This window comes from Ochotona curzoniae, unplaced genomic scaffold (assembly GCF_017591425.1).
Source record: "Ochotona curzoniae isolate NIBS_2020 unplaced genomic scaffold, NIBS_Ocur_1.0 contig_2699, whole genome shotgun sequence".
In the NCBI taxonomy this organism is placed as follows: Eukaryota; Metazoa; Chordata; class Mammalia; order Lagomorpha; family Ochotonidae; genus Ochotona; species Ochotona curzoniae.
In genome coordinates this window covers 2,335,893-2,472,912 of record NW_024465561.1, presented here as the reverse complement: position 1 = coordinate 2,472,912, position 137,020 = coordinate 2,335,893, and the positions used below count along the sequence as shown (strand labels likewise).

General features: G+C 56.6%; 6 protein-coding genes across 10 annotated transcripts; 4 read left to right on the top strand and 2 right to left on the bottom strand.

Moving 5' to 3' along the window:
- Positions 1-17,297: 17,297 nt before the first annotated feature.
- LOC121153844 (cytochrome P450 2S1) lies at positions 17,298-26,431 on the top strand. Its single transcript, XM_040976596.1, has 9 exons — positions 17,298-17,471; positions 18,230-18,395; positions 19,124-19,273; positions 19,711-19,871; positions 19,967-20,149; positions 22,417-22,558; positions 23,222-23,409; positions 25,994-26,135; positions 26,250-26,431. The coding sequence occupies exons 1-9, from the start codon at positions 17,298-17,300 to the stop codon at positions 26,429-26,431; spliced, it is 1,488 nt and encodes a 495-aa protein (XP_040832530.1).
- A 6,968-nt stretch (positions 26,432-33,399) lies between these two features.
- AXL (AXL receptor tyrosine kinase) lies at positions 33,400-60,956 on the top strand. 3 transcript variants are annotated; one of them, XM_040976276.1, is made up of 20 exons: positions 33,400-33,516; positions 34,475-34,700; positions 34,952-35,052; positions 35,553-35,729; positions 39,070-39,150; positions 39,292-39,407; positions 43,598-43,808; positions 44,114-44,253; positions 44,806-44,956; positions 45,132-45,158; positions 47,207-47,339; positions 47,562-47,653; positions 49,688-49,783; positions 49,914-49,991; positions 51,535-51,627; positions 52,020-52,141; positions 52,501-52,610; positions 56,680-56,839; positions 57,342-57,478; positions 59,236-60,956. In XM_040976276.1, exons 1-20 carry the CDS (start codon positions 33,453-33,455, stop codon positions 59,588-59,590), a joined length of 2,670 nt encoding a protein of 889 aa, XP_040832210.1. In that variant the 5' UTR covers positions 33,400-33,452; the 3' UTR covers positions 59,591-60,956. The 3 variants fall into 3 exon arrangements, with proteins under 3 accessions (XP_040832210.1, XP_040832211.1, XP_040832213.1); XM_040976277.1 differs by lacking the exon at positions 45,132-45,158; XM_040976279.1 differs by lacking the exons at positions 44,114-44,253; positions 44,806-44,956.
- Positions 60,957-62,939: 1,983 nt separating this feature from the next.
- On the top strand, positions 62,940-94,404 carry HNRNPUL1 (heterogeneous nuclear ribonucleoprotein U like 1). 3 transcript variants are annotated; one of them, XM_040976274.1, is made up of 15 exons: positions 62,940-63,421; positions 66,360-66,485; positions 67,521-67,674; positions 69,218-69,291; positions 70,924-71,063; positions 75,658-75,757; positions 77,422-77,534; positions 82,632-82,898; positions 83,796-83,918; positions 84,029-84,157; positions 89,588-89,756; positions 90,211-90,495; positions 91,554-91,843; positions 93,005-93,196; positions 93,560-94,404. In XM_040976274.1, exons 1-15 carry the CDS (start codon positions 63,127-63,129, stop codon positions 93,674-93,676), a joined length of 2,574 nt encoding a protein of 857 aa, XP_040832208.1. In that variant the 5' UTR covers positions 62,940-63,126; the 3' UTR covers positions 93,677-94,404. The 3 variants fall into 3 exon arrangements, with proteins under 3 accessions (XP_040832208.1, XP_040832207.1, XP_040832209.1); XM_040976273.1 differs by having other exon boundaries at positions 62,941-63,421; positions 67,518-67,674; XM_040976275.1 differs by having other exon boundaries at positions 63,235-63,315; positions 67,518-67,674.
- Positions 94,405-96,827: 2,423 nt separating this feature from the next.
- On the top strand, positions 96,828-106,212 carry CCDC97 (coiled-coil domain containing 97). The gene is made up of 5 exons (XM_040976272.1): positions 96,828-96,965; positions 100,609-101,043; positions 102,778-103,050; positions 103,313-103,442; positions 104,676-106,212. The coding sequence occupies exons 1-5, from the start codon at positions 96,920-96,922 to the stop codon at positions 104,794-104,796; spliced, it is 1,005 nt and encodes a 334-aa protein (XP_040832206.1). The 5' UTR covers positions 96,828-96,919; the 3' UTR covers positions 104,797-106,212.
- A 4,165-nt stretch (positions 106,213-110,377) lies between these two features.
- On the bottom strand, positions 110,378-125,458 carry TGFB1 (transforming growth factor beta 1). The gene is made up of 7 exons (XM_040976271.1): positions 124,211-125,458; positions 121,147-121,307; positions 119,507-119,624; positions 118,076-118,153; positions 117,796-117,943; positions 111,000-111,153; positions 110,378-110,660 (listed from the first exon to the last, which is right to left on the bottom strand). Exons 1-7 carry the CDS (start codon positions 124,566-124,568, stop codon positions 110,502-110,504), a joined length of 1,176 nt encoding a protein of 391 aa, XP_040832205.1. The 5' UTR covers positions 124,569-125,458; the 3' UTR covers positions 110,378-110,501.
- A 521-nt stretch (positions 125,459-125,979) lies between these two features.
- B9D2 (B9 domain containing 2) lies at positions 125,980-132,331 on the bottom strand. Its single transcript, XM_040976270.1, has 4 exons — positions 132,142-132,331; positions 131,682-131,773; positions 128,821-128,946; positions 125,980-126,574 (listed from the first exon to the last, which is right to left on the bottom strand). Exons 2-4 carry the CDS (start codon positions 131,767-131,769, stop codon positions 126,261-126,263), a joined length of 528 nt encoding a protein of 175 aa, XP_040832204.1. The 5' UTR covers positions 131,770-131,773; positions 132,142-132,331; the 3' UTR covers positions 125,980-126,260.
- Positions 132,332-137,020: the final 4,689 nt, after the last annotated feature.

Sequence of the window (137,020 nt, the reverse complement as noted above, 5' to 3'; positions counted from 1 at the left end):
CTGGTTTGAGTCCCGGCTGCTCCACTTTTGATGCAGCTCCCTGCTAACGCACCTGGGAAAATAGCAGAGGCTGGCTCAAGTGCTTGGGACCCTGCACTCACATGGGAGACCCGGAAGAAACTCTCGGCTCCTGGCTTGAATCTGGCCCAGTCCTGGCTGTTGAGAAAACAGCAGATACAAGAGTGTGTGTGTGTGTGTGTGTGTGTGTGTGTGTGTGTGTGTGTGTCCCTATAACTGTCTGTCAAATGAATGACATCATTAAAAGTGCGAATATGGATGAATGGCATCTGTGTGGGTGTGGACATATGGGTGACACTAAAACACACAACAATACACACACAGCCCTGTGTAATACAAGGATGACATGATGGAAAACAGATGCAAAGACATCCCACAGTATCCGTGGTGCACAGCCAACTCCAACAAATGAACAGGGACAGATGCCACGGATGTAGGAATGGAAATGATATGGCGAAGGCAGACACAGAATTACATTAATGCCTTTAAGAAGCAAAACCTTCCGTGCAAAAGCTATTCTGATGTAGCTTGGTTGTTTCACTTCTAAATTTTATTTCTGGGTCCAGCACGGTAGCCTAGTGGCTAAAGTCCTCGCTTTGCACACACCAGAATCCCATATGGGTGCCAGTTTGTGTCCTGGCTGCTCCAATTCGCATCCAGATGTATTTATTTTTATTTCAAGGGCAGATTTACAGAGAGAAAGATCTTCCATCCACTGGTTCACTCCTCAAAGCGGCTGCAACGGCTAGAGCTGAGCTGACCCAAAGCCAGGAGTTTCTTCTGAGTCTCCCAAGTGGGTGCAGGGTCCCAAGGCTTTGGGCCGTACTCCACTGCTTTCCCAGGCCACAAGCAGGGAGCTGGATGGGAAGTGGAGCAGCCGGGATTAGAACCGGCATCTGTAAGGGCTACAGGTGCTTTCAGACAGAAGGTTAGCCAGTTCAGCCGTCATATTGGCCCCACTGATATATTTTGAATACGAAAATCACAAGAGATGCTTGATTCTTATCTTACTCATTTTTAAAATCAGTCAGCTCATTCTTATCCTTCTGAGTTACCTGTAAAGTTGTTTATTATTATTATTATTATTATTATTATTATTATTACATGAAAGGCAGCACCAGAGACCCAGAGAGGCCCTCCGTCCTCATATGCCTGCAGCAGCCACGGTTGGGCCAGGCTGACGCTGGGAACCCCACCTGGGGCTCCCACATGGCCGGCAGGACCCCAGCACTCGGGCCACCACCTGCTTTCCCAGGCAGTGTGTCCGCAGGAAGCCGGACGGGAAGTGGAGCAGTAACCCGCTTTGAGATGTAGACGTCCAAAGGGTAGCTTGAACCTTGCACCCACCGACCTCTTGAACCACGCTCCTTTGAGGGTGACCACTGGCCTCCTGAACCACGCTCCTTTGAGGGTGACCACTGGCCTCCTGAACCACGCTCCTTTGAGGGTGACCACTGGCCTCCTGAACCACGCTCCTTTGGGGGTGACCATGCTGCTCTGACACGAGAGCCTGTTGGTGACCCCAGAATCCAGGCGATTCTACCAGCAAGCAAGGATGAGCCAAATACGGGCCTGAGGGGGAAGGGACAGCAAGGATGGAGAACGACCCCCTACCCAGCCACTCACACCCCCAGCCCGTGCACCCCACTCCCTAACAGCCTGGGATCTCCCTTGCCCCCTGTGGCCAGGGTCAGCAGCCTGGAGTCAGGCTGTTCTGTCCCCAAGCCAAAGCCCTAGAGCTTCCTCTGCTCCTTTTTGGCCACACCCGCAAAAGATCAACAGACTCAGCTTGGCGAAGATCTTGGCCGCCCTGGGGATTTTCTTCCCTTTTGATGGAAGTCACGCTTCCAGGGTGTCCGCTGGAGTCTCCTCGCCACACCCTGGCTTCCCAGCTCACCCACTTCGCCCAGCGCCTGCTGTGTGGCGACCCACACCCAGAGTGGCCATGCAGGCTGCAGCTGGAGCTCAGGGACCTGCAGGCGTTATCACGCAATGGGCTCCCAGCTGTGTGTGGCACAGCTACAGGACCTGGGTTCAAGCCCCGGGCCCCACCCACGGAATGGAGGGCCTTGGGAAAGCGATTGAACACGCGTGGACTTCAGCCGCAGCTGAACGTATGAAAAGGCAGGTGCCGGGAACCCGTGTGGGCCACCAAGGGGTGGGGTGGGGGGTGCCCACATCCCAAGTCAGAAGGACAGACCGGAGCCCAGCTTCCTGCTCATGAACCCTAGGAGGTAGTGGTTGGGTCCAGCACCCACGTGGGAGACCCTGAAGGAGCTCCTGGCTTCTGGCCCAGCCCTCGTTGTTGCAGGCATCTGAGGGGTGACCCAGCAGATGGAAGACGCTCATGCAGGTACAAACCCAATAGGCAAGAACCTTCTTGAAGGAAAGCCATGGCTCCAGATGTCCAGCCAGTGTCCAGCCAGGGTCTGTTCCAAGTGCCAAGCAGGTCTGTGCCCTGCTCCCCTCAGAACACAGCCCTGGACACCCCGGGCTCTGATGGAAACAGCAATTAAGGGGCTTCCCCCGATGCCGATCAGCGAGCGAGACCCACGGAGCACCTGCTCTCCTCAAGGTGAAGGCGCCTTGGTCCAGGCGTGGTCCTATGGGGGCTCTGCAGGAGAGACCGGGGGGAGTCATCGGAGCAGTCGACACCCAAAGCCTCAATCCCCAGAGGGACCGTACCCTGCGGAGCCTGGGCTGTGAGGGCATACACACCTCCACCTGCTTGGTCACCATCCCTTTTTGCTAGAGCATTGTGGTGCAGTGTGTTAAGCCACTGCCTGCACTACCAGCGTCCCCACATGGGTGCTGGTTCAAGGCCCGGTTGCCTCGCTCCCCATCAGCTCCCTGCCTGTGGCCTGGGAAATCAGTCGAGGACGGCCCAAGGCTTTGGGACCCTGCAACCATGAGGGAGACCCAGAAGAAGCTCCTGGCTTCAAATTGGCTTCGGATCAGCTCAGCTCTGGCCATTGTGGCCACTTGGGGAGTGAACCAGCAGACGGAAGATTTTTCTTTAATAAAAAAAAAAATTGTTCGTATTGGAAAGGCAGTTATACAGAGAGGAAGAGAGACAGAAAGGAAGATCTTCCGTCCGATGATTCACTCCACAAGCGGCTGCAACAACCAGAGCTGAGCCAATCCTAAGCCAGGAGCTTCTTCCGGGTCTCCCACGTGGGTGCAGGGTCCCAAAGCATTGGACTGTCTTCGACTGCTTTCCCAGGCCACAAGCAGGGAGCTGGATGGGAAGTGTGCTTGCCTGGACTAGAACTGGCGCCCATATGGGATTCCAGGTGTGGGCCAGACGAGGACTTTAGCTGCTAGGCTACCACGCCGGGCCCAAGATGACCTTTGTAATTCCGCCTTTCCGATAACAACATAAACCTTTAAAAAAGAAAAGAAAAAAGCACAGATAGAAATAGAAAGGCAGACACGTGGGGTGACAGAGCAAGGCACCTGCTGAACGGAGCCAAGGGCCAGCCACGAGGTAATGCCCACTGAATCGTTCCAATGCCCTTTCCTCCTGATTCTGCCCCTCCCGGGGGTGAGCAGCCAACACCCGCCCCCCACCCGCCTCTGCATCAACAGCACCCCTGAGTTCCAGGTCCCTCCTGCTCTCCCTGAACCCCCCGACATGCTGGTCCCATCAGCAAGAAATGAAAACCAACCAACCCAAACCCCCTCTTCCTCAGGACCTTCCTCCACCCATTCTTGAGCCCCACCCTGCACTTCCCCCAGGAAGCCCTCCCTGATACCCATCAGGGTACTCCCCCTGGGCTCCTGTTACCCCCAGCCCTGTCCACTCCCGGTACTCGGTGTCGGCCAACTGACCTGTCTCCCCATGACAGTGTGGTGTCACGGGCTCAGGGCCATCTCTGCGGTGTCCTCAGGCTGGCTGCTGTGGGCATGGAGCTGGCCTTGCCCCAGGAGGGAGGAGTGCAGCTCAGGTCTTCCCTGGGTCAGGGTGGGGGTTGCCTGTCATGCCTGTCTCCTTCTGGGTCCTCTCCAGCCCCTCCCCATGCTGGAAGCCAGGGAGGTTGGAAAAAAAAAGGGGAGGGGGGGGGAGTTTCATGGCGATGGAATTTCCTTAGCTTAGAAGAGGCGTGGGCGTGCTGAGAGCTTCGTGTTGTCTATAGAGTTAACCTTGCTGAGCTGGCAGGGCGAGGCCCACCCTTTCTCTCCCAGATAGGCCGCGCCTTCTAGAAAGACAACAGTCATGGACCCAGCCCAGGCCACAACGGGCAGTCCAGGGAGCAGCCACTGGAGACAGCAGGTGGAGCCAGGCTGTGGGCTCCACAGGGCACAGGGGCCTGGGATGCATGGGTCCCAAAACGGTGGAGCGAGAGAGGGAGAGAGGAGGTCCTGTCCCCTCCACCAGTTCTGAATTGCCGCCCCCTCCATCAGCCACAAGTCGTGTGAGAAGTGAAAGTGACCATGGGGTGCACCCAGAAACGGGGTGCACCCAGAAACAGCCCTGATTTGGGGACTTTGAGAGTCACCGGTGCCATGCCGGCCACGGGTCTGTGCAGGGCTGTGTTGTATGGGGTTGACTACAACCTGCTGCAGCCCCCAGGCACAGCTCCCTGAAATCCACTGTGGGAGAGACTTGGAAGAGGACACTCTGGGGAGACCAGGTCTTCCTGCCCAAAACCTGTGGGGGCTTCAGCACAGGAAGCAGCGGAGGAATGGAAGGTGCCATCTGACCTGCTGTGGTCCTCCCTGCTTCCCCCAACCCTGGGGTTTCAGGTCCTATGTGGACCATCCTTGTATTGCTTCTATGTCCCACGCTGTACCTGGAAAGCCAGAACCCACCCAAAGCCTGAGTTGGGGGCTGGGAGGGAGCACCCCCTGGTGGACAGCACCAGCGCCAGCAGGTAAAGGCTGAAGCCAGGGACAGGACGTGCCACTGGATTTGTGGAGGGAGGGGTGTGCATCAGAGTGGAGCTCATGCGCTCACTTCTTTCCTTGGGATTGATGGATGGATTCATTTGGAAGTCAGAGAGGGGCCAGCACAGGTTACGCTGCTTGCCATGCTCTCACTCCTTGTCACGGGGCCGACTTTATACAGCTGCTCCACTTCCAATCCAGTTCCTTGCAAACACCCCTGGGAAATCAGCAGCGGGTGGCCCCTATGGCAGTGTCCCTGCCACTCACATGGGAGACCCAGATGGAATTCCTGACACCTGGCTTCCAGCTTCAACTCGGTCCAGCCTCTGCCACTGGGGGAAGTGAACCAGCAGGTGGAAGAGCTCTCTCTTTCAAATAAATGAAATAAAATCTCTTAAAAACTTAAAAAAGAAGGGAGGGAGGAAGATTCTATCCATGGGTTCACCCCCCACCCAAGCACCTGCAACACCCAGAGTAGAACCATTGCACATCTCGGTCTCCCTAGAGGTGGCTGTGGTTCAGACGTTCAAGCTGGCATTGCCTGCCTCCCAGGCACGTCAGCAGGAAGTGGAAGCAGAAGTGGAACAGCCGACACCCCACGCAGCATTACAGGACAACATGCCACCCTACGATGCCTGCCCCACTTACTCGCTTCCCCACACCACCAGGAGAGAATATTCTGAAGTGGACATGGTGGTGCGAAAGAGTAGAGCAAACCAGCTCACCTCCGCATGAATGGAGAAAATGGTGGGCGAGTTAGGTGGGTGCAGGAAGCTTCCAGAACAACATGTGATCCTGGGCAGGTAACCTATCATCTTTGAATTTGCGGTCTTTTAAAAATGTTTATTGGAAAAGCAGATCAGATTTCAGAGAGAAAGTGAGACAGTGAGGAAGATCTTCCATCTGCTGGTTCATTCCTCAAATGGCTGGCAATGGCCGGAGCTGAGCTGATCCAAAGTCAAGAGTCAGACATTTCCTCCAGGTCTCCCACATAGTGCAGGGTCCCAAGGCTTTGGGCAGTCCTCGACTGCTTTCCCAGGCCACAAGCAGGAAGCTGGATGGGAAGTGGAGCTGCCGGAATTAGAACCGGCGCCCATATGGGATCTCAGTGCTTACAGCCAAAGGGTTAGCCACTGAGCCATCATGCCAGGCCCAAGCTTGCAACTTTCACGCCCGATGGGGAGAGGACCCCAGTGCATCCCTCGGATAACCCCTTGGGAGACAGCATAGCCATGTACCCCACTTACAGATGAAGAAGAGGCTGGACACTCTGGTCAATGCCACCTACAGAAGCCAGGCCAGGAGTTGGTGCTTGACACCTGTGGTTGACACACGGCTGCATCCCATCTTGCCTGGGCTCCAGGCTTGGCTTTGGCTAAACCCACACCCAGGTGACAACTCAAGTGCTTGAAGTCCTGCCGCCCACAGGGGAGACCTGGATGGAGACCCCCATTTCCTGGCTTCAGCCTAGCTCAGCTCCAATGGTCATGGGCATGTGGGGAGTGAACTTTCTCTCTCTCTCTCATTCAAATCAATAAATGAAAACAAGTATGTGAACACTCAAAAGCCGTAGCCAGGGTCAGAAAAAGCTGGAAGTCTCCAGTCTCTCCAAGCCTGGGCCTCCCCACCCCGCCCCCTCCCTGCCTTCTCCACGCACACTCCCTCAAGCATTCCTCCTCGAACTGATAAGCTGCAGCTCCGCTCTGCCCAGATCTGCCTCCCACTCCCTCTGCCACGCCCCCTCTGCCAACTGGCTACTCAGCATAGTTCAAAACGGGGCATTCTCCTTCCCTGGATATCGCTGTCTGCCTCTTTCTTCCAACCCAGGTGGGTGTGGCAGGACCCTGGCACACTGAGGTGAGGCCAGCAGACAAGCCGTGTTCCTGCCTGTACCTGTGCCCACTGTGCCATGGCAGGATTTGCATCAGACAGATAAGCACAGATATGCAGTTTCAAGGCAAGCCCAGAGGCCAGGCGTTCTGGGAATCGGCGGGCAGGGCGCAGGGGCGGAGGCGCCCAGGTTGGGCGCCTGGGGAGGGCAGGGCAGATCAAAGCCCAGCACTGCAGAGGAAGGACACTGACCCTCACGGCTCAGGCATTAGAAATGAGGAATTCTCCCTCCAAAAATGTGGGAGTGCTGATTTCCCCAGGGGGCGGAGGGCGAAGCTGGGAAGACCCAGAGAGAGAGAGGAGAGGCAAGCGGATGCAACATTGTGTCAGAGCCGTTAACATTTTCCAGGGACTGCAGCTCAAGAAGCAGAGTGCAGGGCAAACAGGGCAGATTGCAGGGGAAGCATCTCCTAAGCCGGAAGAGTAAAAGGCCGTGCTACCTGCTGCCCCATGGGCAAAGGTTTTCACCACACACAAGCCTCCTCTCTGGTGGGAAAAGAGGCATTTGGCACAGTGGCTAAGACCCTGCTGGGGGTGCTGGCCTGATGGCTGGCTAAACTCTACCCACAAACGCTGGCATCCCAGGTGGGTGCCAGTTTGTGTCCTGGCTGCTTTACTCCTGGCATGTGACCTCGGAAGGCAGCAGAGGATGGCCCAAGGTCTTGGGTTCCTGCACCCACATGGGAGACCTGGAAAAGGCTCCTGGCTCCTGATCAGCTCAGCTCTGGCCGTTGCAGCCACTTGGAGAGTGATGCCACAGATGGAAGATCTTTCTCTCTCTCTGTTTCACCTTCTCTCCGTGAATCTGCCTTACCAACAAAAATAATTAAATCTTAAAAAAAAAAAAAAAAAAAAAAAAGAACTCTGTTTGAACACCTGCAGCCCACACAGGAGTGCTTAGCTTGAGTCTTCTGCCAATTTGATTTCCTGCGGATATGTGCGCCCTGGGAGGCAGCGGCTGACAGCTCAAGTGGCCGGATCCTGCCTCCCACGTGGGAGAGCTGGGTTGCGTTGCTGGATGCTGGCTTCAGCCTCAGCTATTCCAGGCATCTGAGAAGCGAAGCAGCAGATCTCCATCAGGGTCTGTGTCTGTGTCTCTGTGTCTCCGCCCTTCAGAAAAAAAAATAATAATAAAAACAAAAAAACCATCTGTAGCAGGAAAATGTCTGCATCCAATTAATAAGACTTGACCAAAATTAAAATTGAAAAATCAGAGCCTCTTCTCAAATATTGTGTGTGGCAGAGAAATTTTTTAAAGATTTATTTATTTGTATCAGAAAGTCCAAGGTACAGAGAGGAGGAGAGACAGAGAGGAAGATCTTCTGTCTGTTGATTCCTTCCCTAAGCAGCCACAGCGGCTGGATCTGTGCTGCTTCAAAGCCAGGAGCCCAGACCCTCTTCCAGGTATCCCACACGGGTGCAGGGTCCCAAGGCTCATCCTCGCCTGCTTTCCCAGGCCACAAGCAGAGAGCTGGATGGGAAGCGGGGCTGCCAGGATTAGAACAGGCATCCATATGGGATCCTGGTGCATGCAAGGAGAGGATTCCAGACGTCAGGATACCGCGCTAGGCCCTGGCAGCCAGTGTTAAGCATCAGAGGAGGGAGGGCTGCCAGGACCACCTGCTGTGTTTAAGGAGTCAGTGATAGATGCACTAAGGTGACAGCAGGGCAGGTGTCCACACCTGTCAACGGATGAAGCGACTGCCACGCATAGCTCTTGACTGGTTCTCGCTGTGATCCTGGACTCAGGCGACATTCAGGTTCACAGAGCCAGGCAAGAGGAGGTTGCAGTTACAGACAGAAGCCAAACAAAGGGCAAATGACTCATTTCCCAGCGCCTTGTCCCTGTGAGACCGGGAGGCAGCGCCCTGGGAAAACAGCGGAGGGCTTCACATCAGGTTGCTCCAGCCACCTGCATTGTAAGGGGGATTAGGCAGCTGCCTCAACGTCACAAAAGAAAAACTGGGAAAATCCTGCTCCTCTCTGCATCTCTCTCTCCTTTTTTTTTTTTTAAATAGATTTATTTATTGGGCCTGGAGTCGTGGCCTAGTGGCTAAAAGTCCTCGCCTTGAATGCACAGGGATCCCATATGGGCGCCAGTTCTAATCCCGGCAGCTCCACTTCCCACCCAGCTCCCTGCCTGTGGCCTGGGAAAGCAGTCGAGGACGGCCCAATGCTTTGGGATCCTGTACCCATGTGGGAGACCTGGAGTAAGTTCCTGGCTCCTGGCTTCGGATCGGCACAGCACCAGCCGTTGTGCTCACTTGGGGAGTGAATCATTGGATGGAAGATCTTCCTCTCTCTATCTTCCTCTTCTATCTCTCCTCTTCTCTGTATATCAACTTTGCAATAAAAATAAAATAAATCTTTTTTAAAAAAGAATTATGTATTTACTTATTATTGGAAAGGCAGGTTTAGAGAGAGAAAGAGAGATCTTCCATTGGCTGGTTTACTTCCCAAGCAGCCACAATGGCCAGAGCTGAGCTGATCCAAAGCCACGAACCAGGAGCTTCTTCCGGGTCTCCCACGCAGGTGCAGGATCCCAAGGCTCTGGGCCGTCCTTGACTGCTTTCCCAGGCCACAAGCAGGGAGCTGGATGGGAAGTGGAGCTGCCAGGACATGAGTCAGCACCCTCTTCGTCTCCGTTTCTTGCAGGGATAGTTGGCAACATAGCCTCAGTTCGGTGACCTGGAGTTTCACTGTGCCAGGCTCTGTGACAGTCCAGAGACAATAGAAAATGGTGACAGAAGGCCAGGTCTTCTGAAACATTTCTGGGACGCGTCCATAACCTGACCTTTGTCATAACTTTGAAGTGAGAGTACTTATCTTACTGTAGATGAGATTTTGCTTTCCTTTCGCAGCTCAGGCTGTAAGCAGCAAGCTGATTGGCCCAAACTGTGTTCTGTAAACAGAATTAGAAGGCTCTGTTTGGCCCTTCATCTGTTCATCTGTTTGTTTGGCTGTCTATCTGTTTCTTTGGCTCTCTCTCTCTTTTTAAGATTTATTTATTTAAGATTTATTTATTTATTTTTAAGATTTATTCATTTATTGGAAAGTCATATTTACAGAGAGAAGATACAGAGAGAAAGATCTCGCATCTGCTGGTTCACTCTCCAAGTCGCCACAATGGCCAGAGCTGAGCCAATTCGAAGCCACTAGCCAGGAACTTCTTCCAGGTCTCCCACACAGGGTTCAGGGTCCCAAGACCTTGGGCCGTCCTTGACTGCTTTCCCAGGCCACAAGCAGGGAAAGTGAAGCAAGTGAAGGGACATGGAGCAAGCCAGGATATGAACTGGTGCCCATATGGGATCCTGGCACATGCAAGGCGAAGACTTCAGCCACTAGGCTACCACGCCGGGCCCAGGATGTGGCCCTTACTTGGTTAGGGTAGTTTAGGGTGCATGATGTTTAAACTGCCTGGGTGTCTGTTCCATGTCACTTCAGTGTTGTGCACTGATGTAAGCTGAGCTGAACCTGCCGGTCGGGGCTGCTCCCCTCTCCTGCGTGTGGAAGAACGAGACGGTCCATCGTCAGCACCGGCTGCTGAATAAAGACGCCTTGAGCTTCTAAGAGTCTGCCTCCGACTCATTTCTGGGATAGATCTGGTCAACTTGCAACAGCTCCACACGGATCTTATGCCTGGTCCACAGGAGCCCAGTGCAGGAGTTTGCTGCATGTTTTCATTGAGTACTTGTCCTTGGCGCCGAACTTGAGATCATTGCTTTTTAAATAACCATTTTAAAGGATGTGTTCATTTGAAAGGCAGAGTGACGTTCAGAGATGGAGTGATCTCCCACCCCCTGAGTCCCACAACAGCCAGAGCTGGGCCAGGGCAAAGTCAAGAGCCGGGAACTCCACCCAGGGCGCTCATGGGGTTGGCAGGAAACCAAGTACATGAACAGGAAGCTGGATGGGAAGTGCGGGGCTGCTGGGACTTGAACTGGGCACCCCAAGTAAGGGCTCGTCCATTTACACAACATGCATGCCTAAATAAATAAATAAATAAGTAAGGGAGCGTGGGACCAGATGCTGGTTGGGTCTGGAGGGAGCAGGAAAAGTTTTTCTTGCTCATGGTTGCCTTCCTGAAGAAGCCGTGCCTTGTGTCTCACCCTCAGGCAGCAGGTGCACAGAAGAAGATGGGACAGGATGAGGACTTGGGCAAAGAGAAAGGCCGAAGAGACAAGGATGAGGCAGTGCACGAAGGAGGTTGTACAGGGTCAGGGCGCAATGTCCCGAGTGTGACCTGGCAGGGAACAACAGTGGTGCGGGCGAGGTTTCTGAGGTTCCCTTAGTAGCTCAGCAGGGTGAGGGCCTGACTCCCAATGCTGGGCTACAGGCCACCAGCCCTTCTCCTGAGACTTACCCCAGAGAACTGTTAAGATTTGCCTCTTCCTAGGCACCACCTGCCTTCGTCCCTCCCACTCCCATCCGGTCCTGCCCTCATCCCCTGCATCTCTGACACCTCTCAGTAGGCTCAGGACGCCTTATAAACGTTCATCCCATTTCACAAACTGCAGAGCATACAGCTGAAATTTGAGATCTCTGGTCAGGGGGACGGCAGGGGGTGGGTGGGAGGTGGCCTGGAGAGAGGGGATGGCAGAGGATGGGCTGAAGAGACAAAACTGAAATCAGGGTCAAGGAGGGATGGGCACGTGGCCCAGAGGCAAGAGGCTGCTTGGGATCCCTGTATAGCCCCGCCCCCTGGTGCAGCAGCCCCTGGCTGCTTTGCTTCCGGTCCAGCTCCCTGGGTGGCAGCAGGTGGTGGCTGAAGAGCTTGGGTCCTTCCCGCTCACGTGGGAGACTCAGATGGAGTTGTGGGCTTCTGGCTTCAGCCTGGTCCAGCCCTGCCTGTTGTTGGTATCTGGGGAATAAACCTACAGATCCAAGATCTCTACCTCTGCCGCCGCTATGGGCAGCCAGGGATGCCCTTTGCATGCTGGGACCAGGAAGAAGGCCAGGTTCAATTTATTTGCCCTTGAGTCCAGTTCCAAGGCTGAGTGGAGCACCAGAAAGATGGCAGAGAGCAGACAGAGAAAGTTCCTGAGAGGAAGGAGCTAAGGCTCCTGTACACCCCGCAGTAAGCCTTTGCCCGCATTGCCCCCCGACACCAGCAGCAGCAGCACGGGCCTGGCCACCTGCAGAGCACACAGCAGGGACTGGCCATGCACAGCTGTCGCAGGCATCCCCTGGGAGGGCGGCCAGGGCCCTCTGGGGATGACTCAGCAGGATCTGTCCAGGCACAAGGAAGAGACTGAACCTTCGCTCTTTAGACTTAAGAACCTGGATTGTGTTGTCAACACCTTGTACAAACTTGCATATTACATGAACCTCTTTGATTTTTTTTTAAAAAAAGATTTATTTATTTTTATTGGAAAGGAAGATATACAGAGAGGAGGAGAGACAGAGAGAAAGCTCTTCCATCCTCTGGTTCACTCTCCACGTGACCACAATGGCTGGAACTGAGTCGACCTGAAGCCAGGAGGCAGGAGCTTCTTCCGGGTCTCCCACGCAGGTGCAGGGTCCCAAGGCTTTGGGCCATCCTCGACTGCTTTCCCAGGCCACAGGCAGGGAGCTGGATGGGAAGTGGGGCTGCCGGGACATGAACCAGCGCCTATATGGGATCCCAACGTGTGCAAGGTGAGGACTTTTAGCCACTAGGCTACCATGCTGGGCCCTCGTCTTTGATTTTTAACAAGATGTTTTCTGAGCACCTAGTATGTGCAGCACCCTGCTGAGCTTGGCAGATAGAGCAGTGATGGACAGACACGAATCCCTGCCCTCGTGGACAGAACCAGGTGGAGGGCAGGGGAGGAAGGAGGGACAGAATAAAGAAGCCAATCAAACGGAAGATGCTTTTCAGGGGAAGAAAACAACCGACGCATCACCGGCAAGGCTTGCTGTGTGGAGGCTAAGGGCTCAGTATTTCTATAGGGTTCTACAGGGTTCTATAGGAATCCGCTGAGGCAGGACCTGGGATTGGGGAGGGGGCTGGTTCTGCTGTAGGGTAGCTGCGGGGTCTCTCCTGAAGGGATGTTCAACTGCAGTCAGCCTCAGCCTGTAGGCGGGGAGCCAGGGCCCGCATGGCCAATGGGGGAACACGGAAAAGAAGGCGCACATATGGGGCAAGGGGAGAGCGTGAGCCGGCTGACCCCGAGCCCCACACCCGGGCACAGCCCAGAGACTTGGGACCAACTCAAGCGCGTGCTGGAGTCTTTGGAGGCTCAGGAACTTGTAACTTCACCACGGGACTCCCCGAGTCTGTGCAAGTTGGGTTCCAGGCCAGGGTTCTTTCTCTCAGGAACATGCCTGGGGTGGGCATTGGGAGCAGGGGTGAGGACACAGCCTGGGGGTCCTGCACCCTGTACAGGAGTGCCTGGTTCAAGTTCGGCCTCTGCATGCCAGCCAGCTCCCTGATAGTGTGCGCTGTGGGTGGCAGCCTGCTGACTCGGTCCCTGGGCCTCCACCGTCGTGTAGGAGACCTCAGTTGAGTTCCTGACCTTGGCCTGACTCAACCTTGGCTGTTGTGGGCATTTGGGGCATGAACCAGCATGTGGGACATCTACCTCTTGCCTCCTCTCTGTAACTTCTAAGTAAATCAGTATTTTTGAAAGACAGAGCGTGACCACATGTTCTCTTGGGGTCCATGGAATCTCTGGGGTCTTCGAGGAAGTGGGGAGGAACAGGAAGGAGTCTCCAGTTCTCAGTTCCTCCTCTGCTTGTTCCGGGGAACCCAGGGGACCCCAAAATCACCCGCTCTGCAGCTGCCTGGGTCACTCCCTCCCTTGGTTCCTCCCCTCTGTCAATGGCGCTGGTCTCCCACCGTGGCGCCGATGACGGCATAGTCCAGCGACAGGGAGGATGTGTGTTGCTAAGCAACGTGCCCCCTCTCCATCCAGGATCCACAGACCCGCTCATCGCCTTTGCTAGTCTCCCTCCTGTACTCCCATGAGCCTCCTTGCCTGACACCAGCTCTGCTTCTAAGGGAATATCAACCCGCCTTTCCCTTTGCCTTCACACCCAGCTGGTCCAGCCACCCTGCCAGCTCTACCTCCGCTGGCATCCCTCCCTCGAACAGAGCAGGTGCTTCACCCCACAGCTGGGACCCCACTTGACACACCTGCAGCCCAGCCAAGAGGGCCTGGGTTCAGATTGGGGGGCTCCGCTTCCCTGGGAGGCAGCAGGTGAGGGCTCACGTGGTTAAGGTCCCCGCCACGCACGCGGGAGCGCTGGATGGAGGTCAGGGCTGCTGGTTTTTGCCAGTCCCGAGTCATTAGGGGCATCTGGGGAGAGAACCAGCAGATGGAAGATCTCTGTCTCTCTGTGGCTGCCTTTCAAATAAATACATTCTTATTGAAAAAAAAAATTACTGGCAGAATCTGGGTGATAGGTGTTTGTTGGGGCTCAGTACATGCCACCCCTAAAGATGACAGGAGGAGAGCAGAATGTACCACCCCAAAATATCCTTCCTCGGGGGTATTTTGAGCTGGTTATTTTGAGAAACTGCAGACACAGGAGTAGATCAGAAAAGCTGTCCTTTGTAAAGGAAATTTACATCTCTGATGGAAATCCTACGGATCAGAAGGGACGGGGGTGGGGGTTGCCGCTGCTGTGAGAAAACTTCTGTCTCTTGGGTGACTTTCCACCTGCAAGCACCTGTACCTGTGTCTTCCCCTCTGCTCGCTCTTGGCTCATGCCCCGCCTCAGTCGCCCATTCCTGTCCACAGCCCCGGAGGAGGCTGCGTAAACCTTACTCACCCGGCCCATCTCAGAGTCCGCGGAACTCAAGGACACCTGCTGCAGGCAATGCAATCTTTTTTTTTTTTTTCCTGCTGTTATTCTGGCTACTCTAGATTATTCCACAGACTCAAGTATAGAACCTCTGGAAAATAGAGGATTTTTTTTCTCTCTTTACAGGTATTCACAAAATTAAAAAAAAAAGACTTGCTAGAATTCCATCCAGTCCCCCACAGGGGCCCAAGCATTGGGCCATTATCTGTGGCCTTCGCAGTGCATCAGCAGAGAGCTGGTGTGGAAGTAAATCAGCAAGGATTTGAACGTGCACTCATGGGATGCTAGCGTCCCAAGAGACAGTTTGACGCACTGTGTCACAACACCGGCTGCTTGTTGTAGATTTGGGAGGTTTATTGTGATGAAACGTCAAATGGGGGCAGCCCTGGAGGACGACCAAGCAGCACCTGGAATGCCCACGTCCCCTCTGTTCAAAGGGCGGCACCATTCTGCGCTCCAGCTCCCCGCCACCGTGTGTCCTGGCAAGTAGCGACACCATAGTTCGGATTCCTGGGTCTTTGTCACCCACGGAGGAGACCCAGGCGGAATCTCCAAGGGCAGAAGGCCCTCCGTACTGCTCCCCCTTTGCACTGGAAACAAAATGCAGGATCTTTCCCAGGGCCCTGCCAGGCAGCCCCAGAGACTCCCGGGATCCACTCTGCGCCAGGCACAGCAACCACCCACAGGGGTAGCCAGACCACCCTGGTTCCCAGGGGTCTGAGAATCCGCATTCTTCTGCAGCAAACCCATCCCTCCCTCCCCCACCTCCTCTACCATACACACAAACACTTGTACAGCAGGCCTTGGCACTTCCTGAAATGATCTAATCTCAGCTTTATTTACATGTGGCTGTGAGTGCCTGCTCAAGACCAGGACCCCGTCTGGCTTGTGAAATAATACTGTAGTGTGTCACTTACAGATGCCAACAAGGATCTAAGGATAAACAGTAGCCAACACTGACTTAGAACTGGCATATACCCACTTGTGGGCATCAGCACACTTGAGTACTTAAAAAAAAAAAAAGAAAAGAAAAAAGAAAGAAAAAGAAAAAGACTCAGGGTCCAGTATCCCAGTATAACAGGAAAAAAGTGCGTTACCAGCATGCCATCTGGGCACTGGTTCTCGTCCTGGCTGCCCACACATCCCATTCAGCTCCCTGCTTATGGACTGGAAAAGGCAGTGGAAAACGACCCAAGGCCTTGGGACCTGTACCCACATGGGAGGTTCCTGGCTTCAGAGCAGATCACCTCAGCTCTGGCTGTTGCAGCCATTTGGGGAGTGAACCGTCCAATGGAAGACGTTTCTGTCTCGCTTTCTCTCTGTAACTCTGACTTCCAAATAAAAGTACAATTAACAAAAAAAGCACCTCCCCTTTGCCTCGGTCTCTCTCACTACACATTCAACCACGTCTCCCTCACAGGAGACAGGTGATCTTGCTGCTGCCATTGCTGGCTTCAGCTCCCACCCCACACGCCCTGCCTGAAGTCAGCATCCCGTCCCACATTCCACAGATCAAAGAGGCTCAGGTCCTGGATCCTCCAGGCTCTCAGACCCCTGACCTCAGATGCCATTTGGAATGCCAAGGACTCTCTCGCTGGGATACAGTGCACCTGCTGCCACAGCCTCCAGGACTCAGACAAACAGCTGTGCCGGCTCTGACTGCCCCGACGCTAAGGGGAGATGACAAAGGACTCAGGCGGGGAGAGGCTGGGGAGCAGAGGCAGAGCTGCGTGCTCTCTCAGGCTCCACAACCCGGCGGGGGAGGGAGGTGGTAGGAAGAGCCTCCACCAGCCCAGCCATCCGGAAGCTCTTGCAACCCCGACCTCTGGGGGATTGGCTGAAGCATCACTGCACAGGCCTGCTGGATGCCATCACTGCTTGACCTTCAGCGCCTGTCAGAGGTGGGAGGTCGGAGCCTGTCTTTCCAGGCAGAGCTCCCATCCTGAAGCCAGCTAAGGACCGCCAGCCACCAGTCAACTGATGGATGAGCGTGCAAAAACGAACTCCCCCCCCCCCCCAAAAAAAAACAGCTTTAGGAGCGGGCGGACACCAGTGCATTTCACAGAATGTCAGTTCCTGCTCAATTCTAGGAGTTAGCCTCATTTTAGAGTTCCCCGCCTCCCCCGCCTGCCAATCACTGCACGAAGCGTCTCTGAGTGAATGAAGGAATGACTCAGGGCCCGCCCAGGCGCTGCCCGGGACCCCAGACTCTTGTGGTTACAGGTCCCCACCATCCCTCCCGGTCGGGAAGAGGTCACAGACTCCCTGGCACACATACACACACATGCACACCCGCACGCACGCACGCGCGCTCGCTCGCGTGCCCGGGAGCCGAGGGGAGCTGGGAGTCGCGGAGGGCGGCGCGGGGTCAGCGCCAGGCGCGGGGTGTGGCCACCCGCAGGAGGGCAAAGTCTCGGGTTTGCATCAGGTTCCTCCTGTTTGTCTTTGCCCTACCCTCCCGCAGCTGGGGTGTCGGAGGCGCTGTTAAGCACCGCGCAAACCTCGGAGCAAACCTTGGGGGACCCGTTCCGGGGTGCGTGGCCCCTACCCCGACCTCAGGCGGCAGCGGGGGGCGCGGGCGGCGGGGAGAGGCGCGCCTGGAGGCGGGCAGGAGGACCCGGGCCCCGCCTCCGCCGCCTGATTTCGGCTCCCACCCCTAACCCGCCCAGACGCGTGCGGCCGCCGGGAGCCCGAGACCCAGCGGACCTGCGGGGATGGAGGCGGCTGGCAGCTGGGCGCTGCTGCTGCTGCTGCTCCTGCTGCTGCTGCTGCTGACGCTGGCGCTGCCCCGGGTGCCAAGCTACCTGCCCCCGGGACCCAGGCCGCTGCCGCTGCTGGGAAACCTGCTTCAGCTCCGTCCCGGGAGGCTGTACCCCGGGCTTCTGCGGGTGAGGGGCGGGGCCCCAGGGCCCCAGGAGGGATAAGGACGAAAACCGGGGCGCCAGGCCAGAGGGAGCCCCTCTGAGTCTCCCAGGAAGGAGTCGGGATGGGGTGAGGGGCGAGGGTCCTGGGGCACAGGAGTCTACAGGGCCAGAGCTGAAAGTGTGTGTGCGGGAGGGTGGGGAGGGGGGGTCGGGGAGTAGGGTAGTGTCCTGGAGGGATGGGAAGAGGCAGAGAGAGGAGAGGAGGGGTCTTCATGGAAGGAACTGGGGTGCTGTTCCTCCAATGCCAAGGAACCACAAAGAAGTTGGTGTGAGGCCTCCTAACCTTGGGGGGCATGGGGTGATAGTGCTAAGAGCTTCCCCGTGCTGAAGAACTGGGAATAGAGCCCAAGGAGAAGTGGGAGGGTGGGTGGGGTGGGTGGTGAGATTGGAGGCAGGTGTGCTGCAGCACCTGCTGGGGGATAGGGGTGAGGGGATGTTGTGAGAATTTCTGAGCCCAGAGCTGGTTCTGGCTTGTCCCTGCGGTCAGAGATTAGGACCCAAAGCAAAGAAATGGGACTGAAAAATGTGTCAGGGGAGGGAGCTTGGGACAAAAAGAACGGGGGTTGTTTATTTGCCTGAGGGTAGTCGGACAGGGTTCCTGGAGAGGGAGCAGAAGCCTGACCCAACAGCCCCTCCAGTGCCAGGGCCCCAAGGGGTGGCACCTGGGCTAGATGAGGCAGCCGCTGACCAGCTTTGCTTCCTGCCTCTGTGCCTCCATGCAGCTGAGCGAGAAATACGGGCCGGTGTTCACCGTGCACCTGGGCCCCTGGCGGCGCGTGGTGGTCCTGGTGGGGCATGAGGCCGTGCAGGAGGCCCTGGGAGGTCAAGCTGAGGATTTTGCTGGGCGGGGAGCACTGGTGACGCTGGACCCGACTTTTGATGGCCATGGTGAGTCAGGAGCCGCCAGCACCTGCTGCCACTCAGGATGACCAGGTGTTGATGTCAATGATTCTGTGTAGGGTGGGGTGGGGAATGGGGCTCAGATCAGGGAGCTCATGCTGGCTGCTGCAGGGTCACAGCCCGGGGCCAACCCCTGTCCTGCTCCCCACAGCCCCAAGACCACAGGAGGCTGGTCTGTGTCCCCCTGACAGTGGCAGCTCTCAGGGTCAGGGTTGAGCTAAGGGAGGCGCAGCCAGAGGGGGCCGGGCCAGGAAGGATGAGGGAAGCCGGTTAGGGATACAGAGGAGGTGTGTGTGGAGGCATGGGGTTATCTAGGAAGTCCGCCTGGAAGGGATGCGACACAGAGTGGGAGGTGTTGCAGACAGAAGGACCAAACTCCCAAAGCGTGAGGGTGGACAGGAAAAGCGGCTGGCCCTGCTCTGGCACTGGGACGCACCCAGAGGTGTCAGAGACACACAAGGGGCCCTCGCTCACAGCAGGGGAGGGAGGCAGGTCTGTAATGAGACAGTGCAGCTTTGAGAGCAGGGAGAAAGGAAGGCTTCCCAGAGGAGGTGGCATCCAAGCTGAAGCTTGAAGGATGCAGGAAATTCCTTAACAGGGACTGGGTGGGGTGCAGGTGGGGGAAGCTGCAGGGGCGAAGGCCTGGTGGGCCTGGGCTGCCAGTGGGTTCTCAAGGGGCTGTCCCCTCATGGAGTTCTGCCTTTCCACACACGCAGGGGTCTTCTTTGCCAATGGGGAGCGGTGGCGGCAGCTGAGGCGGTTCACCACGCTGGCCCTGCGGGATGTGGGCATGGGAAAGCGAGAAGGCGAGGAGTTGATCCAGGCAGAGGCCCAGAACCTGGTGGAGGAACTGCTGAAGACCCAAGGTCAGTGTGGGGGTTCAGGGGGGCCAGGGAGGTGCAGGTGGGAGGACCCATCCCCAGGTGTGGGCCTGACCTCCAGGGTCAGTGGGGGGACCCAGGTGGGAGGAGCCGTCCCCAGGTGTGGGCCTGACCTCCAGGGTCAGTGGGGAGCCCAGAGGGACCCAGGTGGGAGGAGCCGTCCCCGGGTGTGGGCGTCACCCCAGCCTCGCCTGTGCCTGCGCGCACAAGAGCTGTGGCCAGCGGGCTGGGGTCCTCCACCCTTGGACTCTTGTCCTCTCTCTCTGTTCCCCTGGCATTGTCTTGGCTGTCCTTCTGGACCCCCGTCTCTGTCTCTCTCTCTCAGTCTCCCTCCCTGATACGTGCCTGCACATTGGCGCTTCTCGGAGAGAGTTGGGGGCACGCTCCACCTCGGCTCTATCCCCGCCCTCTGTTCTTCCCAGGACGTCCCTTTGACCCCTCCCTGCTGCTGGGCCAGGCCACCTCCAACATTGCCTGTTCCCTCCTCTTCGGCTTCCGCATGCCTTACGACGATGAAGAGTTCCAGGCTGTGGTGAGGGCGGCTGCGGGTACCCTGAGGGGGACCAGCTCCCCGTGGGCCCAGGTGAGTGGGCGGGAGCCTTCTGCACCCACCCACCCACCCTGCCAAGACCCTCCTCCGGAGCCCTAAAGACAGCGGCCTCCTTCTGCCCCCCACAGACCTACGAGATGTTCTCCTGGTTCCTGCGGCCCCTGCCCAGCCCCCAGACACAGCTGCTCCTCCGCCACCTGGGCACCCTGGCTGCCTTCACCGTGCGGCAGGTGCGCCGGCACCAGGAGGGCCTGGACGCCACAGGCCCCGCCCGTGACGTTGTGGATGCCTTCCTGCTGAAGATGGCCCAGGTAGAAGGTGGAAGGGGCGGGGCGTGGGAGGGGCCAGGTGCACCTGCGGGGCCTCAGCATCTCCCGGTCTGCTGCTCACCTCTCTGACTCTTCCAGCGCTCTGTCCTCACCGCCTCGCCCTGCTCTGTACCTGCGATGTGTTTGAGGCTGGGGGCTCTTCTCCCTTCTTCCTCCCTCCGTTCTTCTCAGGTCCTGTGACTGGGGTCCTCTACCAGCTACTCCCACCATCAGTTCACTGCCCCCCGCACTCCTCCCCGCTATGCACACTGGGAGCGTTTTGTGAATTACCAACATCCAGCTAGGAAACCGTGGTGCAGTGGGTTCAACTGCCTCTTGGGACACCAGCATCCCAGATGGGAGGGCCAGTTTGAATCCTGTCTGCTCTGCTTCTGTTTTTGCTTGCTTGTTTGGTTTGTTATTTAAAAAAAGAAAAGATTTATTTTTATTTTTATTGGAAAGGAAGATATACAGAGAGGAGGAGAGACAGAGAGAAAGATCTTCCATCCACTGGTTCACTCTCCAAGTGACCACAATGGCTGGAACTGAGTCGATCCGAAGCCAGGAACCAGAAGCCTCTTCTGGGTCTCCTCTGCAGGTGCAGGGTCCCAAGGATTTGGGCTGTCCTTGATTGCTTTCCCAGGCTACAGGCAGGGAGCTGGATGGGACGTGGAGCAGCCAGCATTAGAACTGATGCCCATATGGGATCCTGGCTTGTGCAAGGTGAGGGGTTAGCCACTAGGCTACCGTGCCAGGCCTGAAACTTTGCAATTTCAAATGGTCCTAGCAAAACCCATTCTGTGACTTCCATAAAACTAATTGATTATCTGAAGAAAAAAAAAGAATGAATTTCCTAAAGAAATGACTCAGGTGGAGCTGTGCAAATTTTGGAGTAATGTGGAGATGTGGGACCATGGAGTCTGATGCAGGCATCCTTTTTTTTGTTTGTGGAGGAAAGGATATTTTTTGCAGGTGGCAGTTTATCCTGCTGTACCACACACCAGCCCTGAAATGTTCTTGTCAATTAAAGCAAATGGCACTATCAAAACCACAGAAACTTGTCAGCATTGGAGAAGATGTGCAACTTGTCAGCATGGACCATGAAGGATTCTGAAGTTTACAGAGGGGTGGGCATGTGGCCCACCAGCTAAGACGACCCCATCACTTTCCTGTGTGTAACTGTGCCTGACCCCAGCTTCCCAGGAGGCAGAGGGGATGACTCAAAATCAGTCAGTTGTCCAGGACTGGCGCTGTGTCACAGCAGGTTAAGCCACAGTTGAGGAAGCCAACGTCCCACATTAGAGAGCTGACTCAAGTCCTGGGGTCCCTGTCAGCCACATGGGATACCAGGCGATGCCCCGTCTGCTGACTTCATCCTGGCCCTGCTCACATGGAGGAATAAACCAGTAGTTGGAGGATTCTCTCTCTCCCTAACTCCCCTTTTAAAACATTTTTCATTTTTATTGGAAAGGCAGATTTTACAGAGAGAAGGAGAGACACAGAGATGGATCTTCCATCTGCTGGTTCACTTCCCAAGTGGCCGCAATGGTTGGAGCTGAGCTGATCCAAAGCAAGGATCCAGGAGCTTCTTCCAGGTCTCCCATGCGGGTGCAGGGTCCCCAGGCTTTGGGTCGTCCTTGACTGCCTTCCCAGGCCACAGGCAGGCAGCTGATGGGAAGCAGAGCAGCCGGGATTAGAACCGGCGCCCATGTGGGATCCTGGAGTTTTCAAGGCGAGGATTTAGTCACTGAGTCATCACACGTGGCCCTGTAACTCCAGCTTTAAAAAACTTTTTTGGAAAGCATTTTAAAGAGCTGACTTTATGACATACAGGGTAAAACCACCTCCCGCAGCAGCGGCAGCATCCCATGTGGGCGCCAGTTTGAGTCCCAGCTGCTCCACTTCCAATCCAGCTTCCAATCCAGGTCGTCAGATCCTGAACTCACACAGGGGAGCTGGAGGAAGCTCCTGACTCCTGGCTTCTGGTCAGCTTAGCTCCAGCCATCGCAGCCATTTGGGGAGTGAACCAACAGCGGAAAGATTTCGCTCTCCCTCTTGCTCTCTCTGTCTTTCCTTCTCTCTCTCTGTGACTCTGCTTTTCCAATCAATCTTTTTAAAAGCAGTTTAGCCAAAGAGAGCCTCCTGACCTTCTCGAATGTTCATTTGAACTCTGTGACGAAGCCCTCCCTTGCCACGCGGCATGCCACCCCGTACCTGGCTCCCTGCAGCCTGCCTTCTCTCTGAGCCCTCTGTGATCTGGCTTCACCCAGGAGGAGCGAGACCGAAACACAGAATTCACGGAGAAGAACCTGCTGATGACCGTCACTTACCTGCTGTTTTCTGGCTCGTCCACGGTCAGCGCCACCATCTGCTATGCCCTGCTCCTGCTGCTGAAGTTCCCTCAGGTTCACAGTAAGGGCCGTGCGCACCTGCCAGGCTTAGGGAACAGGAGCGAGGGCTGGGGAGGGAGAATTTTGCAAGCAGAACAGCTGGGTAGGGCCAGAGTCCGGGGTGAGAATGCGTGGGCTTGGGGCTGGGACTCGGGTGGAAGGAGTGGAGGACAAGACGGGGCGGCATCCAGCATGGCATGGGGGCAGATCTCTGGCAGGGGGGCAGAAGCACCACGTGGTGAGATGGGGACAGGAAGGATTCAGAAGGAGCTGGAATTGAAGCAATTTGTGTGGGGCTCCTGGGCCAGCCCTTGGAGGTGGAGGGGTTGCAAGGAAGTCCTAAGACCCTAGATAGAGGGGTCGAGATTGAAAAATGGGGTCGTCAGATCTCGGGGGAGCAGAACCCGCCACGGTGAGGAAGGGGCAGGGCTCGGGGTGTGTCCCCCCTCACCCCCCAATCTCAAGCATTCTAGGGCCAGGCGGCTGTGTCACCTGCTGTCGTGGCCAGCAGCTGATCACAAGGTGGCGCTCAGGAGCTGGTAGCGTTGGTGAAGAGGGGAAAAAAAGCAAGGTTCACAGGCATGCTATGGGAACCGGGATGTGTGCCTGAGGGACTGGGCCGCCTGAGACAGTGCAGGAGGTGACCGGGCCCTGCCTCCTCTGACTGCCTCTGTCTTGTGTGCAGAGCGTGTGCAAGAAGAGCTGACGCGGGAGCTGGGCGCAGGCCGGGCACCAGGCCTGGCGGACCGTGCCCGTCTCCCCTACACCGATGCTGTACTACACGAAGCCCAGCGGCTGCTGGCGCTGTTGCCCATGGGCGTGCCCCGTGCGCTCACGCGAACCACCTGCTTCCGAGGGTACACCCTGCCGCAGGTGGGTATCGTGGACAGTCAGTTTTGTTGCAGCTTTTGTTTGTCGTTCTTTTTGAAAGGCAAGGAGACGCGCAGCAAGATGTGACATGTTTTATCCGTTGCTTCACGTCCCCAAATCCCTGTAAGAGCTGGGCCAGGCAGAAGCCAGGAGCCGGGAATTCTCACCTGGGTCTCCCATGAGGGTGGTGGGGACCCCAGCACGTTCCCGCTGCTGGCTGCCTCCTGGGATCGCAAGTGGGGGCAGTGGCTGCAGGTGTCCCTGGCGGAGTCTTAAGTGCTGTGGTCACCTGGTGCCCACTACACCCCCTTTCTTGCTCTATGCCCTCCCTGCAGTACCCCCTGCACCTTCCTCCCTCCTTCCGCGCCCATGACTTTCACTCTCCCTGCTTCCTGATACGTTTCTGTTGCATTTTGGCATTTCTTGGGCCCTGGTTTCCCCATCTGACCCACAGGCACCCTAACGCTGCCTCCTCCGGCAGTGGCTGGCACAGTCAGATGAGGAGACACTGCCACAAGGACTTTGAGAAGTGAGGCTGTCAGGACCCTGACTGGTGGCCCAGTGCACACCTTCCTTCCCTCCTTGTGGCTCTTCATCCGAGAGTAGTTCATGCTCACAACCACCAGAGGGCGGAAGATGTCTCCCAGACCCCGAGGCAGCATCTTGTATCCCAACAGACACTGTATGCTGGGTCTTCCCCTGGAAGCTTTGGCACACATATCTAATCTTCAAAGCAACTCTGTCGCTGTACCCATGAGGAAACTAAGAACGCTTGTCAAGGCTGCCCAGCCGGCAAGCAGTGGAGGCAGGACTTGAACTCACAGCCTGTGTTTTCCAAGCAGAACGGAATGATGGCAAGGTCGGCTCTGTCCAAATGGCCGCTGCGGACCACTTGCCTCAGTTCTCTGGGCCCTAGTTTCACCATCATTATATTATAAATCATTATATAATTATTCAATAGTAATGATAGGATATTCATGCTATGATATAATGTTGATCATAACAAATATTATTTATAATATTTGACCTCCTAGACTTTTTCACTCTGTGTGTGTATGTGTGTGTGTGACAGAGAGAGAAAAAGAGAGAAGGGTGCCAGTTATATATATATACCAGGGTGCTTCCAAAAAAAATGTATGCAAATAGAATGAAAAGGCAAGTTTAGGAACCAGGTCTGTGGCACAGGGAGTTAAGCCACTGCCTGCTCTGCTGGCATCCCCTGTGAGCACCAGTTTCAGCCACTTCTGATCCAGCTCTCTGCCGATGTGCCTGGGAAAGCAGCAGAGGATGGCCCAAGGACGCGTGTCCCTGCCACTCGTGTGGGAGGCCTGAGTGGTGTCCCAGGTCCTGGCTTCAGCCTGGCCCAATTTCAACCACCAAGGTCATGTTGGCAGAGAGGAGTGGAGAGAGAATCTCGCTCTCTTTCTTTCTGCTTTCCCAATTTGTCTTTTGTAAAGATGCAAGTTTATTTTGGTAGAAAAGATTTTGATGCCCATGCATCGTTTTTTTCATAATAACACGTTTTCCCTTCCGAATACATTTTGCATTTCTTCGAAAGGCAATGAGACAACAGCCAGAGATCTTCCACTTGCAGGTTCACGCCCTCACTGTCTGCCAACAGCTGGGATTGGGCCACAACAAAGCCGGGAGCCCAGAACTCACTGCAGACACCCGTGTGGGTGGGGGTGACCCACAGTTTGGGGACTCATGTTGCACTACAGCGAGTGAGGCCGCTGCCTGCAGCGCCCGCGTCCACCTCGCCGGGCCACGTGGAGTCCCTGCTGCTCTGCTGCTGACCTCGCAAAAGCAGCGGAAGATGGCTCAAGTGCTTGGGCCCCTGCCACACATATGGATGGAGTTTTCTGGATCCCAGCTTCTGTCTAGCCCAGCCCTGGCGGCTGCGGCCATCTGGGGAGTGAACTAGCCAATGGAAGATCTCTCTCTGTCTCTCCCTCTTCCTGTGTCCCTTTCAAATAAACAAATCTTTAATTTTTTTTTTTAAAGAAGTACTTAAGCTGTCACCTGTTGCTCCCCACAGTGCACATGGAAATTAAAAAAAAAAAAAAAAGAGCAAAGCCAGGGCTAGTATTGTGGCCTAATGCCCTGTCCTGCTGGCATCCTGTACCAGCACCGATCCCAGTCCTGGCTGCTCCACTTCTGATCCAGCTCCCTGCTAACACACCTGGGAAAGCAGCAGAGGATGGCTCAAGTGCTTGGGCCCCTGCCGCCCACATAGGGGACCCCAATGAAGCTCCTGGCTCCTGGCTTTGGACCAATCCAGCCCCAGCTCTTACTAGGGAGTGAAGCAAGTGTATGGAAGGTCTCTAGCTCTCCCTGAACTCTTTTAAAATTTTTAAATTCATGTTTTGAAGACCTTTTGTATCACCGATTTCAGGAAATCCTGCTGCCCACCCTTCCACGCCATCATTCACACCAGCTTCTCGGTCAGTGTGCAGCGCACACATGTGAACGCAACACCTGGGTTATCACAGAGAAGAGTCCTCGGTGGTGCTGACCTCGTGAGCACCCCACACCTGACCCCACCCGCCGTCCCCACTGAGGAGTCACGTGACTGTCTTCCCTCTAGGGCACGGAGGTCTTCCCCCTCCTTGGCTCTGTCCTGCAGGACCCCACGGTCTTTGAGCAGCCGGAACAGTTCAACCCTGACCGCTTCCTGGATGACGAGGGACGGTTCCGGAAGCACGAGGCATTCTTGCCCTTCTCCCTAGGTAAAGTGGCTGCCCCTCGGGAGCCCTGACTCCCCTCCCCTTGCCCACCACCCACTGTCTCTTCCCCCCCAGGCCTGGCCTGGCTCAGCCCCACGGCCCTTACTCTCTTCCCAGGTAAGCGTGTGTGCCTCGGCGAAGGCCTGGCCCGTGCAGAGCTCTTCCTGCTGTTCACGGCCATCCTTCAGGCGTTCTCCCTGGACAGCCCGTGCCCGCCGACAGCGCTCAGCCTCCAGCCTGCTGTCAGCGGCCTCTTCAATGTCCCCTCCACCTTCCAGCTGCAAGTGCGGCCCCGCTGATCTCCGGCGCACCGCACCGAGTGCACCTGCTGAAGAGAGGGGAGCTCTGGGTGGTGGTAGTGGTGGTGATGGCAGGGATGGGGCCTCCATCCTTACTTGGGACGGGTAGGGGACAAGGGTGGAGTTATGTCTCTGGAGCCACAAGTCTACACTGCAGGCAACCCACACTGACGCGCCTTTGGCCCAGGCAGCTGTCACAGGCTTTGCCACACGCCGGCCACAGCCACCAGGGCCTTAAGGCAGCTGCTGCCCAGGCTGGCTCCACCAGCTGGCACAGCCACACACGGACTTGTACACCACACGCAGCTGCCCGTCCCCCACCCCTAACGTCACAGAAGCAGATGTCCGTGGCCATGGCACACAACCCCCATCAATGCCAGGGTCTCCAGGTGCCCTACTCAAAAAGCAACATGCCCCCTCCTCGGTTAAGTGAGAAATGAGAGTGTCCCTGCGCCGGGACCCCCTTGCACAGTGACCCCCGGCCACCAAGGCCACACAGCCAGGCACACGTGAGGCTCCCACACCATTGCTATTGGGGCCCCTTTCCAAACACCCGATCACAGATTCTCCAGATAAACAGACCCCTGGTCTGCGAGACGCCCACCCAGCCCCCAGCCCTGCTTATGTAACCGGCTCAAACGGGACCCCTGTTCTCCCTGACCCCAGCCCCTCCTCTGCCTCCAGGTCCACACAAAGCCCAGCAGAAGGGCCTTGATGACCATGTGGGGGGTCCCAGTGTGAGGGGAGAAGCCAGATCCAATGTCCCTCCCACCCCCGCCTCATTTTGCAATAAATGTTTGTGTCTGGCCTGGTGTGTGACAGAATCAGTCGGGCGCAGAAGGGGGAGTCCGCCCCTCCCCTGAGGCCGGGCGGGAACTGAAAAACATGGTCCCCGCCCACCCTGGCTGTTGACATCAGTACCAGATGTGGAGGAGGGAGGGAGGGAGGGGAGGACCGGGCTGTCCTGAGGGGGAGTAGAGAGGGGGCTCTAGCCAGGGAAAGCCCAGAATCAACAGACGAGCCCCTGGGGATGCTGGGAGTGAGGAGGCAGACAGCACGCAGAGGCACAGCACACAGACAGACCCCAGCCGTGTCCTGGCCTCTCCTGTCGACCCTTCCCAGAGAAAGCCTGTGTGTTAAACGACCTGCTAAGAAAGTTTCCAAACGCAACTCCCGTAACCCATCCCCCAGCCTCCTCCAACAATCCTAATCTTGCTAATTTCCACTCATGTATAGGTTTTTAAAAAGATTTTTTTTTTTTTTATTGCAGTCAGATATACAGAGAGGAGGAGAGGTAGGGAGATGTTCTGATAATTCACTCTCCAAGCAACCGCAATGGCTGGTGCTGAGCCGATCCAAAGACAGGAGCCAGGAGCTTCTTCCGGGTCTTCCACACGGGTTCAAGCTCCCAAGGCTTTGGGCTGTTTTCAACTGCTTTCCCACGCCACAAGCAAGGAGCTGGATGGGAAGTGGAGCTGCCAAGATTAGAACCGGTGCCCATATGGGATCCTGGCGTGTTCAAAGTGAGGACTTTAGCCGCTAGGGTATGGCGCTGGGCCCTCAAGTACAAGTTTTTAAGGATGAGTTGATAGCAAGGCCCAGATAATAATTAAATACAGATTTCTAAGAATGAAGGACATGTTTTTCTTCTCAACAGTTTTTAAAAAATATTTTTTTAAATTTTTCTTTGAAAGCTGAAGTTACAGAAAGAAGAAGTTACACACACACACACACTGAGAATTTTCCACCTGTTGGTTCACTCCCCAAATGGTTGCAATGGCCAGAGCTGAGCTGGTCAGAAGCCAGGAGCCAGGAGCTGCTTTTGGACCTCCCACATGGGTTCAAGGTCGCAAGGACTGCTCCCATACAGTGCAGGATCCCAAGGCTTTAGACCATCCTCTGCCGCTTTCCCAGGCCACAAGCAGGGAGCTGGATGGGAAGTGGAGCAGCCGGGATTAGAATTGGTGCCCATTTGGGATCCCGGCACTTATGAAGCAAGGGCTTTAAGCTCTAGGCTGTCACACCAGGCTCACTGCTCCACTTCTGACAAAATTTCCTACTAATGCTCTCCCTGCTTTACCTTTTTTTTTTTTTAAAGATTTTATTTATTTATTTTTTATTTGAAAGGCAGAATTACAGAAATGACAGCAGCACCCAGAGCCGGGCTGGTCCAAAGCCAAGAGCCAGGAACTTCTTTCCATTCTCCCACGTGGGTGCAGCAGCCCAAGCACTAACGGCCGTTTCTCACTGTTTCCCAGGCACATCGGCAGGGAGCTGGGTCAGAGGTGGAACAGCCAGGTCCCGAACCAGCCCCCCTATGGATGTGGACACCATGAGTGAGGCGCCAAAATTTTACCTTTGAAATCAAAGTCAAAATCCAAGTACCTGTTTTTTTGTTTTTTTGTTTTGTTTTGTTTTACATCAGCTACATAGGCAGTTCTGTGTTGGTCGGAATTCCTGTCTCTCTGCTGTGTGCTTTTCAGTTGGTTGATTCAAGTTTGGACCCAAACTCCGAGAAGCCTCTTAGCGTTTCAGACTCCGTGTTCTCCAGACTTTGGCACGCTACTCATTCCGTTAATAAGCCAAGTCATTTGTCCCACATAATTTTTCATGGACTTGACAGATGATGTGTTTTTGGAACATCCTTGAAAATGTCTTTCCATTCCCAGGAATTCCTGCAAACGGGGAATTAGCAGATCTGGGGGCTCCTCGTGGCTTCATACTTAGTGACACGCAAGTGCGGAGTGGCCAGGTCCCGATCCCTCTGTTGGGAAGTCGGTGTTGTGGCACAGCCTGTTACGCCTCCACCTGCGGTGCCAGCAGCCTACATGAGCACCTGTTTGGAAGTGCGCTGTCATCCGTGTGGGAAACCCAGATCGAGCTGCAGGCTTCCTGCTCTAGCCCAGCCCCGGCCGATATGGCCACAGGGGGAGTGAACCAGCAATGGGACATTGATCTCTGCCTCCCTGCCCCCAGCCCTCCACCCTGCTTTCTAACTGTGACTTTCCAATAAATTAATAAACCTCTTTCTTTGGAAAACATTTTTATTTATTTGTATTGGGAAAGTCAGATTTTACAGAGAGAAAGCTCTTCCATCTGCTGATTGACTCCCCAAGTGGTCACAACAGCTAGGTTGTGACCTGAGCTGAGCTCAGCAAAGCCAGCAGCCAGGTCTCCCACACAGGTGCAGGGTCCCAAGGCTTTGGGCCGTCCTCGACTGCTTTCCCAGGCCACAGGCAGGAAGCTGGATGGGAAGTAGAGCAGCCGGGACAAGAACCGGCGCCCATATGGGATCCTGGCGCTTGCAAGGCAAGGACTTTAGCCACTAGGCTACCGTGCTGAGCTCTAAATCAATAAAGCTTAAAAAGAAAGTTAAAATGTCTCAACTTTTCACCTGCTGGCCTTTGAGAGATTCTTTAAAAATAAAACAAGTAATGTTTCCTGCCCAAAGTCCACCAGGGACTCCCGTCCGACGACAGAGCTGAGTCCTGGCCAGGCCCAGGTCCTTGCGGACGCCAGCTCCCCACTGCTCTCCTGTTACTCCAGCCAGACAGACCCCCTGGAGGTCAGCTCGGCACAGGCCTGCTGCTGGGCCTTTACCTGCCTGCAATGCTCTTCTGCCTTGGCTCACGTGTTGGCCGTCCATTCTGTCAAAGCCTCAGCAAGGCCTTCCCTAAACATCCTCTAAAATAGCGTTTCCACCCCCCCCTCGCTCCCCCCGCCAGGCGCCAGGGTTGTAGCACAACAAGTGAGGCTGCCACCTGCAGTGCCAGCCTCCTGTATTATGAGAGTCAGTTCTCAGCAAACAGTTCTTTAGAAAACTGTTTTTAAAATTTTTATTGGAAAGGTAGATTTACAGAAAAGGAGAGACAGAGAGAAGATCTTCCATCTGCTGGTTCACCCCAAGTAGCTGCAATGGCTGGAGCTGAGCCGATCTGAAGCCAGGAGGCAGGAGATGCTTCCAGATCTCCTACATACATGCAAGGTCTCAAGGCTTTGGGCTGTCCTCCACTGCTTTCCCAGGCCACAAGCAGGGAGCTGGATGGGATGTGGAGCAGCCAGGACACAAACCAGCACCCATATGGGATCCTGGCGTGTGCAAAACGAGGATTTAGCCACTGAGCCATCACACCAGGTCCAGCAATTGGTTCTTGAGGGAATGAATGCACAGGTCCATGTTGGCCATGAACCCAGCACCGTGTGGTAAGTCTTAGGGAGGTGGGAATCTATCACATATCTAAATAAATAGACCTCTGCTCCTCCAAAAATGCCTCAGTTGTTTTGGTGTAAATATGTATTTTATTTATTTGAAAGGCAAAGTTCCAGAGAGAGAAGAGACGAGAAAGCAAAGACACATCTTCCATCTATCTCCTGGCTCACCTCCCAAATGGTCAGGTCTCACCAAGCCAAAGCCAGGAGCCAGGAACTGCTCCTCGGTGTCTCACATGGGTGCAGGGGCCCAAGTGCTTGGACCATTCTCTTCTGCTTTTCCAGACCATTGGCAGGAAGTTGGATTGCAAGTGGAGCAGCCAGGACCTGAACCAGTCCCCACAGGAGGATGACAGCACTGCAGGCATTGTCATAGTCAGCTATGCCACTGTGCCAGCGCCCCTTTATTAATTTTTATTTATTTGTTAAAGATTTATTTATTTTTATTGGAAATTCAGAGGTACAGAGAGGAGTAGAGACAAAAAGATCTTCTGTCCATTGATTCACTTCCCAAGTGGAGCGAAACGGCTGGAGCTGAGCCAATCCAAAGCCAGGAACTAGGAGCCTCTTCCAGGTCTCCCATTCGGGTGCAGGGTCCCAAAGCTTTGGGCTGTCCTCGACTGCTTTCCCAGGCCACGAGCAGGGAGCTGGATGGGAAGTGGAGCGACCAGGATTAGAACTGGTGCCCAAAAGAGATCCTGGCACATGCAAGAAGAGGACTTTAGCCACTGAGCTACCATGCTGGGCCACATTTTTAAAAAGTCTTTATTTCCATCTACTTGAAAGGCAGAGATATAAAGGTGAAGATTTCCACCTGATGATTTACTTCTCGAATGCCCACAACAGCCAGGGTTAAGCCAGGCCAAAGCTGGAAGCTTGTACCTAAGTACTGCAGCCATCACCCAATGCCTGCCAAGGTGCACACGAGTGGAGAGCTAGGAGTAGCTGGAGGGGCTGGTGTTGTGGCACAGCAAATTGGCCCACCACTTGTCAGAGTCCCGTATCAGCGTCCCAGTCCAAGTCTCAGCTAGCTTCTGCTTCTGATCCAGCTTGCTGCTACTGCACGTGATGGCTAAGTGCTTATCTATATAGATAGATAAAGATACATAGATATATATCTTTCAAAAAATGAATAAGTAAATCATTTTAAGAAAGGAGGGAAGGAGCCTGAAGAGGTTCTGGCCTGGGAGTGGAATACTCCTCTGACTGCTGAGTGGGAGCGGAGTCCAACAGCCCAGGGTGGAAGGCCAGGCCAGGGAGGACAAGATGGGCCCAGGCAGCAAGGGGAGACACTGAAAGCTCTGTAGAATATAACAACTTGGTGCGGGGGGGGGAGGAGGGATGTGCAGGAGGCTCAGTGCAGAGCGGGGGCTGGGGTTAAAAGGGGGAGGACATGGATGAGATAGCCCAGGCAAGCAGAGGGCGAGGGACCAAGGGACCTCTGAGGACTGTGGGGAGCCATGGCTGAGCAGGGCTGAGGGAGGGCCATGCAGGTGCTGTCTGAGTTTGAGTGGAGACGGGAGAGGAGAGGAGGGGGCCCATAGCAAAGGCATCCGGAGGAGATGGAGGTGGCCCAATGAGAAACAGCCAAAAGCAGAGAGCCAGGTGCCCAGCCCCGCAGGCACCGGACATGCCAAGTCCCCAGGGACACCAAGCAGACACGCAGCAGAGCTAATGTGCCCTGGTGAGAACAGCCGGTGTGCACAGAGAGGCAAGCTGATGCAATTTCAGCCAGCATGCCACCTCCATGTGCTGGCATGTGTTGTTTGGACCCAGGTGATCCTTCCTACTGACCAGCCCAAGGGACACAGCTCCTATTCGTTCCCATTTCACAGAGAGACACACTGAGGCCCAGTGTGTCACCTGCCATCGACCACAGGACTAACAGTAGCACTGGGATTTTAACCCGCATCTGGATTGGGGGAGGTGGGAGTCGGGGGTGGTAGGGCACGGTAGTGTTTGCCCATCTCAATGCTGGTGTGAGGTCTGGGGTGTCTGAGAACCGTGTCTCCCCACGTGAGAATCTGTCACGTGTTCTTGCAGCGGATGAGCCGGCTTGTCTGTGTGTGTCTGTGGGCTGGTGGCATGCCCCAGCGTGTATCTGCCTGTCTGAGAGAGAGAGAGAGAGAGAGAGAGAGAGAGAGAGAGAGAGAGAGAGAGAGAGACCTTCTTTTTGGAGCCTTGAGTGCAAGGGGGAGTGAGGGCCAAGGAGGCCTGGCCCAGGGCTGGGCGGAGGGGGGCGTCCAGGCTAGGAGGGGAGGGCTGTTTACCAGACGTCCAAGGAGCCTAGAGGGACAGCGCCCAGAGCTGGCCGGTGGAGCCCAGAGGGATCCGCAGCCTCCGGCCCCAGCACAGCCACTGGGGGTCTCCTTCCCCCTCCTCTGCCTCCTCCCTCCGTCCCTCCCTCCCTCTGAGGCCCCTTTAAGACAGGGCTTGTCCTTGCCTTTGCAAGTTAACCCCTCGTCGTCCAGGTGGCCCCTGGGCTGAGGGCCCGGTGGGCGGAGGCAGAGGGGGAACGGGGGCGGGGACTGAGTTGCTCGAAGTCTGGGAGGGAGGGGAGGAGGCCAGAGAGTTGGGAAGGCGGTGGCTGCTGGGCTGCTTTGGTGGAACCTAGGAAGGAGGAACGGACCAGAGCCTGCCCAAAGGGCCCCCCGCTGAGCCAGGCGGGCAGTGCCAAATCCGGGGAGCCCCACCGCAGCTGGGGGGGAGGGCCGGGGACAGCCCGGCCCTGCCCCCTCCCCGCCACGGGGTGCCCAGCAACTTCTGAGCAAAGTTTGGCACAGACTTCACCCGCCGCCGTGGTGCCCGGAGGATGGGCAGGGTCCCACTGGCCTGGTGCTTGGCGCTGTGTTGCTGGGGGTGCCTGGCCCCCAGGGGTGAGTGATGGGAACTCAGGGAGGGCGGAGGGGAAGGGGATGATGGCAGGTGTCCTTGGGGGTGGTGGTGGTACTGCTGGGCTGGCTTACCCGGAGTTTGCTGGGGACCAAACTTGGCAAGGGACTTGGCAAGAAGGTGACAACGAGACGCGGAGACTCAGACAGAATCTGAGAGAGGAACAGAAGGACAGGAAACAGAAACCAAGAGGGCCAGAGACGGAAGAGACGGACACAGACAGACAGACAGATGGGAGACATGGAGCTAAGGGCTCAGGACCATCTGGGAAGGCAGGAGCCCTCCCCTACCCCCCAAGGGCACGGAAGCCACAGAATGGGGCGTTTCCTTGTCACTGTCACCCCTCACCCCTGGGGACAGGGGTCCCCACCTCTCTCTCCATCTCTGCCTCCAGCTCTGTAATCTCCACGGGGCCCCTCATCTCTCCCTCCTCCCGCAGCAGCCTCCCCATCCCTTCAGAGGGGTGTGTTGCACTTTGTCACTTTCCATCTCTCCTCTCTCTGCCTCTGCTCTCTCCCCCATGTCTGACTTTCTCTGATTTCTCTGGCTCCTTCCCTTCCTCTCCCACCCTCTTTTCTCGCCTCCGTCTTGTCCCCCACCCTCCTCCTCCCCTATCTTTCCACCAGCCCCAGTCTGTGAAGTCCCCAGAGACCCCAAGGGAGGGCGGGTAGGGGGCAGGGACTGGCCTGCCAGGCAGTCCAGGGCGTGGGAGGCTGCCAGATCCCGGGCCTACTTCCCAACGGACGGATGGGAGCTAGGTCCCCTGGGAAGGCTCCCTCCTCCCCCAAGCCATGGTCCTCCACCCCTTCTGAGGTCACCAGGCAACTATGTGGGCCAGAGGGCCCTATGGGGTCCTGGCAGCCGGTGGGCAGGCAAGGACAGCACTGGGGGTGGCGGGGGTGTCTCTAAGCTCCCGTGTCATGCACCCCTTCTCCAACACAGGCACGCAGGCAGAAGAGGAGTATCTCTTTGTGAGGAGTCCGGGCAACATCACCCGCGCCCGGGGACTCACGGGGACCCTGAGGTGCGAGCTCCGGCTCCAGGGCGAGCCTCCCGAGGTGACCTGGTTGCGGGATGGACAGATCCTGGAGTTGGCGGACAGCACCCAGACACAAGTGCCCCTGGGCGAAGACAGCGAGGATGACTGGAAAGTGGTCAGCCAGCTCAGGTACCAGCTCTGCCCCCACGGCCACATCCATTCCTTTTCCCATCCCCACGGAGCTCCATCACGGAGCGGCTAGAAGGTCCTGGGCTTGGAGCCCCTCTGGCTTGTAGTGTGTCTTCTGTCTGGGCTGCTTACGGCACGGGTGGCTCTGAGCTAATGACCAGGGCTCTGGGACAGTAGCAGTTCCCTCATCAGCGACCATCTACTCCCAGCTCTGACCTCTGACCTATTTTTTTCTCCTTTTCTCCTTCCAGAATCTCTTCTCTGCAGTTGTCGGACGCGGGGTGGTACCAGTGTGCGGTGGTCCTGGGCGGACAGACATTCATGTCCGAGGCTGGCTATGTGGGGCTGGAAGGTGAGCCCCTCCTCCACTAGGAGGAGTCCCAGTACATATGGGGAGGTCAGGGGGAGACCCCAGGGTGCTGGGAGACCCAGGAGGCCTGCAGAGGGTGGGCGCAGGATGGAGACAGGCCCGGGGAGTGGGGGGGGGGCGTACGCTGTGAAGATGTGACTGGGGTCCATGGGCTGTCCTGGCAGTCAGCCGTGGTTGACGTAGCACATTCCACGGGCCAGATAAGGGATGAGAAACCCTGGATGGAGCTGGCTCCCCCGACCCCCCGGGGCCTCTCACCTTCCTCCTCAAAGAAATGAGATGATGAATCAGATGTGAGGGACCCGGTCATCTTAGAGATCAAACATGAGGGGGAGGGATAGAGGGCAGGGTGGGGGTGCTGTCAGTCATGCAGGAGGCCCAAGCGTTCCAGGGGGTTGGACCCAGGGAATTGGAGACACTGCAGAGTGGGCCAAGGGTCCCAGAAGTGGGTGGGACACGTGGGACTGCCGCCCTCCCACCAGGCCTGCCATACTTCCTGGAGGAGCCGGAGGACCGAGCTGTGTCTGCCGACACCCCCTTCAACCTGAGCTGCCGGGCCCAAGGACCCCCAGATCCCGTGAAGCTACTCTGGCTCCAGGATGCAGTATCTTTGGCCCCGGCCCCAGGCCAGGGCCCCCAGGACAGCCTGCACATTCTGGGTGAGTCCGGACTCTGTGCACTGGGTCAGTAGGGAGCTGGCTTGCCCCCTGGAGGAGCCTTCCGGCCCTCTGTCCCCCCTCTGCGCCCCTCTCCGAGTCTCAGTCTCTTAATGTCTCTCTGTTCTCTCATCTCTCCCTTTCTCTCTCGCTGCTTCTCTCTGCGGATCTCTCTCCCCTTCTCTCTGCCTCTCCCTCCATTCACTCTAGCCTCTCTCTGAATAGCAGTCTTTGTCCCAGATTCCCACTGAGCTGCACCACGGCCCAAGAGCGTGTGGGCCTGGTGCCTTTGACCCACGAACCAGTCCTTCCCGCCTCTCCGCCACCTCCCCCCATGCCCTGCCCACCTCCGGCTCTGGCCCCAGGGAGGACATCCAACCAGGCCCCTCTCAGGGCACAGAGCCCAGAGAAGAGAGAGAGAGAGAGAGAGAGTGCCTGGGAGACACAGAAATGAACCGGCCAAAGAAGTAGCCTAAGCTGTGGCACCCTCCCCTTCAGGGTGACCCATCCCCTCTGCACTATGGCAGGTCCTGTCCTGGGGTCACACAGTGGACTCAGGCTGGCCCTGGACTTGGGGGCTTCCCCTTCCTGAAGGAGGAGAGACATGGAACCACATACAGGATGTTTCATAAGGGAAAGTGGTTGAGGGTAATGGCTTCCTGGTGCCTCCCTCTGCCAGCATGAGGAGGGTCTCTGGGTGAAGGCAGGTGCCACATTCCCAGCATTCCAGGGACCCTGAGTGAGCAGCTCCCGGAGGAGTGACTCAGGCCCGTGATGCGAGTTGGTGGCCGGGTAGAGACAGGGAGTCCTGAGTCAGCCTGGCAGGACTAGGGCGAGGCAGAGGGGGAGGGGCAAGCCCCCCAGCTCTGGCCCAGGAAGGAGTGAGAATCGGAGGCACAGTGTCCCAGGGGTTGGACCAAGGACTAAGTGTGTGTGTGTGTGTGGGGGGGGGGTGGTTCAATGGGGCAAGAGGAGAGGGAGTCACATCTCCTGTCTTGGGTTCCATCCACAGCTGCCTGTTTATATGTAGGTGGGCCTTGAGTGGGAGCAGCTACTGTGTGTGTGTGTGTGTGTGTGTGTGTGTGTTTTACTGACCGATCCAGTGTCAGCCTGTACCCATCCATCACTGTGTGTTCGTCATTGTGTGGGAATGGAGAGTGGGCGGCAGCTCGCAGGTGTGTGGCTGAGTATGTCCTCCTGCGGCACAGGACGTGTCCCGTGGGTGCTGTGGAGCCCGTTATGGGGTGTGCGTGTATGTCCCCGATGGGTCTGTCATCATGGGCTCTACTGTGTGTCTGTATGTACATCCGTATGGGTGTATCCACTTAGGTATGTCTGAGTGGATGTGTGTGCATCCTCCTGTGTCCACATGTGTGTGTTCCCTCGTGTGTCCACATGTGTCTATGTCTGTCCATGCAGGCGTCTGTATATGTGAGCAGCAGCGACACTCTGTGCTTCCACCTGCGGCTGCCGCTTGGTACAGGGCGTTGGTGCCAGCCACAGTGCCTGAAGAACTGTCCCCTGGGAGCCTGTGACAGCCTGCGTGTGTGCCACGATGGTCGCGCAGGAAGGCTTGTCTGCGTGTTCATGGCCACTGGGGTGCTGTGTGCCAGCAAGCGGGCAGGAAGCAGAGCAGGGTGTGTGTGTGGGGGGGGGACGTGGGTCCCAGTGTGTCTATGTGTGTGTGTGTCCATCCCAGCCCACTTCAGCGTCCCTGTGGCCGGGATGTGTAGGGGGCTGGGCGCCCCTCATGTTGCTGGGTGTTTGCTATCCGCATCTGCCCGTGGGACTGCATGTTTGCATGTTCCCCCGCCATGAGTGTTCGGCCTCGGCGTGTGCCCCTGTGTGTTTACACGGAAGTCGCCACATCTGACAACACCAGCCTGGGTACATCAGAGTGTGGCTTAGCCAGCGCTGCGTTTTCTCATAGTTATTTGTAGTAATAATAATGGACCCTGCGTGTTTAAGGATGATTCATTGTTAGTGGGGGAGAAGAAGAAGGGATTTTGTCTGCTCGTGTTTGTCTGTCCCTCTATCTGACTCAGGGCGCGCCCCCCTCTTCTTCCATCCCTCTCATTCCCTTGGAAAAGAAGGGGGGGGAGCAGGGGCTGGGGGTGGGGCAGACATCTGGAAAGTACATCTGGAGTGAGGTGGCCTCTGTCCCAGAGCAGCAGCCCTCGGAGGGGAGCTGGACCCAGGCCCTGGATCCCTGAGCTCCCCCTCCCACAAGATGCCACCTCTGGGGTCTGGGAACCAGGATCCCACCCCGTGCGCGCGGGGGGGAGGGGAGTAGGCCTGCCGGAAGTGCTGGGGTTGGGGAGAGGGGACGCCCCAATGACTCACGCGGGGGCAGGAATGCTGTGGTCGGAACACGACCTGGCTCCAGAAGACTCCCCCCACCGCCCCCACCCCCGTGCCAAGGCCGGGGAGGCGCCAGCTCCTGCGTGCGCTGTGACCCTGGAGCGGGCCCCACGTGCCAGGTGGCTGGAGCGGGACTGGGCTCCCCGTCCCCTCTCTGGCCCGCCGCCCTCTGGCCTCCCCCGGGCCGCGGGGGCTGCACGCAGGCACCTGACCTTGGCTGGGAACGGGAGGCCGCCTGGGCAGCTGGCCACTGCGGAGCTCCCCTGCCTACCCCCTTCCGGTCTCGGCCTGACTCTCCCTCTTGGTTCCTCTCCCTCTGAGAAAAGGAAACTTTGTGTTTGCTGGCGGGCGGGCGGAACGCTCCTCTGGAACACCGCGGTGGTGGGAACCGGGGTAGAGCCAGAAGCGTGCAATGCGCTGACTGGCTAGGAGCGCGTGCAGGCTGGGGAAGCACACCCAAGGTGCTCCTCCTCTGGTCCCCTCTCTCGAATGTTGTGCAGCTGTGCGCTGTGTGTGTGTGTGTGTGTGTAGGAGAGCAGGAGCGACAGAAACACAGCAAGCAAAGAGGAGAGGGTTGATGATGGTAGCTATGCCCACACACGTGTGTCTAGCAGGTGCATGTGTCTCCTCGGGTCCCCAAGTGCGTGTTTGTGCATGTACGTGTGTTTCTGAATCTGTTTCTCTGTGTACTGGTGTGTCTGTGTGAATATGTGTCTACCTGTGCCTGCGTGGACTCTGTGCCTCTACTGACTTGCATGCATGAGTGTGTGACAAGGGTTTGAAGTCCTGCTGAGGTCATAGGCCTGGCCTTGAACTTGGGGACTGAGGTGATGTGTCTAAGGCGTTGTCCTCCCCCTCCCTACCTGCTCTTTCCCAGCAGGGGTCCAGGGCCTAGGCTGAGCCTGGCTAGGACAGAGGAGGTAAGAGGAGCCCCCCTGTTCCCCATCTCTGACTCAGGGTTCCTCTCTTCTGTGACTCCCAGGTCTGAACAGGACGTCCTCCTTCTCCTGCGAAGCCCATAACTCCAAAGGGGTCACCACGTCCCGCACGGCCACCATCACAGGTGACAGGAGTGGAAGATTAGCCAGGGAGGTGTTGGGTGTCAGAGATGGGGCTTAGACCCTCCGAGGGGAGGTGGGGGGCGGCGCGGTGAGAGCTTTGGGCAAAGACGCACATCTGAAGGGCTTCCCTCATCTGTCCACAGTGATCCCGCAGCGGCCCCACGACCTCCACCTGGTTTCTCGCTGGCCCACAGAGCTGGAGGTGGCTTGGACGCCAGGCTTGAGTGGCATCTACCCCCTCACCCACTGCACCCTGCAGGTGAGAGCCCCCCACCAGGCTTTGATCCTCTCCGTCTCAGCTCCCCACCTTTGACCCTCATCTTCTCCCTGGGAAGCCAGCCCTCCCCAGCCTTGGTGTGTTGAGAGGCGGGAAAGCAGCAGGTTAAGCTGAATGTCCTATGTTTGAATGCTGGCTCCATTTGGGCCAATGACCTGACCTCAGTTCTCTCCTCTGTAAAATGGACACAACGCTTGCACCTATCTGAGAAGGTTGTTGTGAGAATTCAGTGGGTTGCAAATAACCACTTGAGACATGATCTGGAAGGTAGGAAATGCATCACACATTATTAGCTGTGTTCAGTCTCTGTGGTTCAGCGATAGCAGCTCTGACCGGACCTGAGCGAGCAGGGCCAGAGCTTTTCAGTGCCCACTGCTCTGTTTCTCTCATCCCAGTCCTGACCTCTCTGGGTCTTCTTCCCTCGCTGGACTCTGTGTGTGTGTTTTCAACAAGAGTGCATTGCAGAGCATGATGTTGTAACACAGTGGGTTGAGCCACACTTTGCAACAGTGGCATCTCACACTTGGAATTCAAGTCTAGCCATTCCATTTCTGATCCAGCTGCCTACTAATGCACCTGGGAAAGCAGCGGAGGACCACCCAAGTGCTTGGGGCACTGCCACCCATGTGGGAGACTCAGATGGAGTTCTGGGTTCCTGGCTTTGGCCTGGCCAAGATACAGTTTTTGCAGGCAGTTGGGGAGTGAAGCAATGAATGGATGATTCTCTCTCTCTCTCTCTCCCTTTCAAATAAATAACAGATCTTTATGAAAATGATTTTAAAATGCTAGCTAGGTAGTCAAGCATCTCTCCTGAAGTTGCTCCTATTCTAATTTTACTATTTATGAAAAGATTTATTTATTTTTTTTTAATTGGAAAGACAGATTTTACAGAGAGAAAGAAAGCGAGAAAGAGAGAGAGAAAGCTCCAAAGGCAGGAGACTTCTCTGGGTCTCCAGAGTGGGTGCAGGGTCCCAAGGACTTAAACCATCGCCTGCTGCTTTCCCAGGCTACAGACAGACAGCTGAGGGAAATGGAGCAGGCAGGGCACAGACAGGAGCCCATAGGGAATGTCAGCACTTGCAGACAGAGGATTAGCCAATTGAGCCGTCACAACAGTCTTCCTCCCACCCTCCCTCTATTTTAATTTTATTTATTGATTAGTGGACAGGGATTCAGAGACAGGGACAGCAGAGGTCTTCTATTTGCTGGCTTATTCTCAAAAGGCCCGCCCATTGAAGCCAGGCGCCTGGAACTCAGTCTTCAACTCTGGCGTAGATGCCGAGAGCCCGAGAGCCTGAGCCGTCGTCGGTGGCCTCCCAGAGTACATGGCAGCAGGAAACTGGAGGCGGAGCTGAGGCTGAAACCCAGGCATTCTGATACAGGGGTGTCCTTTTACAAAATTCTCATTATTTATTTGAAAAGTAGAGTTAGAAGGCCCAGCACAGTAGCCTAGTAGCTGAAGTCTTTGCCTCATATACACCAGGATTCCATATGGGCACCATCTAGTCCCAGCAGTTCCGCTTCCCATTCAGCTCCCTGCTTGTGGCCTGGGAAAGCAGTTGAGGACGGCCCAAAGCCTTAGGATTTTGTGCTTGCATGGAAGACCCAGAAGAGGCTCCTAGCTCCTGGCTTTGGATTGGCTCAGCTCCAACCATTGTGATCTCTTGGGAAGTGAATCAATGGACAGAAGATCTTCCTCTCTGTCTCTTCTCCTCTTTGTATATCTGGCTTTCCAATTTAAAAAAAGAAGAAGAAGAAGAAGAAGAAAGAAAAGAAAAGTAGGGTTAGGGAAAGAAAGAAATCTTTCTTCTGGAGAGCCCCTCAATTGTCCAGGATGGACCAGCCCCGATACAGGAGCCAGTAGCTTCGTCTGGGTCTCCCAGGTGGGCACAGGGGCCCAAGCACCTGGACCATCTTCCACTGCTTTCCCAAGCAGATTAGAAGGGAGCAGAATTGGAAGTGGAGTAGCTGGGACTTGAACCATTGCCCACATGAGATGCCTGGAACTGGTGCTGCAAATGGAAGCTTAATGTGCTATGCCATGGCACCAGCCCATCATGTGGTGTCTTAACCATTGAGCTGAATACCCATCCAGCTCTGACTCTGGAGTGAAAAAAACAGAAACACCTGGACCCCAGATCTGTGTGTCCACAGCGTCTGAAGCGCTCTGAGCTCTGGAGTCACAGCCAAGTGTGGGTAGGACCTCGCCTGTTGGAGGAGACAGCCGTCAATGACAGTGAGCAGCTCTTGTGGTGGGTCAGCTGGGGGCGGGGCCTCGTGGCACCGTTTTCCTGACAGCCCCTCGCCTGTGTGGACAATCTGGAGATCCGACGGTTTTCAAGATCAAAGAAACTAAGGGTAGCTTGCAGCCTGTCAAGGTGACAGACAGGAGGTGGCAGACCTGGGATCCAAACCCTGGTCTCACCAAACCCTAAGTGGTGTGCCATGCCTCATTTATAAAATCTTTTATAAAATCAGCTCCACAGGAACTGCCTTTGGGTGCTTTCATGGGAGCACCTCTACTTGGCATTTCAGCTCTAGCAGGTGGCACTGATAACACCCTTGTGTTCCAGGAGAGGATCTGAGGCCCAGAGAGCCCAGGTGGCCCGTGCTGTCCCGCTGACTCCCAACATGGCCAAAAGGACAAGGCTGAGGTCCATACCTGGAGGCCAGCCGGATTTGGCAGACCTCAGATGCCAATTGCTCTCCACCATCTGAATCCCTCAAGTGTCCCCAGGAAAGCAGAAGTGTGTCCTCTTCATTCTCCAGGACTCACTTCCTGTTGTGCCCCAGCTAGGGGGCTAAAGGGCTCCAGTGGGAAGGTCATGGCCATCACAGAGATGTGAGAGTGGCCACTGTCTGTCCCCATCTCTCCTCTGTCCCAGCTAGGGGTTCCTCTGCATCTGTCACAGTGGGTCACAGGGCAAGCACGGGGACAGCCTTGTGCCCTCCACGGCCCGTCCTCCCTGACTTCCCTAAGGGTCATGTCTCCCCCATGTAGGGGCTGTGTGGCTTTGGGCAAAGCTGCTGAACCTCTCGGGGCCTTGGCTTCTCTCACCAGGATATAGGAAGGAGGAGGAAAGGTGGGCAGTTGGTGAGACGTTCATTGGCGCTTGGTGCAACTCTGCACAGCTGGGCTGCTAGATTCACAACGCCCAGCCAGTCTGTAAGCCTCACACCCTTAAACATCGCACCCTGACAAAGAGGGAGGCCGCCTTCCAGAGACAGAATCTAAGACTTGGAAAAACTTACCTCAGTACAAGCGTTAAATAAATTCAGATTTGGTGCTCAGTGCACACTAGATGCACTTGGATGCTTATAAAGATCATAGGCAAAATCTTTGTCAGGCACCTAGCTGGTCATCCCTGCAGTCACCCATGTAGCCAATCTCTAAATCAAAACACAGATCCTGGAGCTGGTGTTAGGACACAGTGAGTTAAGCACTGGTTCGAGTCCTGGCTACTCTGCTTCTGATCCAGCTCCCTGCTAATGGCCTGGGGAGGCAGCAGAAGATGGGCCCTGTGGCCCTGGCTTCAGCCCGGACCTTGTGGCCGTTTGGAGAATGAGCTATCAAATGGAAGATCTCTCCCTCTCTTTTGACACCTGCCTTTCAAAGAAGTAAACAAATATTTAAACACAAGCAAAAAAAAAAAAACCAAATGAACAAACACAGACCCTTCCCAGCCCTGAGTGGGATCCCTCAGCCCCTAGCAACGGCCCCTGTTCGGACTGCTGTTGTGGGACGGGGCTTTTGCCTGCGTTCTGGCTCTGAGACATGGGACCTCAGAGGCCTGCCGTTATTTGATCTAATAATTATGACCCACCAATTCTCTTCATTATTACGATCTTGGCTCACCACCTGCCACTCACCCTGTGGCATCCTTGGGTGCCAGCAACATTTAAAGAACCCTGGAAGGAGTTTGCTCTTCTAAGTCCCATTCCCCTGATGGGGAGACTGAGGCTTAAAAAGGAACAGGAGTCTTGCCAGAGGTGACTTTTGTAAGCAGTGACACAGCCATATGGCATGGCCTGTCATCTCCTTGCTTTGACAATCTGCTGCCTGTGTTGTCTCAGAACGGACCTGCGCACACACTTGCACACAGACAAAGCTGGGGAAGTCCTCCTGTTGTGACCACCTTGTGCTGTCCTCATGTCCTTCCCTCTCTCCCCAGGCGGTGCTGTCAGACGATGGGGTGGGCATCTGGCCAGGCGAGCTAGAGCCCCCAGAGGAGCCCCTCAACTTGCAAGCAGCCGTGCCCCCTCACCAGCTTCGTCTGGGCAGCCTTCATCCTCACACCTCTTACCACATCCGGGTGTCATGCACCAGCAGCCAGGGTCCCTCTCCCTGGACCCACTGGCTCCCTGTGGAGACGACAGAGGGAGGTAATCTGGCCTGGGGAGGCAGACGCTGCCCATGCCCCACTGGAGCTTGCTTGCATCTGGGACACCTGCAACATCGCCCCTCGCCCCTCGCCCCTCGCCCCCTCCCCCTGCTCCAGCCCTGACACATGGCCTGTCTTTCCCTCATCACGTCCCTCAGCCTCATAGTGTCCCGTGCTTCTGCTCATGGGAGGTCCTGCAGTGTTGCCCCTGCGTGCCCTTTGTACCCCATCCCCACTTCCTGGGAACAGGGGAGCGGAATCAGGAAGCAGCAGGGGTGCCAGCTTCCCCTCTTCCCTATCCCCCAGTGCCCCTGGGGCCACCCGAGAACATTAGCGCCGTGCGGAATGGAAGCCAGGCTCTCGTGCGTTGGCAAGAACCAAGGGCACCCCTGCAGGGTACCCTGTTGGGGTACCGGTTGGCGTATCGAAGCCAGGACACCCCTGAGGTGGGTGCTGCTGGCGGGGGTGGGGTAGGATGGCAAAGGGAACATGACAGACATGGGCAGTAGTACTGGTTGGGTGATACACGATCACTCACACCCCAGGGACCACCTTCTGGGGAACCGGGGTGGTGGTGGGTAGGGATGCTTCTCTGTAAACCAGTGTTTGAGTAATGCCTGCTGTCTGTGACACGTTGCAGATAGCCAGGGAACATCTTGAGGAGGGGGGAAGGATGGGTTTTTTGATGTACGCCGAGGTACTCCATGGGCTCACAGGGTGGGTGGGAAGTTAGAAGAGGCTGGAGAGTTCAACATGAGAAGTGAGACCGGTTATTCAGCCAGAGCAGTGCCTTGTGCCCAGCACTGTGCTGAAGCGTTAGTAGAGATTCTGCAGGGAGCAAGACAAGATGGGGTCCCTGCTCTGGGGTGGTTTCTCCCACTGGGAGAGGGAAAGCTGGTGGAGGAGAGGGGAAGGGGGCAGTGGCAGGGGTGAGACCGAGGTCGGAGGCTTGAGTTAGGAGCCTGGGGACCTATGCTTGTGCTCCTCTGGACCCCCAGGTGCTTTTGGACATAGGTCTCAGGCAAGAAGTGACCCTGGAGCTGCGGAGGGACGTGCCTGTGCCCAACCTGACGGTGTGTGTGGCGGCCTACACTGCAGCTGGGGACGGTCCCTGGAGCCTCCCTGTGCCCTTGGAGCCCTGGCGCCCAGGTAACCCCAAGGCCATGGTTCACCCCATTGCCTGCAGCTACCCTGGCCCCTGGCTGCCACCCCTGGCTTGTGCGCTGTACCTCTGTTCCTGGGGGCCTCTCTCACTCCTTCCCCTGGGCCACACCACCCTTGCCCCACTCTGAGCATGTCTCCTCTCTGTCCCTTCTCCTCACAGGGCAAGGACAGCCAGTCCACCAGCTGGGTAAGGGCGTTGGCATCTCCTCTTCTCCCTTCTTCCCCTCCACACCCATTAGCGCGCACCATGTGCTCGTCCTCTTCGTGTTTCTCAGACTTACCACTGTTCTCCACCATTTCTTGGGTTTGGGTGGTCCTTGGTAGAGGTGCTTGGAACAGCCCAGCATAGGCACATGAATGGTCAGTGAGTGGGTGAGTCGGTGGATGGGTGGATGGATGGATGGATGGATGGATGGATGGATGGAGGAAGGGGTGGATGCAGATATGAATGGGTGGGTAGGTGGATGGATAGATGGGTAGTGGAGGGTGGATGGATAGAGGGATATATGGATAGGTGAATAGATGGGTGGATGGGTTAATGGGTCCATGATGAGGAAACGTCTTCACATCTGTGCCTCTCAAGTAGTTCCCCAACACTAATCAAACATTGCTGCTCCACCCGCTGTACCCTTCTACCACTATTTCAGTCCATCTCTTATAACTCAACCAGAATTCTCAACTCCTATGCTTTCCTATATGCTTTCACATTTACTCCACCCTCTTGTCATGCACATCCCGTTGCCATTCTGCATTCCTCATGCGTACCTCCCAAACCTGTGGCACGCATGCACACATGTGCGCACACACACACACACACAGAGTTCTCACTCAGGCCTTGCACACCACGTGCACATTCATCACACATCCCCCCATCACAGACAATACCATAAACCCTACGACTCCCCTTGCACGCCCCTCACACACCATCTCTCACCCTCGCCTATCCTAACCCATCCCACAGTCTGTCCCTCCATCACTCCTATACCCCAACCTGCCCGTATCACATCGGTTACCTGGTCACTGCAAACACCTCTCACCAGGAAGTTCCATCCTTCAGATCTACGTAAAACTCACCCCCATACACGGCAGCCCCAGCTTGTGGACACCCACCATGCCCCCTGCACAGTGATCCCACCCTCTTCCTTACATGGGAAGACACTTTCAGGCGTGGATGCTATGGCATGGCGGGTACAGTCACCACTTGAGATACCCTCAGTCCTTATCAGAGTGCCCGTTCCAGTCCTGGCCTCCCTGCTTCTGATTCAGCTTCCTGCTGAGGCGTCCGGGGAGGCAGAAGGGGCAGGCTCAAGGATGTAGCAGTCCTGCTTCCCATCTGGGGAACCCAGGTGGAGTTTCAGCTTCTTGGCTTCAACCTTGCCTATAATGGGCATTTATGAAGTAAACCAATAGATGCAAGATCGATCTCTCTCTGCCTTTCAGGAAGATAAAAATAAATAAGCCCTTCTTAAAAAGAATGCCTTTTTTATAAGCGTTGCACACTCCTCAAGGACACGCTTTGGACCCACACTCAGTTCTTCTGTCTGCACAATTATCGCTCATACTTACCCTACTTGAATTTTATCCCCACCCATCCCATCTTCTCCTGTGTCCCTTGCACACTGATGGCCATTCTGCAAGTGTCTTCCTCTCATGATCCGTTTGCTACACAAACATCAAATACTCGCCCCACCTTCCAAAGATTGATGTATTTACTTGGAAGACAGGGAGCCAAAGAAATCTTCCATCTGCAGGCTCACTCCCCAAATGGGCACAAACAGCTAGGTCTGGGCCAGGCTGAAGCTAGGAGTCAGGAACTCCACTTAGGTCTCCCACATGGGTGGCAGGGACCCCAGGCATCCGGGCCATCTTCTGCTGTTCTCTCAGGCAGCTGGGAGCTGGATCAGAAGCAGAGTAGCACAGACTCAAACCAGCACTCTGATATGGCATGTGGGTTTTTACAAGCAGCCATTTAATGTGCTGCACCACAACAGTGTAACTTCATTTACATCTCCTACAAGCCTGAGGCACCTTGTACTGTCACACTCCTATCACACGTGTTGTGTGTCCTGCCAACCCTGTCCAGTGTCCTTGGATACACCATCATACCTCTCCTCACCAAACACATCAACACCTTTACCTCATCCCCGCTTCCCACATCATCCCCTGGAGGGGAGGGCTCACAGGGAGCGGAGTCCAGGGTGTCTGCCATGATTTGTCCCCTCTACTCCCCAACAGTGAGTGAGCCCCCAGCTCCCGCCTTCTCGTGGCCCTGGTGGTATGTGCTGTTGGGGGCAGTGGTGGCTGCTGCTTGCGTTCTCATCCTGGCCCTCTTCTTCATGCACCAGCGGAAGAAGGAGACTCGTTACGGGTGAGCTGGGGAGTCTTATGCAGCCTGGGACGGAGAGGCTGTGCAGAAGGAGAGGTGGTCAGAGCAAGGAGAAGACCAAGGGCATCTGGGAAACAAATGCAAGGGGGAAGGGAGCAGCCTGAGGCCTGCTGAACCGCGGTGGAGGAGGGGGCAGGCAGGACAGGGTGCTGGGACGATGCATACAGCTCTTCTCTGCTTTCATCTTCTCTCCTGTGCCCCCAGAGAGGTGTTTGAGCCAACAGTGGAGCGGGGTGAACTGGTGGTCAGATATCGTGTCCGTAAATCCTACAGTCGCCGGACTACAGAAGCTACCTGTAAGTGAACCCCCTCTCCCCTTACATGGCTCCCTGTCCTGGTCTGGGGAGTCACTCGTATGGAGAATTGGGCCTGCTGGGCTTCTGTAGATGCAGGAAATACTAGCAAATTAGACTCACAAGCCCCAGAAAATTGTGGAACCGCACAGAACTTTAGAATGGTAGAGGGTCAGACACAGGAAGTCCAGGGAACACTTACACTCAATCTTGGAACAATGCAGTGTTGGTGGTGATAATGATGATGGTGATGGTGGCAATGGAGAAGGTGGAAATGATGACAGGGTTGGTGATGAGACGTTCGGGCCATGAGAGATGAGATGACAGCAAGTCCTGGCACTTGTGGTATTAACCTAAGCTCTACACCTTCCACCCCTGTCACCTGAGCCCCACAGGTGGGGATGAGTTATCCCCTGTCAGCAATCGGGTTGAAGAAGTTGTGGCAGAAAAGGGTGAAGCAACTGACACACAGCTTTCAAGACTTAGACTATGCTCTACATGATTTTGATTGGAAAGACAGAGAGCGACCAAGCTCTCCCATCTGCTGGTTCACCCCCTATATGTCTGCAAAGGTCAAGGCTGAGCCCCATCAGAGCCAGAAGCCTGGAACTCAGGCTAAGTCTCCTACTGTGGGTGGCAGGAACCCAAGCACCAGGGCCATCATCCCCAGATGTGCAGCAGCAGGAAGCTAAATATGAACCTGGCCACTCCTATTTGGTTGGATTCTTTGTTTGTTTTGTTTTTGTGTGGCATCCCACTTCGGGATGTGTCTGTGTTAGCCACTGCTGCAGATGTCCGTCCGTAAACTGCTGCCTCTGGGAATTCAAAATGTTCAAGGGATAGAATTGACCTTGGCCTGACAGATGACCAGCTCAGTACTCTATGCCCTGGCGATGCTGAAAATCAAAAAATCTTATACAGTTGCAGACTCTGCTGGGAGTCTGTGGAGTTGTGAAAGTCCCAGTGGAGGCTGGTCTTGGAGGCCACCCTGTCAAACAGCTTCATCTTTCCATCTGGGGAAATTGAAGTCAAGAGAGAAAACGGACAGTGCAAGGTCCTGCTAGCACACAGGGAGCAAGTGGCCAGGGCCCCAGGGGGTGTTTGGGAAGGGCTGGGAAAGACATTTCAGTAAGAGAAGGAACAGTGACAGGGAGGTCACAGCAACCTTGTGCAATAGCCAACAGTGGCAGTTCTCACTCGGGGTGTGATCTGGGTCCCCTGGGGTCCCTGAGACCTTTTGTCAGGGGTCCCTGAGGTCAAAACTACTGTCACCAGAATACCAACATGTCATTTTTGCACTGTCACGAACATTCAGTAGAGTTTTCTAGAAACTCCCTTGGCCTGTGATGATGTCACCCGGGTCCCTGTGGACTGACAGGGTGTGTGCTTATGTCTATGTCGTTTTAAAACTGTCCGTTTCTCCTTCGGATGCCAGAAACATTGATGTAAACACACAGCCACATAAACAGCTGTTTGCGGTAAAGAAGCCCTGAGAATTGTTACATGAAAACAATAAATTATAACCACACACAGTGATTATGTTGCCTCGACTAGGTCTAATGCTGGGTGAAAGATGCCAGATACACAACAAAGGCAATCTTCTAGGTGATTTCTGTTGCTGTAGCACTTACAGACAGAGAAAGCCCTAGTAATCCATTGTTAGGATAAGTCAGCGAGGGGCAGGTTGTGTCTTGTTCTTGCCCCCGCCGCTGGTTACACAGTTATGTTTGGTTCCTGAAAACCCATTGTGTGGCTCATGCATAATTTGTGCAAGGTACACCTCCGTGAAAACGGAAATAACTTTTTAATGACTAGTGCAGCAGCGCACTGACCGTCAGGGTGCCCACTGGAGCAAAGTCATGCTTGGTGGGAGGCAGAAGCTGGCACGGGGAGTGGGGTAGGGAGGTGCTCAGGGCAGTGTGGGATATGGAAGCAGTGGAAAAACAGCCAGTATTTCCATGGTGGGTGCAGTCCTACCGGGGTACCTCCTTTGAGGACAGCAGCCCTGCTCCATGGTTCTGTCCATCCCTCACACAGTGAACAGCCTGGGCATCAGTGAAGAGTTGAAGGAGAAACTACGGGATGTGATGGTGGACCGACACAAGGTGGCCCTGGGCAAGACTCTGGGAGAAGGTGAGGCTCCCAGCCTACCCATGCACCCACCCACATCCATCTTTGCCTATACCTGACAGTAGGAAACAGGGTCCCTGGGCAGAGGGGGTGGGGATGCCTGATGCCAAAGTCTTCCTTGGGCCCTGTACAGGGGAGTTTGGAGCTGTGATGGAAGGTCAGCTCAACCAGGATGACTCAGTCCTCAAGGTGGCTGTGAAGACGATGAAGAGTGAGTCTGCTTGTGCATGTGCACGTGGGGGACCCCAGCCCCAGGAAGAGAGGGGAGAGAAAAGACAGTGGTAAAATGGCCACAGGGTAGAACCTTGGTATTAGCCAACAGAAAAGGGAGCCAAGTGAGGTTCTTGAACAGGAGGAATTGAATAAAGGAGTTAATTGCACAGGAGGAGGCAGGACACAGGAAATCACTTCCACCCTAGGCCGAGAACAGTAGAGGGAGGAAGTGCTGCCATCAGAGCCATGATCAGGGATGCCTGGTAGAAGTTGGGACCACAGAGTTAGGAGCTGTCTGTGGGGGCTAGAAGCACAGGGCACTGTGAAGGCAGAGAGAAGGTAAAAAACAAACAAACAAACAAAAAACAAAACTTGCCTCCTCCTACCTCTGGCCACTCTGCTTGGCAAACCCCTGGAGGAAATCAGTAGGGAAAGGAGCCTGGGAAATGTAGTGTTCAAGGACACGTCTCTGCCCTCAGAGAGCCACACAGGGAAGATCTAGAATGAGGCGTGCCTGGAGTGACTCTCTCTGAACTTCCTTCCCATCCCCTCAAAGGGTGGCTCAGGATGTCCCTACCTCCTGGGGCTGTGTGAGATATAGCAATAGGTGCCAGAGGTGAAGGGAGTCCTTGTTGTTAATCTACAGCTCTTTGTATCACCAGACTGGGGAGGGTTGGAGGTAGGGAGGCTACCCAGGACCACATAGCATAGGGAGTCCAGCGCCAAGTCCTTTTCATGCAGAGAAGGCGAAGAATGGAGGGTCAGGCTGGGGCTGGAGTTCGGTTGCGGGGTGGGGAGAAATTGCTCCTTCCTGAATTATAGGGGTGAAAGCCTGGACTACGGAGTTGTTTCTGCTTGCTCATGCATTCTGCACCGAGCACTTCCTGTGTCCCGGCTTATGTTCACACAGAAAGAAAGAAAGAAAAAAGATAATTATTTACTTGAAAGGCAGAGTGACAGAGAGAGGGAAAGAGACCTTCCATCTGCTGACATTCTGTCCAAGTGGCCCAACATGGCTGGAGCTGGTCCAAGCTGAAGCCAAAGAACTCCAGGTCTCCTCTGTGGGTGGGAGATGCCCAAATACTGGGTCATCTTCTGCTGGTTTTTCCAGGGGTGTTAGCAGGGAGCTGGATGAGAAATGGAGCAGCCAGAACTCAAACCTGACTCCCATATGGGATGCCTGTCTGGCTCCCTGCTCACGCTCCTGGGAAAATAGAAGATGGCCCAAGTGCTTAGGCTTGTGGGGGTAAAGTGGGTGGAGTGGCTTGTGGCTTCAGCCTGGTACAGCCCTGGCCATTGCTGCCATTTAGGCAGTGAATTAGTGCTAAGATGATTGGTTTGTGTCTCTCTTCTTCACTTTGCTTTTCAAATAAAGTCAACTTCTAAATTGAATAGAGTGAGAATGACCATGGTCACACCTCGTGTACATGCTGCACCGAGCCCCACATCCTCGGCTTTGATGAACACGGAGATGGACGTTGGGAGGGAGGAGTCCTCCTGCCCAGCCTCCCGTGCTCACCCATTTTCCTCCCCGCCCCAAGTTGCGATCTGCACGAGGTCGGAACTGGAGGACTTCCTGAGTGAAGCTGTGTGCATGAAGGAATTTGACCACCCCAACGTCATGAGGCTCCTTGGTGAGTGGGGAGGGATCCAATGGGCCCCCACAACTACAACACTGAGGAACTCAAATCCCCAAGTCTCTGGCTCCCCACTCCCCCAGGGTCAGCAAGCTCCCCCTCCCTTGGCTCTTTCGCCTTGGAATGCAACCTCTGACCCTTTCCAGAAATAGCCAGAGGTCCCCAGGAGGGATCCCGAAACGTCCCTGGGAACTTACTGGAAGTGGCATTTCTAAAACTGCATCCTTCCCTGCTCCTCGCCCCCTGTCCCCATGTGTCCCTGCACAACACGGGGGCGAGACTTGGCCAGAGTGAGCAGCAGAGGCAAGAGTCAGGCTGGGAGAGGGGGTTGCCGGCCTCCCTTTCTGCCCAGCCGAGTGACAGGGCTGCCCTGGTGGTGGGGGACCCAGGCGTCTGTTTCCAGGGTTCCGAACGAGAAGGCTTTCCGGCCCCTGTGGTCATCTTACCATTCATGAAACATGGAGACCTCCACAGCTTCCTCCTCTACTCACGGCTCGGGGACCAGCCCATGGTGAGGGCTGCTTCATTGTCCTATACGGCAGCATTTTGTGAACAGCCACTGGGCACTCCATGTTGCCCAGTCATTGGCGAGATTGGGATGCCCTCATGAGGTGGGAACAAGCATGGGTTGTCTGTATTCCAGAACAGAGGTCCCAGCTGGATGTCTGTCAAGGGCAAGGAGAGTGGGATTTGAAGACACAGAGGAAGGGGCATTGGGGGTTGTGGAGAGTGGTGGGTTTTATTCATGGGACCATGGAAATAGAATACGCAGTGACAGGTGTGTCCAGGAAAGGGAAGGAGGAGGCAGGGACCACAGGGACCACAGGGACTTTGCTCAGCTCTGTTCTCCCTGCTGCCCCGGCCCTGCAGTTCCTCCCCACGCAGATGCTGGTGAAGTTCATGGCCGACATCGCCAGTGGCATGGAGTACCTGAGTACTAAACGCTTCATCCACCGGGACCTGGCTGCCAGGAATTGCATGTGAGTGTCAAGCCACGCTGCAAGGCGGACTGGGCATGCCCCTCAGGGCAGTCGGAAGCCAGGACTGGGATAGGAAGTGCAGCAAGGGAGTCTGGGAAGGATTTCTAGCAGAGGAGATCCTGGACCAACATCTGGAACAACGTTTGGATTCAAAGAGAGAAGGTGGGGAGAGGGGAGGTTCAATGTGCAGCATGAGGTGAGCCAAGGGGCAGAGGTGACCAGTTTGAGGCCGCAGTGGGTAAGAAGGGCTGGCTGTTCACCGCTGGATCAGCAGAAAATAGCCCTGAACAGCAGCCCAGGGGAGCGGTAGGATGGGGCAGGACCACAGGCTTAGAATATTAGGCTCATTTCAACTTCAGCCACATAGAGATTAGGTAGCAGAAAAACCAACCATTTGACAAGGTGTGTTCATGTTCACAACTCCGGAGAGCTGTGAATCTGAAAATAGATATTCCTTCCCCTCCCCCCTGCCACTTTTAACTATGAAAAGTTGCAAAGATTATGCAGTGAATACCCAGACAGGTTCAAGATGGATCCATTTGCTTGTGTTGGCATCTACCTTGTTCCTCTGTCCCCTGTATTTCCTGTAAGGTAGAAGGTAGACCTAAAGACTTGAAGTGGGTCTGGCATTGTGGTATAGCAGGTTAAGCTTGTAATGCCGGCATCCCAGTGTCCTGGTTACTCCACTTCTCATCCAGCTCCCATCTGATGGCCTGGGAAAACAGTAGAGGATAGCCCAATTACTTGGGCCCCTGGACCCACCTGATAAAGTCATAAGAAGCTTCTGGTTACCAGCTTTGGTTTTGCCCTGCTCTTAGCCATTTGGGAAGTGAACTAGCAGATGTAACTCTGTCTTCCAAATAAGTAAAATGAAGACCCAAAAAAACCCCCCAAAAACCCAAAAACTTGAAGCAACTGATAACAGCAGAGCTCCCTTGATTGCTGTGACGCTGGCGATTCAAGTCCCCCAGTGTCACATAGACCCTGAGGTTCAGGATAGACGGTCAACGGCTGTACTGTTCAGCGTTCCGTCGCTGCAGCCAAGTCCCTGAGACAAGTCACTCATGAAGGAAGGAAGGTTGATTCCAGCGTGTGGTTTTGGAGGCCCAAAGCGCACAAATGGGAGGCCTTGTTGGTTCACTGGGGAGGCCAGAGAACAGTGGTGGCGGAATGAATGTGAAGGAACAGTCATCCTGTGATCCAGGAAGCAGACAGAGCAGCTGAGCCCAGTGCAGGTTTTACAGCTAATCCCTCCCTCGCCAGAACCACCTCCCAGCAGGCCCCACCTCTAATCGCCACAGTTGGATTTTTTCCCCCATCTTAGAAGTATCAATCTATGACTGACAAATAGCTGTTTATAGTTTTTGGGTTTTTAAAATTTATTTGGGACAAAGGGAGAGAATCAGAAGTCCCATCCACTGTTTCACTTCTCCCAAAGTCAACAATGGCCTGGGGAAGTCAGGGACTGAAGCTGGAAATGCAGTCCAGTTCCCCACATGGGTGATAGGAACCCAATTTTTTTTTTTAAGATTTATTATTTTTATTGAAAAACCAGATTTACAGAGAGAAGGAGAGACAGAGACAAAGATTTCCCATCCACTGGTTCACTCCCCAAGTGGCCACAACGGCGAAAACTGAGCCAATCCAAAGCCAGGAGCCAAGAGCTTCTTCCAAGTCTCTCACGCGGGTGCAGGGTCCCAAGGCTTTGGACCGTCCTTGGCTGCTTTCCAGGGAGCTGGATGGGAAGTGGAGCAGCTGGGATATAAACCGGCACTCATATGGAATCCCAGCGGTGCATATAAGGCGAGGATTTTAGCCACTAGGCTATCGCGCTGGGCCTAGGAACCCAATTCTTGGAGCCAGCACCACTGCCTCGCAGCATCTGAATTGGGAGGAAGGCAGAATCAGGAGCCAGAACCAGGAATCCAGCCGAGTGGGATTTAACCAGTAGGCTAAATGCCGGCTCCTTCACAGCCTGTTTAGAGCATAGCGACTACTAAGCATCGAGTAACTTTGGCTTAATTGTTAGTCTGTTGAAACACTTCCTTGCCGGCTGGCTATGGGCCGCTACCCCGAGCCTGCTACCGATCCTGCGGCCAGCACGCCAGATGTCTGAGCGCCTCTCCTCCCCTGCCTGCCAGGGAATCTTAGGATCGCACAGGTGCCCCTCCGCTGAACAACGGGATTACGTCTTGATAAACCCATCTTAAAGTGAAAATTTGAGCATGCCCTGGCTCCATCCAAATGGCCAGTCATCGTGGCTTAGCCCTGCCTGTCTTACAGGTGCTCAGAACACCTGCAGGAACCTCCAGTAGATGGACACAATCTGTGTCCACAGATGCACACAGGTGGGAGTTTTGTAGACACGATGGATGCATAAATACACCACCCATCATCCAAGAGCCAATGGCAGGAGCGTGCCATACAGCCTCGCTTCATTCCACGGTGCTCATGGGGCCGACTGCAGTAGCAACAGTGGTTCTCCAAGGAGAGTAGCGTTTATATTTCTCAAATTGGGCACTAGAACACATACGTGTGTAGCTCAGCCAATTGTTACATGTGTAGACTGCTGCAACCACAAAGAAGTCAAAAGGAGGAATATTTCTGGGGCAGGTGCTTGGGCCTTGGGCAGTATGCTACTTGGAACCCCCACAAATCAGAATGCTCATTGCGAGTCCCGTCTCCGTTTTGATCCTAGTTTTCTACTAGTGTGCCCTGGGAGGGTGCAGGTGGTGACTCGAGCGCTTGGGTCCCTGCCATCCACATGAGAAATACGGGTTGAGTTCCTGATTCCTGGCTTTGACCTAACCCAGCCCTGCATAGGTTAGGAGTGAATCAACAGATGGCAAATTCTCTTTCTCAATCTCTCTCTCTCTGTCTTTCAAATAAAATGGGGGAAAAGGCAACTTTCTAAACTCCAGCAAGCTCCTTGAATCTTTTTTAGTCTCCGCTGCCAGGCACTGCTAACTATTCTGCCTTCTCCACAGCCTTGGACCTCACCCGTTCTTAAAGATCATCTGTCTGCAACTCATGCAACCTATACTGCCTAGGCTAGGGTTCTCTGGCTAGTGGGATGTTTCTGAGGTGACTGCACATTGGCATGCCTTATCAGGAGCGTTTCTTATTCTCTGCTGTGCAGTATTCTACTGTAGGAATGTTCTATGGGTGTTCTTGCCTTAAATTTTATTGTAATTTACTTGAAAGGCATGGCCCAGTGTTATGACAGGTTAAAGCAGACAGAGTGCTGGGTCAAGTCGTGGCTGCTCCATGTCCGATCCAGCTCCTTGGAAAGCAACATGAGATGGCCCAAGTGCTTGGGCCACTGTCACCCAGGTGGGAGATCTGAATGGAATTCCAGGCTGTCTCTTTTTGTATCTCTGTGTGTGTGTCTTTCTATATGTGTATCACTCTGCCCTTTAAGTAAAAATAAAGATAAATATTTAGAGAGAGAAAGAGAGAGCTCTCCCATCCTCTGGTTCATTCCCTAAAGCCTGCAACGACAGAGGCTGGGACAGGCTGAAACCAGGAGCTGGGAATTCCATCTGCTTCTCCCAACTGGGTGACAGGGACAAAATTCCCTCTGCCTCCCAGAGTGGGCCTTGGCAGGAACTGGGATCGGGCCCTGGGGTGTGGGCTGCAGGGGTCTCAGGAAGCAGCTTCATCCACCTAGCTGTGGATGTTGCTTCTTAATGTGGTACACGGGTGTGTTTGTGGGCGTGCAGGGAGCCACTCCTGGACGGTGTGTGCCTGTCGTTTGTCTACCATCCACCGAGAAGAAACTTTGCAAGTCAGGGACCTCAGAAGGACCTTAGAATCTGGCGGATAGCCAGAGCTGGGCAGGCTTGCAAGGAAACAAGAAATAAAGCAGTTCCTCCTAGGGCAAGTGTGCAGGGGAGAGAAGCCCACCCCAACATGGGACTGTGGAGAAGAGCCAGGGTGGGCTTCCTGGTGGAGGCAGCTAATAGAGCCAGGGTGGGCTTCCTGGTGGAGGCAGCTAATAGAGCCAGGGTGGGCTTCCTGGCGGAGGCAGCTAATGCCCTGACTCTGCTCCTCTCCCCGATCCCCGCAGGCTGAATGAGAACATGTCAGTGTGCGTGGCCGACTTCGGGCTCTCCAAGAAGATCTACAACGGGGATTACTACCGCCAGGGCCGCATTGCCAAGATGCCCGTCAAGTGGATCGCGATTGAGAGCCTGGCTGACCGCGTCTACACCAGCAAGAGCGATGTGGTATGCTGGGCAGCTGTGGGTGCAGGGTTCCTAGGGGGCCTGTCGCCATGGGTGGGCCTGTGTGTGAGCAGTGTCTGAGAATGGTGGTATGTGTACACAAGGGATACACGTGGGTGCCCGTGTGCATGGCGGTGGGGGTTGTACAGATCAGGAGGAGTAGCAGTGACCAGACCTCTGTGAGCCTGCACCTGTGCAGTATGTACAGCAAGCTGTGAGATCACGGTGAGGGAGCGTGCATGTGGGTTCCTGGGTTAGCATGTCTGTGCATCTGTAAAAATCACGTGTGTGTGTGTGTGTGTGTGTGTGTGTGTGCATTTCTAGAAATACTTGTGATGCACCCAGAGGGGGTTAAGAACATGTTTATGGAAGGGGTGTGTGGCTAGACCTTTGAGCCTATGGGGGTAAGGAGAGGGGCGTCTGTGCTATGTCCGTGAGCCTGCAGGTTGGGGGGCCCTGTGCTGCAGAGCCCCTCTGACACCCCCTCCCTCTGTGCCTCCCACAGTGGTCCTTCGGAGTGACCATGTGGGAGATTGCCACACGGGGCCAAACGCCATACCCCGGCGTGGAGAACAGCGAGATCTACGACTACCTGCGCCAGGGACACCGCCTGAAACAGCCCGCGGACTGTCTGGATGGACTGTGAGGCCCCTTGCCACCCCCGGGCCCCTTTCAATGCATTTCCTATACCCCGAGCACTCCCACGGTGCCCTGGAGCCCTAGGACCTGCAGACCTGGGTGTGGTGCCCAGCATGTGGTGAGGTCCTCCTGTCCCTTACCACTGCTGCCTCTGGCAGGACTGCTGGTGGGCAGCAGAGAGCAATGTAACCAATGTGGGGCACGCAGGATTTGTGGGGCGAGTGGGCTGGTTGGGCCCCACAGCTGCGTGGCCTCCCCCAGCAGCCCTGCCTCTGGAGCTCCCACCCTCTGCCCCCTGGGTGCTAATTCATCGGGGCCTCCTGAGCACCCCATGCTTCTCCCAGGTCCTCCCTGACACCTGGGACAAAGCAGGGTTTGTGGTCCCAACTGTTTCAGGCTCCCAGGTCCCCTCTGATATGTTTGCAAGCCCTCTCAGGATATGTCCATCAGCCTTTGCAGTATTGCACAGTGGGCACAGGAAGGCGCCGCATGTAGCCTGCACTTGAAGGGTAAACAGGAAGCTGCTTATATCCAGAGGAGACGGCCTGGGGCTTCAGGCTGGCCAGGTCCCCATTGGGTTTTTCTAGAACTTACTGGTAGGCTCTGTTTCAGAGATTCTGTGTGCCTGAAATCATCTGTTCCTCACCACATCCACAGGAGGGAGCCAGAGCGCATCCTCTGCTCCCATTTAGCAGATGTGAAAACTGAGGCTCAGTCACTTGCCCGAGCTGACTGCAAAGCTGGTGCTCTAGTAACCTCCAAATTTAATAGCCTTTCTCTCTCTCTGTCTCTCTCTGTAACTTTTTAAAATAAATAAAAATAAATCTTGAGAGGGAGAGAGAAAGAGAGAGAAGAGAGAGGAGAGAGAGCGAGATATCTCTTCAATCACAGATGCAGTCCTTAGATGCATTCCTAGCCAGGGTTAGGCTAGGCCCTAGTCAGGAGCGAGGAGCTTTGTCCAGGTCTCACATGTGGATGACAGGAAACCCAGCACTTGGGCCATCACTTGCTGCTTTCCCAGGCACATTAGCAGGAAGCTGGATCAGAAGTAGAGCAGCTGGGACTTGAACTGACACTTATATGGGATGCTGGTGTTGCAGGCGGTGCCTTAACCCTCCGTGCCATAAACTGCCAGTCCCATGCAAATAGCCTTAACATAACAGACTTGAACATAACGTTTGACAGCCAGAGTCTGGGGAACGATCCTGCCTCAGGGTCTCTCAGTAAGCCAGCTGGGGCCACGTGGCCACTTTGACAGGGGTGGGGGCCAAGGCCCTGATCCCTTGGCACAAGGACCCCTCCGGAGTGCTGCCCAAGCTCCCTTCCCACATGGCGACCCTGGGCAGGTGCAGGCAGGAAGCCATAGCGCCTTTGCCGAGCGGGTCTGGAAAATCACACGCACTGGCTTCTACTGAGCCAGCGGCCAGTCCCACTGAGCCCTGCCCATGTGGGATGTGTTCATCTTTTGAATTGAGGTATTTTGTAAGTAAGCACTGTGAGAGGTGGCAGGGCCAGGCTTCTGGTGGGTCACCTGCAGGGACACTTAGGGGGCGCTCCGCTCTAGCCCATCCCAAGACTGCCCACAGCGCAGGTCTTACAGGACCCCTCCAGAATGCCCACAACTCTGTAGGTTCTCCCACAGTAGCCGAGTCTCCCTCCTGCGCCCTGAAATGCTCCCAGCTCTCCCCGTGTGTCATATGGTGTCCCCATTCTGCCAGAGTGCTCTCTCTCAGGATCCACTCCTCCCTTGGCTGCCCTAGGTATGCTCTGATGTCCCGGTGCTGGGAGCTGAACCCTCGGGACCGGCCGAGTTTCGCAGAGCTGCGGGAAGACCTGGAGAATGCACTGAAGGCCCTGCCCCCTGCCCAGGAACCTGACGAAATCCTCTATGTCAACATGGATGAGGGCAGCGGACCCCCTGAACCCTGTGGGGCTGCCGGAGGAGCAGAGCTGCAAGCCCAACCGGACCCCAAGGAGTCCTGTAGTTGCCTGACGGCAGCCGAGGTCCATCCTGCTGGCCGCTATGTCCTCTGCCCTTCCACGGCCCCTGGCCCTGCTCCACCTGCCGGTGACTGGTGTTCCCAGACACCCCCGGGGCAGGAGGATGCATCCTGAGACGACCCTCCACCCGGAACTTCCTCTCAGGATCCAAGCTAGGCACTGCCACTAGGGGAATCCCATTCCCCACTGCCCCAGCCTGGGCCTGTCCCCGTGCTGCCCCGTCTTCCTGCCCGTTCCACCTGCATCCCACACAGATCCTTGCCGTCTCCACACCACAGCATCCCCATGGGTACCAGGAAGGGGCTGGACTGCCATCTCTGAGGGACTCCCAGGTCTGCGCCCTCAGGATGAAGGAGGCCCTGGGTTTCAGAGATGCTCTGAGTAGCTGGGTCTGAGGACCCGGAATCCCAACCTGTCTGACTCGGAAGCATTGAAGTTCTCAGCAAAGAAGGTTCCAGGCTCTGAGGCTTCGTGGTTCTTGATTATCTGGTCCAAAGATCCCTGAGAAGGCCTCAGGGGGTTGGGTCCTAGAGCTCTGATTCCAGATTGTACTGTTCTAGGGATGAGTCCTTGGCGTGTGTGTGTGTAAAGTCTTTGATTCTAGACATGAGTGAGGTAAGGCCTCCTCAGTTCTAGAAATCAGACATCCCCAGGCTTTTGAATCTAAATCCTCTAGTCACAAGTGTCTAGATCCTGCAGCTTCAAAACTTTGTCTTGGCAAAGGTTATAATCCTAATAGTGGTACTCCATGTTGCAGGCTCTGGGTTCCTAAATTCTGTGAGATTTTAGAGCCTATGTGTCTGCAATTCCAGAAGCTGCAGTTCAAAAGTTCTAAAGGCGCAAAGTTTGCGGGCGAAGGTCCTGAGAGAAGACATTCTGTGACTTAGTCTCAGAACCTAAGAGCCTGGATTGTACGCTCCTAGATGCTGGGTTATTAACTCCTGGGGTTCTGATGTTGGTCCCTCCTGTGTCTCGAGGCACTGTGCAGCCTGCTGGTCCGAGATTCAGGATCCTAAAATCTCGAGGTACAAGAGTTAGTTGTGACTAACTAGATACCAAAGTTCTAATTCTTTCTAATGTCGGACACCTCTAGATTCCATGTGCATTCTGCCTTCCTGGGAGTATTGTCCAGGTCTAAAATGTTAAAAGTTCCAGGGACTGTAGTTCTGAGAGCCACACGTTCTCTGACTTGCAAAGTCAAGTCTAGTATATTAGGTACGAGTTCAAGGTTCTGATCTCATTAGAGTGCTTCTGCACACTCCTACCCTTCTTTGGCACTTACTGCACTTCCCCTGCCCTCCCGTGGGGGAGGTCCCCCATCTCCCACCCCCAGCCTGTGCAATGCATTAGGGAGGCCTTCCTTTTCCCCAAGGGATGGGCCATCTCCCTACTTCTGGGCCGTGCTGCCCCCTTGAGCCAGTCCCTCCTCCCCGGTGTACAGCGTGGTGGTCTTTGGGGCTCAGATTACATAAAACTTTGGTCATCGCTTTTCTGTCTTGTCTTGTCTCGGGGCAGTGTCCACTCTCACTGGCTATTCAGTTTTTCTAATAGTACCAGTAAGGGTTTGGGGGCATCTGTTGAATTATTTCTCACTAAAGGAGTGTAAATGAACATCAGACATTCAGACAAAAAAGAGAGAGGAGAGGCACACAATATGAAAGAAATGCAGACTGGCAGGAAGGAACCTCATCAAGGGTCACAGAAACATGCATGAGTGGACATGCTGAGGCACACTCAAGTCAGAAATACAGAGGCTGGACCTGAGACACACAAAGTCACAGAAATAGATAAAGTTATGCAGAATCACAGAAGCACACAAAGTTTTGCAGATAGAATTCAGTGTATAGGCAGATAACCAGTGGGATCTGGAAGAAACTAGAGCAAGAGATACAAAATGATTAGGAAACAGAGAGACCAACAAAATAGCCACAGACCCAGACATTCAGGAGAGACCAGGCCAAAGAACCCAGAGTTAGCAATGCGCTAGGGGACTCCTGCTCCGAGGAGAAGCCCACCTTCTCGCACTCATTCCAGGGTGTGTCCTGCAGCCCTAGACCGAGGGACCCGTGGGCAGCGCCCGGACGCCCTCCGGCGGCGGCTGCCGAGAAACCCGCGGGATAGTTCAATCCGGGCCACAAACTTTTTTTTTTTTGCCCTGGACAAATCCTTGTGCAAAGCTGGGAGGAGAGAGGAAGTCGGACGTGGGCGAGGGGCGGGGTGTCTGGACTGGAACCTCCGGGCCCACGTGAGTGTCTGTCCCGCGGGCTGCGTGGGTGCTGCGGCGTGTGCTAACTGTCCCTCCACCCTCCTCTCCTTCTCCCGGGGATCTTGGTCGTAGGATGCTGTCCGCTTAGGGTGGGTAGGACCTTGGCGGGCTCCTGCACGCACCTTGCTGGGTCCAATGCCTCGGGTGTGACCCGAGCCCGTGGGGATTTATCTGCCTAGGGGGGTGAGGGTGTGGGCGGAAGGCACCTGCAGCATCATCTTGGAGTTAGAGACGACAGGGCGGGGATTTATTAGCCTGAGGCCTCGGAGCTCAACGGTGTGCACGCCCCTCTTACTCCTAGCCAGATCTCCCAGACAGCGGCTGTTTGAGGTTGTTGAGCTAATGGGAGTGCCGGAAGCCCCTTTCTAGAACTGGAAGGGAGCGGGGAAGCTCTATGGCCGCGAGCAGGAGCGTCCGCGGACGGAGGGGCGGCGTGAGCAGAGGGTGGGCGTAAGTGCTTCCCTTCACCACTTGTCGTTCTGTTTTCGGACCTACTGGACAAAGTTAAAAAAAAAAAAGCCGAGTCCCAGCTTGTGAGTCTATTTAAATATCTATACCGGACACCCTCCCTCGACAGCGCAATTGGTGAGGCAAGCCTCTGGAAAAAGAAAAAAAAATCAATGGCCAATCTGGTTAGCTTTTCCTCGGGCGACGCTTGGACACCGACTCTAAGCGAGATAATAAAAGCAATTGGTGGAAGGATTGTTTTGAAACCGCCCTAACGGCAAGGGGCGGGTCCTTCGTGGATTCATCTCTTTCCGGTTGCCGGAAGGCCACAGGAAGGAGGCGTGTCCGCCGGCCCTCCGTGGGATTGGTCCTTGGCGACTTCACCTCAAGGGGCGGGAGATTTGGACAAATCGAAACAGACGTTACAAAGACACTCGGCTGGATGCAAGGACTGCGCAGGAAAAGCCATGGGAACGCTCATTCTGAAATCCCATCGCTGATTGGTCGGAATCGTTACTCACCTTCCCTCATTTGACCCTACAGCAGCGGGCGCGCGGGCGCCACCCAATCAGCTCGCGCTCCGCCTTCTGATTTTTCCCGCCCTCCGCTCAGGCCTCGACTTTCGACGTAGGCCAACGCTTCCTTCCCGGCAGCTTGTAGGCCCTCTCGCTGTCGTCATTTTGAAAGCCGTGCTCTGACTGGCTGAATATCTCGGCCCGCGCCCGTTGCCCCCGCGTGCTGACCAATCGGCACCCGTGTTACACAGTGCTGGGCTCTGGAGGGGGGGGAGGCGGCGACGGCCATTTTGAGCTGCCGCCGCCATTGGAGTAGCCCCCCCTCCCCTTTTCCCCCTTTTCCTCCTGACAGGAAAGGTTTAAGGGGGACAGAGCCTTGGGAGGCCGGGCCGGGCTCGGGGGCCGCCCCTGGGGCCCGGGCCATGGATGTACGCCGTCTGAAGGTGAACGAACTTCGCGAGGAGCTGCAGCGCCGCGGCCTGGACACTCGCGGCCTTAAGGCCGAGCTTGCTGAACGGCTGCAGGCTGCGCTGGAGGCCGAGGAGCCCGACGACGAGCGGGAGCTCGAGGCCGACGACGAACCGGGGCCACCTGGGCACCACGAGGAGGAGGTCGAGACCGAGGGGGGCTCCGAGCTGGAGGGGACCGCGCAGCCACCGCCGCCCGGGCTGCAGCCGCACCCGGAGCCCGGCGGCTACTCGGGGCCGGACGGACATTGTGAGAGTGCGCGGGGCGGGGGCCGAGACAGGGCTGTGTGGGACGCGGGAGTCCGGCGTCCGGCCGGGGACAGGCTGCGAGGACCGGGGGGCGTCGCGGGGACGGCCGGAGGGTGGACTCTGGCCCTGGCTGCGGGGGAGATGTTGGGGGTGGGCGCTGTCGGCTTCGAGAAGGGGTGGGTCCGGGGGGTGGGGATGAACTTGGACCCCTGGAGTTCGGTAGACCGGAAGCTGTGGGGTTTTTGTTTGTTTGGTTTTTTTGGTGGTGGTGGGGGACCCAAACGGAGCCGGAAGAACAGGAGGTTTCCTATTGAGGGTCTGGGGAGAGGCTTGGAGCGGGCTGGGCGAGGCGTTAGGAGCCGGGTTTCGAGCTTAGGACAGGAGAGTCCCCCACTTCCACCCCGGGGAAACGCCGGGAGAGTTTTGGGGACAAGGACCATCCCCGCGTTTGCGGCCCACGGGGTCCTGGGCATTCTCGGATTAGGGACTGAGGTGGGTTGATGAGATGGAGGCCGTCGGGGATGGCTGTGGCTGGGCAGAGGCGGGCGCAAGCGAGTGCTGTGGGGTTGCCTGGTGAACAGTGAGTGGATGTGGGAGACTAGCATGATTGGATCCCCCGGAGGGGACCCAGTTCACTCCCAGACCGGAAGGCCAACCTTGAGGACACCTGCAACTTGGACACTTGGTGCACGGAGGTCTGGGTCCTTTGGGTTAAATCCCAGAAGGCAGCACTGGTGCCAGCGCCGGTAGGACAGTTGAGATGGCTTTGCTGGACAAAGGACTCTAGGGATCCGGTGCTGCGTAGGTTCTCCGGACTGGTTGGAACTGTTGGGTGAATTGGGTAGCCGGGGTTGGGTTGAGCGCAGAGGGCAAGTTGGTAGTGTTTGAGATCCAGGCAGTACCAAGGGATGCTAGAGCCCTCTTGTCAGAGCATTAGGAGAGCTGTGTGGTAGAGGTGGAGGAGGGGGCAGGGAGCCAGGCCCCGCAGGAGAAAGAAAGCCTGTTGACTTGATTTCCCAGGGGGCCATGGTGTGTTGTGGGGGAGGGGCAGGTGTGGGGCTCAGCATCTCCTGGGGAGGATCCACTTGGTCCCCAGAAGCCCCAGGGGTGACCCAGGTCCACAGCATTGGCCGATAGGGGTGCGTGTGGGAGCCGAGGGAGTAGGAGAGAGGCTGGCCTGGGAGGGAGTGCATCTGGAGTTAGGAAAGAGTGACTGTGTTCCAGCACTGTGGGGACTGTGAGGCGCGAGGGGGAGGGAAGGAGGTTAAGTTAAGGAGACAGGGTTCTGGCTTCCGGGGTGATGACATTCCTGTGAGAAGGACACTGGAGCTGGGGGGCTAAGGATGAGGAAAGAAGCAGGGTCACGGAAGAGAGTTGGGATTGGCATTGGGTGCTTGTTGGTGAGACCTGGGCAGTGCAGCGGCTGTCCAGGACCCAGATGCTGGGCAGGGGACTTCCCCTGGGTGGGACCTGTGGAGGTGCGGCCTGCATGCACGGGGCAGTCCTGGGCTGGTGGTTGGGCCCGAGGGTTTCCGAGAGGTTAGCAAGTGGACGCTAAGTAACTAACTAGTCTCCGACTTGGTTCCCCTCATGGTCCACGACATGGGTGGGTTACTGCGTCTCCCTACGTGAAGTGGGGATCCCAAGGCTGTGGGTGGCACGGTCACATGCCAGGGGCTTCACCCTGCTGTTGGGAAGGGGATGTTGCTAAACCGGAGAGGGATCCCAGCATTTTGGCTTCTCTAGGCGAGGCTGCCTCTGAGGGGGAGATGCTTGGGAGGAGAGAAGCGTGACTCTGTGGGGAACTACGTGGAGGAGCCGGGGAGAAGCCGCATTGGCTGACAGGGCCTGGCCTCCCATTCAACTCGCCGTGTCTGTCTTCCTTCCGCCCTCCCCTGCTTCTGAGCTCCCTCCGTGCCCCTGCATCCCTTCCTTCAGCCTTGGTAAACAGACCTGTCATGAGCCATGTGACCTGTGTCTCTCCTCCCTCTGGGCTGCACCTGCTTTGTCCTCTGAGAAAGGATACAGTCAGTTAACAAGTAGTTAACCTCCTTCCCTGTGGTTCTGCCTCACCGGCTCTGGCACTAGCGGGCCCCTGGAGGCGCCCAGCACAGAGCTGGGCCCGGTGGGAGGGCCCGTGTGCTGCCACCCTGCCTCTCTCAGGTCCTCTCTGTCCGCATGCCTTATCCCCTGCTCCGGGATGGTCTCCATTCCCAGCCCTGGGTCTTTGTAGCTCCTGGTATTTCTTCATGAACCTAACCTGAGTCTTCCTCAACTGAAGAGGCCGCAGTGGGGTGAGCCTCACACATTCCAGAGGAGCTGGTGTGTTCTTCCTAGCGTTCCGCAGCCACCCTCCTCCTGCACCTGCTGGGCGCCTTCCCCACACGCCTGCAGCTCGACCTCCAGTACTGTAGCACGGATCCCTGATGAGGACGAAGGCTACTGTCGTTCTCGTAGTTTCTTCCTTTCTTTCTCCATTCTCCCCTCCACAGAAATGATCTCCCCCCGCCTTTGTAGCTGTGACGGGGTGGCTCTTACAATAGCAGTGGGATGTTTGGGAGCTGGAAGAGGTTGATTCAGGCGCGCAAAATGGTTTTTGGTGTTGCCGAGAAGGCCGCTCTCTGAGCACTGCACATGTTAGGTGGCATCCTGGCTGCTGGTATCTGGGGACTTGCTCCTGGCCCTGGAGTGGGGACTGAGTGGGATTAGTGTGGACCCTTGGTCTACCCCTGCCGTTGTCTCACTTCCACCATTGCAGCTCTGCGGTGGTTGGTTTAGCACGTTGAGTTTCCGGGGAGCCCAGCCAGAGGGGACGCCATCCCCTGAGGGCCAGGAGGATGCCTCTTCCGCACCGGGATGTGCACGTGTGTCGTGCAGGAGACCCCAGGAAGCTCCCATCTAATCAGCTTTGTTTTTTCTTTCTTCTTTTTTGTCTTAAGATGTCATGGATGATATTACCAGGCAGAACCAGTTCTATGAGCCCCAGGTCATCAAGCAAGAGAACGAGGCTGAATACGAGAGGCACGCTCTAGACGTGGAGCCGCAGCAGCAGTCCTGCCGCCCAGGTGGGAGCCGCGTGAGCCTCACTGCTTCCGACGGCCGCAGCGTCTGCTTGGGGGCCTGCCCTCTGCCTGGCGCCTGGCACGCCAGCCAGGGTTTTACCTTGGGTGTTGGGTTTTGTTTTGTTTCATTTTTTGAAGGAACCACCTTCAAACCAACCAAGTGTTGGGAGATGTTGGGATTCTTCGTTTCCATTTTCTGCCAGGAGTACCAGTACCCTGGCTGCTTTAGACCTGGAGGCCAGGAAGTCTGGTGTTGCGTAGGTTTGGAGAATAACATTGTGGAACTCCTCTGACAGGGGCTGTGAGGCACGGGATGGGGCATGCTCCACAGAGCATCAGAGGTCCCGGGAAGTCCTGCTGAACAGTTTGCTTTAGTGTGGGTTTGAGAAATAGATATGATGCAGGCATTTCCTCCTCGGCTTACAGAGTGGGCACAGCTGGGACTCCAGCCGGGGAAGCTGCTCCCCTTTTAGAAGCAGCAGCATTTGGCCTTCCTTGTCACTTGTGTCTTAGCTTTGGAAGCTGGGGTCCCACAGCTGAGAGCAGACACGGCTAGGGCTGGCTCCCAGCGTTGACTCCTTTCCCTGCCCTGTGACCCCAGCGCCTTTCCTTAGTGAATCCAGTTGATTCTAATTCCATTCTGGTTCACACACCAAGAGAAATCCTGACGTTGCTTGTGGATGGTTTAGACTCTAACAAATGTAGGTTAACCTGCAGATGTGTGTCAGGCTGTGAGCCTGGGGGGATCACTTGGTCCACGGAGAATATCGTCTGTGCCCATTGTCCACAGACTGCCATTGCGTGCAGCCCAGCCCAGGGATCTTCGGAGGCCTCTCCAGATTAACCCCCTGTGTACCAGCCCTGTCCCTTGGGGTGCCCCTTCTGACCCACTCAACAGACTTGTTTCGGTGGAGCCCGGCAAAGCTGGCTGTGCGCAGCCCTTCGCCATTCACAGTCAGGAATTGACCGGTGTCTGCTGGGGTCGAAGGGCCCAGAGTCCCCGCGAGTGCTGACCATGTGCGTTTGTCCTGACAGCAGAAGCAAAGACAGAGATGAAGCAAGAGGGACCCCCAGGCTTCCTCCCGCCAGAAGCTTCTCAGCTCAAACCAGACAGACAGCAGTTCCAGAGTCGCAAGAGGCCTTATGAAGACAACCGGGGACGGGGCTACTTTGAGCACCGAGAGGACCGGAGGTGGGTATTGAGGCCCAAACCACCTGTCTTCTGGCAGGTCTGGGGGTGCGTAGCCCCTTGCCCCCTGGGAACCTCGGTGTTGATGCAGAGTAGCTGAATCAGGTTTACCCTGCATTCACTCGTCCCCCATTCCCCCTTGATGACTAGGTTCAGCTTTCCTCAACTCCTGGTCCTTCCCCCCGTTCCTCTCTTCTTATTAGTAGGTAAATTGGAGCCGCCCTAAGGCTTTCGGGGTAAGAGGCCAGGCCGTGTTTACTGCTCGTGCCAACTTGTGCGATGTCCTGTTCTTCATGCTGCTTGAGTTCAGAGAAGGGTTTCTGTCCAGCCCGGCTGTCTCCTGCCATCCTTTTGCTCAGTCCGGTCGGCAGTTGGTGCTTCTTGTGGTAGCCACCCTTGGACACAAGGGGACCCAGAGGTGATGGAGAGGCTGCAGACAGGCCTCCCCAGAGGGAAGCCCTGCTGCTGGGCTCCAGGCCAGGGTGATGAGCTGCAGGACCCCACAGGGCGCAAGGGCTGAAGCTGAGACATGGAGCTCACCTCACATAGTCTTTTCCTCTGCCTCCCATGTAGCATGGAGGGGGAGTGTGCGCTCTGGTCGTGGGCCCAGGGGACGGGAGCTTCCTTCATGTGCTCTCAGCTCCGCCTGCCGTGGTCTGCTGGCCTGCAGCCAGGGCGGGTGCAACCGCTGGAATAGGGCAGCCCAGTCTGTGCATGTGGTGGGCTGGGGCTATGCTGGCAGGACCCTGGCAGTAGATTCCATCTTGCTGCCCCTCTCCCACGATCCTGTAAAACAAACCAGCCGTGTAAGTCTCTTTTTAGTGCTTTGGTAGGTAGATGATTCTTGTTCATAATTTAGGACACTTGAAAAAGAGACTGAAAAAAAATGGGTCACTGAGTCGTTTTAGATGTAGAGTTCTAAGAAACTTGTTGTGTGGAGAGATTGTAATGCTAGAGTTTGTCTAGGTTCTTAGACATGTGCCTTCCTGGCAGTACCCTTAAGAGTAGCTCTGAGTTCAGTGTGGGGCTGTTGGCATCCTGGAGAGGGCAGGGACCAGAATATTGGATGTGAGGGAAGAATCTTTGGAAAAAGTCACCTGGGGCTCGAGTTGGTGCAGCATACAGCACCAGGATCCTTAGAGCAGCATCTCACATGGCACCAGTTCCAGTCCCGGCTGCTCCTCCATACAGACACACTTGGGAAAGCAGTAGAGAATGGCCCTAGTGCTTGGGCCCTGCACCCACGTGGTAGGCTTAGATGGAGTTGCTGGCTGCCGCCTGGCCTAATCCCAACCCTTGTGGCCATTTGGAGAGGAAACCAATGGATGGAATATGTCTCCATCTTTCCCTCTCCCCCAACTATGCTGAAAGAAAAAAATTAATATTTGAAATAATAAATTAATCTCTTTTTTGAAAACAAAACAAAATTGCTCTCTAAATGATTTTGATGCCCTGTCATTGTCATCATCCTAGAAATTAGCATCCTTGCTGTCACTGCCAGTAGAAGGTTCCAGAGTTGCATTACTAACCTGACTTTGTAACACAGGGGTCGCTCTCCTCAGCCTCCTGCCGAAGAGGACGAAGATGACTTTGATGACACCCTTGTTGCCATCGACACATGTGAGTCCTCAGTGTGCTTCTGATTCTGCCTTCCGGTTGGGGTTGGGTGGCACCTCGTACCATCCAGAGCTTGTGTCAGTGAGGTGTGAGACAGGGCACAGCTCAGGGAACTACTCTCACTTCTGGTGGACCCCAGCGGGTCATTCTTCTGAGCCCCTCTCCAGGGCAGAGCCGCCCTGCCTCCCTGCCTCAGCTTCTCACTGAGGTTCCTCAGAGAATGCGCAAGGGCTGGTCATGTAGCCAGGAAGGGAATCTGAGTGCTGCTGGGGAAACTCAACTCTCGGACTGTCACTTCCCCAGTCTCCATTGGCTGCTCACATCCCCAGGGAAAGCAGTGCAGCCTTGTCTGCGGAGGCACTGACCCGGCCTGGTCTGCCCTGCTCGCTGTGCCCGGTTGACTTTTCTTCCTGCTGCATAACTGGCGTTCATGCTGACTGCATCTAAGTCTTTGGAGGAATGAGAGTGGTGGTCTGTCCATCTCCAGACGTTCCCAGTTAGAACCTGAGTGGTGGAGTCTGGGAAGCTGGACGCCCACAGAAGCCCGGTCAGGGCTAAGAGCAGCACACTCCTCCACGGGGCGGGAGGCCAGCATGTGGGTGCTTGTTTGCGTGGCATCTCTTTATAAATGCTTTCAGGAGGTGTAAAGCTATCACACACACTCTTGCATTGTCTTCTCAAAGACCAGATCTACCTGGGTGAAGTGAATTGCTTCTCAAAGTATTGCGCAGCAGTGGTCTGTGAGGCGGCATCTGGTCTGAGGCCAAGGGACGGGGACTGCCCTGCGGGCGTGAGGGTCAGGAAAGCTTCCTTGGAGAAGGGAGGGTTCGGAGGTACGGGAATGGTGTCCTCTGGCCACAGGAGCAGCCTGTGGGGCTCCTGGTTTATTAGGTGGCAGGTGTGGATCATAATTCTTTTACAACTGTTGGCAACACAGTCTGGCTCCCAAGCTGACAGAGCAAACGTGGGGCCATGGTTGGAGTGGGCGGTGGTAGATATTAACTCTTTTGTCCACATTCCTGACAGGGGCATTTACTCTTGGTTGCCAAGATTCCTCTGAAACCCATCCTGGGGCCCTGCCAGGTCAAGAACCTAGTTCCTGGCGATCACATTCTGACACCACAAGTTAAGCCACAACTTGCAGTGCCTACATCCCGTTTTAGAGTGCTGGTTCAAGTCCCAGCTGCCTGCTTCCATTCCTGCTTCCTGCTAATGTCCCCAGCAAGGCCACAGAGGCTGGTGGCCTTCGTACTTGGGTCGTTGCTGCCCACAAGGGAGACCAGGATGGCTTTCCTAGCTCCTGGCCTCTGCCTTACTCAGACCAGCTAGGGCATAAGCCAGTGGATGGAAGATGTCTCCTTGACATCTGTGTTTCCCTCTCTTCTGGTCTGTTCACCTTTCAGATAAATAAGTAGCTTTTTAAATAACAAGCAAAGCTCAGTTTTTGTAAGGAGCGGTGTAAGCCAGTTTGCTATAGCCAAGACCCTAACGTTCGTAGGAAGAGGTTCCAGGGTGTGCTGGTTCTTCTCCAACCTGCCCCTACATTGTGGTGTTTTATATCTTCCTGGTTAACACACTTGGACGACTTTTCTATCTGAGGGCCTTTGAATCAACTACAGGCTTTTTCTTCCACAGATAACTGCGACCTCCACTTCAAGGTGGCCCGAGATAGGAGTAGTGGTTATCCACTCACAATCGAGGGCTTCGCGTACCTGTGGTCAGGAGCCCGTGCCAGCTACGGGGTCCGCAGGGGCCGTGTGTGCTTTGAGATGAAGGTGAGTGGGAGCCGCACAAGAGAGGGGCAGAGCGGGCCTGTCCGTTGGAGTGACCTGTCAGCAGTCCCCTTGGTCAGAGCCACAACTGGCAAAGGGGTTGAATTGATCACACAGGGTCCAGGCAGACAGGAGTGTGATGAACTCTGGAGAACTATACCATTGCATAATTGGAGCCTGCGTTGAGCTTAGAGTTCAGGACACTCACATCCCACACCCAAGCACCCGACTATGGCATCTGGCTCCTGCCCCATTCCTGCTCATGCTGACCCCGGGAGGCAATGGCAGTGGCTCAAGCAATGGGGCTCTTGCCACCCGCATGTAGAAGTTGGATTGAATTCATGACTCCCAGCCTGGCCAGTCCCAGGTGTTACAGGCCTTTGGGGAGTGAACCAGTGGATGAGAGTGCTCTTCTTAAGTAAATATTGAAAATGCTATGCTCATTTACCAAAAGTTCAGACAGTACCAAAAGGTAGGGTGAAGGAGAGGTGGGTGGTGGTGGAGCCTGGGCTGGCTCCCGGCTCCCTGCTGACACATCCTGGGAGGCAGCTGGCAATGGCCCGCCCATGTGGGAGACCAGGACAGGTCCAGCATTGCCTGTGACAGTCCTTGGAGGAGTGAATCAGCCTTTCAAGTAGTTAGAAACAAATAGTAAACATTCTTAAATATCTGCATAAAAACAAGGCATATTCTGGCAGATACACTTGTACACCCTGTGGACATCTGTGGGATAAACTAACAGAGTCATGCAATTACAGAGTGCATGCATTTATACTTTTTTTTCAATATTTTAATTTTTTTAAATTATGTTTTTGACAATCTTTACATAGTTAATTAGCGTAAAAAGGTTCAAGGGATATAGGAAAGTGGGTAAGACTATTTTTTCCATATTGTTTCCTTCATGTGTAAAGGGGGGTATTAAGGGAGAAGGCCCACCCAATTTCCCACCCTCCCCAGATCCCGCATGTAGGGTATGCTCTGAGGTTCTTGCTCAAGTGGTTTTGATATTGCAACAGTTATGAATCGCTGTCAATCTTGCCACTCCAAGCACTATGAGGTCTTTGAAGAATCCACTGATTGACATAGTCCATCATAGAGTCTCCGTTTGCCCAGTATTTCGCTGCCAAGATATAGCTGAGATGGTTGATTGACCTGTTCTTTTCTTGGTTAGGGTTCCGAGTCCAGCATTTCGATTGGGGAAATCTCCAAAGAAACTTTGTCTGAAGGGTTCTCAGACCAGATTCTTGTATGTGCTAGCATGTACAAGGCCCGACTCAGTCCATCGCCCTGATCAACTGGTGGTTGCAATCGCTGGGTTGATTCTGTTTTCAGCCTCGACTTCCACTGGAACCAATGGGTGTTGCAGTCCAGCCTGGTGTTGCCCAGCACATTCTCGGTCCTCGCATAAACAAGTGGGAGCTGCAGCCTAGTTGGAGCGACCCACAGTAACCCCCACCAGGCCTGCCCCCTACCCTGGTTTGCCAGTATGTGTGGCAGACTAGTTCAGTCTGTCCCACACCCCATTCGACCCCAGCCCCTGTCCTAGTTTTCGTGGTAACCTAAGAGGGAGGAGCCCACTATTTCCCTCCCAGGCCTCTCCCACTCCCAGATTAGGCACTCTCCAGGTAGTTCTGTGGTTTGACTTGGCAGAACTAGCCCCCAGTGCCAGCTTCTGCCAGCTGATGCTGTGGCTAAGCCCCAACATTTCTCACCCACTCTAATTTATGCTAGCACCAGTAGGAATAACCAGCCCAGCCCGGCTTTCCTCTGATCTAGTCCACATGAGGTGCACAGGTGTTGTAACCCTACCTAGTCTGGTCTGCCCCCATCCCAGCTCATGCTCTCCAGCGGGAGTAGCTGTCCAGCAAAGGAACCACCCCTTATTCCCCTGCCGGCTCTGCAACCTCCCTTCCTGGTTCTCATGTGTGCTGATTCGGTGCTGCGGTCACTTCTGGCACAGGCAACCTCACCTTGGCATTCCGTATTGTGCCCTAGTTTTTGTTGCGACTGAACCCGGCTCGACCCACACTGTTCTGGTGCCTGGATTTGCCAGTGGATGATGTGAATAGATTCAGCCTGGTCTTCCTCCGATCTATGCCAAATATATGCCCGTGGGTAACTTTCCATGGCCTGTTCTGGGCTGTTTCCTATCATGTTTCTTGTGCTTACCTGCCGGGTCTGTGTCCTGCCAGAGGAGTTGCCCAGGCTCCTCCATCAGAGCGTCTCCCAGTGCCAGATTTTGCGCATACCAGTGGGTCCATAAGCCAGCCCTACTCAGTTCACCTGCTGTCTTAGCAGGAACAGTGGCTTTTCCTGGCTGGTTTTCAACCCAAACTGGTTCTTGCTGTTGGATGTTTCTGCCCAGCCATGGCTCGTCCATACCCACATAAGGCTCACACATGGCTCAGTAGGGGTTGAGACCTTGCCTAGTCCATCCCACATCTACCCTGGTCCTCCAGGACAGCAGATGGTGTTGGAGTCTGGCCCAGCTTGGTGCATCCAATCCCAGTCCACATTTGTGTCAAGGGAGACTACAGCCATTTCCTGTTCAGAATGCAGCCCCTATTCCAGGTCACACGCCCCTTGGTGGGAACCTCAATCCAGCTAGGGTTGTCCCCTTAGCTCCCCAACCAGGCCTGTTCCCAGCCATAGATCACGCGCATGCCATTGGTTGCTCTGACTCAGCTTGGCTCAGCCCCTCACCTGTCCCGACTTCTGCCTTAGACACTGTGACTTAGTGTTCCTGGCTCATGCATCCCAGTAGGTACAAAAGCCTAGCTCGGCATGACCTGTGCTCCCTCCTGGTCTCTAGTTTCGCTTGTGGGCTAAGGTTTGCTCAGTCTCGCCCGGTCCACCCTGTTGCATTACCAGCTGACACATTAGCCAGCTGTTGGAGCTACTTTGCCCAGCTTGTCCAACCCCCAGGTCCGGACCACATGTTCACCAGTAGGAGCTATGATTCGCCAAGGGAGTTTCCCGAGTTCCTCCACTTGATCCACTCCCAGACCCAGTTCTCATACATGCCATTGGGTTTAGGCCAGGTTCCAGCAAAGTTTGGCCTTCCATTTGGCCTTGTATGAACTGGTAAACGTTGCAGCCTGGCTCACCTCACACCCCATTCAGGATGCACATTCGGGTGCTGCTGCCCTGACCAGTCCAGACTGTTGTCGGTTCCTTTACCTGTGATTGATGGCAGCATCCTTGGTCACACCTAGCTTAGTCCATCACTACCCCATCTCTTGAACTAACCAGTGGGGCTAGAATTTCCACAGGATTTGGCCCACACATCCCACACAGAATCTGCCCCTGGTTATGGTTCTAGTGCTAGGTAATGTAATGGCCCTGCTTAATGTGACCCTTCTCCTGATCCATCATCAAGTCAGGTAACAGGGTGTGATTCTGCTGGACAAGCCCTGAGCCATAGCTTTTGCATGACCGGTATTTGGTGGTCAGCATTGTTCAGTGATTACAAGTTTTTCAAAGGAAGAGTTACTGCCATTGGAGATCTTTACGATTGCTTCACGTCCTAGAAGCATAGTGGGTTCAACCTGGATCTACCTAGGCAGCGATTCAAAGAATCAAAACCCTAGAGCTCCCCGGCCGGGCGGCCAGCAGGCAAAGCCTGGCACCAAATGGCGCACTGGCCCGGGGACAGCTCACCACATGCACATGGTGGCTGTCATCTGGGAGCCAGGCGTGAGACGCCCCGTCCTGTGACCCACCGCATTTATACTTTTTTAAGATTTATTTTTATTGGACAGTCAGATATACAGAGAGGACAGAGGAAGATCTTCCATCCAGTGGTTCACTCTCCAAGTGACTGCAACGGTTGGAGCTGAAACAATCCATAGTCAGGAGTTTCTTCTGGGTCTCCCACATGGGTACAGGTCCCAATGCTTTGGGCTGTCCTTGATTGCTTTCTGAGGCCCCAGGCAGGGAGCTGGATGGAAAATGGAGCAGCCAGGATTAGAACCAGTGTCCATACGGATCCCTGCACATGCGAGGCAAGGACTTTAGCCACTAGGCTATTGCGCTGGGCCCTAGAAAAAGATCTCTTACCCACTGGTTCACTCCACAAATGGCTACAGTGGTCAGAGCTGAGCCAATCCGAAGCCAGGAGCCAGAAGCTTCTTCCAGGTTTCCCACACGGATACAGGGTCCCCTGGCTTTGGGTTATCTTCCTTGCTGTCCCAGGCCACAAGCAGGGAGCTGGATGGGAAGTGAAACAGCTGGGATACAAACTGGTGCCCATATGAGATCCTTACACATGCAAGGTGAAGGTTGAGGTACTAGAGTTAGCACACTGGGCCCTCTTTTACACCTTGGAAGTTCCCGCCAGCTTGCCCTCCAGAGAGGCTGCACCGGTTTCTTCTCCCTCAGCAGATGTTACAGCTGAAAACTAACTGTTGGAAACACTCTGCAGCCCTGCATTTCCCGCCCCTGTGGAGGACACAGAGGGGGAGGCTTCCTGGAGCTGCCCACTCGCTCTTTCCCAGCTACTAGAGCTGTCGCTGTCTGCCAGGGCCTCTGCTCTGTGTGGCCCCAGGGCCTGCAGCCTGCAGGGACAGCCCCCAGTCCACCTGTCCTCTCTCCCCAGATCAACGAGGAAATCTCCGTCAAGCACCTTCCATCCACAGAGCCCGACCCCCATGTGGTTCGCATCGGCTGGTCCCTGGATTCCTGCAGCACCCAGCTAGGTAAGGGAAGGTCTGCTGGGCAGTCAGAGCCGAGCAATCGCCCTGCCGGCCTCCTAGACGCCTCTTCCCAATAGTGGACTCTGAACAGAGACACCCTGGGGTTAGTGCACACTGCTGCCTGCTGGTCTTCAGGCACACGAGAGTCCGCGGGAGGGACCACAGTCATGGGACAACTTTTCTACAAAGAATTATCTGAATTAACTTCTTGAAAAATTGTTTTCCTTTATAATTGATCAGTTGTCTCCTGCCTTCAAACCTTGCTAAGGGTCGATCTGCGGTTCTGCTAAGTTCCATTTGGATTTTCTGTCCAGAGCCTAGCCTGTAATAATAGGAAGCAGACACCAGCAGGGCCAGTCCTAGTTGTCCATTCGAAGGTTTTGAATTTTCACAGGCCCCCACCCCTCCTTGAGCCTCACCCCCAGTGACTGAAGGTGAGGTGAGGTGGCCGCCGCTGAAGCCTTACACCTTCTGCCCTGGTCGTATCGACATTGTGGCTGTGAAGATAGACCTTACAGAAAGAAAACTGAAAATCTCCCCTAACCCTATTAGAAATATGACAATGTTAATGTTTGTATCTGTACGCCTCTGAAAGTTTGTTTAGTTTCTTTGTACATGTTGAAACTAAGTCATGTACTGAATACTGTTACTGTTGCGTATCCTGATTTTTAAGCAAGTATGGCTTGTTTTGGCCACTGCAAAGTTTTCCGCTTTATAAGTGTGTTATTGAACAAGTCTCAGTTGTGTAACTCATATAGATTAATGACAAACTTTTCTGTGACACTGGCGCCATTGTCTGATGATTGGGCTAGTTTAGGGTAATCCTTCACAGTGCATATTTAGGTCTAGCAGCATGTACTGGGCTGGCTCATTTCAAGTGTGCACGGTGTGCTGTAGTCAGGGTCACGGGGGCTCTGCTTTCCTTCGTCTCGGCTTTGAGATGTGAGTGGCAGGTGGTGGAACCTGCCCAGAGAGGTCAGCCAGGATGCCCTTGGTCCTATAGGGGTTGTGCTGGAGGCATGGTGTGGGCAGGCTTGGTTGGGAGTTGGGGCTCACTGTGCAGGGTTGTAGTGCAGCACACAGCCTCCTCTTCCCCCGTTCCCCTCTGCTCTTGGCTTTCTAGATTTGCCCTTTCTGGGTAGAGCAGTGGTGTTCAGCTTCCGTTTGCAGACCTGACACCTCAGCCCAGGACTCTCTGGAGTCCTGCACAGTAAAGAGCTTCTGACCAGTTGTCCCAAAAACAATTAGCAATAAAGGGAGGGAGGGCATTTTTTCTCTTAAAAATATGTGTCGAGGTAATGCCATTGCGTAGCAGTTTAAGCCTCTGCCTGTGGTGCTGGCTTCCCATATGGGCACTGGTACCAGTCCCTGCTAATATTCCTGGGAAAGCAGTGGGGAATGGCCCATGTCCTTGGTCCCTTGCACCAATGTGGGAGACCCATGAGAAACTCCAGGCTCCTGGCTCTTAAGTTCATACTGTTCTAGTTCTGACTGATGTGGCCATTTGGAGAGTGAACCAGTGGATGGAAGATCTTTTTCTCTGTCTTTCCTCTGTCTCAAACTCTGCCTTTCAAATCAAAATAAGTAAGTCTTAAAAAGATGTACCAACCAAGGCAGCTGCTGGGACCCGTGTGGCCTAACCTGCTTCCGCTTGTCTCTTGTGCCAGGCGAAGAGCCTTTCTCCTACGGCTATGGCGGCACAGGGAAGAAGTCCACCAACAGTCGGTTTGAAAACTACGGGGACAAGTTTGCAGAGAACGATGTGATTGGCTGCTTTGCGGTGAGTGCGCACTCGGGAACGCCGTGTTGGTGCCTGTTCCTCCCCATGCTGCTTTGTCGTGGACGCCTCCCCTTCCGCAGGGAAGCCTGCCCTCTCCCTCTGGGCTTTGTGAAGGCTGCCGGGAACACGTGCACCCTTAAGTGGTCTGGCAGCTCCGTGGGCACAGCCTTGCTGCTTTGCTAGAAAGCAGTCAGTTTGCTAAATCAGGAGTATTTGATCTCTTTGACTAGGAAGTAGCCTGCCTACTCTTTATTTTTATTTTGAGATTTAATTTATTTGAAAGGCGAAGTTACAGGGTCAGGGGAGACATAGAAATCTTCCATCTGCTGGTTCACCCTCCAAATGGCCCAGATGGCCAGGGCCCAGACAGGCTGACAGCAGGAGTCGGGGGCTTTATCTGGGTGTCCCACCTGATGCAGCAGCCCAAACACTTGAGCCATCTTGTGCTGCTCTCCCAGCTGCATGAGTACGGTGCTGGATGAAAATTGGAGCAGCCAGAACTTGAGCCAGTACCCATGCATGATGCCAGTGTCACAGTTGGCAGCTTGACCCACACAGCCATGGCACCAGCCCCAGCCTACCTGCTCTTGAAGGCAGTGGTATTGGTCTTGCCCCACATTGGCATCATCTTATTTCAGACCCTTTCTTCCAAAGTTGGCATTGCTTAAGCCAGGCTGCTTGCAGTGCAGCTGCCTGCTGTGGGAATAGAGCGGAGGCAAAGCTGCTGGAGAGCTGGGCAGTGGGACCTCAGACTTGAGTGTGGAACCAGGGTCATCTGTGAAAGGCATTTAGAATGGTGAGTGCTGGAGTAGAGGCTGCCTAGTGAGCGCTCCTCACACACCGAGCATGCGGAGAGGGGAGCGGTGTGCCCGGAGCCCCGAGGAAGCGCCTGTTGGTCCGTCTCCCTCCGCCACCACTGAGTGCGCTGCTCACTTGGTTCCTTTTTTTTTTTTTCTCCTTTGGCTTTGAAATAATTTCAGACTTTATAGGAATACATAGGAGTAAAGAATGCTCAGGCCTAATCAAGATTCTAATAACATTGGCCGCATTTGCGGTATAATTTTTACTGGTATATTATAGATATAATTTCTGACCTGTGTGAGAGTAGGTTACTTATGTTGTATTTTTTTTTCTTCTTGTAACAATTTTATTTATTTGAAAGAGTGAGAGCGAGGATGAAGATCTTCAGTCAGGCGCATACTTTGCTAAGTGGCTTACAATGGCCAGGGCTGTTCTTTATTCCTCAGTATGCGGCCCGTGTTTCTGAAGCGCACAGCCACCAAGTTTATCACGGGTGTCATGCTGGTGTCTGTCCTCTAACTCACCTTTCGATTCTGTCCTTGTCCTGTGCTCCATCTGAGACAGTGTCTTAGCTCTCCTGTGTATTTCCTGAGGTTTCTTTCTTTCTTTTTTTTTTTAATAGACAAAAATTAACTGTGTTTATGCTCTACAAGCTTCTGACCTTGTTGTTTTTTCCCACTTAGCTGTAAATCTTAGCCCTCATTCGCTGTTGACACAACCAGTAGAGATTTAGCTCGATTTAAAGGCGGTTTTGACTGATGAGTTCGCCTGGTCTTTACCGCCATGCGGGGTGTACAGAGGTGTACAGTGTGAAGTCCTCGGTCCTCCTGTGCCCTGCCCTGCGTGTGAGCTGCTGGTACTCATGATGGCTTGATCCAAATACAGGAAATGTGACCACGACTTTTCTCCTTTCGCTCATGCTTTCCTCTTGTTATTCATTTCTTTGAATGGCAGAGTTGGCCAGAAGGGGGAAAGGAAGTGCTTTGTCCAGGTTTCCATGCGGGTGGCAAGGGTGTAAGCACCTGGCCGTCCTCTGCTGCCCTCCCAGATGCGTTAGCAGGGAGCTGGGTCAGCATGGAGCAGCCAGGATGCAGAGTGCCGCCCTATAGGTGATGGGTTGCTGGCATCACAAGGTGCCTTTAGCTGCTGTGCCACAGTGCTTTCCCTGCATTTGCTTCTTTCATGCATGTTACTCTGCTGCCCTCCCCATAAGATGTGTTTCTTTAACATGTTTTTCCAGCCCTGCCTAGAGGGCTGCCCGCTTTGCTGTGCTGCCTGCCTTTGGCTTTTCGTCTTGCTCCTGCGAGACAATCTCTTCATGATTTTGAGGTTCCAGGTACAATTTCCCTTCATTGAAAGAATGCCACCAGGGCCCGGTGCAATAGCCTAGCAGCTAAAGTCTTTGCCTTGAATGCTCTGGGATCCCATATGGGCGCTGGTTCTAATCCTGGCAGCTCCACTTCCCATTCAGTTCCCAGCTTGTGGCCTGGGAAAGCAGTCAAGGACGGCTCGAGGCTTTGGGACCCTGCACCCGTGTGGGAGACCTGGAAGAGCTCCTGGCTCCTGGCTTCGGATCGGCACAGCACCGGTTATTGCGGCTACTTGGGGAGTGAACCATTGGACGTAAAATCTTCCTCTCTGTCTCTCCTCCTCTCTGTAATCTGCCTTTCCAATAAAAATAAATCTTTTCTTTTCTTTTTTCTTTTCTTTTTTTTTTTTTTTTAAAGAAAGACTACCACCAGTCCAGGGGATGTGCTGGGAAGTGGAATGAGCGGCCTGAGAGAACCAGAAGGTGTAGATTGTTGTCATATCTGGGGTTCTCAGGACACAGCGCAGCCTGGCCGTGGAGAGGGTATCAGGATAGCCCTCCGCTCTCTGAAGAGCAGGGCTGCTCGGAGCTCTAGGATCGGCTGCAGGAAGGGCATCGCAGTAGCAAAGCAGATTACGCTTCCTTTAGAGTGTGGGCCCCTTGGCTTAGCACAGTGACTCAACAGGATAATCTTCCATCTTTAAGTGTTGGCGTCCCATATGAGCACCCGTTCATTTCCTGGCTGCTTCACTTCTGGTTCAACTCCCTGCTAGTTTGTGGTTTTGGATCACATCAGCTCCAGCTGTTGTGGTTGTGTAGGGAGTGAACCAGTGGATGAAAGATCTTTCTGTCTCTCTGTAAATCTGCCTTTCCAATAAAAATAAATAATCTTTTAAAAAGTTTTTGGGCCCGGCACGGTGGCACAGTGGTTAAGGTCTTCGCTTGCACGCCCGGGATCCCATATGGGCACCAGTTCTAATCCCGGCAACCCCGCTTCCCATCCAGCTCTCTGCTTGCGGCCCCGGAAAGCAGTAGAGGATGGCCCAAAGCTTTGGGACCCTGCACCCGCGTGGGAGACCTGGAAGAGGCTCCTGGCTTTGGATCGGCATAGCATTGGCCATTGCGCTCACTTGGGGAGTGAATCATCGGACGGAAGATCTTCCTCTCTGTCTCTCCTCTCTGTATATCCGCCTTTCCAATAAAAATAAAATAAATCTTTAAAAAAATAATAAATAAAAAGTTTTTAAAAGAGTGTGGGCCTTTCCCAGACCCTTTTTTTCCTTTTTTAGATTTTATGTATTTGAAAGGTAGAATTATAGGTGTAGGGGGTAGATCCCCCATCCACTGGTTCACTCCCCAAATGTCTGCAACTCCCAGAGCTGGGCTGATCCGAAGCCAGGAGCTTCTTCCAGGTCTCCCACATGGGTGCAGGGGCCCAAGGCTTTGGGCCACCCTCTGCTGCGTTCTCAGGCTGTAAACAGGAAGCTGGGTCAGAAGTGGAGCAACTGAGACTCCAACTGGTGCCCATATGGAATGCTGGCGTGGCAGACAGAGACCTAACCTGCTATCCCTTGGCACCAGTACCCCCCGATGTGGTCTTTCTGACCAGGTACTCCTTTGTTCATAAGTGATGGGTGAGTGCGGCTGTTGTGGCCCACTGGGTTAAGCCACAGCTTGGGAGTTCCAGATTCTGTGTCAGAGTGCTCGTTCAAGTCTTGACCACTCCATTTGGAACCCCTGCTAATGCACCTGGGAAAGTGTGGTGAATGTCTCAACTATTTGGGCCCCTGTTGCCCATGAGACAGACCTGGGTGGCGTTCCTGGTCCGACATTAGCCTGGCCAGCCCCCAGCTTGCGCTCTCTCTTGCTGTCTCTGTCTTGCTGTCTGTCTTTCTGTCATGGGTCTCTGCTTTCCATTAGTCTCAAGTCCAAACTCCAGAGGTATCTTAGCCCCTCTTGGCTGAATGGGGAGCCTGGTCCTCCCTCTCTCTCCGCCCCAGCCGCCAGCACCTGGCCTCGTGCTAGTGACTGACGGCTCACATGCGTTGTGTGCTTGCTCACGGTGTGTCACCTCTTCTAACTGTTTTTGGCACACGGAAGACAGGTGAGCGGGTATGAGCCCTCGGGGATCCCGCCTTTTCCCATGTGAGCATTAGCTCGCCACAGGAACACCCCTCTTTGTACACCGGTTTCAGTCATAGGGATTGAATCTTGGGGAACTCAGAACATTTTCTACCTAAGATGGTAGGAAGCTTTACCTTTCTCTCTTGGAATGCACCATTGGTGAGGGCCACGCTCCAGAGCACTAACCGCCAGGCTTCAGCCACTCAAGGCAGCGTGGTAGCTGAGAGGTGGTGAGGCTGCCCTTGGGGGCTCCCCCATCTGCACCTGGCCTTCCCCCCCGTGCTCTTTGTCTCGGCTGTCTGGCCCCATGTCTTCTCAACACCAGGCTTCCGTGCACACTGTGGAATGCTTTGCTGCTCCCAAGCTTGGTGGGTATCCACACAGGCCCCCTCCTCAGAGAACCATGGCACTTATGTATTATGAGAAAGAGCATCCTTGGCCAGTTCCCCACTGACCCCTGGGCGCCCTCCAGTAACGTGTGTTGAACAAGCAAGGGTATGTAGGGTTGGGCATCGCCTTCAGAGGCCCTGTCCCAGCTCCCCGTGTCCGTAGCCTCATGGACTGTGCTTGCCAGTGGTGAGGCCTTTCTTCTCATCTTTGTCCTGGCATGAGACTCCTCCATGGAGCTTCTCAGAATCCACTGCTTCTCACCCACCAGCTCCCAGGTTTGGGCAGGAGTACGTTGGGCTGCACGTTCTCTGGCCTCCTGCTGGGGGCTGTACAGGTCGCCTGAATGCGGAGGGGGCAGGATGCCAGCCAGTCTGCAAGGCAGCTGGATTCCCTCCCTGATTTAGCCCTCCCCCACCTGCGGCCCCCGGGCCTTGAGCTCAGGGTCGGCAACAGATGTGCCTCCTGTGTTCTAGGACTTCGAGTGTGGAAATGATGTGGAGCTTTCCTTCACCAAAAATGGGAAGTGGATGGGCATTGCCTTCCGAATCCAGAAGGAGGCCCTGGCGGGTCAGGCCCTCTACCCTCATGTCCTGGTGAAAAATTGTGCCGTGGAGTTCAACTTTGGGCAGAGGGCAGAACCCTACTGTTCGGTCCTCCCAGGATTCACATTCATCCAGCACCTTCCCCTCGGCGAGCGGATCCGTGGCACCGTCGGACCAAAGAGCAAGGCAGAGTGTGAGGTGAGCGCACGTCTGGTGGCCGCCTCCCCAGCCACCTGCTGCTGAGCCTGGAGAGGGTGGCGGGCCCTCGTGAGCAGCTGCTCCAGCGGGGGCCGGGGCGTTGGTGGGGCTGAGGTCATGCCCCTGACTGAGTCTTAGGAAGGAGACCACTCACGGTAGAAAGGCCAGCAGGCACTTCCTGGTGGGTGCAAGCCTGGGGGTCTTGGTGCGATTTCCTCATGTATGTGAGTGGTGTTTATTCTAGAAACATAAGAACTACCCCAAAATAGTCACAGTTCCCAGAATTCCACCTCCTGCAAGGCAGTTTACTTGCGGAATTTTGGTGGTTTTGATGTGCTGAGTGCCCATTTTCGGCACTTGGAGGACAGGTGAGCAGGTATGAGTCCTTGGGGATCCCTGCTTTTTCCATGTGAACCTTAGCTCACCACAGGAACACCCCTCTTTGTAGAGCAGTTTTAAGGCCTCCTAAACTGACATTTGGTTGCCCCTAGCGTTTGCTCTTTCCCGGCACAGTGCTAGCTGCGGCTCCTCCATGTGCGTGCTGCTCTCTTGATGCTCCCGACCGCAGGGTCGGTGCACTTGTGCCAGCTCCGAGGGCCAGCCCCCGAGTGCAGTCTCCCTGGGGCTTTGCCCTGTCAGAAGGCACTTTTCCTGCCTCTCCCAAGAGGTCAGTGCTGTCAACAGCAGCTCTTGATTTAGTGCTCACCCCACGCTCGGCCAGGCCTGGGCTAGAGTTGGAGCAGCCTGACTGCTTGAATCCCAACAGCAGCACTGTGAGGGTGACATGGTTGTTGCTTCCTCTTCATGGATGCAGCTGTGGGGTTCAGGGTCTGCCTTGCTTCCAACCAGAGCGGGGCCATGTCCCCATACAGCACCCCTCTCCCTCCTGTGCTGTAGATTCTGATGATGGTGGGCCTCCCTGCTGCCGGCAAGACCACGTGGGCCATCAAGCACGCGGCCTCCAATCCTTCCAAGAAGTACAACATCCTGGGTACCAATGCCATCATGGATAAGATGCGAGTAAGACTGGCTGTAGCCCTTTACCATGCACCCTGCCTCCCATGTGCTCCCCCCACCCCCAGTTCTGCCTTGTGGCTAGGAGCACTCACCCCTCCCCTCCCCTCCCCCAGGTGATGGGCCTGCGCCGGCAGCGGAACTACGCCGGCCGCTGGGACGTGCTGATCCAGCAGGCCACCCAGTGCCTCAACCGCCTCATCCAGATCGCTGCCCGCAAGAAACGCAACTATATCCTAGACCAGGTACTCACTGGTGGGTGGCGGGCGTATTCCTGGGAGAGGGGAGGGAGACTTCCTGGGTGCCTAAAAACTTGGGCCCTTGCTCAGTGCTGTCGAACCCAGTCTGAGGGCACGCAGGCCCTCTGCTCTGGCTCCTCAGCAGCTCCACAGAGCAGCGTTAGGGAGAGCCCTTCCACAGGATGGATGGAGCAGGTGTGGGTCTCTGAGCATGACAGGCTGCGGCTTAAATCTCGCTCTGCCATTTTCTCACTGTGCCCCATGGCAGCCGACTCCATCCCATGACTCAGTCCTTGCTGTGGAGTGGAGGTCCCCGTGCCCCCACATGCTAACAGGGCCTGGTGCTCAGCGGCTGCTGGGGACTGTTACCTCCTTTCTAGGACCGGTGGTTCCCAGCTCCTCGGCAAGTTTTTATGATTGACAGGTATAAAGCTGAGTCCTGCATTTTTTTCCTGACATTTCAGTTAATATCAGGCTAGGATTGAGCATAGAACATTTTGTTTATTTTATGTCAATTACACACACACACAGACAGGCAGATGGATCACTTTTTTGGAGCTGGGCACTTTTGAGTTGGGAAGATCAGCTGTGGCTTTCAGTGTTCTTGAAAGGCTGAGTGACCTTCAAATGGTGAAGGATCCCTGTGTTGGAATACTGCTCTCCACCATGAACTGCCTGGGCTCCTCACCCTTGACATTGGTCCTGGAGGCTTTCTCAGGTAGCAGAGGTGGTTCCCTGATTTTCCACACTGTTGATGGGCACCTATGACTTGTGTTAGGATCCTGAAGAATCCGTGAGTGGGCAAATGGATCATTACATATTGGTTGCAGATGGAGCACGCTGTCCGTGGCCTTGCTCTGAAATTTGCCATACGTGCAGCACAAGCTCTGGGTCCTGGGGTGCTGAAGGCAGCACCAGCTGTGGGTCCCGGGGCGCTGTCGGCAGCACCAGCTGTGGGTCCCGGGGCGCTGTCGGCAGCAGCACCTGGTGGTTGACTTGTCACAGGACTCCCTGAGGACCAGTTTGCAGTCACAGAGCTGTGAGGATCCCTCACAGCATAGGCAGCACAGGCCATCCCAGAAGTTACTCAGGGCAGTTTCTGTAGTTTGGCTTCAGGTAGCCAGCTGCCTCCCACTTTGTGAAGACTGTTAAAACCTTTGGCCTCGTTTTGTCCCATTCTTATGGAGGCTTCTTTGAATCCTAGTCTCACATGGTCCCACAGCAGAGCAGTGGTGCCATTTAGCATCCGGAGATACCTCTGGGACACCCCAGCAGGGACACCCTGCCTGGCTGTTCTGTGTTGGTGGAGCCAGTGGTCGAATCCAGCTCTGCAGACTGACACTCGATTGGCATCTGTGCCCGGAGGACCTGGGCAGCTTTTTACCTGGAGATCAGACCCCAGCAGGCACACAACAGCAGAGCTGAGCCATAGCTGGGGCTGGCTTGTTAGGGGACAGGATCCAGAGCTGCACCACGTCCCCTGTGCCCTGAGACTGCCAGTCTGCTGGCAGAGGGACATGTAGGTCAGGCCAAGGGAGGTGAGAGCCCGAGCTCTGGCTGTTGGGAGCAGGGTTCTGGTTGACCTGGAGGATGGACGCAGGGCTCCAAGTTACCCAGATCTGGGAAGGGGCTCTCAACCCAACGGGCTGACATGTTCCAGCCTGTGTCCAAAAGTGAGTTCCAGAAATCTCTGGGTGTGAAAGAGGGAGGGGAAGAGAAAAGGAGGAAGGAAGGGAATGTGTGTGTGCACAAGCCTGTCTCGCAGCAGGCCTCCAGCCAGATGTTGGCACTTCCCCTGTCACCAGCTTGGGTGCCAAGAGTGAGTTGATGATTCAGTTGTCCCCTGGGGTGGCTGGTACTTGCAAAGGGGAGACCAGTGCCATAGGTAGTCTTTCCCTCCTCTGGTTTTTCCTGCATGGTTGGGCCTCCTGTTATGTACTTTGGCCCCAGAAATGCTCCTCCTGAGAGAACTAGCTTACAGAAACCAGGCAAGCCTGGGGGAGCCAGGACTCCTCATCTGGCCGGGACCTTTCCAGGTCTTTCCAGGCACAGGCTCAGCTGGGCCTCTTCAAACCATGTAGGCACTGTAGCCCTGGAGCATCACGGGGGGAGATAGGAGGAAAGTGGACCCAAGAGGAAACTGAGGCTTCATTGAGGGAAGAAACTTGTCCAAAGTCACATGACTGATTTACTGACTTCCTGGCTGGGCGTGGTGTTGTGTTCAGAGCTGGCTGGGGTGTGGGGAGTGCTTTCAAGGGTGGGATATCTGGGCTAAGGCGTGCGGTGCAATTAAGAGCTGGGGCTTTGTGCTGAGGGCCGTGTGGAACCTAGTCTAGTCCAGTTTTTCTTCCTGGGGAGTAGTGTGGCTAAACTTAGCCGGACAGTAAAAGGCTGCAGGGGCAGTTTCAGCTGGCTCTTGGTAGGGCAGGGGTCTTCTGTACAGATGGGAAGTCTCTGGAATGAAACTGCCTGTTCCTCCGCTACCAGAGGGAGTTGACATTGAATCCAGCATTACCCTCCTGGGTTGCCCAGACCTCCCCTGCAGTTGGACACTGTGTGCTGTGAGTGCCAGCAGCTGAAGCCAGGCCAGGCCGTGATCAAACAGGGCTGGCTGTGCTGACACTGCCCCCAGCCTCACCCTTGAACATGCAGTTCTGGTGGTGGTCCGTGTCCCTGTGAAAGCGGCACCTTGTTGGCAGCTGTTGCAGAAGGGCATGCTTCTTCACGCCCACCAACCCCGGAGCTGTTCTGCTGCTGCCACGCCAGCCCATTCTGTTCCTGCACGTGTGGTACCTCCCTCTGGGCTCACCTTGCTCAGCCCCAGAGGCAAGCTTTGCCCGCAGCAGCCTTAAGTATGCCCTGGGATCCAGCCAGGTTCTCCTGCTGCCAGCCTGGCTGTGTTGAGCTATGACAAGGAAAAGTGGACAGGATGGCTGAGGTCCTGGCCCGCTGTGCTCCTCGACTTCCTGAGTCTCACCCCAACACTCTCTGTGCAGTTCATCTGGGCAGCCCCATTCCCGCCCCAACTGGAAAGAGGGAGGTGGGAGGCCCAGGTCTGTCCTCAGAGTCGGCATCTTGCAGCAGGACAGGACTGGGAGACGCAGGAGGTAGGCCGAGGGCGCTTCTGCAGCTGGAAAAGCTGACGTCGCTGTTGGGTCTGTCTCTTAGCAACAGCCACCAGCAGCCCCCAGTGACCACAGAGTGCCAGCTGGCCCGTGGCGCTGACCTCACCGTGTTTGCTGTGGTAACAGCAACAGCTAGCTCCCTGCCCTCCAGGAAAGCCAAGATAGTGTTGGCCTCAGGGGCTCCTCTGCCTCTTCCCAAGGCTGGGAGTGAGCAGAGAGGGGTTATCTCAGAAAGTATCGCCTGAGCTGTCTCCCACCTCCCTAAGGTGTGAGAGCCCCTCTGGGTCTGGCCTGTTGCAGGCCAGATGCCAGCTGGGTGTAAAAGCCCCTACCCTGCAGGTGCAGGGGCTGACCTCAGCGCGAGTGTTGCCTCCTTCTCTCGGGGAGCTTCTCTGCACCCTGGGGTTTAGGAGAGTCAGGGTGGGATTGTGTCGGGAGCGCCCACCACCCTCTGGATGCCAGGAGACACTTCCTGTGCCACCTTCTGCCCTGCTCTCAGGAATGCCATCGAGGAAGACCTTGGGATAAAAAAGGTGCAGCTGTGCTGCCCTAACCTGCTGTGCCTCTTGTGCGCTCTGGCCCGAGGGGAGGGTGTCTGCTCAGAGGGGCTGCATGCCAGGAGCGTGTCTGGGGTCGGAATCCGCTGGGCTGCAGGCTGGATCTCCCCGGGGCGGCTGCCTTTGTGTTCTGGGCATTTGGAGGGTGGCTTCTTGTCACCTCGGACTTCTCCTTGGAACAGCATCCTGTGGACCACATGTCCCATCCTCTCGGCGCTATGCTGAGATCTGCCTAACCACAATTGGAAAGTAGTGTCCACTTCTGCAGGTCCTCGCATACGTGGTCGCTGTCTTCCCCGTCAAGAGGCATTGGCTAGGCTGAGCCCGGCGGCTGCTTACTGGGCAGATCACAGCCTGCCTCGCCTGTGCTCTGGGGTGCTGCAAGGCAGCACCCTGCCCAGTGACTGACGGGCTCTGGACTTGGTGAGGGAGACTTAGATGAGCTCATTCTGTCTTAACAGTGACCCTAAGCCATACTTCTATCCAGCTCCCCCTCCATCCCCACCTTTTCAGTACTTAAGACTCAGTAAGTTGATTTTACAAGGAGGCCTGAGGCTCTGCTCACCGGGACCTTGTGGGTGTGATGGGGCTGTCAGGTTAGAGCCAATATCTGCCAGACTGACCCGTCAAGGGCCTCCGGGAGGCTCAGCAGCTGTAAAGATGGGCCTCGGTGTGCACGGCCACTCCAGGGCTCCCACCCTGCCCCAGGCCTTTCCAGACTGTTCTCCCCGCCGCTGCTCCTCTTGGTGCCTGTCAGAGCCACCCAGGAGTTGCTTTCTTGCCGCTCAGAACTCTGCCTCCATGGCATGGTACCTATGCAGGTGGTCAACCCCCACCAGTTTTGGGCTCAGGAGGTCGCAGAGGTTTGGCTTGCTGCCTTGTTTATGGTGTTAAGGTGACTCAAACTCACAGGCTTAGCCCCAGGGCCGCACGGGGAGTCAGGAGCATGAGGCACCTCTGTGGGAGCTCGCAGGTTCCCTGGGGCGTGCTGTGCAGCAGCAGCTCAGGATGCGGAGGGAAACCCTGGGCTCAGAGCTGCAGGTGCCGGAGTGGGAGCAGCTGGGCAGAGGCGTGTGTGCTGTGAGCCAGGGCTGGGGGACCCCCGCTTGCTGGCTGTTAGGACCTGCGCCCCGGGGATGCCAGGGCAGCTGGGCAGCGCAGCAATAAGGAGCTTGCCGATGAGATGTGAGGAGTGGGGTTGGCAGCAGAGGGATGGAGCGTGCTGCCTGTAAGCGTGAGGCTCTGTGTTGTGTACTGTGCGTATCACTATGTTTAGAATAGGGGGAAGATGGGATCAGGCACAACACCAGCAACAGGTGGACTGCCGACCCCCGGCAGCCCTTGCCCTGTGCCGTCAGCCGCTGCTTTCCCACGTCAGCTAGCTTGTTGAAAGTAGGCGTACTGGGTTGAATGCCCAGCGGTGGCTCTCATGATACTCCGGGAGATGGTGGGGAAGTTGGATGGAGGCCCAGCTCCCCAGTTCTGCCAGGTCCAGCCCTGCTGTTGGAGACATCTAGGGGCTCGAGGGCGCCCTAAGTTGATAGTGCAGAGTGAGATGGCGCGGGATGGGAGCTCTCCCTCCGTGTCTGGAGAAGAAGAGGAATGACCGTTTCATGGAGGAGCTGGAATGTGGAGAAGCACCATTTGTTAGGCACTTGCTGAGAGGAGCGGGCATCCTGCTCTGAGCCCGAGACCTGCAGAGAGACCAACAGCTGTGACCGTACCCTCTCACCTCTTCTGTCGCCTACTCCTAGACAAATGTTTATGGGTCAGCCCAGAGACGAAAAATGAGACCATTTGAAGGCTTCCAGCGCAAAGCCATTGTGATTTGTCCCACTGACGAGGACCTGAAAGACCGAACCATAAAGCGGACCGACGAGGAAGGGAAGGATGTCCCGGATCATGCGGTCCTAGAGATGAAAGGTAGGAAGCGCCTGGTTCTGGAGGGCAGCCCCGGCTGCCTCAGTCCTGTCGCCTCTGATCTTGCTTGCGCTCTGCTTCTGCTTTGTCCCTTCCTTGTCCACTGCAGCGGTGAATGGAAAAGCCTCACACCTGTGGCCAGGTGTGCAGCCTGCACGCCACCTTGCTGCTGGCCCCTGAACGGCCTCCATTTACTTCTCTGTGAATCCGGGGTGGGGACTCCAGCTGCCTGGCAGGGACCCTGGCTGGGTAGAGCACAGCCCGCTGCTTGGGAAAGGGGGAGGGCTTCGTTAAAACCCGACAACCGCCAGAGAGGCCTTGGCCTGGGGAGCCTGACGCAGGCGCCCTCATTCGCTACTCCAGGGCTGCCCACCATTCCCTTCCGGCAGGCCAGTGTCCTCGGGGTGCAGGGAACTGACCTCTTCCCTTTGCTCCTCCTGGGGTGCTCCCTTCCTAGCCAACTTCACTTTGCCGGACGTTGGGGACTTCCTGGATGAGGTTCTGTTCATCGAGCTGCAGCGGGAGGAAGCTGACAAGCTGGTGAGGCAGTACAACGAGGAGGGCCGCAAGGCCGGGCCGCCCCCCGAGAAGCGCTTTGACAACCGAGGTGGTGGTGGCTTCCGGGGCCGAGGGGGTGGTGGCGGCTTCCAGCGCTATGACAACCGAGGTCCCCCTGGCGGCAACCGAGGAGGCTTCCAGAACCGAGGTGGAGGCAGCGGTGGAGGAGGCAACTACCGTGGAGGTGAGCCGGCACTGCCCGCGTTGCTCCTGGCTCCTGCCCGGATCTAGTGGGCCCGCCGCCAGGAGAGCCAGGGAAGCCCACAGCATCCCGCTTCCTGGCAATGCTGCAATTCCTGCAATTCCTGCAGCTCTCCGGCTTCCAGGAGCTTTGATTTTTATTTGTTTTTAATTTATTTGAGAGCTACAGAGAGAAAGTAGGGGAGATAAGATATTTTCCTTTCTCTGATTCATTCACCAAATGTGTACAGCAGCTGAGACTTGGCCAGGTCAAAACCAGGGGCTTCGTCCAGGTCTCCCACGTGGAGGGAGCTGGCTGGGAAGTGGAGCAGCCAGGTGGCACAGGTGGCAGCATAGCCCGTTATGCCACATTACCTTCCAGGAGCCTGACCACGCTTCCCGCCACTCCCACATCTCTTTCGGTGCCTGACAGGGCCCACGCTGGGACTGTCTCTGCTGATGGGTTTAAAACAGGAGAAAGGTTTAGACGGGTTCTTAGTGCTGCAGTCTCTGACATGAAGTCTGAATGTCTAACAGATATGGAGTGAGCCCTGTTCCAGTCCAGTCTGGGGCTGAGCGGTCCTAGGGAGGAGAAAGCCAGGACCCATGTTGTTGGAGAGCCCAGGCAGGGTTGCTGTAAGCTCAGTGACATGGTCCTGGTGGTTAGGGAGGCAGCAGGCCCAGGAGGGACTTCCGGGCACAGAGCAAGCTGGGCAGGGAAGTGGGTTCTGGGCCTGGGGAGGACAAGGGCCACCCCTTCAGGGGTGTGCCCAGTGCCTTACCTCCCTCTGCCCATGGCTGTCTAGTCTGTTCTTGCTGGGGCCCAGCGGAAGCCCAGACAGCCCTGGTCACTGCCTCACTAGGCTCGCTATCCTGGGGACAAGGCTGAACTGCCGGTACATGGATAGTCTCCTGCTATCCTGTGGGGTACAGGAATGGGGCCCAGGGAGTGTGCTGGGCTCACCTGACCTCTGTGCTTGTGGTGCTGGGCCACTGTGGTCAGCAGGCCTGCGGGCCACCAGTTGAGTGTAACAGGCCCTCTCTGGGGTTTTTCCACCACAGGTTTCAACCGCAGCGGAGGTGGTGGCTACAACCAGAACCGCTGGGGTAACAACAGCCGGGATAACAACAACTCCAACAACCGAGGCAGCTACAACCGGGCCCCCCAACAACAGCCACCGCCGCAGCAGCCGCCACCCCCACAGCCGCCACCCCAGCAGCCGCCGCCACCTCCCAGCTACAGCCCTGCTCGGAACCCCCCAGTGGCCAGCAGCTACAGCAAGAGTAGCAGTGTCCCCGGCTCCAGCGCCAATACCAGCACCCCCACCGTCAGCAGCTACAGCCCGCCGCAGGTGAGAGGTTGAGCCCGTGGGCCCACATGTTCTTGAACCCCAGCAGGTTAGAGGGGCCTTCTGAGGATGTCACCCCAAATTCTCCTCTAAGGGAGACTTGGGGCAGCACTGGTCCCCTAGGGGCCTGACTGCTCCAGGCTCGCTCTCACCTCAGGCCCTTAAGTGGGGCTGTCTTTCTTTAGTTGGAAGGTCTAACCCCACTGTGGCCAGCATGTCAAGAATGGGGCGCTGAGTGTGCAACCCTGGGCAGCCCCAGGCCCAGCTGGTGGGCAGCCAGGGCTGTGGCAGCAGCTCTCCAGAGCAGTGTTTTGAGGCCAGCCACCAGACACAAGCAAATGGATCCCAGAGCCGGGGTTGCCAGAGTGTTTCCTGAGGAGACGGCTGAGCAGGCACCCCCTAAATGGCCTGGGACACATGGCTTCTCTCTATTTTTATTTGTTTATCTGGGAAGCAGAGGACAGAGGCAGAGAGCTCCCACCCACTGCTTCCTTCCCCAGGTGCCAATAGCCAGGACTAGATCGCAGCAGAACCAGGGGTCAGGCTCAGCTAAGATTTCCTAAGTGGACGGTGGGCTAGCCATGTGAGCCTCAGCTGCTTCTCTGTCAACAGGAAGCCAGAATCGGGCACGGAGCAACTCGGACCCTGGCATCCCAGCGCTCCATTAACATCCTGCCAGCCCAACTGGGCAACCCTACCGTAGATAGATGAAAGCTTTGGTACTAAGGACCCTGGGGTGAAAGTTCCTTTTCAGCTGCGTGACCTTGGCCCAGGACTTCACCTTCTTGCTCTCCAGTGTCCTCTATTAAATGGAGCTTGTGGGACCCTCAGGGTTCCCATGGAAATTAAGTTCACGATGCAGCCTGTACCGGGCAGCATTGGGTGAGCTGCCCCCACCCAGTGTTTCAACAGGTCTGTCTGCTGATCGCCCAGTGCCGCAGGCCCAGGGTGTGCGCTTGCAGGCTTCATGGTTTACAGAAAAGGAGCCTGGTACTGCACCATGTGCCCTGCCGGGTCTTCAAGGTTTCATGGGAGCCTGGGAGTGGCCGTTGGTCCTGACCCATCCGCTCCTCAGCCCTCCAGCAGCCTCCCGGGGGGCCCTTCCTGTATCGCTCTGTGGTCTGCTCTGCACCCACGCCTTGGTACTTTTTCTTTGCCTTCCAGCCGAGCTACAGCCAGCCACCCTATAGCCAGGGAGGCTACAGCCAGGGCTACACCGCCCCACCGCCTCCACCACCGCCACCACCTGCCTACAACTATGGGAGCTACGGGGGCTACAGTCCGGCCCCCTACACCCCGCCACCGCCCCCAACTGCACAAACCTACCCCCAGCCCAGCTATAACCAGTATCAGCAGGTAGGTGCCAGATGCAGGAGAGGTGCCAGGGGATTCCCTTGGGTGGGCATTCCCAAACTTAGACCCCCCCACTATCCCCTACAGTAGTAGGCTGCCTGCTGGCCACTGTGCAGCCTTTCCCTGGCACAGCATGCCAGCGTGGAGGCCTCAGGGCTGCAGACACTGCTTCTGTACCATTCCAGGGCCTTGGGGTCCTCCTTGGGCTGCCAGGCCTGTTAGCTGGCTCAGTGGCACTGGGTGGGCAAGCTGGGAATCCAAGCCCCACCCCGGCTGCCTGTCCCATTCCCAGGTGAAGGTGGGGCTCAAGGTGGAGCCCAGTGTGCAGTGCAGTGGGGTAACCTGGTGCTGTTGGTCTCTTTCCAGTACGCCCAGCAGTGGAACCAGTACTATCAGAACCAGAGCCCGTGGCCGCCCTACTACGGGAACTACGACTACGGGAGCTACTCTGGGAGCACCCAGGGAGGCGCAAGCACTCAGTAGCTGGTGTGTTCCTGAGGCTGCAGAGGCCCCCATGGCTTCCTCCACCAGCGCCGCCTCGGCCCTGCACCCTGACGTCCTGGCTCCTCCCAGGGCCGCCTCTGGCGGGGCCCCTCCCCTGCGCAGGGCCGGGCATTTTTCTCTGGATTCGAACAGGCAACAGTACCTTTTACTTTGTTTGTCCCCTACCTCCCGTCTCTCCTCCGCTTCCTCCCGCCGCCTTTTTGATGGAAGACTTCCCCCAGGACTCCCCTGTCCTCGGTCAGCAGCGAGGCCGGGGCGCAGGGGAGGCCCTCGAGCCCCACTCACCCGCCCGCCCTGGGCCTCCCCGGCCCTCCTGCAGTTGGTTGTAAACTCTTCCAGGAGCTGTTTTACTGTCTACTTTTCAGGATTAAAAAAAAAAAATCAAAAACTTTAAAAAAAAGTTTAAAAAGCAAAATACGGAGGGAGGAAGCAGTGACCTATTTTTTTGGTAATTATGCTTTTTTTAATGTTTAGAATCTGTCCGTTTTTACTGGGGGGCGGCCGCTGACATTTCACCGAGGTGACCCTTCCTTGGCCGAGGAAGGGCCGCACCGCCACACACACCCCAAAGCGCAGGATCATCTGTAACCCGACTTTTTATACGACGTCTCAGTCCCCGTAACTGCACACGAGCTTCTGTGTTCAGTTGAATTGTAACTGCTTTTTGTATTTGGAGAGAGTGTGACTATTGAACTTGAAACCTTTTATTCTGGGCGTCTTGGTAGTTTCTGGTGGGATTCAGTGTGGGACGGGGAGGGGGAGGGAGGCCCCCCACGCCCTCGGGATGGGGCCCCGGGTGCCAGGCCTCAGCACTGTCCCCACCCCGGTCCTCGAGGGTTACTCCCCCGACCTGTGTGTTTTAACAGGATTTTAACAAACTGCACTTATTAAGAAATGTGTCTGCCCTGCTTGATTCTTGTTTGGTTTCAGTAGATGACCTGGCACCCAGCTGGCAGCAAGCAGGTGGCATCCTGGGGCAGCACCTGTAGCCAGCCTTGACTTGCGGACAGCTGTCACTCATCACCGACTCCCTGAGGCACTTGGGGCAGAAAACGTCCCCTCAGACCCAGGGTCCCTCCTCAGTCTAAAATCCAACCAGCTCATTTCCAGTTCTCAATCCCAAAACCTTTCAGAAACTGGGATATTTATTTGAAAGGTTGGCATTATAGGAAGGCAAGAACAAAGATCTCCCACTCCCCAAATGATTGTAACAGCTAGCCCAGTCTCCCGTGTGTGTAGGGAGCAGGTATGACAGCAGGGAGCTGCAGCAGTGGCAGGGCAGCTGGCCCCCCACTGGTGACGTCATGGGGTGCTGCCATCCCGTGTAGCCCCGCCCACAGACCTGTGCAGCTATAAAGCACCTGCCTGGGCTGAGGGCTGGGGGACTGATGCGGGGGTGAGGGCTGGCTGGTGTGGCCCTGGGTGTGTCACAGCCGTCCCCCTCCGCCTGGCTGGGACAGGTGTGTGTGCCTCCCTCACAGCACATGACTCCCTCGGCTGCCCTAGAGCCTGGGAGCCCCGCACCACCCCGCACAGCCACACCCCTCCACCTGGGCCTGCACAGCTGTCTGCCCTCCTTTGGGCAGTATGTGACTGTCCCTCCATAGTCCTGTGGTCACAGCTGTCCTAGAGCCTGGGCTCCTGCTCCAGGCACCACATGGCCAGTGGGAAGGAAGGGCCGGAAAATGGAGCCGTTAACACCCCTGTGCCATCCTCCCCCAGCTACTGCCCCGTCTCAGCTCTTGGTGAGGGACCATGCAGGCCGGGAGCACCCAGTCCAGCCCCAGTCCCTTCCCTTGCTGGAGCTCAGAGCCGTGCAAAGCTGACTGGGCTCAGGGTCCAGGGTGAGGCATCAGCACCAGACAGTTTGGGGTCACCATCCCAGAGGGACCCTAAACCTCCCTGGCCCTGCGGGTCTCCCCATGCCCTGGGCCCTTGTGCTATGCGGCGGCGCCCTCTGCTGGCCTCGCCTGTGGTGTGCCCTCTGTAGGCGTGTTGCATGGCCTGCTGGGTCCCCAGGCCCAGGAGTGGACCAGGAAGTTCCAACTCTGATCAGTGCAGGTCTTTATTATTATTATTATTATTATTATTATTAGAAAGTCAGATTTACAGAGTAGTGACAGATCTGTCCGTTGATTCACTCCCCAAGTGGCCACAAGGCCATCCGAAGCCAGGAGCTTCTTCAGGTCTCCCATGTGGGCACAGGATCCCAAGGCAGTCCTTGACTGCTTTTCCAGGCCACAAGCAGGGGGCTGGGTGGGAAGGGGACAGCTGGGACACGAGCCGGTATCCATATAGGATCCCAGCAGGTACAAGGATTTAGCCTCTAGGCTACTGCGCCGTGCCCCCTCCTGGTTGAGCTGGCTTATTCCCAGTCCCCTCCTTGGGGGATGAAGCAGCCCAAGGTGCTTAAAGCAGCTTGTTGGAGACCTTAAGCCCCACGTGACCCTGGTGGCTCCCAGGCTTCTGGAACGTGCCCGCTGTGCAAGGTAGACATGTACACGGCCAGGGTTGGCTCCTTGATCCAACAGCTCAGTCCGCCTCGTGCGAGGGGACGTGTCCCTGTTCCCAGCTGGGGTACACGCGCCTGCCGACACGCGGGGGTCCTCAGCCTGACCCCACGGGCACGCGGGGGCCCTCAGCCTGACCCCACGGGCACGCGGGGGCCCTCAGCCTGACCCCACGGGCACGCGGGGGTGTCAGCCGGCCCCCACGGGCACGAGATGGCCCAGACCCCCGACCCCCACGGGCACGCGGGGGCCCTCAGCCGGCCCCGGCAGGGTCAGGTGGCCCTCAGCGGGCCCGGCCGTCCTCCCCGCCCTGCACACGTCGGGGTTAGCCTTCCTGACCGGCCCCACGGCGCAGCTCCAGGCCTCGGGAGCCGCGGCTCGGCCAGGAGAGGCTGACCGCGTGCCCCTCGCCCGGCGCCCCTCAGTGCCCGCCTCCCCCTCGCCCTGCACCCCTCAGTGCCCGCGTCCCCTCGCCCGGCGCCCCTCTGTGCCCGCCTCCCCCTCGCCCGGCCGCCTAAGGCTCCCTTGACCGACGGAGACACGCATGCGCACACCAAGATCTCCGTTCAGCCCGGAACCTTAGTGTCTGGGTGTGCTGCAGCACCGACCCGGGGAACTTGCTCAGCCGGAAGTAGCTGCCGAGAGCCGACGGGTCGGGACTGGGTTGCGGAACCCTCGGCGCGGCAGTTGCTAAGTCGGAGAGAAAGGCGCGATGGAGGCCGTGGCGACCGCGGCGGCGGCGGCGGGACCCGATGCGGGTGAGGCCCGGCCCACGCAGGCGCGGCGGGAGGGTGCAGCGGCGCGGCGCTGGGAAGTGACTCCCCAGGAACACGGAGGAAGGCGGACTCCTGACGGAGGGACACCTGCCCTCCGCTCCAGGTGTCGGGCGGCCGTGCCCGGCCTGGGTCCTCTTTCTGCCCGGCCTCAGTCCTGACCCCAGGTCCCCCCAGACCCAGGGGAGCCCCTGCCCCGGGTCTTCCCTCCAGCCGTCCCGGGGAGCCCCTGCCCGGTCTCGGTCCTGTCCCCGGGTCCCTCCAGTCTCCCGCGTCTGCCTCTGCAGGGCCCCCCTCACACCTGCTGCCTCCCTCAGCCCTCTCCCTTGCGTCTTCCGTGTGTGTGCTCCCTACTCCTTTGGCCTCCTCTTGGAGTCCCGTCCCATTGCTGTGTCAGCCACGGAGGGAGGCCTGGGCCCCCGGCTGCACGGGGCCCCCTCCGCCCCCCAGTTGCTGAAGGCAGGTCATGGGAACACGGAGGAGGGTGAAGGGTGTCATCTGTTCTTTTATGTACTTGAAACTTTACGTTAAGCAACAAAACAAAAACCAGTTGAACCCTGACATGAAGAACTATTTTTGGAAGATTTGCTTTTTAATTTTTTTGTAATTTTTTTGTATAGTCTGGGATTCCCCGCTCCCCCAATTTGGAAGATTTATTTGTATTGGAAAGGCGCGTTTACAGAGAAGAGACACATAGAAAAATGTTTCCCATCTGGTTCACTCTGCGAGTGGCTGCAGCAGCCACAGCCAGAACTGAGCTGATCCAAAGCCAGGAGCCAGGAGCCTCTTCCGGGTCTTCCAGGCAGGCTCAGACTCCCAAGGCTTTGAGCCATCCTCGGCTGCTTTCCCAGGCCACAAGCAGGGAGCTGGATGGGAAGTGGAGCAGCCAGGCCACGAACCAGCACCCACATGGGATCCTATGGTTTCCAAGGGGAGGATTAGCCACTTGAGCCATCACGCTGGCCCCTGAAATGAAGACCCCAATGTTTCCAGCCCATGCTGCCTTCCAGAGCAGAGCCACAGCGTCCACCAAAGCCCAGTGCCCCGCGGGCAACTCTCCCACCCCCTCTGCCCCCACCCCCTCTGCAGTGTGGCTTCCTGGCACCTCAGACCTTTCTCTTACTAGACTACCTAGAGGGTTTGTTGACATTGCACCCCCTCCCCAATCCTCTCCCCTGCTGGGATGTCCCACTTCCTTCTAGCCTTCCAGTGCGTTTTGTGCCACAGCCACTGTAACAGGTGACTGCCCACTGGGTTTATCTGCGAGAAAGCTGGACAGGAAGAGCTCTGGTCCATTGGGTCACTCCCCAGATGCCCATAATAGCCGCCACGGAAGCCCAATCCAGTTGTGCCACGTGGAAACGGAAGCTGAGCGCAGCGTGCGCCCACACTGCTGCCTGTCCGGGTCTGTGTTCCCAGGAAACTGGGAGTCGGAACCAGTAATTGAAGATAGGCGCTTTGATATAATATTATATATATATATAATATGTTATTATATATAATCTATGTGTATAATATTATATGTATGTGTATATAAAGGCAGAGCTAGAGAGAGGTCTTCCATCCACTAGTTCACTCCCCAGTTGGCCACAATAGCCAGGGCTGGGCCAGCTGGTTCAAAGCCAGAGGCCAGGAGCTTCTTCCGGGCCTCCTGTGTGGATTCAGGAGCTCAAGCGCCTGGACCATCTTCTGCCTTCCCAGGCTGTCAGCAAGGAGCTGGATAGGAAGTGGAGCAGCTGGGACCAGAACCAGTGCCCATGTGGGATGCCAGCACCACAAACAGCAGATTTGTGCACCACCAGGACCTGGTATTCTAACCACTAGGCAGGATGCCTACTCCCCTTCCTTCCTGGCTACTTTCGAGGGGCTTTGCCACCCGTGTCCCACGTCCCTAACAGACCTCAGCATCTTTGCCCGCACCTGCTCTTCCCCAGGGCCCTGTCTTGGGGAGTTTGACGGTTCTCCAGTCTGGAGCCCTGGACACCTCCTGCAGTCCCTGCCCTGCTCCTGCTGGCTTGTCAACTCAGTGGCTGGACTCCCCTGCACCCATAAGCCTTGCCCCGTGGGTCCCCAGCCACCTGAAGGCCTTGTCCCTACTTGGCACCACGGGCTGCAGCCTCTCGCCAAGGCTTGCCCGGCACTCAGCATTTTGCCGATTCTGCCTTTTGTGTCTTTGATCTGGATTGTCTGCTAGCCAGCTGTGCTACCTCAGTGGGATCCTTCCTCTGCCGTGGAAGGCTCACCTGTCAGAGCTGAAGTGCAGTGGGCAAGTACAGGGAGGGGACAGCTTAGTGACTGGGTGACCAAGTGAAGAGTGGGGGACTGAGTGGATCAGCGAGGTGGACCCCGAGTTCTTCGCTCAGCTGCTCTCTGCCTTGAACTCTCTTCCACCAGAAATCCTGGGTCCCTGTCCTTAACTGCGTGGATCTCTACACGTATGTTGCTTTTTGCCAAAGCCTTCTCTGACCCTTGTATTTAAATGAGAAATTTTTTTTTTTTTAAATTGCAGCCTCATGGCCTCGTCAGAGTGCCTGAGTCTGAGGTCCAGCCTCGTGCTAACACAGGTTCCATGGGGCAGCCCTGCTGGCTCAGGCCTCTCCCACTCAGCGGGAGGCCAGGATTGGTGTTCTGGCTCCTGGCTCCAGTGTGGCCTGGTTGTAGCAGCTGTTGTAGCAGTTGGGCAGTGAACAAGGTGTGAGGGCTCCATCATGCCTCTTTCTCCCTCTCAGATAAGTGAACACACAGGTAGGAGTGGGCACTTGGCCCAGCATGTTGGTCACTGCTTGGAACACCCACATTCCATGCCACAGTGCCCAGCTCAAGCCCTGGCTTCCCTGCTTCCTGCTGCTGTAGACCCTGGGCAGCAGGTGTGGCGGCTGGAGGACATGGGTGCCTGCGACCCACCCACCCACCCACGAGGGAGACCTGGATGAAGGTCCAGGCTTTTGGTGTTGGCCTGGCCTGAGCACAATGAAAATGTGGGTATGCCTTTCCCTTCCCTGTCCTCCCCCTCTTCCCTCTCTTTCAGATGAAGTGAAAATATTTGTTTTTCAAAAGATTTACTTATTTTTATTGGAAAGGCAGATTTATGAAGAGAAGGAGAGACAGAAAGATCTTCTGTCTCATGGTTCATTCCCCAAATGGCTGCAACAGTTAGAGCTGAGCAGAACTGAAGCCAGGAGCCAGGAACTTCTTCCAGGTCTCCCACGCAGGTGCAGGGTCCCAAGGCTTTGGGCCGCCCTCCACTGCTTTCCCAGGCCACAGGCAGGGAACTGGATGGGAAGTGGAACAGCCAGGACTCGAACTGTTGAGTGCCTTTATGGGATTGTAGTGCTTGTATGTAGAGGATTAGCCAATTGAGCCATTGTGCCAGGCCCCCAAATAAATTTTTTAATAATGAATAAAATTTTAAAATTGCAGCCTGTCTCCTATTGACTCTCTTCGCTTTCTGGCTCTAGGAAGCATCCAACATATTGTGTGTGTTGAATAACTACATTGTCAATTGTCTGTGCTCCCCAGCTTGACTGTCAGCCCCAGAAGTGTCCAGAACACAACAGGTGCTCAGGAAAGGGGGAGGAAGAAGCTCCTGGCCTGTCTTTCCCTGAGCTTATTCCTTCTCTCTTCCCAGGCTGCACGGAGCCCAGACCTGGGCACTGGGGGGAGCTGAGCCCCCAAAACAAGACGGAAGCGGTGGAGGACGCGCTGGGAAGTGTGGAGAGTGACACCCCCGCAGCCGAGCACCCGGCAGTGAGTGCCATGCTGCATGCCGTGGCTGCCAGCCCCCTGCCTGTGTGTAGCCAGCAGCAGGGCGAGCCTGACCTGACCGAGCGGGAGAAGGTGGCCATCTTGCGGCAGCTTTACCAAGAGAAACCACTTGTGTTCCTGGAACGCTTCCGCACCGGGCTCCGTGAGGAACACCTGACCTGCTTTAGCCACCTGCGTGGGGACCACCGTGCAGATTTCTACTGTGCCGAGGTGGCGCGGCAGGGCAGTGCCCGGCCCCGCACCCTGCGTACCCGCCTGCGGAACCGGCGCTACGCTGCGTTGCGTGAGCTCATCCAAGGTGGGGAGGACGGAGCTAGGCAGAAACAAGGATTTGGGAGCAGGCTCAGGCTCCAGGAAGACAGAAGTGCGAGCCCAGCACCTCCAGAGGCAGGGGGACAGGTGGCAGCTCTGAGGACATGGGACATAGCAGGGAGCACCCACTGCTGCTGGGGACAGGCCAGTGCTGCCTCACTGCACACAGGGTGATGCATCTATGGCCTTGGGGGGTGTTGTCTTCTTTTTTTAACTTACTTACTGCTTACTTGAAAGGCAGAGTCCGAGAGGGAGAGAGATTTTTTTTTTTAAAGATTTATTTATTTATTGAAAAGTCAGATATACAGAGAGGAGGAGAGACAGAGAGGAAGATCTTCCGTCCGATGATTCACTCCCCAAGTGAGCACAACAGCCAGTGCTATGCCGATCCGAAGCCAGGATCCAGGAACTTCTTCCGGGTCTCCCACACAGGTGCAGGGTCCCAAGGCTTTGGGCCGTCCTTGACTGCTTTCCCAGGCCACAAGCAGGGAACTGGATGGGCAGTGGAGCTGCCGAGATTAGAACTGGCGCTCATATGGCATCCCGGCATGTTCAAGGCGAGGACTTTAGCCACCCGGCTAAAGTCGTCGGCCCCGAAAGAGATTTTCTATGCACTGATTCACTTGCTGAATGACCACCAAGGCCGGGACTGGGCCAGGGTGGAGCCTGGAGCTTGTTCTGGGTCTCCCATGTGGGTGCAGGGCTTCGAGGCCCTTGAGCTATGCTCTACTGCTTTATCAGGCCATTGGCAGGGAGCTGAATGGGAAGTGGGACAGCTGGGACCCTGTGTCCATGTGGGGTGCCAGTGTTACAGGCAGTGGCCCCCTTTGGGACATCCTGATCAGGACAGGGTGACAGCCGTGAATGAGACCTCGATGCCTTTCTGACCACAAGTTCACTGAGCATCTTTGGCCACAGACATAGCAGCCAGGCAAAAGAGCCATGAAGGCAGCAAAGTTAGCCAAACGCCAGTAGGGGAAAGGCCTTGAGGAAGTGTGTAACATGGGCAGGCAGGGAGGGGATGACAGAGGAAGGGGTGAGAGAGGGAGGGCTAAGTGGCAGAAACTGACGAAGGAAGCAGAGATCAGGGAAGGGGGAGTGATCTGAGCCAGGGAGAAAGAGGAATAGAAAGTTTGATAGAAGAGGCTGGAAACAGAAGTGGGATTGAGACAGAACAGAGCAGGGTTGAGGGAGCAAGCTAGACCCCAGTGCTGCGGGCTCTCAGCCTGGGGTTAGGACCCAAGAGTAGGGGGCCAGGGGCAGGTGTGGTGGCCGCCAGAAGGACAGAAGCAGTCCTGCAGAGACTTCCAGGGAAGACGCATGGGGCATGGGGGGCAAGCCTGGCCCCCCACGGGGGGTGCAGAGGAGTGTCCTGGGGGAGAGAGGTCAGAGGTGGGGCCTGCAGCCACCCTGTGGGCAGAGGCACCGCTAGACCTGATCCCAGGTCCACGTGGGTGTGTGCACGTCTGTGTAACAGTGCATGTGTGTGCACTCGCAGCCAGGCCAGGGCTCAACGGGTGTGCATGCCCTGCCTGCGTGGTCCGCGTGCCACCGCTCAGGCACAGCTGGCTGTGGGCTGCTGGCCTCTACTGGCTCTGAGGCTGCCCCTGCGTATGCCCGGGTCAGTGTTCACAGCTCAGGCCCATGGTTCTCCTGCATACCTGAACATGCCCATGTCTACTGAGAAATGCTCACCGCACGCCCTTGTGTCTCCACACAGCGGGGGAGTACTTCAGCGATGAGCAGATGCGGCTCCGGGCCCCACTGCTGTACGAGCAGTACATCGGGCAGTACCTCAGCCAGGAAGAACTCAGCGCCCGTGCCCCAATCCAGCCCCCCAAGCCCGGCGCCCCCGGCACTCCTGCCTGCCCGCTCTCCGATCTGCTGCTCCAGTCCTACCAGGAGCGGGAGCTGCAGCAGCGACTGCTCCAGCAGCAGGAAGAAGAGGAGGCCTGCTTGGAGGAGGAAGAAGAGGAGGACAGTGATGAGGAAGGTGAGGGCCAGGAGCAGGGGGACCCAGCATCCAGTCACAGGCCTGGCCCTGAGCGCCCTCCCAAGCTCTCCCACATCCCTGTCCCAACTCCTGGAGTGCCCAGTGCTTCCCCCACCCTGAGGTGGCCAGAGCACTGTATGGGCATTGTGTAGCTGAAGTGCATGCCCCTGGGGGGGCAGGGCAGGGCTGGCTCAGGCCCGCATCCACCCCAGTGCTGCTCCAGTGCCCTGCTCACATGCCCACTGTGGTGTCCCCACTGCAGACGAGAGGTCTGGCAAAGACTTGGAGACCTGGGTCCCTGACTCGGAGGAGAGGCTGATCCTGCGGGAGGAGTTCACCAGCCGCATGCACCAGCGCTTCCTGGATGGCAAGGACGGCGACTTTGACTACAGGTGCTCTGGGGTCCCCGGCCTCCCCGACCCCCTGGTGAGCCAGATCAGCCAAGCAACGTGGCTGCTTTGAACCAGGGCCTCAGCCAGGAGAGGTGTGAACAGGGCTGCCCTTGGCACTGCAGATGGCAGCGGCCCAACAGGAGGCCGCTCCCAAAGCCCTCTCTGTCCACCACCTCCACCTGTCTCAGGCTGCAGGAAGTAGCCCTGGCAGGGTTAACGCCTATGGCAGGGCTTTGCAGGGACCAACCATGCCAGCTGTCCATTTTCCTGAGAGACCTGGGCAGAGACACCTAGGCCACCTGCCCAGGAAAAGCATGGGCCACCAGCTCAAGGACACAGGATCAGAGGGAAGTGGCTTCGTCAGCAGAGGGAGTCCTGCCTGTGGTTGGGAGTAGCAGCCTGGCAGCATACACTGTCCCTCCCTCCAGGCCCAGGACTGTGGCCTGGGAACGATGCCACCTGGAGCAGGTGTGGTGGGTATCATGGTCTCTATCACTGGGGCATCTGTACACAGAGCATCCCGACCCATTTGGGGATCCCCCGGCTGAGGGGTCTGACAAATCTACCCCCAGCCGCAGTGCAGCTTCCCAGAACCCCCCGCAGGGTACCCAGCTCATGGGATCCCTTGGCGAGTGACACCACTGCTGTCGACAAGCCAGGTACCCACGAGGGCAGCAGTGGCCTGCCAGGTCCTCGCCCACAATAAGTCAACATGTGCTTGGCGTCTGCCCAGTCCAAGCTCGGGAAAAGCAGGGAACCAAACCAAGGAGAGGTCTTCCTGTCTGGAACAGGTCCCCTGCAGTGAGGGCAATGGAGAACGGAAGCGGGGTGGGAAGGCTCTGTGAGGAGGCAACCCGTGGGGCAGGGAGAGCGCCCAGGGTGGTGAGGGGTCAGAGCACCTGTGTGTGGTCCACCGAGTGGCAGGGAGTGGAGTTGTGTCCCTGGTCCCCGGGCCCTGCCAGGAGCAGACCCCGGCTGTGCCGATCAAGTAGCATAGTACCCCAGGAGGCAGAATCGCCCTGTTGGGAACCCCTGGCTGCCTGGGAAGGTGGCCGTGTCACCGGGTCTTTCTGCGCTTTGAGAAAGCCAACTTTCTATGAAACGTGATTTGGAAGACACTTCCTTTTGCTGTAAGCGCTCAGGCCGTATTCCCCCTCTGCGGCCAAATATCACAGCGCTAATGACCTCTGACCTAGGGAGGTCCCAGGCTGTGACCGTCTTGCCCCTCCACAGCACCGTGGATGACAACCCTGACCTGGACAACCTGGACATTGTGGCCCGGGACGAGGAGGAGCGCTATTTTGACGAGGAGGAACCTGAGGATGCCCCGAGCCCCGAACCTGACGGCGACTGACAGCTACCACCCTCCCCTGCCTGGCAAGGCCACTGCTGCGGGCCCGGCCCAGTGACTACAGGGGAGTCGGCGCTCCCACCTGCTGGTGCCTCTGACCTGGCCCACCCCTTCTGTTTCTGGGTCCCCTTCTCTCCCTCCTCCCCTCTCCAGAGCTGTGTGTGTGTCTCCCCTTTTGTCCCTCTCTGTCTCGGGCCCAGCGTGCAAGTCCTCCCCATGACAGCCAGCATGGCTCTTTGGGGCATGTCCGCGTCACTGCCAGTCTCACCTCCTGGGCCCATGCTTCCTGCCTGTGGTTTCCGTTTTTCCCCAGCCACGGCATCTCTCCCTTATCTCCTCCCACCCCAAGCCCTCTGCTTCTCCCCCAGGCTTGGCTGTCAGGGCATAGGCCTGGCACAAGCCCTTGTCTCCCTCAGGACCCAGGCTGGCATGGAGTTGGGCAGGCCTGGGGGTCCTGGGTCCTGCCAGCTTGGGAGGGAGGGGGGAGTTCCCCTTCCCAGCCCCAGCAGCCCCCCTCTGCCCAGCCACAATTTTCCCTTCCTTCACTTCCTCCGCCTCCTTCTCCCCCGTTTACACTCCCCCAATCCGCACAGGCTGTTATCAGGGCCCTGAGTCATCCCACACAGCCAGCCCCAGCCTCCCTGCCCCCAGCCCGCCACAGGGCCCGCCCCGGGAGCCCCCTGCCGCCCTGGGCTAATGGGAGCCAGATGGCTGCCTGGTGACTCAGCCACCGGCCTGTGGGAACCCAGGCGACCTGCCTTCCCATGCCCCGCACCCCTCTGCTCCCCCAGCACAGGGGGAACTGGTCGCTACTGTGGGAGTGGGTGGCATAAGCCAGGGGTCAGCCAGGCTGGCCTGGGGATCCCTGGCTCTTCTGAGAGAATGGTGGTACCCTGGCCATGCCAGACCCCCCAGGTCACCTCCTGGGCTCCTGCTCTGACCCCGGGCTCACATGTAGGTCAGCCCAAATTTGGGAGCAAAGGCAGTGAGAGGCAGGAAAGCGTAATGGTCACGGCAGAGCCCGCCCTAGATCAGGTGCCTGGCACCACACCACAAAACATACCCCTGGACTGGGGACCCCAGCTCCTCCCTGATGTTCAGGGAGGCCCCGTGTGGAGGGACTGTGGGCTCAAGAAGTGAAGTCTGGGGATCCTAGGTCTGGAACCATTTTGTCATCCTAGGAGAGGAAGATGGGAGAAGGGTCCATATTGGGCATGGCAGCGCAGACCCCTCATGTGCCAGCCCCTAGTGGTTAGGACCTGGCAGTGCTGATCCATCCCCAGACTCCAGGCTGGTGCTGGAGTCACAGCAGGGACTGAGTGAGAGGTGGGCGGCCATCACCTGGGTGCTGGCGTTTGCCCCGCGATGTGGGAGACCGGGCGTGGTCTGTCATCTGATCATTAAATCTCTTAAGATAGACTGTGCAGGCCAGAAATGTTACTTTTTTCTTTCTTTCTTTCTTTTTTTTTTTTAAGAAAAGAAATGAGAGCCACAGCAGTTGAGTCAGAGTTAGGGTTAGTCAGATGGTCCAGACGGGAGCGTCTGGCTGAGAGACCGAGGCGGGGCCAGTCCAGGGACAGGGATTAGACAGGGAGACAGGAAGAGAGCTGGGGACTCCAGGCAGCTGACCCCGCGGGTCCCACGGTGTGGACTCCCCGGCCTGGGGTGGGTGGAGAGGCTGAGTCAGGGAGGCTGGCCTGCTGGGGAGAGCCCCTTGGTGGCACCCGGCCCCCGCCTCCATGTCGCCTGCTTGTTCTGGCCCAGCCATTCCCTCCCCTGTCTGCCCTTCTCCCCCCTGGCGACTGACACCTCTGCGTCCCTGTGTTCCACCAAAGCTGCTGCCGGCCACTCCTGTCCCTTGAGTCTGCCCTGCACTGGCTCCTCTGCCTTCTGCCCTCCCCTCCCCCTTCACACTCAGCCCCTGCCCCGCTCTGGCTGCCAGCAGCTCCCCCAGCCCTGTGCCCACTGCCTCTCCCCTCTGTCATTCTCTCCGCCGCTGTCACCGCCTCTGTCCCCCCCATGCCTTGCTCCGCGGACACGTCCCCTCCTGCCCCGGTCTTTGCTCTCATATTTTCCTACCCTTCTCCCGGCTCCTGACTGGCCCTCCCTCCCCAACCCCTGCCTGTCTCCCAGGCACATCCAGGGCAGAGCTGCACTGCGCTCTAGAGTGAGGGTCGCTGCCCCCATGCAGGAGGGGTGCGGCCAGGCTGTGGCAGTTGTCTGGCCAGAGGGAAGCGTCTGTGCTGTGGCCTGGTCACTCCTGCCCCCAGGACCTGCTGGGCCGAGGCCTCCCCCGGGCTGGGGCCAAGTAAACACAGTGGTAGGCAGCCTAGGATATTTATACTGAGGGCCGGGCGCAGGGCCAGTGCCCACCACAGCCCCTGCCCTGCCCACTGCCGCAGCCAGCCCCACGTCAGCGTGGCACCAGCCAGCAAGGGGACACACGCCGCAGACACAGCCTCCACTCAGCACTGAGGCCAGTGGGCGCCAGTGGCTCACGGTGCCAGAGGCAGGCGTCATGGGATGAGAAGGACCCAGCCCCCTCCCCGCTGTGCCTGCTAACCCCAGCAAGCAGGGCAGACCCACACCGCAGCCACACAGCCTGCCCTCAGGCAATGCCAGAGCGCCTCAACACCCCAACCATCGCCCACAGTCACCACCTGCTCATCCAGACCCACACACAGGACCCGGCCAGCCCCTGGGATGGACACACACAGGCACGCGGTTCACCAAGTTTACCCAGAAATGACTGGCCCAGACACACTCCGTGTAAGAAACGGAAACACCTGCACTTAAAGATGCACCAGTGTGCACCCAAGACGAGCTGTGGTGATGCAGAGGGCCAGCTGGGGCACAAAACATCCCAGACCCGAGGTGCCTATGTACACACAGCAGCCTGGCTGGGCCCACTGTGCCAGGCACACAGCCAGACACAGGAAGGGGACCAGCTGGCTGCAGGGAGGGTACACTGGCCTCCCAGTGCCTCAAACTTCCACGCAGAAGATGGCCACCCAGGGACATGGGGGAGGGGCTCCCTTGCCCTTCCCCCAGTCCCCCCTCCAGCTGACCCCTCAAAGTGGGAGGGGCAGGAAGGCCTGAGCTAGCCTCCCCCAGCCGCTTCCTGCCCCATGGGGGCAGGACGGGAAGCTGGGGCTCCAGCCGGAAGCCAGGCTCCCCACCTCCCATGACTTCCCCAGCAGCCGGCAGAGGCGGGGCTGGTGAGAGAGCAGGGCGCCCCGCACCCCAGGCCCTGTCCCTGCGGTGGGCAGGGGACAGACTTGTCCAGACGGGGCTGGGCCACCCAGCAGGCCAGGGTGGCAGGGCAAGGGCCGCTTGCACACGCGGCAGGGGAAGGTGCTGAGCCCACGGTTTCGCAGGCCGCAGGCCGCAGGCCGCCAGCTCTGGCAGAGCAGGGCAGGTGGGCGGGGCTGTCACGGGGCCTGCAGGGCTGGGCCCCGGGGGTGTGTCTGCATGTGTGGGAGCTGCTTCGTCTGGGCCCCTGGGTGTGACAGTGTCTGGTTGTGACGGGGTCGCCGCAGTCTGCGGGGCCACATGGGACTCCCCAGGCCAGGTCTGAGTGTGGCAAAGCGTGAGGTCAGACAGTGGGCATGGCCCGCTGGCCCTCTGTGTGATGCCAGGGTCAGACCTCCGAGCGTGGCGTGGGTGGGGCTGTGACAGGGTCAAACCATGACCGTGACCCCGTGGAGGATGTTTGTGTAACCGTTGGTGGGCCGGTTTCCTGCCGGGGCTCTGATGCGTGTTTGTGTGCCACAGTGTCTGTCTGGTGCAGTGGTTGGGAGTGTGACCGGATGGGGCCTTTTTAGTGACTCTTGAGCTCCTTCCGTGTTGAAGGGCCCTTCTGGGGAAACTCCAAAGCTACACGTGTGTGCTGTCACTGCGGCCAGGTGTCCCAGGCCATGTGTCTGCGTGTCTGTAATGTGTGTGTGGCTGTAGGACTGTGTGTATGGGGGGGATGTGTGGTTGTGGGTGACTGTCCGCCCTGTGTGTGTCTGCCTTACTGCCTTGCCTGCTGTCGCTGCTGTGTCTGCCTGTGTGGCCTCAGGGGTGTCCCCACACATGAAGCTGGGGCAGGAGGAGCCCCATTCCAAGCCCAGGACCACACCCAGCCCCCAGTGAGCTGGATGGCAGAGGACCCTGAGCACGTGGCTTGGCGGAGCAGCCAGGCAGGGGCCCCTGGGCCTGAGAACGCAGAGGAGAGAGGGGGAAGTTGCCTGGGAAGGGGAAGTGGGAACCAGTTCAGCAAGGCCACGGCAGGCAGCCTGGCCGTGGTGCTCTGCGTGCTGCCTGCCACACCCCCGTGTCCAGGCCCAGCGGCTGCCCTTCCCGCTTAGCTTCCCACCAATGCACCTGGCAGGACAGCTGAAGATGGGCCCAGTGGCCGGGCTCCTGCCCCCATGTAGGAGACCCAGATGGTGGTATTCCTGGCTTTTGGCTTCAGTCTGGTCCAGCCTTGGCTGTTACAGCCATTTGGGAAATGAACCAGCAGACAGAAAATCTCCTCCCCTCTCTCTGACTATGGAGTAAATCTTATGACGACCACCCCTTCCAAGGAAAACAACAGCAGAGGGAAAAGTTCCTGGCCTAGGAGGCCCTACCTCCCCAAGTCCCGCAAACCCTTCAGCGGTCCCCTGGGGTGGGAGCTGACAGAACTGTGACCTGCACAGACTCGGGGCGCAGCCACTGGTGGGGCGCACGTGAGGGAGCCTGCCACGCTCCTTTTACAAAACTAGGCCGATCTGGCCTGGCCCTGCTCTGCCGTTCTCTGGGGAGCCGCACCTGGCACGTGACCTTGCCACCATCTCTGGCCTGTGAGCCTGTGCCCTGACTCAGTTCTCAGCACCCTCGCCCGGCTCGCCCTCCTCCACCCACAGGACGCACAGGGTGCCCCAACTTGGCCATCGCTTCTGGGTCTTGTCCTCTTACTCAGAACCCCACCCCAAGGCTGCTGTCAGCTTCCTGCAGGTCTGCAATGCCTCCCCTCATACCACTCTGCTCTTATGTTCACCTACCAGAAAAGAGGTAAGACCTGCTCCCTTTAGCCTCCTGGGCATCAGTTTCATAATCTTTAAAATGGATATTGAGGCTGGCATTAAGTGGTGTAGTGACTTGAGCCACACCACCTGTTAATGCTGGCATCCCACAGGAAGCATGGACTCAAACCCCAGCTCCTCCACTTCTGATCATGCTCCCTGCTAACGCGCCTGGCAGAAACCCCAGAGCCTGGGACCCTCACACTAGCGTGGGAAACCTGGACAGACTTCCTGGCTGCAAGGAATGAACCTAACCCTGCACACGCCCCGCCGTTGTGTCACTCCGCCTTTCACATTTTAAATATAATGAAATGGGTATTATCAGAGTCCCTTCATCTCAGACTGTCACTAGACATTAAAATCATTCACTCCCCGAAGATACTGAGAACAATGCCAGAGGTGCAGTAAGCAGATCCTGCTGCCTACTGGGGCTGCTGGGGACAGAAGGTGCTATAAATAAGTGATGTGGTCACAGGAGACGGAGCGCTGTGGGAGGAACCTCAGGGAGGCGCCTAAAGACACGGAGACCCCCGTCTCGCTCACCTTTAATGGCCCGCAGGTGGGCTGGGGCACAGCAGTCCTTAAATACAGCCCCTCGGGGCGCGGCGGGCGGAGGGGCGGAGCCGGGCCTGCCGGGGCGGGGCGTGGGGCGGGGCCTCAGCTGCATTTGCAGGAGCGCACGATCATGTTGGACAGCTGTTCCACTTTGGGCTTGCGGCCCACGTAGTACACGATGGGCAGCGGCTCCAGCGCCTGCGGCACGCAGCACGGCGCCGCCGAAGCGCCGGGGTTGTGCTGGTTGTACAGGGCCAGGACCTGTGGGTGGCCGGGCGGCGCAGGGTCAGACTGAAGCTTGAGAATGCTGTGGAGGGGGGTTCCTCCACAGCCTGCCCCCTTCCTGCGCTTCCACGCAGCCAGCCTCTCTCCCCATCTTTCCATGCCTTCCCTCCTCCCCAGCCCTCCCTGCCTCTCCCCCTCCACCAGTCCCTCTGTTACACCAGCTGTCCAGGTGTCTCCCCTGGTCTCTGCCTGCTGACCACCCAAAGCCCTCCCTCATCCATCGCCAGCTCTCCCCTCCTCCAACTCTTTCTGATATCACCTTTCTCTCTCCTCTCCCTGGGACCCCAGCTCCCCAGCCCAGTGGGCCACTCCTACCTTGCTGTACTGGGTATCCAGACTCCAGATGTAGGGGCAGGGTCCCAGGCAGAAGTTGGCATGGTAGCCCTTGGGTTCGTGGATCCATTTCCAGCCCAGGTCCTTGCGGAAGTCGATGTATAGTTGCCGCACGCAGCAGTTCTTCTCTGTGGAGCTGTGGGGCAGGTGCATGCATCAGGCTGCTGCGGTTGGGGGACCTCCCCCCTAACCAGGTATGTGTGGCCTGAGCAGTGCCCCCACTTTCTTTTCCCTTGCATGCCCTGTGATAACAGCAGCAACAACAGTGGCAGTACCACACTGCGGAGGACTCCCTGGAGTCCACAAGCACTGTGCCAAGAGCGTGGTAATAAACACGTGTTGTCCCCCGCTGTTCCAGATGGGCCATCCACAGTGTGGCCACACTCCCCCTTGGACAGCAAGTGCTGGCTGGGCTCTGCGGGGAATGGAGGACCCCTCCCTGGCCCCTGCCCCCACCAAGACCACACAGAAACTCTCACTTTCTTCTCTCCCTGTGGATGGACTCCGCGGATGGAAGCTAGAAACTTCTCGCTCCTTTTCCCTTTCACTTTCTGGCTCACTCTCCCTGAATATGACCTAGGTGTCTGCCTGCCTCAACTTCTAAATAAACCTCAATACTTTCTCCAGAGCCTCAAGCAGCTGCATGTCTCTGCTCCATCACGGTCCTGTGCCAGGGCCTGTGTACCTCCTTCCTGAGGGGTACCTAACCCCACAGGGAGCAGGTGTTCTGTGTCAGTGACACGGATGAACAGGGTCTCCCAAGGCCTGTGGGGCCCTCCCCATCTGAACAGACGCTCCAGTGGTCAACAGTTCCTTCAAGCACCGAGACACGAGAAAACGGGTGGGCACCATCTTGGCAGCTGTGCGAGGAGGGAAGAGTTCCTGAAAGCCCACCACATGGGCGCTGCCCCCGTGATGTAAACTCCACTGTTCTGGACCCAAGATCTCTGTGTAGGCTTCACAGAGAGCCAGGTCTCCCTGAGCAGAGCCATGCTGAGTGCAGGATGGGCGTTTAGTTTAGGCAGCCAGGGCTGAGAGGAGGTGCAAGAGACACCAAATTAAAGGGAATTCAAGGCCCACGTCCTGATGTCTTTGTACCCACATGGGAGACCTGGAAGAAGCTGCTGGCTCCTGGCTTCACATCAGCTCAGCTCCAGCCATTGTGGCCATTTGGGGAGTGAACCAGCAGATGGAAGATTTTTGTCTCTGTGTGTTTCCTTCCCTGTAAAATTGGCCTTTCAAATAAAAATAATTGGAAAAGGTGGGGAGGGGGCGGCACAATAGTCTAGCGGCTAAAGTCCTTGCTTTGCAGCCACCGGGATCCCATATGGGCACCGATTCATATCCTGGCTGCTCCACTTCCCATCCAGCTCCCTGCCTGTGGCCTGGGAAAGCAGCTGCGGACAGCCCAAAGCCTGGGACTCCGCACCTGTGTGGGAGACCCGGAAGAAGCCCCTGGTTTCTGACTTCAGATTGGTGCAGCTCCAACTGTTGTGGCCACTTGGGGAGTAAACCAGCAGATGGAAGATATTTCTATGTATCTCCTTCTCTTTGTATATAAGCCTTTCCAATAAAAATGAATAAATAAATCTTTAAAAAGGGGGTGGAGGGACTCAGAGGAAGCCAAGACTCCTTCATGCTACATGTTTGTAACATGTGAAGGAAACCCCATGCCAAGGGGCAGCCCAGGGCACTCCAATCAGCTGTGTGCGGGACTAGCAGGAGTCTGTGAGGATGTCAGCAGTGGTGAGCACTGAAGTATAGTGGGTTAAGCCCCGCCTTGAGACAACCACATTCCACATCATCGTGCCTGGGTTCAAGTCCCGGATACTCCACTTCCCATCCAGCGTCCTGCTAATGCGCCAGGGAGGCAGCAGGGAGGAGCTCACGGGCTCGAACCCCTGTCATCCCATGGGAGACCTGAACTGTTTTAGCCCCAGCCCCACCCAAGCTATGGTGGGCACTGAAGGAGAGAACCAGCAGCCAGCTCTCACTGTCTGACTTGCAACCAAAGCAACTTTATTCTAAGATGGCGTCAGTGGTGTTTTCCGTGTGGCAGTATAATAGCCGACCTCTGCATTTCCAGTTCTCGGTAGTAGGTACGCATGGTTTTGAGAATCAGAACAAATTAACAACAAGAACAACAAAAGGCTAACATTCTGGCAAAGTGAGAAACTCACATGGACAGGCTTGAGGATTCTATGGACTCTGAGAGGACACCCAACTCGGACCCAAGTGGCTGTCTCTTCCGGGGGCCAAGGGCAGTACCGAGGGTCACTGAGTGTCCTCTCGGGCTCTGGTTCACACGCATGGAACGGGGTATACGGCATCCGCGGCATCAACCAGCCACAGAGCAAGAACATGCCAGAGGCGGGCAACAGGCACAGCGGTAAAGATGCTGCTGAGAACGCCCGCGGCCCATACTGGTACGCTGGGATTCCGGCTTCCTGCAGCCAGGTGATGGCAAAAGTCGTTGGGCCCCTATTACCCACATGGGGGAGATTTAAAGAGCTCCAAGCTCCAGGCCTCATCCTGGCTCACCAGATGGTTGCAGCCATTTGCGGAGAACCAAACGATGGAAGATGGCTGTCTTTCTGTCCCTCTCTACCTCAGCTTTCCAAATATACCTATATTTGAAACTATATATAATATGCATGTTATTATATATTGACATATATAATTCATTGAATATATAATTGATTTACTTGTTTGAAACTCGGAGTGACAGAGAAGGAGGGAAAGATAAGGATCTTTCAGCTACTGGTTCACCCCCCAAATGGCCTCAATAGCCAATGCAGAACCAGGCTGAAGCCACCAAGCAGGAGCTTCTTCTGATGCAGAGGCCCAAGCACATAGGACATCGGCTGGATCAGAAGTGGGGCAGCCTGGATTACAAAGTAAACCTTCAAACAACAAAAAGAAACAGATCTTACTTGGGGGGGAAAAAAAAAAAGGAAGCATCCTAGCCCTCTGTGAGATCCTGTGGGCCAGGCAGCAGAAGGAACCAGGCCAGAGAGAGGGCACCTGACGTGGGCACCTGTGCTGCACGTGGCCTGACCTGGAAAGTGGGCCCTGTGTGCCCAGTGGAGTGACTCAGGCAAGAGGCCCTGACACAGACACTCCTGGGGTGACACGCAGCCTTTCCACAGCCACAGGCCAGAGGAGGGGGCAGGAGCTCGGGCTGTGCGGCCTCAGTGGCTCCTTCTGCTCCTGAGCTGGAGCCGCCTGAGAGGCAGAGGCCTCAGGAAGGCCAGCACAGGGGAGGGCGTGGGCTGCTGGGGAGAAGGTTCTGTCCTTGGCCCTCCAGTGAGGGGCACTTGCCCTGAGCAGACACAGCTCTCCTGTCCAGGGCCCAGGGGTCCTGCAAATGTGCACCCAGGGGACTCTGTGGTGGTTCTCCATGGGGCTTCCAGCTCCAGCAGAAGCAGCCACAGCGCCTGAGCAGGAAACATCTGGAGGTAGGGTGGGGTGGGGTGGAGACGTGCTGGACAGCGCCCACGGGAAACACACCCTCCAGGGGACCCAGATGTGTGCCTAGAGGGTCCCTGTAGGACCTGAGGCAGTCTGGGTCTGTGGTCTCTCGGGGTCCTGACTGACTGAGCCCTCCCCTTCTCAGGCAGGTCCTGTCCCTCAGTCTGTCAGGCCAGGGACACCCAGAGGCCTCCCAGGTTCCTCAGGGGTTCCTTCCCCACCAAGCACCCTGAGCTGTGTGCACATGGAGACATCTCATGACACAGGCTCACACAGGCACAGAAGCCATGGCAGCTGCAGTGGGAAGCGCCCGAGGTGTTCTGAGGTGGGAATATTCCCTCAGACTGCTCCAGCTGAGCCTGCCCAATGCAACACCTGAAATCCCAGACTCTGGAGCCTCCAGACAGGGACAGGGACAGGGACGCTCAGCTGTGAAGGCGCCTGGCCCAGGCCTTCCTTCCGACATGGATGATGGATCTGAAGCAGCCAGAGCTCCTTTGTGGTACCATGTGGGAGAGTTCACACCTCTCCAGCTGCCTCACCTGCATCTCCCTAAGTTCCATAAACATCCAAATCAGGTCTGCACTGAAATGGGGAGTGTTTCTCTTCAAATCCTCCTAGAAATTTCCAGAACTGCCACTTCCCTTCATATATAATATCTATTTTTATGTAATATTTTTATATATCTGTGAGATCCTGAGGGCTATAATGTATTATATGCATCTAAATACTTACACTTGTATAGTTATACTTACATGTTCATATATATTACAAGTCATATAAATTTATATATTATCTACATTAAAAGATTTATATTTTTACCTAACGTAAATATTTACACAATATTTCTGAAGTGTAGTTACACATTAATGGTTACATAACATATCAATATTTACATCTATAAATGTTGTTTTAAAGATTTATTCATTTTACTTGAAAGTAAAGAGTTGCAGAGAACAGAAAGGGAAAGACAGATCTTTCACTGCCTGCTTCACTCTCCAGATGGCTCCAACAGACAGCTGGGCTGGTCTAAAGCTGGGAGCCAGGAGCTTTCTCCTACACAGGGGCAAAGACCCAATATTTGGGTAACCCTCTGCTGCTTTGCCAGGCCCCCAGCAGGAGTTGGATCAGAAATGAAGCACCCAGGACTAGAACCTGCACCCAGATGGGATGTTGACCCTGCAAGTCAGACGACTAGCTTGCATAGGCACCCACCATCTATATTTACATACAGTTAATAAATCCATCTCAAGTATAGTTAACATAAACATTTATACTTACAATAAATAATATATAGTAGTCATGAACGGAACATGTAAATATTATATGTACTGCATATAATGAATGTTCATTATGTAATTATGTAAATATATCTATATAATTCTAATACATATGACAGCATATCTAAGTTTTATCTGCATCAAAGATTTGGTTTTTTTTTGAGAGATACATTTATTTCTTTAAAGATTTGTTTTCTATAGAAGGCAGAGTTAGAGATAGACACAAACAGACAAGGAAGGAGGCAGACACTTTTAACTGCTGTATCGCTGCCCAAAAGGGGGGCCAGGCCATGGCTGCGCCTTACCTGCAGCTCTCCCACGTGTGTGCAGGGGGCCTAGCATGCGGGTCATCCTCTACTGCTTTCCCAGGAGCACTCAGAGGGAGATGGATGGGAAGTGGAGCAGCCAGGACTCAAACAGGCATCCATATGGGATGGCAGCATTGCAAGCCAGAGCTTTACCTACACTCCAAAATGCTGACCCAAGAATATCTGTTTATATGCAATTATTTAGGGAGCAAATTAATTTTTAAGAATTTTTTTCAAAACACTTGGAAAATGCCTATTGTAAAAATAACTGCATAAATTTCAGAAATCTGGGGCCCAGCATGGTGCCTAGCAGCTAAAGTCCTCGCCTTGAACGTGCCAGGATCCCATATGGGCACCGGTTCTAATCCTGGCAGCTCCACTTCCCATCCAGCTCCCTGCTTGTGGCCTGGGAAAGCAGTTGAGGACGGCCCAAAGCCTTGGGACCCTGCACCCACATGGTAGACCTGGAGGAATTCCTGGCTCCTGGCTTCGGATCAGTATAACACCAGCTGTTACACTCACTTGGGGAGTGAATCATTGGACAGAAGATCTTCCTCTTTGTCTCTCCTCCTCTCTGTATATCTGATTTTGTAATAAAAATAAATAAATCTTTAAAAAAATAAATTTCAGAAATCTATGTGTGCAGGTATTTCTTGGCTGCAGCCTCCCAGGGTCTGGAGTTTGCAGGCTGCCTCCCTGTTGTCTTCCCCCATGATTTGGAAGAGAGCGAGGTGCATCCATCGCCAGGATGACATTTAAGCCTGACTCTTGCCAACGACCTCACTGCTGAGCCCTGGCCTGCCTCGATGAGGGGAGGGCCCTCAGCCCCTCAGCCCCTCCCTCCCTGGGGGTGCAGGCACAGGGAGTAAGATGTGGTGGTGAGAGAGCCATGGGGAAGGGACCAATCCCCAGCCCAGGAGCGCCCTGAGAGAAAGGCCAGGGCACCAGTGCAGCACACTCAGCAGGGAAGGGGTGGGGTCACAGGGCCCTGTCAACACCCCACATTCTCACTAAATCCCAGCGCTCTGAGCCTTGCTTTCAGCTTGCTGAGCCCACAGCTCTCAGGCATCCCAGGACACTGCTATCCTGGCCATCCTTCGCACTTGCCAGCCATCCAGGTGCCTGGCTGCCCTGAGCTCCTATGATCCAACCCTCCACCCCAGCCCTGCCCACTGGCGGCAGCACATACATAGCCCCACCTAGCTGCTAACAGCACACCCGCACCCCAGCATGGAACCCCACATCTTCTGCCCCCAGCTGTGTCGGGGTGAGAGGGGGGGTAGGTTTTGTGGGTGGGAGGGAAGATGTCACCATTTCAGCCCAGGGTCTCACCATTCAGAGTCTAGTGTCCCAGGAGGCCAGGGGGCCAACCCTGGATTATCTGATCTGCTAATGGAGTAAGAACGCAAAACACACCATCTTCTAATTCCAGGTTCCCCACACTGCAGCTTCCTCCCCACAATGGCCTCACCTGCCAGTCACAGACCCTGATTCCTGAGATCTGGAATCCCGGCGTTCAGAACGCCCCCTCCGTGCTGACAGAAAGTGGACTCTAACAAGGCCACCTTGCAATGCAGAGTTTAGCTTCCCCGGCCCGCATCTGGACACTGCCCAACTCCCACTCTGCAGCAGGCAAGCCCCTGTGCCCACGGCAGGCCTCCCAGGTCCCACACACTCAAGGCTACAGAGAAAAGCCACGGCCACGGGACCCGCCTTCACCTGAAGCAATAGTTGGTGTCTAGGGCTCGCCGACTCCGGGAGCTGTGCAGGTGCTGGGCCCGCTCCAGCGGGGTGGCCATCAGGAGCAGGAAGGGCCGGTTCATGTTGTGAATGGTGGCCAGGTCACCTCGTCGGCCCGAACTGATCCCTGCATTGGTTTGTGACTCTCAGGGGGACGGGTCAGCAGCAAGGACAGGGTTAGGAGGAGGGGGCACGCTCGTGCACGTGTATGCTCACAGGTCATAGCAGGCCAGGGGCTGGGCCGGGACTGTGTGCTCACCGTTGATGTCCACATGGAGGACGTTATCTTTGTTGTCACAGGAGCAGTGGGCGCTGAGGCGGAAACCCTGGATATCCCCTGTGGGAGTGAGGAGAGGGACACCAGTGTGAGTGTGAGTGTGAGTGTGAGTGTGTGAGGCTCAGCAGGCCCCTGGAGGAAGAGGAGGGAAGGAGCACACTCCAGGGGGGCTCCTCCTGCCTGGGACACCCCTCACCACCACACACACTCCAGCTCTCTGCCATGCCATGCCAGCAACTTCCCCTTCAGGTCTCAGCTCCCATGTCACCTCCTCACAGGGGCCCTCCAGGGTGCACACCCCTTCCTGGCCGTGACATCACTGCTTTCTCTGACATGGGTGTTTGGCTGTTTATTTCTGTCAGTCTTTCAAAGCAGGATGCACCTGGGTAGAGATCATGAACTTTCTCATTCCTCCCTGGGCCAGGCCCACAGAAAAAGACAGTACCCGTGGGCTGCTGTTGCGGTTCACGTGTTAACCAGCTGCCTTGGACGTATCCCAGGAGAGCAGCAGTTCAAAACTCCACTGATCTAAGTCAGTTCACAGCCAACAGCTGGGAAAGCAGCGGCAGACAGCCCACGCGCCCGGACCCCTGAAAGAGTCTGGGTGCCTTCGCTGGGAACGCACAGCAATTAGCGCTCCTCCCACCAGGACCCAAATCTCTCAACTACCCTTCCCTGTTCACAGCCCCTGTGGTTGCAGCTGTCTATCCTGGCTGTGGCAAGACCTTCTAAGGTCCAGAAATTGGGCTCCATGGGGCAGGACCCAGGGCTACCCTGCTCAGCACTGTATACTGCTCACCCATGCCACCCAACACAGCTGAGGCAAGGCTGTGTGTGTGGATCCCAGAGGTGAATACATCAGCAGGGTGAGGAATGAGGACTGGGGACACGGCTGGGCAGAGGAGTGACACAATCCTTTCCCGGACAGATCCAGAGTGCCAGCTCTCCCTGGGCTCAGGCCTTTGCACAGCTGCTCCCTTACCCACAATGCTCTGGGCCCTCCTTCTTCCCGTCCTTCCTGCTTTTACTCATCACTCAAAGCTCAACTGAGAGGTGCCCTCCTCCAGGAAGTCCTCCCTGACTCCAGGCTGGATCAAGCACTTGCTTGGGTTTCTCTTTCCAGCCCTGCCTGCCCACCCTGAGTCATCACTGCATGGACACAGCAGTGCTCCCCTCCCTTCCTGCACACCCCATGGACCATGAGCACTGTGTCCAGGCAAGGACTGGGCTGTGTCTGTCATGCTGTGTCTGTCCTCTCATCCCCCCCCCCCCAGGGCAGGTGCTCTGGTAATGGAGTCACCACTGACAGATCCATCACTCATCCCCAGCTCTGAGTGTCTGATACCAGCATGCTCAGGGTGGGATGCAGGGGGACTCAGGAGAAGCAGGGGTGAAGCAGACCATGATCCTCACCTCCTTGGCTCAGCCACTGCCTCACAACTCCCGTGACATCAAAGGAAAGCCACTCAGCTGTGTTGCTGGGAGCCAACAGCCGATTGCTGAGGTAGCGCCAGGAATCATTGCTGTATCGCTGAAGGACAAAGAATTTTATCAGAGAGATGATGGGAGCAGGCTCCAGCACCCTCTTCCACACACACACACACACACACACACACACACACACACACACACGAACCAGGACCATGCCACCCTACCTGCTCTCAGGCCAGCCTCCAGCCCCTGCCAACCCCATACCAATATTGGACTCAGTAGCTCCACCCTCCCACAGTGTCCCCGGAGAGAAGAGTCCTGGGCTCCATTGGGCTGCTCGGCCTGTCCTGACTCCCTGAGGTGTGGGGTGTTCTAATCCTCTGAGGCCACAGGCACCACTGCCAGCCTAAGCCCCTCCCACCAGCACAGCCCCCTAGCCCAGGCACCTGGGGCCAGCATTATGGGTCTGCAGGGACACAGCAGGCAGATCTGACAGCCTGTACCTGAGAGCTCACTGCTGTGTCAGACCTCATTCTGTGACCTCAGTGCTAGATAAGGACCAGGAAGGACACACACAGGAGCCTGAGGAGTTCTAGATCAATCCTGTATGACTCCAGGAACACGGGGCCGGTGTGGTGGAATGAGAGCCGGCTAAGGTACTTGTGCCCCAATGCACAGTACTTGGGTTGGATACCTAGCCTTCGGTAATTACTCCAGCTTCCTACTAGGGCTGCCCCGGTGAGGCAGAAGGGCTGTCTCAAGCAGCTGGGTCCCAGTCAGCTCCATGGGAGACCTGGCCTGAGCTCCCAGCTCCCTGCCTGGGCCTGGCTCACCCTGGGCATTGTTGGCGTTTGGGGAGTGCAGCATACCTACCCCATCTCTCAAAGAAAAAAACCAGCCAGGGAAACTCCTGGGCTAAAGTTGTGGTGCAGTGGGTTAAGCTGTGGCCTGTGACTCAGGCATCCCAACTGGGCACAGGATAAAGTCCCAGCTGCTCTACTGGTGCTCCAGCTCCCTGCTATTGCCCCTGGGAAAGCGGCAAAAGATGGCCTAAATGCCTGGGCTCCTGGAGTGTAACAGAGAATTCTGATGCAGTTCCAGCTTCCTGGCTCTGGCCTGGCCCAGTCCTTGTCTCTGTGGCCATTTGGAGAGAGGACCAGTCGGCGGAAGATCTCTATGTGTATTTTTATTTCTATCTCTACTCCTGTCTTTCTTTCCGTAAGTCTTATGAAAAAAAAAAAAAACAACTAAGTGAAATCATCATTGTAATAAATTGCCTCAAGAATATGAATTACAGAATAGCAGCACTTACACACATGGCTTTGGAGTCCTGAAAGCATTTTCTGCTCATTCATTTATATTTTAAGCAAGGTGCATGTGGCCAGTGGGTCCCCTAGTGTGCAGATGGGTTCTGGAGCCTCCAGCCTTCCCCTTGATTTCACGTTTGAGACTCCTGTCATCTTTAAGGGTCCAACTCCTACACCCCAACCTTGTGAGCATCGAGGCATGCTGTCACGAGTCTGAGTTCTGAAGTGCCCAGGAGTCCCTGCTCTGAGCTCCTGCACCCTCTGCAGGGCAGCACCCTCTCCCCACCCTGGTCTCAGCCCGGGCTCCCGCATCACCTGGTACAGCTCCACGTGCTGCTCTTGCTGCTGCTTGAGCCTCTGCAGGCGCAGCTCTGCCCGGGACAGCAACCAGGGCTCGGGCACGGCTTCCCGGAGCTCTGTGCTGTTGAAGAACATGTACACACTGTGCCGGCTCTCTTTGTAATCTTTATAGACTTCTGGGAGGAGATGAGAGAGACGCGTCAGGGACTGGCAGAAGTGGAAGCAGTAGGGCACCCCTGGCTAAGAGCGGAGCCCGAGTTTCGGAGCTGGCCTGTCAGACTTAGCTGAAAGTCCTTGGGGGGCAGTAGTGGCCCCTTTGGGATGGCCCCTGCCCTGCAGAATGAGCTCTAACACCCTGTCTGCCCAAAGCCCCCTCTCCACCTGTCCAGGAGAAGGGGTGCTGGGTGACTCACTTCTCCCAGGGCTTCAGCCCCAAAGGAGCATCCCAGTGCACGAGGAAGGGTCCGGGGACAGACTGGGATCCAGAAGTGTGTCTGCCCTCTCTGACCTGGGCCCCACCCTCCTCAGGTCCTGGCACTGTCTGGGTGGGGACATCAGCATCACTTCTGTGCCTCCCCCTCCTGACGGAATATCTGAATGTGAGACTCCCTCGGGGTCCCAATCCTCATCTGTAAGAGGGAACAGCTCCAGGATCGCAGAGGGAACAGGGGACACGGAGCAGAGAACACATGGGCACACGGGGCACAGCCCTCAGTGATGGGACAGCATGGGAACACGGGGCACAGCCCTCAGTGATGGGCACACGGGGCACAGCCCTCAGTGATGGGACAGCATGGGCACATGGGGCACAAGCTGCCCAACAGTGATGGGCACATGGGCACATGGGGCACAGCCCTCAGTGATGGGCACAGCATGGGCACTGCATGGTCACAGCCTGCCCAACAGTGATGGGCACAGCACGGGCACATGGAACATAGCCTGCCCTCAGTGACAGGGACAGCGGGGCACAGCCTGCCCCTCTGTGATGGGCACAGCATGGGCACATGTGGCTCAACCTGCCCCTCAGTGACGGGCATGTGGGGCACAGCCTATCACTCCATCATGTGCATGGTATAAAGCGCTATTTACCACACACTGCTCAGGGCACTTTACACAGAGGAAGACGCCTCAACCTCACAGCAATCTCCTGAGGAAGAAGCCCCATTACGTCCATTTAACACATGGGGAAACTGAGGCCCAAGGACATCCATGAGCCCCAAAGCCACCTGGCTAGGAGAGAGTGGAGTTCCAGCTGAGCCAGCCTTGTGCCAGAGCCTGCAGCGCCAGCAGCCCTCAGCTGTGCTGCCTCCCTGCTAGGTGAGGATGTGGGTGGCGCTGCGGTCACCAACTGCTCCCTCCTCACCCTCCACAAATGCTGAGGGAAACTAGCACGAAGGCTCAGGGACAGGGGCCTGGGAGGAGAGCTTATGGGGGCCACTGCCTGGGGGTCCTGGAGTGAGGCTTTGTGAACCAGAGGCCACCTCTCCCCGTGGGGCTCCCCTGACTCCCTTCCTTCCTCCAGGAAAAGGGCAGAGTCCAGGCTGGGGGCTAGGGCCAGGAAGTGAGGAAGGAGGGACAGAGGAGGGGCTGCAAGGCCTGAGAGGCTGGAGGGTGCCGACAGAGAGGCCCTCATCCTAACAGGAAAACCAGTGGGGACCGGGTGAGATGCAACACGGCGTCAGGCACAGAGCCACATGTCTTTGTGGGGGAAGTGCAAGTGGCTCAGGGGAGAGGCTCAGAGCGACAGGAACAGCTACCACAGGCCAAGGTGAAGGCGGAAGGAAGGCCAGACAGAGAGGTGGGGAGGGGGCACGCTGAGGTAGGGATGAGTCATGGACCCACATGTCCACCGCCCTGGGTTAGAAAGTGAAATTTGGGTGGGTGGTGGCGGCGGCCCTACAGCCCTTGAGGACTTCGCCAGATCCTGGGATCCCGCGTGGGCATTGACGGGGTGGGGCTGGCAGGTGCCCCACCCACAACTGGGGTGAGCTGGGCGGGAGGCGACGCAGCCGCGAGGGCGGGGACCGGACCTGCCTCGTCTCGCCCCGGGCTCCGTGCGCGATCCCCGCCCCCCTCGGGGCACGGGAAGGAAAGGGAGGGGAGAAGGCGAGGCGGCCGGACGCTGGGGCTTCCCCGGTGCGCGCGGGAGGAACTGCGGCTTGGGGTCCGCTCTGCGGGCGTCCAGCTCCGCGGGGTACCCCTTCCCCCTCGGGGAGGTGCGCGCTCCTCCTCCCGCGCGTGGCAGCCACGTGGGGCGGCCTCACCCCTACCTGAGCCTCCTGCACCGTCCACCCCTCCTGCACCGTCCACCCCGCCTGGCCCTCCCCCACCGCTGGCCTCCTGGCCGGCCCCTCCCGTCGCGCGGCTCAGCCCCAAGGGCTCCGCGACCTCTCCTCCAATCACAAGTTTCCCACGCGGGTCCTTCCCAGCTCCAAAGTTTTTAAGTTTTCTTGGGACTCCCTGCTCTGTGCCTTCGGGTCCAGGTGTGAAACACAACCACCCCCGCCGCCCCACGACCGTCAAACGCGTCCTTCGCACCCCGTCTGGGTCTCCGCACCCCTCCCGCCGGCCTCGCCGCCCCTGGTTCGCCATTCGGAGGCACTGACCACTGTCTCCATCCCCGCGGCCCCTTGCCATCCCGCAGGTTCCACGCGCCCTAGAGGTGGCTCCACTCCCCCTGGCACTTTGCTGAGGTCCCTCACCCAGGTCTGCTCCTTCACTCTTCCCGTTTTGTAACCCCCGAACTCCGGGTCGGCTTTCTCCGCTGGTTCCCAAAGCTTAAAGACTCCGCCCGTTCCCACAGAGCGGCCCTTTCTGCAGCTCCCTCCAGGTGGACCTCGCGTTCCACCCGTGGCCTTTCCCCAGCAACCTCCCCCCATGTCCACCTGGCTCACTGTCCCAGACCACATCCCTAAGGGTCAGCGCTCCCACTCTTCAGGACACCCAAATCCCCCCACCCCAACCCAGGTCCCTCGCCTTCCGTTCGCTCCCCGGGATCCCCTTCTGCTACTGGTAATTTCCTCCCCGTGACCCCGGCACCGCAGCGTCCCCTCCCGGGTCCCCATCCCTGGGAACTCACTGTTGCTGGGATCCACCATTAGCACGCGGGTGACCTCTTTGGCGTAATAGTCGGCTTCGGGCTCGGGCTCGGGCTCGGCGCTCTCCCCGGCCACCCGGTCCCGGGTGCTGTTGTACAGGGCGAGCACGGCCTCGGGCAGCGGACCGGGCGGCACGTCCCCCTGGCTCGGGGGGCTGGCTAGCCGCAGCTTGGACAGGATCTGGCCGCGGATGGCTTCGATGCGTTTCCGCTTCACCAACTCCATGTCGATGGTCTTACAGGTGGACAGTCCCTCGGCCGGCCTGCCGGGCGCCAACAGTAGGAGCCACAGCAGCGGCAGGACTAGCGGCAGCAGCAGCCGCAGCCCGGAGGGCGGCATGGGGGAGGTGGCGCACCCCGGCACTGCCGAGGGCGCCAACGGGGCTGGGGTGGGATGGGGAGGCCCCGCCCCGGTAGGGGGGCTGAGGGTCTCCCGGGGAAAAGGAGGAGGGTCTCGAGGGGAAGTTGAGTTTCTCAGAAAGAAAGAAGCAAGGTTTTAGGGGTGGCTCTGACCCGGGTTTGTCTTCCGAGTCCTACGGGAAAGAAAAAAAAAAATAAAAAAAACGGAACCCCGGTGGGCTCCGCTACCAGAAGGTGGGTGGTCTTGAATAGGGGAGCCAGTAGGGCAGGTCTGAGAGAGACCGACCCGTCGCCCGGGGAAGGTAAGGTTGTAGGTTGCGCCGGGGCCAGAGAAGGGACCAAGGGGAGGGCGCCGGGCAGGGGGAGCGTCCGAGGTCGAGGGGCAATGCCTTCGCGGGAGACGGGGTCTGTGGCTCCGGAAGGCTGGTCCGGAAGAGGGGGCGCTGGGGTCGCTTTGTAGGAAGGAGGGAGGGGAGCAAGCGTCCGAGGAGGAGAGGGGGAGGCGTCCTGGAGGAGGGGGTCCCCAAGTTCTGCCTCCTCCCGGGCCAGCGCCGCGCCAAGCGGTCCCCGCGCCTCCGGCTTCCAGCGGCAGCGGAAAAGTCTCAGAACTTTTTTCCTCTTCTCCAACCAGCTCGTCCCTCCTCCCGCTCCTCCTCCCCCTCCTCCCCGCAGCGGCGGCGGCGGCGGCGGGGGCGGCTCGTCTCAGACTCTGTGGCCTCGGGCTGCTCCTCGGCGGCTCCTTCCTGCGCTCAGCTCCCGGGGCGCAGGCCCTTAGCGGCGGGCGGCTCCGAGCCGGGGGGTGCCCCGGAGGGGGGCGTCCCCCCCTGCCCCGGACCGGGGCCTTGCTGTCCGGCGGATCCGCGGCGAGTGGAGGGAGGGGGCACGGTCCGGGGCGCGAAGGGCGGCGGCGGCGGCGGCGGGGACCGGCTAGGGCGGCGGGGGTTTTGAAGCCGCCCCGGCCCCACCCAGGAAGCGCGCGGGGCGGGGGCAGCCCCCAGGGGGAAGGGCAAGGGGGGTGGTGGTGGTGGTGGTGGTGGTGGTTGGGGTGGGGGGCCGGGCCACCGTCCTCATCTCGCGTGGGCGGGCTCCGAGGGGGGTCCCTTCTGCCCTGGGGGGTGGGGGGTGTGGGAGGCGGGCACCCCGGCTCCGCCCCACGCAGACGGGAACGGGGGTGCTGCCTCCTGGTGGCTGAGTGCTACCGCAGCGGTGCCCGGGACGCACGGTAGCTTTGGGGACCGTGTGTGTGTGTGTGTGTGTGTGTTGGGGAGGGGGATGAGCCTGGCAAGGGGTCTTCTCAGAACTGGAGGAGGGGCTAGGGCCGAGGGTGGGGAGCCCGAGGAGAGCGCGCAACAGGGGAGGACGTGGCAGAGGGCAGCGGACACAGGAAGGGCTCAGGAGGCACTGGCACCTGGGAGACGCGTCCACCTTTATTAAGGACCTCCACTCAACCCCCCCGGGGGGCCGGCGTACCTGCTACCCGCTTTTACAGACACAAGCTGAGAGGCGCGGGGAGTCCTAGCAAGGTCCCCAAGTGGCGCCATGCCTGCCTGGGCTGCGGCCAGGCGGCCTGACAGTCCCCAGGGCGCCCCTGGCCCTGACCACGGTGCCACCTGGCCCTCGCTGGGGGCGCAGGGCTGGGGATGCCGGCGGATGGCTCAGGGCTGGGGCTCCCTCAGCATTCAACACCGTAGCGGTCGAAGTGGCGCAGCAGCAGGCCGAGCTCCAGGTGCACCGTGCCACCCGCAGCCGTGTGCAGGCGGTAGCGGTCGGCCCCGCTGTAGATGGTGTCTCCGTGTAGCAGCTGCGGTCCACCTCCCACGAAGACCCGCGCCAGCTGCTCCCGCCAGCTGCCTAGGGGCCGCCACGTGGGGCATTCCAGCTGGTGGGTGCCTGGGCTGCTGGGCACGTGGCAAAAGCCATAGCCTGCGAGCTGGCAGCGGCCGAAGCTGTCCTGGGACCACACCTGGAGGTGCAGCCGAGGCCAACCTGTCGGAAAGAGGGGAGAGAGGGGTAAGGGAAGGATGCGTTGTGCCCAGTCTGGATGCCCACTGGAGGGTCTCGGCCAGGAACTCCATCAGCAGGAACAGCCTACATCTGTTATCTTCCTCAAACTGTCACACCTTTCAGCTCCCATCTAGGATGGCTCCCCTCCATGTGGCTGCCTCCCATGCACCCCGAGGCTGGGCAGTCCCCACCTGGGGCCCCATCCTGGACCCACCAGCTGCTTTCCCTCCCCAGGTTCCGCACATCCTCACTGGGTTCAGAGCTGCCCCCCACCCCACTTTTTTTTTTTAAAGGAGTTATTTATTTATTGGTTGGAAAGGCAAAGTAACAGAGGGAAAGAGAGAGAAATTCCTTATCTGCTGGTTCACTTGCCAGATGGCCCCAGTGGCCAGGGCTGTGTCTCGTGTGTGGGCAGCAGGAGCCCCAAGCACTTGGGCTGCCAGCCACTGTCTCCCAGACACATTAGCAAGCAGCTGAAAAGTACAGGGTAGCCGGCACATGAATCAGGCGCTCCAGCACGGGGTGTGGGTGTCCCGAGGCCCGCCTCTGACAGTCTCCCTCCTTGTCCACCATCCACCTGTCAGCTGCCAACACTTGCCTCCCCACGGGTTGCCCACTTGCTCTAAAGGCCACTTGCCGTCTCAGCCTGAGAGAGCCCTTTGGGACTCAGCCTCAGCACCCCCCCACACACACACCCCATTTCTGCCCTCCTGAGCCCCTCCTCTGTGCTGGGCCCTGTTGGAGGAGTTGAGGACACATCCATGAGCACAGCAGACAAAAATTCCTCCCTTGTGAGGCTGACATTCTAGACCAGGAACATAGTAAAGAAGCAAATTGCAGGGTATGTCAGATGGTGATAACCGCTCTGCAGAAAAACAAAGCTGGACGGGGTGGGGGTGAGGAGGAGATGGAGGAAGCCTCACCAAGAAGAAGGGGACCCAGGCAATGCCAGCCTGTGGGGAGGGTGGAGATGATGAAGGGCAGACAGACCCCAGCCCGAGGAGGTCACAGGGCGCGTGGAGTGTGCTTGGCGGGGCCAGTGCTGCCGGGTGAGACAGACGCGGTGACAGGCCTGGGGTCGGGGGACGGCTCCGAAGATGGCAGTGATGGGGGCTCTGAGCAGAACAGGGAGGTGGCATGACTCGGGTGTTTGCAGGGTCCCCCTGGCTGCATGTGGGCACAGGTCATGGAGGTGCCCATGAAGGGGCTGTTCCAGAAAGGTTGACAAAGAGGGGCTGTAGCTGGTGGGGCACAGCACGCCAAGCCGCTGCTTGCAACACTAGCATTCCATGGAAGAGTGTCAGTTCAAGTGTCAGCTATGCCGTGTCTGTTCCTGTTAGCATATTGCACCCGGGAAAGCAGCAGCAGATGGCCCAAGTGCTCCCATCCATGTGGGGGATCCAGAGGGTGTTGTAAGGGCCTGGCCCGGTCTGGGCTGTCTGGAGATGGCCCTGTGCCTCCTGTCCTGTGGTGGGGGGAGCCCTCTGAGGTTAGCGTCATTCCCCAGGCGGCACGGGGCAGGCCCTCGGTAATGCTAGCTGTGGAGTGCTGAGATGGATGGTACATTTCCCACAGCCCAGTGACATTCCTCTCCAGTGACCCACTTTCTGTTTTAAGAGACACAGAAGGAGAGACAGCCATCTCCATCCACTGCTTTGCTCCCCCAGACACCAGGCCACAGCCAGGAGTCTGCCACTCAGGAGTTTCCCTGGGGAGTGGCAGGGCCCCCGGCACTTGAGCCATCACCTGCCACCTCCCCTCCTTAGGGCACAGACCTGCAGGAGGCTGGAGCAGAAGCAGGACTGGATGCGGGGTGCACGTTTGCAAGCAGCGCTTTGGCTGCTGAGCTACCCCGGGGCCTGTGTGTGGTGATGACCCACCTCTGGCCTGTCCTCCTTTTTAAGGAGTCTTCCTGAAACACAGCATTCACTTCCCTCCCTCTGCCCCTCTCACGATCCCTCTTTATGGAAGACTCTGTTTTCTTTCTTTACCTGAAGGCTCCATCCTCTGCTGCCGAGACCCCCACCTTCCTACCTTGCTTGCTACCTACCACCTGGCCTCTGCTCCAGTCCCCAGATGCATGCCCGGGTAGGGTTTAGTTTGGCCTCCCCAGGGCCAGGCATGGCTGGGAAAGGGACCCACAAAGTCTGAACCCATCCCAGCAGCTTTGGGGCTATTGGCTGCCTCCCCTCAGCTCTGGTCCCCTGGGACCAAGTCCTGGAACCTACCTTGTAGACCTTTGGTCGCGAAGTGCAGGTCGATGGGGTGGGACCAGTAGGCCATGTCCCCTACCTGGGGGGTGTCCACCTGCGTCTGGCCTTCCCGCACACCTGACAGGAGCTTCCATGCTGCCCCTGCGGCAAGAGCCAGGACAGAGTCAGGGGGTGGAGTCAGGGGGTGGGAGGCAGGGGGGTGGGAGTCAGGGGGTGGAGTCAGGGGGTGGGAGGCAGGGGGTGGGAGGCAGGGGGTGGGAGTCAAGGGGTGGGAGGCAGCAGACGCCACTATGGGTGACAGGACTGTGTTTCCCTCTGGCATTTGGGAGAGCCTGATAACTGGGTTCAAATCCTGTCACTACCTCTTTAGGCAAGTTACCATTCTATGCTTTAGTCCCCACCATGTGCAAAATGAGCAAAAGGCACACACCTTATGAACTTGTGGGAAAGTTTGTCCAGTGAGTGTGGGGTGCAAGTTCCATATCAACACACTACACTTCTCACTCCACATGGAGAGGCTCACGGCACTAAGATAGGCTCATGGATGCCCTCTGGGAGCTTTTGGTGAAAAACATGGTAACAGGGATCCTACTTTTAGGGGTGGCAACTATGGGCTACATGCTTGGGGCACTGTGATGGGCTGAGCGCCTCAGGAAGTGCACTGCATAAATGCGCAGCCCACTCGACAGCGGCCTCCCCCGACTGTCCTGCGTGGCCCACGGCCTGGCCTGGCTCCTGCCGCCCTGCCTGAACTCCCTCCCTCCACGCCACCCGTGTGCTTCTCTGCTCCCCTTTCCCTTCCCCTACCCTAGGGCTTTTGCACTTCAATGTTCGCTTTTATGTGACGTGGCCCTTCTTGCATCCTTCAGGGCTCGGTTTAAGTGTCCTCTTCACAGAGTGCCTCTGACCATTCTATCCAAAATCTGTCACAGCATCCATTTCTTTTTCTTTGAAGACTTTTCACCTGGGGCTGTCATTGTGGCATCGTAAGTTAAGCCACCACCTGCCATGCCGGCATCCCATATGGATGCTGGTTTGAATCCTGACTGCTCCACTTAAGATCTAGTTTCCTGCTAATGCGCCTGGGAAAGAAGGCCCCTGCAATGCCCAGAGGAAGCTTCTGGCTTCCGTCTGGCTCAGGCCCGGCCATTGTGACCTTTTGGACAGTGAACCAAACAGATGGAAGATCTCTGACTCTTACTTACTTCCTATAATTTTTACATAAATGCATCTTTAAATAAGTAAAAAAAAAAACCCTAAATTTATAAAATATTTTATTTTTATTGGAAAGGCAGATGTAGAAGGAGAGACAGAAAGAAAGTTCTTCCATCCACTGGTCCACTCCCTAAATGACCACAGTGGCCAGAGCTGAGGTGATCTGAAGCCAGGAGCTAGGAGTTTCTTCTGGGTCTCCCACGTGGGTTCAGGGTTTAAGACTTTGGGTCATTCCTGACTACTTTCCCAGGCCATAACAGAGCTCTGGATGGGAAATGGGGCAGCTGGAACACGAACCTATATGGGATCCTGGTGTGTACAAGGCAAGGATTTAACCATTGGGCTATCATGCCAGGCCCCCAAAGCCCTGGACTGCGCCAGGCTGAAGGTGGGAGCTGGGAACTCAGCCCAGATCTCCCTTGTAAGTGGAAGGAATGTATCACACCACGTCCCAGGGTCTCCCGTGGCAGGAAGTTGAAGTCTGGAGCCAGGAATGCAAACCAGGATATAGGATGTGTACGTACAAACCGCGAGCTCAGTGCCTGCCCCATAACGCCTGTGGCTTTCCACTGAGCTGTGTCTTTATCTGCTCCCCCAACCGCGAGCTCCAGGACAACACGGCCTTTCACACGGCAGAGTCCCCAGCTCCGGGTATATGGAAGGCAGCTGTGCTCACCACTATACCGCCAACGCTGCTGCTCTGGGGATATGAAAGGTGGTCAGTCTACACTCCTTGGACAATGAAGTGACCTGAGAAGGCATGTGCCACTGTGATGCCCATTCTAACAAGAAACAGGCCCTGAGAGGGCAGGCCCTCGATCATTCGTTCTGTGAGTGATGTAGTCCGCTGAGCGCCCATGCTGCACCAAGCATCGTTCTCCCATGCTGAGGGTATGGCAGTGAGCACGGCACGCCCCGGCCCCTGTGGGGAGCTATCTTCAGAGCCCGACTGCAGGGTCCAAGCCTGCGAGCTCCCTGTTGGATCCACACCGCCCAGTGGCTCCCCCGAGATCACCAGAGCCCGCACCGGCCTGGCTGAGGGAGGCTCCCGGCCACCTCGCACCCCACAAGTCAGGCTCTTCACAGGCAGGATTTCCCAAAAGCAGCCGGAAGAAGAGAACCAGGAGGCAACGGAGGCCTCAAGCGGGGACAGCATCTGACCATGTCAACCCATTACAGCCCAATCCACAGGGATCCCGGCCTGAGGGGCAGACAGGGGTGACAGCCTCGTTGTCCTCACGGGTGTCTCACCAGGCAAGGCCTTCTCAGAGAGAATTCTGATGACAGAGGGTGGCCTCTCCTCCATAAATCTGAGGTGGAGATTTCTGTTTTACAAGAAGAACCTAAGTGGAGACTGCTAATCAAAGAATTATTAAGAGGGGGGAGGATCCGAGGACACCCTAAGGCAATCAGTGGGGTCCAAACAGGAGAGCTGGGTGGGCTAGTGTTTTGAGTATATATGGGGGGGTCTAACCTCGAACCCCATATCCTCAGGGGGCCTTTGCATTCAGAAGAGGGGTCTCAGGGTCTCCTGAGATGGGGTGTGAAGGGCTAGGAAGGGACTCTGGGACTCTTGAGAGCTCACGGAGAGAGGAGGTCAGGGGCCCGGGGAGAGTGTGGGGTCTTGGTAAGGCAATGGCCAGGTCTGGAGGAATGATTACCTGTGTGGATGCCCCACTTGCAGAAGAGACTACTTTCCGAGAAACCGGTGGCCCCCTGGATCTGTCCGATCACGTGCACCTCAGCCATGGCCCTGGGAGCAGAAAGACACAATCAGCCGTGCGAGGTGGGTGTATGCTCTGCATCTGACAGATGGAGAAACTGAGGCAGCTGTAGGTCTTGTGGACAAGCTAGTGTTGTCAGTCCCCGGAGGCTGCACAGCCTTAACCACGGATCCTGCCTCCCCAGGGCATGCTGCGTGGCCCTGGCCTGGGGAATAGGGGGGCGCTTAACGAACCCCTGCTTCTCGTCAACTCTCCAGACCACCCTCCCGGGAGCCGACAAGCTCCGCCCACGAGCTCCAGAAGCTCCGCCTCCTCACGGCCTCAGGTTCCACTGTGCGCCTGCGCTGCCAGGCCACGGGGGCCCCGCCCCTGCCCACAGCGCATGCGTCCTTCCTACCTCTGCGCGCTGAGCGGTTAGGAGCGCCCGGGATGCATGGGTCGAGCTTGTCTTCTTGGCGGGCGCGCCGGCCAGGCCGGCCTCGCGGCTCTTCTAGAACCTTCCGCACCGCCGCAGGCCTGAGGCGCCAAACCTGCGCGGCCACCTCGCCTGGACTCCGTCGCGTTGCTGGGACAACAGCGGGCTCCTCCCCTGGCCTCGTACCCGCCCTTCGCGTCGCCTATTGGGTGCTGGCGGCCCTCGAGGGGTGGGGCGACGCTGTCTGTGATGGACACGGGTTTTTCTCTCACTCCATTTTGGGAAAATCGAGCGTCTCTCGCCCGCCAAGGCCCGGGGCTCCGCCATCGGGGGCGTGGCTGGGCAGGTGCCATCTTGAGTGTGGCCAAAGGAAGTTGGCGCGGCCGCCCGTTTTAAAAATGCGCAAAAATGAACTTTGCGCCCTGCCTTCTCCTCCCCCACCCTCCCAAAAATCCCACACCTCTTTCTTGAAACACCAAGTGCGAAGGAGGTATTCCTCTTAGGACACGCATCCCCCTAACTCAGCGGAAAAACAAACCCTTCCTCATTCAGACTCCGGGAAGTTGGGGAGGGGGGTGGTTTCCCTTACTCGTGTGAGGTGCCCGGTCCCCGGGTTTCTCAAGGACCAGGGCGAGGCCGGCGTCCTCGCGGCTGCTGCCAGGCTTGCAGTTAGCACTGCTTCTGAGCGAGGGGTCGGGGGTGAAAGATGCGGAACTAAGTACCCCCGGGGTGCGCGAAAACGCCCGAGGTTTTGGCAAGCGCTTTTCCCCTCCTCCAAGTCCAGGACAACCGCTGCTTCGGACCAGCTCAACTCCTGCAAAGGGAGCAACTTCCATAGGGTAGCGCTCCGATAATAGGAGTAATTCAATGGAATAACATCTCCTCCTCGGAGCCTCACGACTTCCCCTGGGATAGGCAAGAGCGCGTTTGTTTTTTTTTTTTTTTCCCTAAGAAGAATTGAAGGTGACGTCATTTGCCTTCAGCCGCATGGTCACTTGGGGAGCGAAGACGGAAGATCTTTCCCTCAGTCTTTCTTCCCCTCCCCCCGTGTATCTTTCCAATTAAAAACAAACAAACAAAAAAGCTGTCACTGCTGCTGCCTCTTGGATACACCGCCCGCCCCCCTCCAGGGTGACTGACAGCACCACCTTGCAGGGTTGTTATGATAAACCCGCAGGGACCAGTGTTGGGGTACAGTGGGCTGAATCCCCATTTAAGACACCTTCATCCATTATCAGAGTGCCCAGCAGGAGTCCTGGCGGCTCTGCTTTGGATTTGGCATCTGAGAAAACATCTAATAATGGCTCAAGAGCTTAGGTCCCTGTGTTCCATGTGGGAGACAGGTTGTCAGTCCAGGCTCCTGTCTTCATTTGTACCAAGGCCCTAAAATTGTTTGCGGAGCGAACCAGCAGATGGAATCTCTACTTCTCTCTCCCTCTCTTTCTGTCTCATGTCAAATTAACATATCTTTAAAGAAAATTAACACCGGGATTGGCACAATGGCTCAACAGGCTAATCCTCCACCTGCAAGCACCGAGATGCCACATGGGTACCAGCTCATGTTCTGGCTGCCCCGCCTCCCAGCCAGCTCCCTGCTTGTGGCCTGAGAGCACAGCAGAGAATGCTCCAAATCCTGGGCACCTTGCACCCACGTGGGAGGCCCAAAGGAGACTCCTGCTTCCTGGGTTCAAACGGGCTCAGCTGTAGCTGTTGAAACCATTTACACAGTGAAGCAGAAGATGGAAGATCTTTGTCTCTCTGCTTCTCCTTCTTCCTGTAAATCTACTTTTTGAATAAAAATCATTAAAAAATTAATGTCGCCTTATTTTACGATCATTTAAAAAATTATTTGAAAGAGTGACAAGCGGGATACACACACACACACACACACAGATGTTCCATCTGCTGGTTCACTCCCCAAATGTCCACCACAATTGGGCTGGGCCAGCGCAAAGCCAGGAGCTCCGTCCTGGTCCATTGCGTGTTACTGGGGTCGTACAGACTGGAGCCTACATCACAGCCTCCCAGAGACGCGAGCAGGAAGCTGGGCAGGAAGTTCATTTGCTGTGATTCAAACCTGTCATTCTTATATGGGGTGCAGGAAGCTTCACCCCACCTGTACCACAACATCCTCCCCTACCTTCTCCATTAAAAAAAAAACATCATGTATTTAGTTATTTGAGACACAGGAAAAGAGTTCTCTGGTCCTGTCCCCAGTGCCTACAACTGCTGGGCTGGAGTGGAAGCTAGAAACTCAATCCCAGTCTTCCACACAGGAAGGAAAGATTTCCCTCCCATTACTCAAGCCATCCCCCCAGCCTCTCAGGGTGTGCGGTGGTAGAAACCAGAGACAGGGCCTGGAATCCAGAACCAAATTGAGTTACTGGGATGAGGGACACGGGTACCTGACCACCGGGCTAGACACCCGCTTCTGTCAGTCCTGTTTCCACAGCTGTTTGAAGTGTGTCTCTCCCAGGGTGCAGCCCCAGAGGCATAGCAGTGAGCCAGAGCACATTTGGCCCAGCCCTCGTGGGATGGGACAACTAGAGTGAGGCCAAGGAGAAGGTCACGGGGCATTGTCTGGTGACAGGGTCCTGTTCCTCTTCTCTTTTTCTCCCCGCAACCTCCCCTCCCACTGGGTCTCCCCACCTGGTCGTCTGCCAGAAGCTCAAGCTGAGCCAAGCCTGCCCCGAGACGCCTTCTGGTCTCCCTCCCCAGAACTGCAGCCTGTGCCAGCTGCAGCGTCTGGACTCCTGGCTGCGAGCCCCGGAGCCATGGAGCAAGGGAACTCCAGTCTCACATCAGACCTGAGAATCCTCTTGTCTGGCGAGGGTCGGGGGAGGGGGACTTCTGGGAAGACCAGGCCAGAGCAGGCTGGGTGGGCTTCCTGAAGGAGGCGGACGCTTGCAAGAAGGGTGCAAATCATGCCCGTGAACATCGGGTGCTCACTTTGCCTGGTTCTGGGAAGATGGTGCATCTGAGAACCAGCACATCTCGCACTGCCCTCTCTTCAGCCTCCTTTCCCTGGATGCCCCAGCCCACCCTCTGCCTCCGTGTTCTCCCCCACTCCCGCCTTGGGCCAACAAGGACCACAGGCCGGGGTTCCACCTGGGTTCCAGGCAATGCCAATCTCAGCCAAGTTGGCCAACTTTCCTGTGCCTATCTCCCACCACAGTAAGGTAGAGGATGGCGCATTCCAGGGTTGCTCTAAGGAAGGCATAGTTCCTTAGAGCATGTAGTGCACAGGGAGGTGGGGCCGGGGTAGAGCTGCCATGGCTGTGAATGCTGTTACTGAGTTTTGGGCAGCAAGGGTAACTGGAGCTGATGTAGGTGACCACAGCATAAGGCCTGGGCTTTGAGAGAGCAGCTCACGGGACTCCCACAAAAGGGATGGAGCAGCGGTTCAGAAAGCTGCCGAGGGAAGGAGCCAAAAGACGGTCACCCCGCCCAGCTTCCCTGCTGCACGGGGGGTGGGGGTGTGTGTGGGGGTAGTCCCCATGCTGTGGGATCCTGCCCAAAGTGGATGCAGGGTACCCAGCACCTGAATGAGACTGTGGGCAGTGGAGAGAGGGGCGGAGGGAAGAACTGCCCTTCGCTATCCCCCTTCCCTGCCCTTGGTCCCGGGCATTGGGGAGGGGTGCAAATCTTTAGGGAGGAATCTTTCAAGGTTTGCGGTGTGAGGGTTTGGGATTTGGTTGCACCGGCAGACTTTTTCCCAGTCAGGTAGTTACGTGATCTCTGTGGTGGAGGGGGAGAGGAGGTCACGGGGGCTATGGAGTCAGGTGCGCAAAGATTTGGAGTGAGCTTATGGATGTGGGGAGGCGTTTGGCATCGTGCGTGTGAGTGGCAGTGGGAAGAGGTGTGTTCACTGGAATGAGTGTGGAGCAGGGGTACAAGGGGAGCGGTGGGAAGGGGGATGGAGTGTGCAGGGGGGCCCTGCGTATGTCGGGCCTTGCCTAGATTGTGTGCCGGGGTGCCCAGGCACCGGGCGAAGGAACGTATGGCCCAAGTGAAGTCCTAGGTGTCACAGGAAACAGGTGTGCGCACCTAGGAAGGGTATGGGGGCTTGGCTGGTGGTGAGAGGGTATGAAGCTGGAGTGAGTGTCTATGTGTGTTGGGGGGAGAGATATGCGTGTGAGGCATGGTTTGGAAGAAACTTACATCAGATTTGTAGGTTTCACCAGAAAGAAACCCAGAACTGAGAGTTCAGACCCCCTAGTGCCTTCACCTCAGTTGTCCTATCTGTAAAACGGGTCTTTGGGTGATGGCACCAACTCTCTGTGTCTCCAGAGCAGGCAGAGGGTGAAGAAGAAACTGATGCTCCTCTCCCTAGCCTCAGGCAACCCCTCCTGGCATCCTGCTCAGCCTCAGACACCCCGAGTCTTCCTGAGCTCCGGGATCCCCCCGCCCCTCTTCACGCCCTCCCTCTCCTCTGCATTCCTTGGCCTTTGGTTCTTCACTTTCCCGATCCCAACTCCATGGCGCAGGAACCTGTGGCCTGGTTTCTTTTTATTATTTTTTTTCAGTAAATGTCACTTTTCATAATTTCTTACTCATTGTACACAATGTCAAGCTTATCTTCAAAAAAAATTTTTTTTTAAAAAATTTTGCTTAAAAGGCAGATTTACAGAGAGAGTGAGGACCAGAGAGCTCTTCTACCTGCTGGTTCACTCTCCCGATGGCTGTAACAGACACAGCTAGACACGTCCAAAGCCAGGAACCAGGAGCATCCTCTGGGTCTCCTGCGTGGCTACAGGGGCATCTGCTGCTCTTCCAGGTGTATTAGCAGGGAGCTAAATGGGAAGTGAAGCAGCTGGGACTTGAACCTGCATTCTTGTGGGATACTAGCATCTCAGCACTA

Coding starts and splice junctions, on each gene's coding strand:
- LOC121153844 (XM_040976596.1), top strand. CDS start 17,298: ATGGAGGCGGCTGGCAGCTGGGCGCTGCTGCTGCTGCTGCTCCTGCTG. Junction 23,410..25,993: donor GAGGGTACACCCTGCCGCAG/GTGGGTATCGTG, acceptor TCTTCCCTCTAG/GGCACGGAGGTCTTCCCCCT. Junction 26,136..26,249: donor ATTCTTGCCCTTCTCCCTAG/GTAAAGTGGCTG, acceptor CTCTCTTCCCAG/GTAAGCGTGTGTGCCTCGGC.
- AXL (XM_040976276.1), top strand. CDS start 33,453: ATGGGCAGGGTCCCACTGGCCTGGTGCTTGGCGCTGTGTTGCTGGGGG. Junction 33,517..34,474: donor GGGGTGCCTGGCCCCCAGGG/GTGAGTGATGGG, acceptor TCTCCAACACAG/GCACGCAGGCAGAAGAGGAG. Junction 44,957..45,131: donor CTTGGAGCCCTGGCGCCCAG/GTAACCCCAAGG, acceptor TTCTCCTCACAG/GGCAAGGACAGCCAGTCCAC.
- HNRNPUL1 (XM_040976273.1), top strand. CDS start 63,127: ATGGATGTACGCCGTCTGAAGGTGAACGAACTTCGCGAGGAGCTGCAG. Junction 77,535..82,631: donor ATGTGATTGGCTGCTTTGCG/GTGAGTGCGCAC, acceptor CCTGTGTTCTAG/GACTTCGAGTGTGGAAATGA. Junction 90,496..91,553: donor AGGAGGCAACTACCGTGGAG/GTGAGCCGGCAC, acceptor TTTCCACCACAG/GTTTCAACCGCAGCGGAGGT.
- CCDC97 (XM_040976272.1), top strand. CDS start 96,920: ATGGAGGCCGTGGCGACCGCGGCGGCGGCGGCGGGACCCGATGCGG. Junction 103,051..103,312: donor GGAGGACAGTGATGAGGAAG/GTGAGGGCCAGG, acceptor TCCCCACTGCAG/ACGAGAGGTCTGGCAAAGAC. Junction 103,443..104,675: donor GACGGCGACTTTGACTACAG/GTGCTCTGGGGT, acceptor GCCCCTCCACAG/CACCGTGGATGACAACCCTG.
- TGFB1 (XM_040976271.1), bottom strand. CDS start 124,568: ATGCCGCCCTCCGGGCTGCGGCTGCTGCTGCCGCTAGTCCTGCCGCTG. Junction 119,625..121,146: donor AGCACGTGGAGCTGTACCAG/GTGATGCGGGAG, acceptor TTTGTCCTTCAG/CGATACAGCAATGATTCCTG. Junction 111,154..117,795: donor GACACCAACTATTGCTTCAG/GTGAAGGCGGGT, acceptor CCTGCCCCACAG/CTCCACAGAGAAGAACTGCT.
- B9D2 (XM_040976270.1), bottom strand. CDS start 131,769: ATGGCTGAGGTGCACGTGATCGGACAGATCCAGGGGGCCACCGGTTTC. Junction 128,947..131,681: donor CAAGTGGGGCATCCACACAG/GTAATCATTCCT, acceptor CTCTTGCCGCAG/GGGCAGCATGGAAGCTCCTG. Junction 126,575..128,820: donor CGCGACCAAAGGTCTACAAG/GTAGGTTCCAGG, acceptor TCTTTCCGACAG/GTTGGCCTCGGCTGCACCTC.